The sequence below is a fragment of the Panthera tigris genome, chromosome F3 (genome assembly GCF_018350195.1).
Source record: "Panthera tigris isolate Pti1 chromosome F3, P.tigris_Pti1_mat1.1, whole genome shotgun sequence".
In the NCBI taxonomy this organism is placed as follows: Eukaryota; Metazoa; Chordata; class Mammalia; order Carnivora; family Felidae; genus Panthera; species Panthera tigris.
Window position 1 is genome coordinate 42389062 of NC_056678.1, and position 133834 is coordinate 42522895.

The 133834-nt window shown below is 49.9% G+C and overlaps 2 protein-coding genes across 11 annotated transcripts; both read left to right on the forward strand.

The window, feature by feature from the left end:
* Positions 1–2454: 2454 nt before the first annotated feature.
* ATP2B4 (ATPase plasma membrane Ca2+ transporting 4) lies at positions 2455–96807 on the forward strand. 7 transcript variants are annotated; one of them, XM_042976838.1, is made up of 22 exons: positions 2455–2952; positions 49006–49666; positions 60971–61168; positions 61777–62034; positions 62451–62576; positions 63269–63394; positions 64513–64548; positions 66124–66285; positions 69537–69751; positions 70084–70326; positions 70860–71101; positions 74445–74676; positions 75611–75790; positions 76630–76717; positions 78494–78600; positions 82276–82467; positions 82941–83154; positions 83981–84192; positions 85194–85301; positions 87479–87655; positions 90898–91078; positions 95835–95957. In XM_042976838.1, exons 2-22 carry the CDS (start codon positions 49474–49476, stop codon positions 95858–95860), a joined length of 3516 nt encoding a protein of 1171 aa, XP_042832772.1. In that variant the 5' UTR covers positions 2455–2952; positions 49006–49473; the 3' UTR covers positions 95861–95957. The 7 variants fall into 7 exon arrangements, with proteins under 7 accessions (XP_042832772.1, XP_042832774.1, XP_042832773.1 ...); XM_042976840.1 differs by having other exon boundaries at positions 2456–2952; positions 90898–91005; positions 95835–96807; XM_042976839.1 differs by lacking the exon at positions 64513–64548 and having other exon boundaries at positions 2456–2952.
* Positions 96808–108465: 11658 nt separating this feature from the next.
* On the forward strand, positions 108466–118918 carry LAX1 (lymphocyte transmembrane adaptor 1). Of its 4 annotated transcripts, none has more exons than XM_007086500.3 (6): positions 108466–108693; positions 110271–110445; positions 113099–113208; positions 113638–113748; positions 114315–114400; positions 116931–118918. In XM_007086500.3, exons 2-6 carry the CDS (start codon positions 110351–110353, stop codon positions 117723–117725), a joined length of 1197 nt encoding a protein of 398 aa, XP_007086562.1. In that variant the 5' UTR covers positions 108466–108693; positions 110271–110350; the 3' UTR covers positions 117726–118918. The 4 variants fall into 4 exon arrangements, with proteins under 4 accessions (XP_007086562.1, XP_007086561.1, XP_042832470.1 ...); XM_007086499.3 differs by lacking the exon at positions 108466–108693 and adding an exon at positions 109284–110042; XM_042976536.1 differs by lacking the exon at positions 108466–108693 and adding an exon at positions 109284–110042 and having other exon boundaries at positions 110277–110445.
* Positions 118919–133834: the final 14916 nt, after the last annotated feature.

Consider the following 133834-nt stretch of genomic DNA (forward strand, 5'->3'; position numbering starts at 1 on the left):
CCCGCCTACACAAGGGCTGGGGGTTGGAATAGGGTGGAAGGTTCCTCTTCTCTTATCCCACAGCCCCCACCTGGGCAGGGGGAGCACTAGGCTCTGAGAGAAGGGAGGATCTACCTAGAGGCTACCTAGAGCCATGTTCCCGGTCTGCCCATGAATCCCAGCCAGCCAGAGGTGGGACACACCTAAGATCCTCTTTGGTGGCACCTCCCCAACAGGTCCTGTCTCCCTGGGACCCAGGGAGTTTGAAGAAAGGATCTTGCCTTTCAAATACTAACTGGCTATGAACTGGCAGCATGTTCCAGCCCCCACCTGCCAGGCGGCCAAAGTAGACTTCTCCTTTAATGGGACCACACATCTGGCCTAAATTGTTACTCCCCCAAGACAAGTTTACTGAACAGTTAGGCAATGCTTCCACGCACAGCCACTGCAGAGAAGCTTAAAATATATTTTAATACATTTAAAGCACCATCCTGGAGACCGGCTTTCTCATGATAAAGATGCGACTGAGCGACACTCATTGGGCTTTAAAATGTCAAGTTATTGCAATCCAGCAGGGAGCCTGACAAGCCATTAAATCTGAAGCTGTGTTCGGCTGATTCCTTTCCTCCCATTTCCCATTCCTCCCCCCCAAAATTGATCTGGGCTCCTGAAGCCGACATTTTGGTAGGACTTTCTGAACCGTAACAAGGTATGGTCTCTATCCCTGCTTCTTCCATGGAAATGCCCTGGGGAGTGGGGTGGGAGGGCCCAGAGAAGTTGGAGGGGGGCAGGGAGTGAAAGAGGACACATCTCACCCTTGGTGTCCTCTAAGTGCCAAGGAGGGTGAAACTTGGAAAAGACGTCCACGGATGGTTTCCATTAGAAGGTGACCCTGAAGTCCCCTCCACACCCCTGCAACGTTCCACCAGCTGGGCTGGAGAGGAGAGGCACGGGACAGGCAGGGGATTATCTTAGACCTGGTTCCCAAGATAGATGGTGATGGCATGGTGGCAGGCAGTCTCCCACACCACATTCGGGAGTTCTAAGCGCTGAGCCCAGCGCAACAAGTCTAAAAATATGTCCTTCCTTTGATCTGTTTAACTTTCCCAAGGTCAGAAATAGGATGCAGATGGGTTACTGAGAAACAGTAGGATAGGAAAATAAAGAGGGGGGAGCGGGGGGGAAGGACCCAAATGTTAGGAAATTGGGGAGGATGGTAAAGGCTAGGAGGAAAGTAAACCCTAGGAGTGTAATTCACAAGTCGGTTTCTGCATGTGCAAATGGTTCTTCATCCATTTGAATGGCCGGGAGGACAGGATACAAAGCAGGACAGGTGCAGCCTGAGGGGCTGGTTAGGATCTAAGAGGCTTCTTCCCCAACCCCTGAAGCTCTGGTAGGTCACCTTCTTCACTACACAGTGTACAACTCAAGCCTGTGAAGTGTATGTCAACCTGCCCTCCACAAGCATATGAATACAAATGACGGGTGTGCTGAGGTGGGTGTGGGAATATATCAGTCAATACAGATGTGTTCTGTGAACCAGTTGATGGTGCATGTTTGTACTTGAAAGCCACAAGCAAAATCCAGGCAAGAGCTAGGGGTGGTACTCTTGCACAATGTTGGTGGGGGTGTGGCTGTGGAGGTGTGATTAACAGTTTCTAGGCTGTATATAAGTGTGCGTGGATGTCTGCGTGTGTGCAAATTAAAATGGAAATGTGTGTCGGAGCATGATACAAGAGCGGGAAGGTCCGTGGGCTTTGAAGTCAGTCTGACTTGGCTTTGCATCCTGGCTCTGTCATTAATCAGGTGTGTAACCTTGGTCCAGCCACTGAGCCTCAATTTCCTCAACTCTGAAATGAGGACAATAAGTCCCTTCCAAGATGGCTAGGAGTATTGGAAACAATGCCATGTGCTTTAGCCCACACATAGCAGGGCTGAAAAGAGGACAGCTGTTATCGTGCACTGTGGATGGGCCTCTGGTCGTCACAGAGGCAAGAGGGAGCAAAATATGACCCAGGATTGTGTGTGCAAAGTCTGGGTGAGGAGATGTGTGCTAAGATTTATGGGTAAGCAAAGCTGTGTACCTGTGTGCATCCAAGGCGATTCCTTCTCCTCCAGGGAGCCCCCTTTTCTGCAAGGGTTCGGAGCAGGGCGGCGGGTGGCACAATTTCCGCAGACACCTTGGGCTTCTGGGTTCTGGGTCTGAGTGAGTTAAGAGGTTGAGAGGCCCGGTAAGGAGCTGCAGGAAGCCAACCGCCAGCAGAGGCTTCCTTTTTTCCCTCCACCCAGCAACGGTTGAATACCGCCACCCACATCCACTTCCCACCTCCAACCCCCCACCCTTACTTTCCTTCCCACAAGTGACATCAAGGGCAGGGTGGAAACCCGAGAGAGGATTTCTCCCCTCCATTTCGCCATTCCCCCTTAAGACAAACCAGGAAGCAGCTGCGGCTCCAAATCGGGCCACCTTAACAGTAGAGTAATGGTCTGGCCTCCAGCCAAGCCCCACCTCCGTTCCAGCTCTCGCTCCTCCCCCTTCTCCTCCCGCACTGCTCCGGGAGAGCTGGTGAGCCGGAGTCTGGCCCGAGTTGGCTGGAGCTGTTGCCATGACAAGCATTTTCTTAAGAAAGCTCTGCTGTTGAGACCGTCCAAAGCTGGGGGTTGAGGAGGGGAGCACGAACTTCCTGGGAAACGATCCCTCCGAAGAGAGCTAGGCCGGAGACACCCGTCCAGCTCCCCTGCACCCATTTTCTTCCAGGAACCTGAGAGGTCCTTCCCTTTGGGAGGGCTGGGGGAGGAGACCCAGCCCACTCCCCGGCCGTAGCTGGAAAGGCAAGAGAGCAAAGCCAGCATCTCTAGCGTGGTTGCCACACTGGGGAGACCGGTGGGTGGTCACCCCCACCCCACCCCGTCCATGGAAACACGGAGGGAGAGTCCCGCTTGGAGAAGCCTGGATCTTTGCTAGAAAGAGAGGTAGGCTTGCAGAGAATGAATTGAGTCGCGATTTGCAAACTTTGTTTCTTTCTTTGCTCTCAATGGCTTCTAAAAACTCCCTGAATTTCCTCTTCCTAGGCATGTTTTTTGCGACTGGGTTTGGAGTGTGTGTGTGTGTGTGTGTGTGTGCGCGCGCGCGCGCACAGATTTGTCAAATACTGTGTTTCCTAGATTCCGTTCTGAGACACCATATAATCAAACAAGTGATTTCTTTCTCTTTGCCTAGTTTTTGTCATTCCTGGGCTGTGGGGGTAAGGAAATGGAGGGACTGTCTTTTTCACACCCAAACTGAGCTTTTGGAAAAAGCATTTATTTTCCCCCATCCGTTCCTGCCCTCCCCCTCCCCCTTGGCTTGGGAATGAGACGCAGAATGGAAAACTGTTGCAAAAATATTTTCCGCGTCTGTTCCCTTTCTCCGAAGCCCCAAAGAGAGATGGAAAAAAAAAAAAAGAAAAGAAAAGAAAAGAAAGAACCGAGTAAGAAATCTTCAACAGGAAGGAGGGGCTGCCGTGGGGACCGGCGGAGGGGCTCACTGGGGGGTGGGCGGAGGTCCGAGAAGGAGGGGAATGGGGAAGGGGAGTGCACAAATTAAATTTCTTTAGCTTTGCAGAGAAACCTCAGCAGTTTCTCTGCCGCTTGCAAAACATCCTCAGACTTTCACGTCTATAATTAGCTGTGGAAAAAGCTGGGAGTTCCCTCGCCCCGCTGTTGTTGAGTGTGTGCCGAGCGTCAAGAACCAACTGTATGAGTGTCTCTGAGGGCACCGCCCCACACATCTCGGGTCCCGGAGGAGAGGAAAGAGCAGAGGGTGAAGTTGGAAAGTTTGCAGATCCAAGGCCGGTGCCTGTGGGGCCGGTGAGCGTTGGGCGGCTGGGGGTTGGTCACCGGCGTCCTTGGGAGGGTCCCTCAGCGTCCTGGGCCACTGCGCCCTTGCAGAAGAGCTGGAAATGAAGGCTGGGCTGGTCGCTCCTGCTCTCCTGCAACCCGCTCGCTCCCTCGCATACTTGGCTGGCTCTTGGGGTGGAGGAGGCCGGCTGGCACCCTCCCCAAGGCGAGGCCCGCCTCACCACTCCCCCAGGTCTGCGAAGGACCCACCGCTCCTCTCCGGCAGCGGGGGCGGGAGGGGGGAACGCGGGAGTGGCCTGCGCATCCTGGGAGCGAGTGGGCACTCGGCTGGCCAGAGGCGCCTCCCCCGGGCATTCCTTCCGGACTTACAACAACTTGCAGACGCGGTGTCGGCGCCGGCTGGCCTGGTAGGGGGGATGTCAGATGGAGAAATCGCGGGCACGCAACTGACGCGGCGGGGGAGGGGAAGTGAATCCCAGGCTACAGCGCCATCTCCTCCTCTGGGTGGGGTGTCTGGCAGGAGGCTGCAGATCCTCTCCCTCCTGGAGCTCCTCCTCAGAGATGCCCCTTCTCGCCCTTCCTATACCGAGCCCCGCTTCAGCCCCCTCAGCGCCGGGCCCTCTTTCTCTGGAAGAAAGGGAAGAGAGGGTCATCCAAGGCAGGGACAGGCCGTGGAGAGGGGCCTAGGGGTCCGGACGGACCGGCTGGGAGAAGGTGGAGGAGGAGGAGGACAGGAGGCGGTGGTGGCTCCGATGGCTTAGTGAACCTGGTTCCCTGTTGGCTAGGGGTGGTGGCATGGGGGGCGGGCTCCGGGAGGTGGGTCCTGGACCCCACAGATCAGTGGGGTCAGTCTGGGGTGGGGAGGGAGAGGAAGCACCTGCCCTCTGCCCCAGCTGGTTTGGTTGGAGGGGTGGTAAAGGTGGGAGCTTAGAAACTGGGAAGAAGGAAGCAAAGGACTCTTGGAGGAGAGCTTAAGTGGGGGCCCAGGAAACAACAGGAATCAATTTTCATTTTGAGGCGTTGGATGATTGATCTGACTGCACCCCAAGGGCACCCTTGTCTTCTGATCCAGAAGGGAATGAGGCCTTCCCCAGGGGCCGAGACCCAAGACGAGATCCATGCCCTTGTTCTGTAGGCAAGGGGGGGCGGAGGAGGGGAGTCCTTTTTTTTTTTTTTCTCCTGCTGGGGAGCCCTATCCTCCCTGCCACCATCTTGCCGAGGTACAACCTCGAAATCACCAACGCCCCCCCCCCCCCGCGCGCGCCCTTCCATGGCGGGGGCCCATAATCCCACCCTCCCAGCAGTTGGCCTTCCTATTTTCAGTTTTCTGACTAGGGTCAGATTCTGGTGGGCTCGGGGAGGGCTTCTCGCTGAGGAGCAGGTCCCTATTTAGCGCACACCGAGGCGCCTGCCTACCCCTCCCCCCACCCGCTGTGGCCTTGAGTCGCGGGGCGGGGGCGGCTGGGGGCACCTTCTCTCCCTTCCCGCCTTGGCCGCACCAAACCCGCGGCCCCGGGGCCCGAAGCTGCCGGCGGCCCCGCCCCGTCGCGGCCCCTCCTGCAGCTCGGCCCCGCCCCCTCGGCTCCGCGCTCCGGAGAGTACTTTGCGCGGGAGGCGCTCCGAGCCGCCGCGGAGCTCAGGTTTGCTGCCTCCCGGCCTCCCCGAGCCTCCGTCCCCTCCCCGTCCGGCTGCCTCCTCCGCGTCCCTGGCCGGATTCAAGGGCAAGTCGACGGAGGCACGGGCTTAGCCCCGGGGCTCCCAGCACCTAGCGCGGTGCCTGGCACGTTCTAAGGTGCTTGGGCAATGTTTGGTGAAAGAAGGAAGTGACATTTGGGGAGATCCTGGGACCGATTGCCTAGCTTGCCCTGTGGGCTTCAGTTCCCCGCCGCACGATGGAAAGCCCGCACCCACTGTAATGGTGGGAGGGCGTGGCTGAGTCAGATTTGTCCGATTTCTGTGATCTTGGGTGCCTGATGAGAAGTCAAAATGGGAACGCCCAGTTAGTTTGCCCGAGGTATGAGTGCTGGAAGACGAAAGCGGTGAGGAGGAGGGCGTGGAGGTCCCTGAGCCATGATAACTGGAGAGCCTCACTCTTCCCCAGCATCGTTGGCTGGAGGGTCTTCAGAGGAAGAGGGGCACTGGGGGCTGCTTGGCTCTGACTCAGCTGCCCCTTGTCGGCAACTCAACCCTCCACGAGAAACTGCCACCCTTTAGCTTCTCCCGGTAATCCTCATGGACCCTTTTTCTCTTTTTTGCCTGTGTTCTCTGTCTTGGACCCAGCACCCAAAGACATGGATAAGCCCTGCCCTTGTGGGGCCTTCCAGATCCAGGAAGCTTTGGAGGGAGGAAAGGAAGATGTTCGTTCTGGCTCCCCAGGACCTAAGAGTCGTGTTTGGCTTAGGTTGACCCAGGTGTTCGGTTTGACCTTGAAGAAAAATGCTCTACCCTGGGCCTCATTGCCTTCGTGGAGGAATTCTTCCAGCCCTTTGATGTCTTTCCCCCAGCCTAGCCCTCAGACAGTACTCTTGCCAGCCTGGTTCCCTGCGCCTCGGACTTGCGTTCATTCCTATCATCCGCAAATGGTACTCGGTCAGACGGGGTGATATCCTTTCCCCACTCATTTCCCCTTTCTGTAGAGTGGGTCATAGAAATGAAGCAGGCCCTTGAGCTGGAGTCCCCAAGGCTTGTGTGGAATGTTTGGTGCTTCCTCTTCCAACATCCCTTTGTCTCCTCTTTCCTCTTTCCCTTGTATGAGCCAGTCTTGTTCCACTGACTTATTTCCTCTGCACATATTAAAAGAGAAATGACAGGGACTTTTGAATTCTGCCTCCACCTGAAGCCAGTTCTCTGTGTTCAGCCCACAGGAATGTGGGTTGAAGAGGGAAACCAGGCAGGATCAAGTTAGGACCAGAGCCAAGGTCTCCCCAGGAGCAACACAGGTGGGGTTCGAACCAATTTGTGTTGGGGAGTGGTGGGTGGGATGGTGCAGAGGCCAAAGGAGAGAAAAGGGAGGTGAGGACTCAGGCGACCAAAGGCCAAGGATCCCTCCTTTCTTCTCCACTCTAGCTCCTCTCTGGCTGAAGTTTTCAGCCCCATCACTTCTCTGTGCTCTGGTTTCCCAAGTATAGAAATCTCTGGGACCATTCACATATGGGGCACCTGGGTGGCTCAGTCAGGTAAACGTCCGACTTCCGCCCAAGTCATGATCTCACTGTTAGTGGGTTCGAGGCCCGCATCTGGCTCTGTGTTGACAGCTCGGAGCCTGGAGCCTGCTTTGGATTCTGTGTCTCCCTCGCTCTCCACCCCTCCCCACTCACATTCCCTCTCTCTCTCTCTCTCTCTCTCTCTCTCTCTCAAAAAATAAACACTAAAAAAAAAAAAAAAAAGAAATCTCTGGGACCGTTCAGAATGATGAACTGGAATGGAATCAGTGAGACCCCTTTGCTCTTGCCTTTCTGCCAGGTCACTAGGACCAGAGGATCTCGAGGCAGTGTGTTTACTGGTGGGACCAAGGACTCTCAGACTCAGGGAAACTCTCAGCTCAGAACACCTCTAGCAAGATCCACCTAGGTTGCAAAATCAGTGCTCAAAGTGCAAACCGGTACAACTCCTACAGAGGGCAAGCTAGCACTATCTAACAAAACAACATATGCATTTACCCAGCCATCCTACTTCTAGGAATTTATCCAGAAAGTGCACATTCACAGATACAAAAAGACATATGCACAAGGTGATTCTTTAAGGCATATTTGCAACAGGAAAGGAAATCACTGGAAACCACCCAATGCCCATCTTTAACAGACTGGCTGAATGAACAGGAGTACGGCCACACAGTGGAGTACTATGCAGCCAAAAAAAAGAGTAGGAGCCCTGTGAACTTGCATGCTGTGATTTCTAGGATATATATTTTTTTAAATATTTACTTACTTATTTTAAGAGAGAGAGGCAGAGAGAATCCCAAGCAGGCCCCACGCTGTCAGCACAGAACCTGACACAGGGCTTGAGCCCACAAACCGCGAGATCATGACCTGAGTGGAAATCAGGAGTCGGACACTTAACTGATTGAGCCGCTCAGGCATCCCTGTAGGATATGTTGTTAAATGCAAAATGCAAGATGCAAAAGAGTGCGTGTATAGAGCATGGCACTCTTGTTGAGAAAACAGGAGAAATCAGAATACTTTTTGCAAACACACACACACACACACACACACACACACACACACAGGATAAACCAGAAATTAATATAAATGGTTCCCTGTAGGGTGAATAGGAACAGGATAGAGAAGATAGAGATGGCAATGAAACTTTACTAATGCTACTATTTTAGACAGTTTTGACTTCTGAACCAGGTAAATAGTTTACCTGGTTACATAGATCCAAAAGAAAGAAAAAAGCAAACCCTAAAGCCAACCACAACAGAAACAATGAACCTGAGTATCAATTTGATTCCTCTACAAAGAAAATGATTAATTCGAGTAATCTTTTTGTTTAATGCCTTGACTCTTAGTGGAATGTATATTCTCAGGATAAAAAGCACTACCAAAAAAAAATCTTGAACTTTACTCTCTAATTGTGTTATTGGTCATGGTGTTGGCATCATAAATTGGAAACGGTTTTTTGTTTGTTGTAGGATAGATCAGATGAGTATATTGACATCTCTGGAAGTCAGGGTTTTGATCTGGAAGAAGGGAGTCAAAAATACGGAATGAATGGGGGAAGGTGAGGCAGAACCCTGTGATTTTTTATGTATCTCCTAGGTCTGTTCGCTGGAAGGGTCTAGAAGTACTGCTACCCGGTAGCACAGAACACACCTCACGCCCAGATGTTTATTTCTAAATACCACTTGCCCCTAAGAGGAAGCAGTGCTCCATGGAGAAATGGCTGATTCTAAATCTGGGACTGAGAAAGTACACCTCAATCATGTTATGCCAGAAAGCTAGCATGTGCTCATGGCAAAAAGACTCAGGAGTTGGCTTCAAGGGGCTCCCACAGGGCAATTTCGGGACACACGGAACGTTGAAGAGAATAACAGTAATAGATTATAAGACGCTGAATAAAAGATGTCCATTCTGACAGCGAAAGTGGAGCAGGGAGGGAACACTCTTCACACAGGGATGCCAGCTAATGAAAGGTGGAGGCAATAACTTTAAATGTACTAGTTTGCAGCCCCTCATATAGTCACTGGTTCAGGCTGGGCTTGCTAATGAATGACAAAAATCATTAGATGAAAGGTTGATCTCAATGTATCACCTGGTGGATTACTTACTCCTTGCAAAAAGAAAGACCTGTCTTTGCAACGGGGACATCCGGCACTGACTGTCTTTTTTTTTTTTTTTTTTTTTTTAATTTTTTTTTAACCTTTATTTATTTTTGAGACAGAGAGACAGAGCATGAACGGGGGAGGGTCAGAGAGAGAGAGAGAGAGACACAGAATCTGAAACAGGCTCCAGGCTCTGAGCTGTCAGCACAGAGCCCGACGCGGGGCTCGAACTCACGGACCACGAGATCATGACCTGAGCTGAAGTCGGCCACTTAACCGACTGAGCCACCCAGGCGCCCGCCGGCACTGATCGTCTTAACCAAGTGACCAAACATCAGCAGTAGTGGGACCACCTGGCGTGAGTTCTTCCTGATGTGCTCTACGTGCAGCCACATCAGCTATAGTCTCGCCAGACATGTGTCTGTGGAGCCTAATGACGAGGAGACCAAAGCCAATGTGAGCGATTCCACAGGACAACTGATTGAGACTTCAAAAAAGTGAAGATCATTAAAAGAAGCCCTGAAATGATATGCTTGGGGAGAAGGGCAGGAAGACAGAAACCAGTCTAGATGTAAAGAAGCTAAAGAAACATCATAGCCAGGGGCGCCTGGGGGGCTCAGTCGGTTAGGCGTCCGACTTCGGCTCAGGTCACGATCTCGCGTTTCCTGGGTTCGGGCCCCCGCGTCGGGCTCTGTGCCGAGAGCTCGGAGCCTGGAGCCGGCTTCAGATTCTGTGTCTCCCTCTCTTTCTCTCTGCCCTCCCCTGCTCGCACTCTCTCTCTCAAAAATAATAACATTAAAAAAAAAAAAGAAACGTAATAGCCAATTGCAATATGTAAACTTTAACTGGACCTTGGGTTAAAAAAAAAAAAAAAGACTGTAAGAGACATCCTGGGGACAATTGGACAACTTTTAATACAGATATGAGATGATATATAATTATTGTTAATTGTGGAATATGTCATAGCGGTAATGATAATGGTTTTATAGGAGCATATCCTCGTGCTTAGAGATTATGCAAAAGTATTTAGGGGCAAAGGGGTTTGCAAGTGACTCAGCTCCTCCAGCCCCACACAGCACATGGAGGGACCTTCTTTTTTTTTTTTTTAAATTTTTTTTTAACGTTTTATTTATTTTTGAGACAGAGAGAGACAGAGCATGAACGGGGGAGGGGCAGAGAGAGAGGGAGACACAGAATCGGAAGCAGGCTCCAGGCTCTGAGCCGTCAGCCCAGAGCCCGACGCGGGGCTCGAACTTACGGACCGCGAGATGGTGACCTGAGCCGAAGTTGGACGCTTAACCGACTGAGCCACCCAGGCGCCCCTGGAGGGACCTTCTTGATGACGTAGTTGCCCCTGGGAGGCTTCCTTCTCTCCCTGCTGCTGTCAGCATTGGGCTTTCCCTTTCCTGGTGGGGGCAGCTGGGGCACAATGGGTCAGCCAGCTGGACCAGGGGCAACAGGTGGGAGCAGGACTTTCCTCACCAGGCCACGGGCCAGCTGAGGAAGCCTAAGAGCTGCAGGCCTCCAGAATCACCCACCTACTTTTCGAGGGGATGCCCCAGGCTGTAGGAGGAGGAATCCACCAATCGCCCTGAGGCTGTTTCTGACCAAGCTTTCGCATCCCTTCTGAATTCTGTAATTCGGTGATTCTGAAAGAACTCGGCAGTGCCTGCCCCAAGCCTTCATGCTTGGGCTAAGCAAGGCCTTCTGGCCCCCCTTCTTGGCAAGGACCGTGTACCAGCTGCACTGTCAGTGACCCAGATCACCATACTCTCCACCCCCGCCTTTCCAGCCTGGTCCCAGCTCTGGAGAGAGATCAGGTTTACAGGACTGCCATTCTCTCTCTCTCTCTCTCTCTCTCTCTCTCTCTCTTTCTGTCTGTCTCTCTCTCTCCCCTCCCTGGAAACCCTGGCATGACTCAGGGCTCTTTTCACGCAGGAGGGGGCTATTGATACCTTCATCAATTCCCCTTCTGTCTTGCTAGGGAGCCTGTAAGAGCGCGAGACAGGAAGTTGAAAGGGGGCAGACAGGGCAGAGTTTGTTCTCATGTGCTGCCACCCCTGCCAGAAGAGCATGGGACTGGGAGTCAGAAAACTGGTGACCTGGACTCTTGCCTACTGTGTGACCTTGACTAAGGTGGTGATGTCTCTGGGCCTTTGTCTCCCCCACTGTAAAATGAAGCCAAGCTTGGACAAAGGCATTTCCGATTCAAGACTCCTTTCCCACAAAGGGGTAAAATTCTCAATGCTCAAACCAAACTCTTTACCTTAGAGTCTAGCACAAGGTAGTAGCCTGTGGCCAACTTCCATCCCTCTATCCAGGATGACCAGAGGTGGGGAGTCATAAAGGAACCTGTCCTGTAGACAACCACTTTTAAGGTTTCGGAGTAGGACGGGTCCTCAGATTCCCCACCTTACCTGCCTTGGATGTTCAATTAAGAAGTTCTTGCTCAGTATCTCCCGAAGCTAAGATTCTGCTATGTCCTAGGCCAGAAACTAAGAAAGACTGGCTAGAGAGAGATACAGAGGTCCAAGCCTTCGGGGAGTTTACCATCTCCTAGAGAACATGATTTTCCCAGAGTGATTAGACTGCACCACGAACCATACGAAATTGCCAATATGCAACCACTTTTGACCTACAGATGGCTTTTCACATGGTTCAGCCTCGTATTAATATTAGGAAATACTGGAAATCAGTGACTACAGTCAGCGCCGTGGGATAGAGAGACGAGGTCTTCATCCGAACTATGGGTTGGGTTTGGAGAAATGTGGCCAGCTGCTGGGCCAGCCTGTCCTCCCTCTCCATCCAGACTTTTGGCCTTGGAGGTAGACACATTGGCCAAACCCTTGTCCAGACTCTGGGTGAGTTTCTAGCACTAGCATTTCTGGTAACTGGCCAGGTCAGCTGCCCCTGGGGAGAGAGGAGAGTGCTGTCCATCCGTAGTGCCCTATTCCTGTGCCCTGACTGCCCTGCCTCATATTTTAAGAGCTGAGGATGGAGGGTTGTCAGAAAGGAGGAATTCAGGAATATCCACTCTATTCTTCCCCCCCCCCCCCCAATCTGGGGGCAGACTAGAGCAGGATCGCACACAGGAAGCCTCATCTGGCACAGGGACACATGACCTGGTGATGCTGGGGTCTGAAGGATGTGAGTAGGAATGTGGAGGCCAGAATTTGGCAGGGATCACCTGGATTTGTTCTTGGAGGAGGTGATTGCCAAACAGGATCTGAAGGAGGAGAGAGGCTAGGTGGAGGAGAGCTTGGGGGAGGGGAGGCGGGTTGGGACGAAGAGCTGAGATGCTGCATCCGGCAGACGGCAGAGGACACTGAGCGTCCTGGAGAGTCAGATGCTCTGGCAGGTGAGGGAGGCCGTCTGCTGCCCCCCACTGGAATGGCTCCGGCCTGTGTCTGAGCCAGCACCCGTGTGGCAGCAGGATGGCGTCTGGCCTCAGCAGCAGCCTGCTGCCTGCCTGCTCTCCTGGTGCTTGTGGACCATTAGGATGCTTTTTTGATGTTTCCTGCCTGCCGTCTGTATCTTTGTGGGATGCACTCAGATGACATCTGTTAGCATCGCTAGGACAGACACAGCTGGCATCCACACTTCCAGGGGCTTTCTGACCTTGGTGCAGGGGAGGTCAGTTACCAGGCTTTCGCTGGGGGGCGGGGTGGGTGTTCGTGCTATTGAGCCAGAGCATTTGAGATGGACAGAGTTGGAAAAATGGTCCAATGTATCCTCTTTGGCAAGTGAGAAACCTGAAACCCGGAGACTTACTTGCCCAAGGACGCCAGGCGAGTTTGATAGTTTGATGCTGAGCCAGCGTCAGACCCCACTTCTCCCCACTCCAAGTCGGTGGCTGAGCCTCTGACCCCATCCGTGCAGCACTCGTGACCCAGCTCAACACCCAACCTCCCCACTGCCCAGTCTCTCTACCCAAGTAACAGGCAGAAGCACCCCAGCTGCTCCAGGGATGACGTGTGGCATGGTGAGGTCATGTGATAGAAGCACTTTGGAAGATGCCGGAAACCATAAAATGCTGTGCCACGATTGTAACTGCTGCTACCCTTCTTACCAATCTGGGTCATTAGCAGTGAGGAAAATGCAAAGGAGGAGCGCTCCTGCACCGCCCTGATCGCCGTGTAGCTCCTAATGGAGCTGGGTCTCTTCTCCTGGTACTTTCCGCAGCTCCTCCCAGAGAGTGGGCCTGGAGCTGGGAGAAGCTGGGTGATTGAGAGCGGAAGCAGAAGTCCTGGAAAGGGGTGGGCAGAACCTTCCTCCTGCCTGGGTGTCCCCGGCCCTGCCCTTTCACACAGGGTGTGACTCCTCCGAAAGGTCGGAGGAAGTTTGAAGGGGAAGCGCTCTGCCCTGTACATCTTCCTCCACCTTCCTCTGGGCCGGGTTGGCTGCCGAGCTCTGATTTGGGAGCGAAGAGGCAGCATGGTGGGGCCGCTGTAATGTGACAGCACAGGCTGGTTTTATTGCTGATGTTATTGCCGGAGCCAATCTGTCATTCATTTGCTTGTTCGTGTATTCGTTTGTTCATCCAACAAACATGAAGTGAGCACAAACCGTATGCCGGGCACTGTGTGAGGATCTGGGGAGAAGTCATGTCTCCAGGATGCAGAGTGGCTAAGAATCACTCGTTTCAGCTCAAAGACAAGTGTCCTGAGCCTGGGGGCCCACGGCAAGCCCTGAATGGCACAGTGTCCCAGAGAACTTGAATCTGTGTCCTTGGAGAACAGGGAAAGGTAACTCCTGACTTTAGAGACATAAGGCCTAGACTCCATACACAATTGAGCTGAGAGGGGCCTTGGGGACCATTGTAGGGCAGCACCGTGTTACCAATGGCCCTGTGGCCAGATGGTGAAGGACATGCCCTTGTCCTTTGCCAGAAGAAGCCTTCTCCTGGGCCAAGGCCTGATGCTGAAGCTGGGCAGTCATCTAGCCTGTATATCCGGTCCTTAGGCTGGCATCCCCGTGTTGTCTGACTTTGCAGTCCTCTGTTTACATCCTAGAGCCTCTGAGCCTGATGGGGCAGAGCTGTCCCATTGCTGGGATGCCCAGAAAGGATCTGAATGAAACCCTGGAATGAAAAAGCAAACCTTCCAGAGAAACTGTCCAATTTCTCCTCCCATGCTTCTTCTCATCTCAGCCCCTCCACCCTACTTTCCAGAGGCAGCCTGGTGTCACAGGATAAAAGAGTAGATTTAGAGTTGGGTGGCACATAGGACACAGATCTCTGTTGACCTTCAACTTTCCCGTCCATAACCTGTATATGTTGTCACCTGTCCTGATCTACCCGATGGAGCGTTTTGATGGGCAAACGAAATAGGGTAGGGAGAGCATTGCATCAACACTAAAGTTGCTAGGGCTACAGAAGTGCTAGGTAAGTGTAAGGCTTCTCATTCTAGGGCTTCTGCTCGTCCCCCACTGCTCACTTCTGTTCCTTCTCTCTGCTGCCCAGCCCCTTGACCCCACTACGGAGCCCATCCTTCTCTGTTCTCTCACTGCCCACTCCAGAGGCTGCTCTTCCCTAGGCTCTTCCCTTGCCTAGATCAAGACCCAACACAACGCATCTTAAATAATAATGACAACAGTAGAAGTGATCGTCTGACGTACCATCCATCATGTGCTACATACTAAACTTGGATGATCGCATTTAATATTTCCAGCAGGCAATAAAGTCAACAGCGTCTTCATTTTACAGCTTAATGAAGACATTCGTATAACATAAGGCTGAGGTCCAACCCTAGGCTAGAACGTCTATAGATTTCTTCTCTCCATTGCCAAGTGACGGACTGACAAGAACACGGAGAGATTCGACAGCCTTTATTGAATGTCAACTAAATGCCAGCTGCTTTCACATTATGTCACAACAACCACCTTCTGAGACAGGTGCAGGATTCGTCTTCGACATCATCTGGTTGCAGGAGCAGAAACCCACTCAAAGCAGCAAAAAAGAGTGAAAGGGGGCCTTACTAGAAGTTGACAGAGAAATATCACAAAACTTGGTGGGGGCAAGTGTGGCCCCTGGGTGGACCGTGCTTTCTCTCCGGGGCTGCATGCATTCCCTTCTCTGCTCCCGTGTCTGTGTGCTCAGCACCCATCGTGGTTAACCCGAGCAGTGGGTTCAGCCTCCAGATCCATATGACCTTCCCTCTTAGCTCTCCAAGTAGATTAACCCAGTCTCTCAGTCCAAAGAGACATCAAGAGATACAGATTCCAGCTTAGGTCCTGTGTGTCCACCCTTGCTCCAATTACCTGTGACCTGCTGGAGGGAAACGGGGACTAATCAAACATGATGACCCAGGCCTCGCCCTTCCACAGGGGCTACGGGTAGGAGCAGATGTTTCTAGAGGGGACATTCCTTGACCTCAGGTGGTAGGTTCAAACCCAACTGTGCTCTTCACCAAACCAAACTGTCTCCAGGACATTGTGGAGATGATGCCCTGCTTTCGAACTCTGCGAGTTTTCCCAGAATCTGTGGGTTCAGGTGGGCCTGGAAAAATAAGATTGCCATTTGTGAACTCTGTGACGTGCCAGGCATTGAATGTACATTATTTTTAATCCTTACAGCATTACTGCAACATGTTATTGTCCCGATTTTACAGATAAGAAAGCTAACACCCAGTGAGTTAAGTAGCTTGCTCCCAGATCATCATCCAGAGATCATCCAGGCTTGGATCATCCAGGGTTGGGCTAATCTTTGACCCAGGCCTGTCAGACACCAAGACTCATGCCTTCTCTACAATGCAACCCTTACCAAGAAAAAGAACTGTTTTACTTTGATTCAGCTGGAAAGTAGACTCTAAGAGGGCAAGGTTCTTCATCTCTTTGTTCTCTGATGTTTCTCAAGCAGCTAGAGTAGTACCTGGCCCGTGGTAAGTTCTCAGTAAAAAATTGTTGAGTGAATTTTACCTTGGTATCTTCTATACTCCTGGGCTCCCCATGTTTAGAGGGGGAAAAAGGGCACATTCTAATCCTTGGAGAATTGTCCACTGAAACACACTGGGGTGACCAACTGAGTGTGCCTCTGATCTCCACTCAACTCTCATAGTCCGCTTCGATGGGGGACATTAGGAACAGTCCCTCGATGTGGAGGAGTCCAAAGGAAAGTATGGTCCTTGACCCATCTGTGTTTCCTGTCTGGTACATCTGACCTAAGATATTTGGTCCAGTGAGGGCAGGAAGAGATTTCCCTGACACTGGAAAATCTGTTTCCTGGGACTAGGAAATGGAATGCCAAGGTGCTCCATCGCTAGAGACAAGAATGCTAATTTCTGTTGGGTTTTCAGCCCCAGGGGTTGGAGTTTACCAAATCCTGGATCTCTTCCCATGCCTTTCTTGGTAGCCATGCCCTGTGTCCTCAGTCATCCGGTCAGCATTCACAAGCCCAGCAGCATGGTATTCTATAAGAGTGAGGATTTGGGGGAGTCCGGTGGAACTGGATACAAGTCTGCCTGGGCAACCGTGTGACCGTGGACAAATTATTTGACTTTCTGGACTCAATTTTCTCACGTTGTACGCCCCTGACACATAGTAGGCGTTTGCTGAATTTAAATTCTTCCTCTTCCATTCCTTCATTTCTCTTTCGTCTCCGTGGATGCCGCCATGAGCCTGCCTACCTGCTCCCTGCTAACCCTTGGGCTCAGTACATTTATAAAAGGATCAGAGCCCATTATCCTCCAGTAACTGAAAGGCCCGGAGGCCCCAACCTCCCGCAACTCTCCACCAAGGGGCCCCCAGGGGCCAACTGTGGGTTCCATCATTTCCTGTGACCGGTTACCCTCTGGATGCCAGTTCCCAGACTGTGCTTCCTATTTGCGCAACAAGAGTCCTAGAAAAGAAGGCAGAATGGCAGCGACCATGTTACCTTGTTTGCTCCTGCCCTGTAGTCCTCCCCCGGAAGTAGGTGCTATGAGAGCCAACACTGGGAATTCTCTTGTTGATGGAGGGGGGCAGACTAGGCCACGATACTCTCTTTGCTTGTAGAAGCTGTGACCCGAGGATGCCATTACTCTTCAGTCACCCAGGTCAGCTGCCCACTGCCATTAGAATTGAGCAGGCCCCTTGATAAACAGGCAGGAGAGTCCCGGTCTGGGAGCTCCTCCTCTCTCCCCAGCACACACCCACACAGACACTTTAGCTGGGATGAGATAGCCGCTTGGCCAAGGTAATGCATAAAGAACATACCTTCCCTGAGCCCAAAGGGGCTTGGCACTGAGTGACTGGGTTGGGTCCTGGTCCTTGCTCCTGCTGCTGCCTATGGAACCCATAAGGGCTCCAGGCCCTCTGGGAATGGGGGGACCTTCTCCAGTCCCCTCCCAGTTTCTCGAGGATGGCATCTTGTAAGAGGAGTGCTTTCAGAGGAAGTGAAGATGTGAATATTAGCTAAGAGTCGATGCGAGCGGGCCTATGACAGCATGGTTGCCAGGCTCCCATCAGTTGGCTGGTTCTATTCAGCGTCAGCCAAGCCCACTCACAGCCTGGGAGCTACTCAGAAAGAGGGGTGCTGCCTTAGTCATCTCTGAACACCCAGTGTTTAGCACAGCCCTTGGTTCATGGAATGATCATCACTAAATGTTGGATGGATGGATGAATAACTGAATAAACAAATAGAAATTTTTCATTAGACTCGAGTCGAGATCATAGCCAAGTTTACTCTCTTCCTTCCCGGGGTCGCCATCTCTGTTCAACACTTCATCATCTCGCGCCTGAATACTTGCAAAGGCCTCCTCGTGACAAGCAGGGGCATTTAGGGGAATGAATTCTAGATTAGAAGTTGGGAGACCTGGGATTGGAACCATCAGGCCGGTCTCTTGCTTTTGGGAAATCACTGAACCTTTCCGGGCTTTGATTCGTTCGTGTGTCACATGAGCAGTTTGACCTAAAGGCACTTCAGGGACATTTCAACTCTCCAATTCTCTGTCTCCTCCTACCAAACAGCCCTGCAGATTAATTGTGATTGGTTACGAAAATTTTTAAAATCAGGAGATTTCAAGTAGAAATCCACGTTGCTTGCTTTGTCTCAAAAGTCAGAAGCGCTGACGACACTGGCCAACCTACTCCTCATGGCAACACTTAGCAGGAGCTGAGGAACTCCTGCCCCATTCAGACAAGTGTTTGCCGGTTTCCTTAACCACCACCACCACCCCCCCATCACCTAAGCCTGCTTTGCTTATTTTTGTGCCTGCCTGGTCCCTTAGGCATTTGAATTTGCAAACCTAGAGTGGGAAAAATAAAGCTTCTCAGTGCGGAGGCAAGGGCACCCAGGATGGGGTGACAGCCCCAGGAAGCAGCTCGTGCTTAGCTGGGTTCAGGTGGCAGAGACTGGGGGTGGGAGCTTCCTGGGAAGCTGGGTGACTGGCGTGTGAAAAGAAACAGTAGCCAGTGCCCCAGGAGACTCTGCTTGCCCCCCCCCCCCAGAATTGTTGAGCCTCGCTGTTCCCCACTCCATTACCTCTCTCCCCCTCAGACCCAGGACCCATGCCAGGAGGATAACACTGTATAACTCTATGTAACTATATGGCCATGGCTCAGAGGTGGGAGGAGGGCCGGGGCTTCATTTTAGACTCTTGACAATGGTGATAATTCCCATTCCACTCCTTTCTGCTGTCCAGACTCCACTAGTCTCTTTGGCACAAAGCGGGGCAGGGCGCATGAGGCAGTCCGGAATGGCCAATCTATTTGGAGGGGTGGAGTGAACATTCTCGCTTGTCTCCCGTACCATTGCTGTGAACAGCCGCACCTCAGAGCTCCCCGGGACCCGCCCCGTCCGTGGTCCCGAACCCAAAGTCCCATGTCTGACCGGGAGCGAACTTGTGACCCACGTGAAGTCAGGGCCATGTCCCAACTCCTTAGTCATCCTGCCCGAGCCCCAGGCAGCCCTGCCTCTCTGTTACCTTCTGCAGGGAGAACATCCCCTGCTTCCTCACTCACAGAATCTTTTCTTCAGACTTTCTAGTTTGTATGCTTTTCTTCAGCTGTTACCTTTAGTTTGATCAGTTATTCTGCGGTCTGATCTCGTCTTGTGTGTGTGTGTGTGTGTGTGTGTGTGTGTGTGTGTGTGTTGTTCTAAAAAAACATCTCTACTTCCTTTCCCCAGCCATGAATTACTCATCATTCCTCATTTGACACCTTTCCCTTTTCATACGGACACGACATACCTAAACTCTGGTTTACATGACGATTATGTTGTCACTTGCAGTGAGACTGTATGTTCTGGAAGGCTTTTGTGGTTTTTCCAATGTCCTTTAATCGAAATGGTGGATTTTGAGCAAAGTGGTTTTTTAATATTTTTACAGACCCCTCCCCCCTTCCCGATTATAAAAGGAATGCATAAAAATCTGTAACTTTTACTGAGCATTTACTATGTCGGGCACCACACCAAATGCTGAAATCGCATGACCTCCTTCCCTCCTCAGGACAACCCTGTGAGCAAAGTGTCATTCCTATTCTCTTTTCCAAAGAAGAAACTGAGGCTCAGAGAGATAAAATAGTTTATCTGAGGTCTCACAGCTACGAAGTGGGGGATGTGGAATTGAAACCATGCCTCTGAGATTCTAGACACCTGAGCTCTGTACTGCTTCCACACAAGATCATTCTAGAAAGTTTGGAAAATTCAGAAAAGCATAAAGGAAAAAATAAGATGTCTGTAAGTCCAGAGATAGCTGTTAACATTTTGATATATTCTCTGTATTCTTTTATATATGTAGGTAAGTATATACCCTTTTAAAACTGGGGACACATTAAATATTGAAGTTTTTTTAAAGATTTTCTTTTTAAGACTTCATTTTTAAATTATTTTTTAATGTTTAGTTATTTTTGAGAGAGAGAAAGAGACAGAGCATGAGCAGGAGAGGTTCAAGAGAGAGAGACACACACACACAGAATCTGAAGCAGGCTCCAGGCTCTAAGCTATCAGCACAGAGCCTGATGTGGGGCTCGAACTCACAAACAGTGAGATCAGACCTGAGCCGAAGTCAGACGCTTAACCAACTGAGCCACCCAGGTGCCCCATTTAAGATTTCATTTTTGAGTAATCTCTACATCCAACGTGGGGCTCGAACCCACAACCCTAAGATCGAGAGTCACATGCTCCACTGACTGAGCCAGGCAGCCACCCTTAAATATTGTGGTTTTGATTCCAATTTTTTCCTACCCAATCCTAACTGTATTGTGACCATTTTCCTATGCTATAAGGAACTGACCACAACTCAGTCTCAAATATGGTCCAGGGAATCCAATAATAGCAGGCAACGAGAAGCAAAAGGTTGGTGTGATTTTAGAAGAGAAAGAAAGATACGAATGCCTGAGGCCTTTTCCTTGAAAGTGGACAGTCTGGAGCCAGCCTGGGTGGGGCGCAGAGGTCCGAACCTGGGATGAAGAGATCAGAGAGAGGGCAGAAAGCTTACAACTCTTGAATTGCCTTTGAGAAGTTCTCTCCCTCCCTCTGTGTGTCTGGATCCCACGTGGAGGTGCGGGCCAACTTGTGTTTGAAGTGAGAGTTACAAATGCAAGGTGGCTTTTACAACAGGCTCAGCTGAGGGCCAGGCATTCTGGAAGAAGATATTGAACACCCTAATTCAAGCCCCCTATAAACCTGAGTGGAATTACTCCCTAATGGCCGAGAGGCTGGCTCCGCCTGCTGGGTTGATGCTCTCATACTGGCCTCTGGTTGGAAAGAACTGTGAGGCTTTCCTGCCTTCGTTCTCTTAAATGTGTGTGTAAAAGAGGCTGGGTAGATTTTATCTGTGGCTATATATATATATAGATATATATATATCCACAGATATATAGATATATATATATCCACAGATATATAGATATATATATATCCACAGATATATAGATATATATATATCCATAGATATATATATTTTTTTTTTTTAAAGAAACTTTTTGGTTAATCATCCAAGAATAGAGAGCAGCGAGGAGCACAGAGGAAGGAGGTAAGAAGAACAGAAGGCTACCACCAGCCTTAAGATAATTAGCAAATGCAGGGCTGGGGGCAAAGACAGCATCTAGTGTATATGGCAGGACAGAGTGACGCTTGCGGTAGGTGACTCCTCTTTGGAATGACAGCCTGGATTGTCAGCCTTTTAAAGGTTGCACCAGCTGCCTATTATGAATTCAAGAGTGACAGAGTCCTGGCGGTCTCCATGACAGATACAGTCTTAGCCAAAGAATACTGGCATGTGTTCAGTGCAGGCTCCAGGGCTGAGGTACGAAGTCTTGGGTTCATCCATGTGCCCGTACCACCTCACTGTGTGACTCTGGGGAAGGCTCCCACCACTGTGCCCCTAGTCTGTCCCCTGGCATACAGGGAGATATCTATCCATGCACCTTTCTCCCTCCTAGGCCATCTTAGGAAGATAGATGAGAAAAATGGAGGGAGATGCTTTGGGTTTCCATGATGAATGTAGAGGGATCTTCATTCTTACATTGGTTGCTCCAGAATCTTCTGCAGCAACACAGGAAGAGAACAGGGTGCTACCATGACACATGTCACTTAACTGCTAAACTCGAGCCTTTTCATTCTACTTAATGTGTCAGATAATACAGTCCTGAATACCTCATAGGGTTATTACAAGAATCACATGGGATAATGGATGTGGAAGTGCTTTGTACACCATAGAGTGCCTACAAGTATGTGGGTTACAATTTATGAAGATTCTTGAATGAGGAAGCCCCTCCTCATTCTCCTGACTCCTCTGAGGTCGGGAAGGCTGTTTCTCCAGCTCATATAAAATTTGAGCCCTCTTTCTTGGGTGCAGTGGATTCTCGCTATGCTGTAGATGGAGGGTGGGTCCCAGCAAGTATGAATGAGTCTCTCAACGTAGGTGAAAAATCTGGGGCTCTCAAGGGATTTAAAAGAGTCCCTTAGCTGAGGGGCCACCTGGGTGGCTCAGTCGGTTGAATATCAGACTATTGGTTTCGGTTCAGGTCATGATCTCACAGCTTGTGAATTCGAGCTCCTAGTCGGGTTCTGTGCTGGCAGTGTGGGGCCTCTTGGGATTCTCTCTCTCTCTCTCTCTCTCTCTCTCTCTCTCTCTCTCTTTCTCTCTCCCTTCCTCCCTCAAAATAAACTTTAAAAAAATTTTTTTAAAGAGCCCCTTAGCTGAATTTCACTCTTGACCATGCCACCAGTCAACAGTGTGACCTTGAACAAGCCCCTTAACCTCTGAGCAGCAGTTTCCTCATTTGTTGTTGGTTTCTAATCACAAAGGACCGTTATGATAATCTAAGGGGAGAGTATGGAATCTATATACAAGAGTTTGAGAAGTTGAAAGCACTATCCACGTGTGAAAGTACACTGTTAGAGCTCAGAGGTGTTCCTGAGGATGCGGAGATAAGCCAGTATTCCATTAAGACTAGAAGTCCTAGAATCCTGCTATTACGTCAGTACTGGAAGGAGCCATAACTCGAGCCCCTCAATTATACTGACCAGAAGAAGTGAAGCCAAGGAAAGCCTGTGGTTCCCGCAAGTACCCTGACCAGGTCAGGCTCTACTCTAGGGCCCAGGCTCCCCACATGGTCAGTGGGGCACCCTCCAGTTTACCTCTCCCTCATCCTACCACCGAGGAGTGAGGACTGAGACTATTCACTCTGTATATACTGTAATATATCCTGTGTTAGAGCATCTGGGATTTACCTCTGCCTTCCCTTCAAGCGGGATGTGAACGGTGCCTTTCATGCTAACATCCCAGAATCACCCCAGTTTTTGTCCCTGCCCTCGGACATCATGCACGTCTTGATAGACAACATTTAGGACGCCTGCCTGCAGGGCAAAGTGTGGAGCTGGGTCCTGTTCCTGGCGGGCCCCTGGCAGCTCAGGAACAGGGCTCTCCCGGAGAAACCGTGCCGAATCATCGCCTGAGCCACTGAAACCACAGGGCGTTGCTCTTGGGGTGTTAGGGAGGCCAAGGGAAGGGAAGGGCGGGGTGAGAACTGGCCAGCTCCCCCGCGGCGTCCTGAGGCTGGAAGGTGGAGATTCCTCCCCGGGGTGTGGCGCGAGGGAGGACGTGGGTCCCCGAGGGAGGGAGTGAGGGAGGGAGTGGGGCTGCCCGGCCTGCGGTGAGTCACTGCCCCCCCTGTGAGCAATCGCTAGCTGGCCGGGGCGGAGCCGCCCGCCTTCTTGGGGGGCTTTGGTGCAGAGCCAGACTTGGAAAGGGTGGAGGCGTCAGTTACCCCAGCTGCTCCCGGGGCCGGGGCCGGGCTGGGAGCCGCGCCGGAGCGGAGCTGGCCGACACGTCGGAACCCGCAGGCCCAGGGCGAGGGCGAGCGCGGGGCCCGGTGGCCGGGCTAGCGGAAGGGGAGGCCGCCGCGCGGACACCGGCTGCAGGGCCGCCACCCTGGGCACGCAGTTGCCGGGCTCCTCCTGCCCGCCTACCCGGCCCGAGGTCACCGCGTGGGGGGCAGACCGGGACGCGGTGCCAGGAGGAGGCTCGGCGGCTCTTCCCCCTTCCGAGCCCTGGGCCCAGAGCCCCCTGTCCGGCTGGGGTTGGCTCCAGCTTTAGGACCCAGGAAGTCTCAGCGGGAAGGGGTTTGTGCTCTTCCCTAGCTGTTTCACTTTGCATCCAAGAGGAGACCGGGCACATGGGCCTGAGCCCCCAGTTGCTGATTCCCTGAGTCTCCCTCCCTTATGAAATGATCTCTCCGGGCGCCTGGGGGGCTCAGTGGGTTGAGCGACCGACTTGGGCTCAGGTCATGATCTCACAGCTCTTGAGTTGGAGCCCCGTGTTGGGCTCTGTGCTGACAGCTCAGAGCCTGGAGCCTGCTTCGGATTCTGTATCTCCCTCTCTCTCTGCCCCTAACCCACTCGCATTCTGTCTTTGTCTCTTTCAAAAATAAATAAACATTAAGAACAATTTTTTTTTTTTTTTAAATGATGCCTCTCTTCCACCTCTAGCCACCACCAAAGCAGGACACCAGGTCACTGCCGCTTTCTCCCTCCCACTTTCCTTCCGTGTGGCTTCTCACTTCCGGCTCTCTGGTCCCTACAGGAATATCAGCCCCTGTGCCCTGTTTCCCTTTTCTCCCACCCCCACCTGCACCCACAACCCCAGAATCAGAATTTCTAAGTTGACTGATACTGGCCTGTTAGGATAATATGGTCAAATGCAGTATACTGACTGTGTTGTTCAATGACCATTTTAGACCATGAAATTGACAATAGAAGTTCTCATCTAAAACAGGCTGTTTGTAGATCCATGACTATCTTTGATCTTGCAGATTAAAAAATGTTGCTGGCAGAAAGAGTGGAAACCTATTTTTCTTTTCCCCTCATCTCCAGCTTTCTTTATTTCTCAGATGCACAAAATTGAATGAATCAAAACCCATAGTTCATGATCCATTTTCTTCACTGGTTAATGCATGTCTCTCTTCACTACTTATTTATATAGGTTATTTACTAATAACCTAACAAAGACACCTGAAACCACCACCCAAGCCAAAAATAAGATCACTACCATAATTTGCATCCACCTATGTGCCCTTTCGATCCCATGCCCTCGCCTCCTCACCCAGTCCAACCACTATCCTGAATTTTGTGCTCATCATACTCTTGATAAATTTATGTGCACCTACGCAAATATATTACTTAGTTTTGCTTTATATTCTTTATTAAAAATATATACTATGTAGGGTCTGTTGGGGCTTGTTTATTTTCACTCAATATTAGGATACTAAGACTTATCCCTGTTGGGTGTGGCTGTAGTTTATTCATTTTCGCTGCTACATAATATTCTATTGGTGAAGTTCTCACCCTGTTCCACCATTATGAATGGTACTGCCGCAGACATTCCTATTCATGTCCCCTGGTGTGTATGTGCAAATCTCTCCTGGGTATAGATCTCAGAAGGGAATTGCTAGGTCTTGGTATATGAATATTCAACCTTACAAGATAATGACAGGCTGTTTCCCAATATATTTGTAGTAGTTTTGCCCCTGCCAGTGAGGTGTAAGAGATACTGTTGTTCCATGTCTTCTTAAGTACTGGGTATCCTCAGATTTTTAAATTTTGGCAACTGAGTGTAAATATAGTATCTCTTAATGGTCTTGATTTGCATTTCCCCGATCACCAGTGAAGCCCAGCAATGGAAATAACACTGCATAGATCAGACCTACAAAAATTGCAGATATAGGAGTTATACTGGGGCGCCTGGGTGGCTCAGTCGGTTAAGCGTCCGACTTCAGCTCAGGTCATGATCTCGCAGTCCACGAGTTCGAGCCCTGCGTCGGGCTCTGGGCTGATGGCTCAGAGCCTGGAGCCTGTTTCCGATTCTGTGTCTCCCTCTCTCTCTGCCCCTCCCCCGTTCATGCTGTGTCTCTGTCTCAAAAATAAATAAACGTTAAAAAAAAATTATATATGTATGTATACATGTATACATATATATATATATCTTAATATGTTATAAGAAATAAGAGGGTATTGAAAGAATGATGGACAAGAAACTCAATTCAGCAGATACCCAAATGGGACTCCCAGAAATGAAAAAATATAGTAAAGGAAATTTAGATTTCAATGAATAGTTTAAAAAAGAATATATCACAGCTGAAGATAATATTAGTGAACTGGAAGGGATTTCTTTTTTTTTTTTTTTTTTTTTTTTTTTTACTGTTTATTTACTTTTGAAGGAGAGAGAGAGCGTGGGCGGGGGAGGGGCAGAGAGAGAGGGAGGCACAGAATCCAAAGCAGGCTCCAGGCTCCAAGCTGTCAGCACAGAGCCCGACGTTGGGCTCGAACTCACAGACTGCGAGATCATGACCCAAGCCAAAGTCAGACGCTCCACCGACTGAGCCACCCAGGCACCCCAGAAGATATATCTGAAGAAATTACATAGATGATGAAAAAGACGATGGAAAATGTGGAAAAGGTATAGAGGCAGGAAAATAGAGCAGGGGTTGGCAAACCTTTTCTTCAAAGGGCCAGAGAGTACATTATTCTTTACAAAAACGGGCAGCAGGCCCGGTGTAGCTCATGTGTTATGGTCCACCCATCCCCGGAGCAGACTAAAAAAGATCCCAGTATACATTTAATTAATGTTTCAGGAGGAGATAATAGAGACAATAGGAATGTGACAATATTTGAAGAAGCAATGGTCAGTAATTGACACAATACCATCGTTATATTTATGATACCTAATGAATCCCAAGAGCGATAAATAAAATTGACCCTTAGATACATCAGAATGAAACTACGGAACACCAAGGATAAATTCCTTTAGAGTAAACCCAGAAGGTAAATTCCTTTTCAGGGCCTGACATTTAGACCAACAACTGATTTCTCAACTTCAACATAAAAGCCAGAAGACAGTGGAGTAATATCTCCCAAGCACTGAGAAAAGAAGTGCTAACACGGAATTTTAGCATCAGTGACAATCTTCCAAGAATGTCTTGCAAAAGCCTTTGCAGACACACAAAAACGTGTTTCTACCAATAGGCCCTTCACTAAAGTGACTTCTGAAGAAAATAGTTCAGAAAGAAGAAAAATTACCTAAAAGGCAGTCTAAAATTCAGGAAGGATACTGAAACACCAGGAATAATGTAACTTCAAAGTAAGATTTCTAGGCTTACACTGAAAAACTAGGAATAATATAAATTCAAACTAGGGAAGATGATGGGAAGAAAGGAAAGGAAACGTAAATGAAGACAATGGAAAATGTGGCCATTACAATCTTTTTTGTTGTTTGAGTTGTAATCTAGATAGAAAAAAGAATGACTATCGCCATTTATTGAGTGGCTACCCTGGAATCATTTTGATTTGTTAACATTCTTAATTTCACGTAATATGTGTAAGAGTGCCAGGCCAAAAGAAGGCGTAAAAATTGTAGTTTCTGTTATCACTGTATCTTTGTGCTCAGAACAAGGTCTGGAACTCAGTAGGCACTCATTTACTGAAGAATGAATGAAATGGGAGTGAGTATTGATTCTATTTAAAATTTTTTTTTTAAGTTTATTTATTTTTGAGACAGAGAGAGACAGAGCATGAACGGGGGAGGGTCAGAGAGAGGGAGACAAAGAATCAGAAGCAGGCTCCAGGCTCTGAGCCATCAGCCCAGAGCCCGACGCGGGGCTCGAACTCACGGACCGCGAGATCGTGACCTGAGCCGAAGTCAGACGCTCAACCGACTGAGCCACCCAGGCGCCCCTGATTCTATTTAAAGATGAGTCACCTGAGGTTCTGAGAAACAGCATGGTAAGAGGAAAAGCATCAACATGAGTATGAAATTCGCCTTTCTTACTTAGGAAATTTATGTTATTGAACATATTAATGGCCCTCAGTCGTCTTCTCTGTAAAAATAAGTCATGGAGTCCTTGACGCAAAATAATGCCCATTAAATGCTAGGTGCTCACTTAAATGGTAGATTTGGAATTTGACCACAGCTACTTTCCCCTCTACCATGGAGTAGATGTTTTTTCTCTCTTCTCTAATGCAAAAGTATCATGTAATAGCTGAGAATATGAGCTTTGGAATCAGGCAGGCCTGTGTTCATGGCCCAGCTTGAGCGCTAGTTAACTGTAGGACTCTGGGCCTCAGTTTCTTCAACTGTTGAGAGGGGATAATAGGAGCTATCACAAAAGGAGTTGTAAGACAGAGAATGGGTGCCAACCATTGTGCTGGAGATGACAAATTAGAGCCCAATTTAATGTAAGAGGGAGTAAGAGCTAATGAGTTGGCTCCAAGGGATGAGTAGGAAGAGAATGGCTTCTAACACCGGGCAAAAGATTAGTCCAAATGACCTTGAGTCCCTTCCAACCATCTTCCACAGTCACCTTCTGACCGGTGAGCAGGCCCTAGTGGCCCCACACCCAACAGGTCAAATGGGCTGATAGACAGCATGACATAATAACCACAATAATTGTATTTGAGGGCTCACTATGAGGCAGCACTGTGCGTCTTTATGTGGATTATTCACTTATCTCAAAATCTGGCCACCCATTTTACACCAGGTTACTATTATCCCCCATTTATCACTGCCACAACCGAAGAACAGAGACACGAACTGACTTTCTCAAGGTCAAACAGGTAGTGACGGTGGATCTGGGATTTGGGTCAGCCTGCTCACAGAGCCTGGGCTCTTGATCGCTGCACTGTACTCTAAGAGACAACAAGCCCTCATGTCCGGAAAGCACCCTCAAGGCAATATTGTGGAAGAAGTGTAGCCTTTGCCAAACTCTGATTCTGGCTCTGCTTTATTATGTGGCCCTAGAGAAGGTACTTAGCCAGCTTTCTTCTCTGTAAAATGGGGGCCGTATTACCCACCTCCCAAGTTTGTCGGGAGGATCAAATGAGATAATATAGGAGGTCCTCGAAAAGACTGGAGATCCTGTATTTCCACTGCGAGTCAGGAAGGCCTTCGCTGTACCAGCTCTAAGCCGATGCCTGTGTGCTCTGAGCCAGTGATGGGGTGACCTTGGGAGAGTGAGTAGGTGAAAGCTGACATTTTCCCTTCTGCTTGGAAAAAGAACTGGTCCATGGCCCTGAACACCCTTCCACCACCACCCGTACCCACCCCGCCACACACATACACACAGAGCCTCGTCTATTTTCCCTCCCCTTGGCCTTGCCCCTCTGCCTTGCCACGCCACCTGTTCAGTGATGTGATGTTGTTCCAGGCCCTCCGTGGGCTGCCAGCCCTGGACGTGTCAGAGGCCGCTGTCTGGACTAACTGACCGCTGTGCCACTCGGCCCCCACCTCCGTTACCAAGGTGGGGCTGAGCTCCTGATGGCAGCAGCAACTGGGCTCCACGGTCCTGAGCCTCCCTCTGCTCTTGCCTTCTGCCTGTCTCACCTGTCTGCACCAGCACTGTGCCATTGGCTTTCCTGTCTTCCTTAAAAAACAAACAAACAGGGGCGCCTGGGTGGCTCAGTCGGTTAAACGTCTGACTTCGGCTCAGGTCACGATCTCGCGGTCCGTGAGTTCGAGCCCCGTGTCGGGTTCTGGGCTGACGGCTCAGAGCCTGGAGCCTGTTTCGGATTCTGTGTCTCCCTCTCTCTGCCCCTCCCCCACTTGCACTCTGTCTCTCCGTGTCTCAAAAATAAATAAAAAACATTAAAAAAAAAAAACCCAAAACAAACAAACAAACAAAAACTGCGGTAAAATAGAACACAAAATTTAACCTTTTAACCAATTTGGAGTGTACCGTTCAGTGGCGTTAATTATGCACACACTGTTGTGCAGCTGTCACCACCATCCATCTCCAGACTTTGTCATCATCCCAGACAGAAACTCTGTATCCGGTAAACAATAGCACCCCACCTTCTTCCCCCGGCCCCTGGCCCCCTCTGCTCTACTTCCTGCCTCTGAATTTGGGCCTAGAGTAGACACTTCATCTAAGCAGAATCATACAGTATTTGTCCTTTCGGGTCTGGCTTCTGTCACTGAGCGTAATATCCTCAGGGTCCAGGAATGTTGTGGCAGGTATCAGAATTTCGTTCCTCTTTAAGGCTGAATAATGGTCCCTTGTATGGATAGACCACATTTTGTTCATCCATCCATCCATCTGTTGGTGGATGCTCTCTTTAATCAAACTCCCTTGGGTCTATCATAATTTGCAGTAATATGGAGATAACAGTCTCTTTCCTGGCAGCAGGAAGCTGAGGGGGGTCAGTGTCCCAGGCGGTGGGGGAGGGTGCAGCCCAGGGTGCTGGTTCTTTTTTATTTTATTTTTTTTTAACGTTTTTTTTTTTAATTTATTTTTGAGACAGGGAGAGACAGAGCATGAACAGGGGAGGGTCAGAGAGAGGGAGACACAGAATCTGAAACAGGCTCCAGGCTCTGAGCTGTCAGCACAGAGCCCGACGCGGGCTCGAACTCACGGACCGCGAGATCATGACCTGAGCCGAAGTCGGCCGCTTAACCGACAGAGCCACCCAGGCGTCCCCCAGGGTGCTGTTTGTAAACTCTGCTGTGGAGCCTCTTCTGAGGTTTCGCCCTTCTAGAGGTCTCTCTTCTCAACAGATACTTGACGTGAGCAACAAACCCCGGAACCTAGATGTGCTGGTTGGAAAGGAGAGCAGGGATTATCTGGGGCCACAACCTTGCCTTATCCTGCGGACCCAGCCTGCTGTGGCCCCAGGCGTGCTCCGTTGCCAGTACTGGAGACAAAGGGGCTGGGGGCTCCGGAACAACTTTTGTTTAACGTGCATATGTTTTTGAGGTTTTGGTTTTTGTTTTGTGGATTTCTTCTCATCCATCTCTGTCATTTCTGGTCTTCTGCTTGGCTCGATGTACTTGGGGATTTCTGTGTGCTCTGTGCTAGAAGTCGGGGGCTTCTTTTTTTTTTTTAACATTTATTTATTTTTTTGAAAGAGAGAGACAGAGTGCAAGTGGGGGAGGGGCAGAGAGAGAGGGAGACACAGAATCGGAAGCAGGCTCCAGGCTCTGAGCCGTCAGCACAGAGCCCGACGCGGGGCTCGAACTCACGGACCGTGAGATCGTGACTTGAGCCGAAGTCGGACACTTAACCGACGGAGCCACCCAGGCGCCCCTGGGGGCTTCTTGATACAGGCATGTCTGTCTTTATTTAGGCTTCTCTGGGAGTTTCCCTCAGGAAGGGCCCCCTTCCTTCCTTTCCCTGAATCTTCCTCGCCCTTTTCTGTTCTCCTTTCTCTGTTTCTCTCCCTCCTACACCCCTTCAGTGCACCAGCAGCTGCGCTGTCTCTGTCTGGACCACAATCTGTACCCTCAAGGTGTCCACAGGCTAAGAGGGTGACACATACCGACATCACACCTACCCTCAGCATGTCTCACAGGTACCTCTGGGAGGAAGTGGGAGAGCCTATATTAATCCTCTGAGGTCATCAGGACAGGAATCCCCAGCTCCAGAGTCCTGGGTGGGGCCTAACAATGATCTGACTGTTTTATATGGGCTCCTCTCTTGGTCCCTTTTCCTGTCTCACCACCTGCCTTATAGGACCTGGTAGCATGTGGTGTGCCTCAGCTTCTTGCTGGCTCTTCCTGCGGTTGCCTGGCCTTCACTGAGTCATGTACCTTTCAGATCATGTTTTATAAAATTGGTAGAAGGAGGGGCGCCTGGGTGGCTCAGTCGGTTGAGCGTCCGACTTCAGCTCAGGGCACGATCTCGCGGTCTGTGAGTTCGAGCCCCGCGTCGGGCTCTGGGCTGATGGCTCGGAGCCTGGAGCCTGTTTCCGATTCTGTGTCTCCCTCTCTCTCTGCCCCTCCCCCGTTCATGCTCTGTCTCTCTCTGTCCCAAAAATAAATAAACGTTAAAAAAAAAATTTTTTTTTAAATTGGTAGAAGGAGTATTATCATCAGTCCTGTCTACCTTAAAAGCCCGTCCCTAAGATCACACATCAGAGTGCTTTGAAATGGTGAGGCATTGCCCGGATGTGAGTTCTTACCACAATCTTCTTTGATTCTCATGAACTTTACTGCCTTTCTGCTCAGTCTTGCTGATACCACTTACAAGGAACTTCGGGCAGGCCGTTCCCCGGATACAGCTTGCAAACGTTGGAGATTCTAGAGAAGTCCGTGAATGGGGAGTACCACTGTCTTCCTGGTACATAGAGCCAGGGCCCAGGGCTAGGAAGCATGGGAACAAGGTGGCCGGAGGCACTGGGGGCCTCTGACAGAGAGGCAGCCTCGTCACTTTGTTTTCATTGTTGAGTAGCTTCTTTTTTTTTTTTTTTAATGTTTATTATTTTTGAGAGAGAGAGACAGAGCACAAGCGGGGAAGGGGCAGAGAGAGAGAGAGGGAGACATGGAATCCCAAGCAGGTTCCAGGATCTGAGCTGTCAGCACAGAGCCCGACACAAGGCTCGAACTCACGAGCTGTGAGCTCATGACCTGAGCCGAAGTCGGATGCTTAACAGACTGAGCCACCCAGGCGCCCCTGTTCAATAGTAAGGCAATTCATCTTCATCCAAGAGCAGTGGGCCTTTGTACTCTAAAGAAGTGATGATCCTCTCAACTTCTGTCTGAGGTTGGCTATTCTCATTATCTCTACTTTTCAGATGAGGATACGAAGGCCCAGGAAGAATGGATTTGGAGGAAGGGTGTGCTGAGGCAGAGGCAAGCCTAGGGCTGCTTGGGAAGGGCTGTCACGGGAGAGCCTGTGGGCTGAGAGGGGCAGGAGCCTGGCCGACTCAGGGCTCGAACTCATGAACCATGAGATCATGACTTGAGCCGAAGTCGGACACTTAACTGACAGAGCCACCCAGGCGCCCCAGGCAGAGCTCCAGGAGGGACGGGGCCCGTGAGACTGGCTGCCGTGGTGCCCTGAGCCCTTCTGGTCAAACTGGATTCCCTTCTGGGTTTCTTAGATATTTCTTAGGGCCTAGTGACCCGGGGCCATGTGCCAGGCTGACAGCTAAGTGCCCATAAGCCACCTTTATGAAGATGTTTGACACATGCCCCCTTCAGATGAATACGGCCCGTGGGCGTATGACCTACCCAGCAAAACTTAGGGTGTTTCATGTCCCAACCACCTTTTCACTTGATACCCATGTTTAGGGGCAGCTCTGGAAAGCCTCGAGAAAGCTCCCCTCCCCTCGTGGTGTGGGCCGAGCCCAGCAGGGAAAGGCCAGGCTGTGAGGGAGCTCTCCCTGGCGGCAGCTGGCAAGCCGGCCTGCAGGGCGGATCCTGGCGGTGTGGGATACACACAGGCGAACAGGTAAAGGAGGTATTTCCACCCTTCATTGGACACCGAATACAGATTTCTTTGTATCGTGTGCCTCTCCCTGTACCCTGCTTTTCCGCCGAGACTGCATAGCCTTTTTGTCCCAGGGCCCAGCCCCGTGTTTGACTCAGGCGTGCTTCACTGTAAAATGAAGGGGTTTGTCTTATATTGTCCCTCAAGTTCCCTTCACGACTGTGATTCTGGAATTCTGTGAGATGTCTGATACAGTTGGTGGGAAAAGCGGAGGGTCTCCTCCCCGAAAAGGCCGGGAAATTGACTGGCTAGTGCGGTTGCCAGGGATGATGAAATTGGGATTGGGTCCGGCCCGCCTCCCAGCTTGTGATCAGTCAGGACCTGGCCCCGCGCAGCTCTGAGAAGGTAGCAGGGCGTACGTGGGACTTACCTACAGAGGTGCAGTCATTGCCGCTTCTGGGTGTAGCAGAGTCCTGCGCGGCTCTGTCTCCTTTCCGTCTCTCCAGTGTGAGCCAAGCTGGCACCAGCTCTGGAGGAGGCATCCAAGGGGGTTCTCACACGATGCAGAGAGCTGCCCATGAGTCTGAAAGGGAATTCCTTGGCCAGGTGGCCCTGTTCAGCAGACAGCTCCTGCTAGGAGGACGTGGCAGGATTTTGGCACTTGGCAGTCCTCTGCCCCATCTGGCTCCTTTGGAAAGAGTCCTGACCCGGGGGCCTGGGAAGGCGGTGCGCTAATGTTGGCATTGAGGGTGGGCAGGGGGGTGGGCCTCAGTCCTGGGGAGCAGCCCCTCTACATATCACTGCGGGGGCCTAGTCCTCTCCCTGCCCTCCTTGCAAAGCAAAACTCAGAGTCTTTGGAAGTCTTCGCCCTTCCCAAAGCAGCTCAACTTCTGCTGTGTTCTCCCTGCCTCCTACGGTTGGGTTGGCTGGGCATTTTATCTTCCGATTTCCTTCCTAGGTTTGGCTCACCGCCTGAGCAGTGTCTTATCATCCTATTAGTGGGGCCTTCCACCCTAGTCTCCCCGGGAAGAATGGGACTGTCAAGACTGTCCCTTGTCGGGGCGCCTGGGTGGCTCAGTCAGTTGAGCGTCTGACTGCGGCTCAGGTCATGATCTCGCTGTTCGTGGGTTCGAGCCCCGCATCGGGCTCCGTGCCGACAGCTCAGAGCCTGGAGCCTGTTTCGGATTCCGTGTCTCCCTCTCTCTCTGCCCCACCCTCCCTCGCTCACGCCGTCTCTCTCTGTCTCAAAAATAAATAAACATTAAAAAAAAAAATTAGAAAAAAAAAAAGACTGTCCATTGTCTTTCCCCTAGAACCTTTCTGTAACCGTCTCGGTGTGTTTTACCATATGCCCCTCCTGCCTTAGCCCTTGAAACTATTCCCATGGGGAGAAAAAGGCAGTTCGCCCTCCTACCCCTCTGTAGAGCCAAACCTCTGTTTGTTCTCATGGAAACCATGGCAACCTGGCCAAGAGGCCACTTCTTCAATCTTGGAAGTTCATGTCCCAAAGCCTTGCACTCACACCTGTGAGCCCTCTGGCTCTCTTTTTTCCAAAGGGGGACAAGAGCCTCCGATTTTTCAGATCTGCTAAGAGGAGAAAGTTTCAAACCAACCAAGCCCTAGGTGATCGTTGCACAAGCAGGTTAGGGTCTGGAGTGCGAAAAAAGGCAACATTAGCTGGGAACCCTGAAGAGTGTTCTGGGGTGTGGTCGACACTTCTTTTCCTTCTGCTCTTTTCTTCTCCCCCCCACCCCCCACACGTACTCAGTCACTCAGAAGACGAACGTCGGAGGCGGTTATCTGTGAGCTGCCACCAACTGCTGTTTTTTCTTTTTCTTCTCCTCAACATGTTTGGCCTTCTCGCTCTGGTGCTACCTTTTAAAGCCCAAATCGGGAATCCAGGGAGCCACAGTGATGAACTGCGGGAGCCCGGTAGGAGAATTCCACAGCCTTAGACGGCAAAGTTTCCAGGCCTCACCGCCCTGGGACTTCCCCCACGGAGGAGTTCTCTTTCTGGCCCTGCCTGTAGGAGGAGGTGGGGGGAGGGAGAGCCTGGCGGTATGTCCTCAGCTTCTCTTTCTCGACTTGGCTGCCTGCAGAGGGAGGGTTCAGTGGCTGAGACCCTGAAGGGAGAGCATGGTCCCCTCCCTCCAACCTTCCAACCGAAGAGGATTGTTCTCTGGTGATGGAGAGCTTACAGATTTGGAACAGCTGGCCAGGGTGTGTGAGCCTTGGGGGGGGGGGGGCGGGGTGGACAAGGGGACTTTTGCAGAAGCAAGTGTTGGGCAAATAGTGTGAGACTGCCTGCAGAGGTCTGGCTCTGCTGGGCCTGGGTCCCTCTGTGAATCCTCGAATCCTCGCACAGTGGCGGGGCAGAAGGCAGCCATGTGGCCAAGAAGCTGGACTCCAGCCTCTACTCCCTACCCACGTTCTCTAGGCTCAGAGTGGAGGCGAGGTGGGATAGTGGAATATCTTGCAGCTTGTGGTTGGGTAGGACTAGCTTATTGTGTTCAGTTCTGGACTTTTCCGTTTCTGTGGACCCTTTGAAAGGAGCCAGAGTCAGACTGTAGTCCTGGGTGCCTTTCAGCCTGTCCAGGCTCCCAGCCCCTTCCTCCATCGGGCCGCTCCCTTATTTGTGCCACATTGGGAACTTGGCTGAGCGTACCAAATCCCGACTCTAGCTTTTAGTCCATGGAATAGTCTCCTATCCTTTCTCTTCCCCCATCTCGTTAGAGCTCCTCACTTCTGGGGCCTTGGTGTTAGCCCTTTGCCTATACCTCAGGCACAGTTAGATGCTACATATTTGGCTTGGCCGGGCAAGCTCCAGAAGGCTGTGGGAGGGGGCAGGTAGACTCACAGAGTTCATCCTGTGTGCCCTCGGTCCACCATCTGTGACCCCAGTGACATGGATTGGCGCTGTGTTGGTGCTCGCCGTGAGAGCCCCGGAAGTGCCCAACCTGCTTCTCAGCACATCTGTACCTGCCCCTGCTTGAGCCAGTGGGCGCTGGACAGGGCTGATGGGTTCCAGAAACTACTACATAAAGAGAATGGAACTCCATCCAATCAGGCTGTTGCTAAAGTTGTGAAAAAGAGAAGGAGAGGGATTTTGAGATTGAGACAGATAGATGAGGGGGGCGGTGCTGGGGGGGTGATAGAGAAGGAGAGAGCGAAGGAAGGAGGGAGACAGGGAGACAGGGAGAGATGGGGAAAGTGATATACACAGATAGAAAAAAAAAAAATAAAGTGAGAACCTTGGAAATGAGGTATAGGGAAGAAAATGAGATGGAAAGAGTTTGGAACGAGGTATTTTTCCTATGATTTCTGGCAGCACAGTGCCTCAGATAGAATCCAGAAAGAAGCCTTTTTTGTCACTTCCTCCAGGCCTCCCCCCTACCACCGTCACCATATTCTCCCAGACTTTTCCTTGGAGGTACTGCAGTGGTGTTTAAAATGCTGTGTGTGGGAGTTTGGGATCGAATGGGTGTTGGGAGAACTGAAATTCTTTGTGTTTACCTTTGCCTCCTCCCTAGAGAGTGGGGGACCCCTGCAATGACGGCTGGTCTCCCTCTACCTGCACCAGAAGAGCCCTGGGATGGTGTCCTGGAGAACAAGTGAGATGTGCCGATCCGTTCGGTCTACCAGGGCCCCAGGAGGGAGGAGGGGGAGATGAGACAAATGGCGAAGGAGTGGTTCTTGGGACTTATAGGTACCTGGTTCTCTCTGGAGATTGGGTCCCCTTCTGGGAATCCCGTGCTTCTCCTTCCCTTGGAAATGGAAGCACACTGGAACAGAGAAGGGTGATTCATTCATCAAGTCCACATGTTAGGTCAGGCACTAGGGCAGGGGTTGGGATAGAGAGATGAGACAACCTTTCTGCTCACTTGGAGGAAGAATACGCCGTACCCTCCACTCTCTCTCCTCTTCCAGCTACAGTGACCAGCTGAGGCTGAATCACCTCTTCGCCTGCCCTTTGTCTCTTTCAACAATGGGCCCTGTGTCCATCACCACGGATCTGAGCTCTCTTGAACAGATGTTCTTTCTAGTCCATGACTTTTGGGAAGCTTCCTCTACCTTGGGGGTGTCTGCTTCTCTTTGTCTTTCTGTGTATTCCTAAGTAATGGCCACTCTGCTTGAATTAATACCCTGAGACTTAGGAACAGAGACGCTAACGTCTGGGACACCAGCCTTCCCCTCAGCCTACTCTCAACCGTCCAGGATAGTGCCCCATACTGGACCCTTTCCTCACCTCCTCCCTCCTCCCTTTGTACCCTACAGGAACAATGGGATGCCGATGACAGTTGCTTTGACAGGCTTAGCAACCATGACTACTCTGCTCTTTTGACCCCAAGGTATTGCCAGGACTGATTTCCGTCCCAGGTTCTGATTTTCCCAGCAAGACTTTGTCGGCTAACCCGGGCTGTCAGTTAGGCCTTCGACCTCTCCTGGGGCAGCCGAGGATGCTTCCCTGGTGGAAAAGCTGCAGCTGCCCCCTTCTGCCCTCTGTCTTCCTCATGGGGTTGTTTTCCTCAATACCCTTTCAGAGCTATGGTGGCAGCTGGAAACATTCAGTTATAATCTGAGATGGAAGAAATGGGAACAGTTCGTGGGATTTGCTCTTAGCACTGCCCCAACTTCACTTTTATCTGATTCACACGCCCATCAGCGGGAAGGTTTTTTTTTTTTTTTTTCCCTCCTCCTAAGGATATACCAAATCCGAAAGGAGCTGGAATAAGGTGGAAAAAGAGGGCTGATAAAATTCTGCAGCATCGTTTGTATTCCAACCAGCTGTTTCTGGAAGGTGACTCTCTTACTTAGATGCTATTTAGTAATTGTCAACCTATTGCTTGTTTATCAAAATTGGTACACATTTTGTGTGTGTGTGTGTGTGTGTGTGTGTGTGAGAGAGAGAGAGAGAGAGAGAGAGAGAGAGAGAGAGAGGGGAGATTACCACATGGGCTACTTCCTTCCACTCTCTTGCCCTTCTTGAGATGCCTATGACCCACAGCCCATTTCGTTTTTCTTTTTTGTTATTTTATTTGGGGTTGGACGAGTGGAGAAGGCAGGGGGCAATAGTGCCCCATCTAGGGGCTCATCTCTGGTCACTCCCTACCTCTTCTGCCAAAAACCTTTCTTCCCCATGTGCCTGGCGCCTTGAAGATATGGGTGTCCAAGGAGGAATCAATCTGACTCCTAATCATCCTTCAGCATCTGAGCCTTCATTGCCAACTCCTTGGTGCCAGCTCGGGGTCCTCGCCACGTTGACCTCAACTCTAAATCTTGTGCAGGATACCCCTTCACCCCAGAGCTCCCTGAGGGGTGAGAATTGGATGAAAGTTCTCTGTGTAAATGGGGAAACACGGGTCCCCTTCAGAGGTACCTCTAGAGGCCATCCCCTGCAGACCTGCAGCCAGGGGGACGCCGTGGGGCTGGGCTCCATTCCCGTGACTCCTGGTGGAATCTCCCGTGTCCTCGCCCTGATGACATTGGCGGCCAATGGGGGCCGATGGCGGGGGGGGGGGGGGGCGAGGGGGATGTGAGGAACGTTGCTGGCTGGAGCCTGCCTTTGAAAGGAAGCTAGAAGATGAAGTGGCTTTGCCTCCGCTTAATAATGTAAGTGGTACAGAGGTGGGGGACACCGAGTTTGGCCTTTCTCCTTGCGGGGCTGGGGTGCCTACACACCTGTATGAGCAGGAAGCCACACATTCCCTTCTTGAAAGGAACGGGCCATATCCCCCACTTCAGGTTTCCCTTTCCTGGCTCAAGTCCCAAGCAAGCTCTGTTTTACAGCTGCACACTCTTTTTGTTCCTGAGAAAGTTGCGGTGGCTCTTTTTGTTGTTTTTTTTTTTTTAAGCCATACTAGGGGGTTGGGAAAGGAAAGCTTGAAAAGTAAAATAATAAAAAACAGACCACTCTGCCGTTACAGGCACATAAATAGCTTCACTGTAGCCAGGCTGCACCCTCGTTTCGCCATAGCAACCTGGAGCGGGTGTTTATAGCAGCCTGTCACCCCGACTGGAAAACAGCTGCTGCCCCCGCCCCCCCGCCAGCCGCACCCCAGAGCAGCGGGCAGGTGCCCCCGAGGGGGTGCGGGGGGTGGCGGGGGAAGGCAGCCTGGGGTCCGGATGGGCCAGTGGCGGGAACGCTGGGGGAGCCCAAGGCGAGGGTTGGGTGTCCTTGGTTCCCAGGCTTCCCGTCACCTGCAGGCGGCCCCCTCTGTCTCTCACCTGGGGTCAGTCATAGGAAACAGGAGCACAGAGGGCACTTAGCTCCAGCTGGACCCAGGAGAGGCCTGGGTGTCCTCTCGAGCTGACGAGGTGGCTTGTTTCAACTTACCGAATCAACCTTGGCTCCTGTGGCAAGTTCCGGGGAGTCCCCTCGAGTCCGTTTTCTCAAGGACTGACAGGAGAGGGGTTCCCCTGGGGAAGATCACGGGTGTCTGGGAAAGGGGGTGCCCTGAGATGCACGGAAGCAGAGATCAGCACCCTGGGAGAGGGAAAGGCAGGAAGGGATGTGTGACGTGACCCTCCTGTGCCTCCCCTGTCAGCCTAGGTCAGAGAGCACCTTCCGGACCGGGCCCCTATTCGAGGCCCCCAAAGTGCATTAACCTGGGGTTGTGAGAGGGGTTCCTGACGTTCCTTGCGGAGATGCCTCGTAACCTGTGCGGTGTCCTCTATGTGGGCCCCAGACCCGCAGCTGCGGCACCCTTGTTAGGGAGCGTGTTAGATATGCACATTCCCAGGCCTCCCCTCCCCCCTCCGGAATCAGAAACTCTGGCCACAGCAGCAGCAGGGCCCAGCCATAGGTTGTCATCAGCCCTCCCGGGGCTCCTGATGCCCACTTGAGTTTGAGAACCACTGCTCCAGACCGGGCCGCGAGGGCAGAGGAGAATGGCCAGTTCGCTTTCTACGGCCGGGGGTTGCCGTGGTGGCCGCTGTGTGTGCAGTTTGTGGACAAGGACGGACAAAGCCGGGCGAATGGGACGACATGTTATCAGGGAGTGCCCCGGCCCTCTTTCCTGATGCACGTCATCTTCTCAGCGTGGGGTCCTTGCCTGGGACTTCCAGGAAACAGCTGGGCTGGGAGAAGGGCTGGGGGGTGGAGGGCATTCTCTGTGCTCTGTCCAGGGGACGCTGTTATGGAGCGGAGGGAGGAGATGGGACGGTCTTCCAGGCACGATGTCCAGCATACTCTGACTAGGGTCACACAGGAATGTTACGGGGGACAGAGCAGCTCTGTGACACTCCCTTCTGGTGGCTGAGCTGTGGCCTTCTCAGGCCGAGGCCAGGGCCTTCCCCCCTCCCCTCTGGGGGCCCCCGCCAGAACCTGAGGCCTAGGAGCTAGCTACGAGGTCCTGCTCCAGCAGCCAAGGGAGACTGACCCTCCTCTCCCTCTCCACCAGCCTGGCATGACTCTGCTGAAATTCGTTTCTAAAAATAACCCAAGATCCAATCCAGCTGCTAAAAAGCCCCTTTGTTCCCTTGGAACCAAAATGTGGAAAAACCACAGAAAGCAGCCCCAAGAAAGGCAATGTGTGTTGTCCGAGAGAGTATACATACTGGACATTTGCGTGTGACCGGCCAAGGTCTGCGTCCTGTCCCAGTTCTGAAGAGCTGCTCCCTGCTTAGGAGTGAGAAGCAGACACCCTCGCTGCCCCATATCCTGAGCATTTCCCATGAGCAAGTGGGAGGGCCTGGGGGAGGCTGCCAGCTCCCCTTCCATTAAACAACAGGCCTTCTTCCACGCGGCACCGTCACTCCCGCCTGCAATCGGCTCTCGTCGTCCTTAGTCGACTGAAGGGAATCGTCAGCGTTGTTTCGTCCTCCACATTGTTTCGAGCTCTGGCTTGCTGCGAACACTCCCCCACAGCCCTTGGGTCACAGGAGGCCACGGAGGTGACCTGGGCCAGTATGACTCAGATTATGTGGAAGCGGGTACATTCCCCATGGCTCCGAGCCTGAGGGACTGCCCTTTTTCATCCTGATCTATTGATGCTATTTTAGGAGAATACCAGAGGGGTGACATTGCCCTCTCAGGCACAGTCTGCTTTAGTGTCCCGACCCAGGCCATGAAGCCTCCTGTCTCCCATCTTGATGGTTCCTGGAGTCTCTGGCGTGAGCTGACTCTCAACAAGCCAGATGATTAGGAACAGGCTACCAACCGTGGGTCAATTCTTGGTATCACTGTGTAGAGGAAGTTTGTGCTGTCTATGGGCCCTACCTTTTCCTGCGCCCTGAAGGCATCAGGCCCGAACCGATAAGTTTGGTCACCGTTGCCTTAGTGTCTCTTAGACAGTATAGTCCCTCGAGGACTGCACGGTCTCAGGATCACCATGTGTTTTGGTTTTATTTGTTGGGGCGTCAGGTGCAGAGTATGGAGCTGACCATACCATTGGTTCATGGCTCATTTTATCACTGGTCCATGAGGGGCCCTTTGTGTGTTCACCGTTACCCCATATGCCACCTCTATCCCTGTCCTTACCCATTTCAATGGACTAATATGTATCTTTTGTTTAAATATGTCCCTTAAAGGGGCGCCTGGGTGGCTCAGTCAGTTAAGCATCTGACTTTGGCTCAGGTCATGATCTCACGTGAGATATAAGCCCTAAATCAGGTGAGCTCGAGCCCCGCTTTGGGCTCTGCATTGACAGTGCGGAAGCTGCAGGGGATTCTCTCTCTCCCTCTCTCTGCCCCTCACTCACTCGTGCTCTCTCCCTCTCTCTCTCTCAAAAAGAGACTTAATAAAAAAAGACTTTGCAAACTCTTCATCAAAAAATAAATATGTCCCTTAAAATATAGAGCATTGCTTTAGATGATGTGTTTTCAATTTGTGTAAAAACTATTAAAGCATTTTCCCCACCCCCCCCCCAACACTGTTTCTAAGATCACAAGTGTCCTTGCGTGTATATCTGATCTGTGCCTCACTGTTGGATTATATCCCCTGTTGTCTAGCACACATATTTTGCCTGTCCATCATTGGGACAGGGAATCCCAGGTTGCCTACCACTTCCTGTCACCACCAGTAATGTCCCTGTAAACATCTTCACTCATGCCGCCTCCTGAACCTATATGATTATTTCTTTGGGAGATGCACCCAGTAGTACATGACTAGGCCCAGGGTATACATAGACTCAGTTGGTTTGTTTGTTTTTTTAATGAAGTCCCGAGTTTCATTTATTTATTTTTTAAGGTTATTTACTTATTTTGAGGGAGCACGCATGCGCGCACACACGAGAGAGAAAGAGAGAGAGAGAGAGAGAGTGAGCAGGGGAGGGGCAGAAAGAGAGGAAGAGAGAGAGAGAGAGTCCCAAGCAGGCTCTGCACTGTCAGCGTGTAGCCCCACACGGAGCCCAAACTCACAAACCATGAGATCCTGACCTGAGCTGAAATCAAGGGTCAGATACTTAACCAACTGAGCCACCCAGGCACGCTGCATAGACTTAGCTTTGACTTAGAAGTACCAGGCGACCGTGGAAAAGAAGGAAGAATTCTAGATTCCTGAGGCTTAGGGGTCAAAGGTGACGTATTTTCTCCAGAAAGATCCTTTGATGCTAGCACTGCGTTTCTGCTACTGAATTGAAGACTCCTCAGCGTGGCCAACTTGGGGAGGAAAAGAGCGGGCACGAGAGCCTCATGTGTCCCTGCTTCCTCACCGGGAAGTGATGCTGTCTCTTCAGGAAGGGCGTAGCCTCTAGAACCCTGGTCCTAGTAGCTGGCTGAGAATTAGCATCAGGTTCCAGGACCTCGACCAGGACCACGGGTCACATTGTGCCATCCTGTGGTCAGTGCGGAGGCCTGGTTTTGGTTCCCCAGCCCTCACTTGGCTTCCTGGCATGGGCACGGCTGTTGGGTGACGGTGACAGGTGGTAATCCCCACCACCTGAACTTTAGCCAATGTACTTTCTTCCCACATGCCTCCAAAGGGCCTCAGTAGACGGAAGGAGGGTGTGTGCCCAGGTCTGCTTCTGCAAGCCAGGAGGCACTGGAGAAGCAATAGGGCAGGGCAGGCATGGCGGGGGTGGGGAGGAATAGCCTGGCACCATGATGGGCATGGCTGCCAGACCCAAGAGGCAAGAACTGGCAAGAGTGAGCTAGGATCTGGGTCATGGAAATAAGGGACCTGTAATGAGGAGGGAGCAGAGAGACCTCTGTGTGGGGTTTAGACCTTCAGAGAGAAGGGCCAGCCAGGGATGTTTCACACCAGCCAGGCAGCCTGCCATGTTCAAGCGCTTGCCAGCTTCCTTGACAGGGCATGGCCCTCTTAGAAGCATGGGAAATGCCTGAGAGAAGAAGTCAAACCTCAGAAACTGTGGGTGATGGCAAAGGAAGTGCCCCTGCCGGAGATAGCAGAGAAGAGAATGTCGAGCAGGACCTCTCGGTCTCATCACTACTGAGGAGGTGTTCCCCTGACCTGTTTCGGAGCCTTTAGGGCTCGTGGGCAAGGGACAGAAAGGTTCACGTGGACCTTCTCATCAGGCTTTAGGAAGTAAAGCCACGGTTGGTTTTTGTTTTTGTTTTTGTTTTTTTTTTCCATTTTGTAATAGCAATGTCCTTGTACTTGAGACAAGGTGGCTTGGATTCAACTAGAGCACAAACCCTAGCCCTCTGAATCTTGATTTCCCTGCTATAAAATGCTGGTGCCCTCCCCGTGGGACTGTTGGTGAGGATTCAGTGAGACAATATACGTAGCGATGACCAGACGGTCCGTATCAGCCGCCACCTAGGCACTAAATATCGTACGTGTGTGATGTCTCTCTCATTTCCCCACGAAGTGCCTCCTAAGGTACCCGGCAAACCTTCTTTCCCTCCCTTCCAACTCCTCTCCCTCACTCCATCCCTCCCCTTGCAGATAGGGTGAAAAATAGAGCCTCACTTGGGAGAGGGAGCCTCCGGATCAGAGAGAAGGGCACAGGTTTGGGGAGAAGAGGCGACTGGAGCAGGTTTCGTATCTCAGTTTGGTGCTTCCTGAGGAGGACCGGCCTGTCCCTCCACCCCCCTCGAAGTCTTCCCTCTTTCACGCCTTATGTCCTGCGTGGCAGTGACGCTGACACTCCAACCACAGCATCTCTGAGTGCTCCCGACTCGCTCCCGAGCAAAGCTCTCAGCCTGGTGAAGAGGTCAACCCAGGGTAGAGCAGGGAACCAGAGGCGGCTCTACGAGGCAGCCCTCGCTTGCAGCCTGGAGGCCAGAGCTGAGCGTAGCCCTTATTATTCTAGGCAGGTCCGGCTGCAGTGCTGAGCCAGCCTGGTTCCCTGGGCCCTGGCCCCTCCTGTTCCCTTTCTCCTGTTTCCATTCATACTTCATTTCCCATGCATCGTGCCAGATTCAATAGGAGCTTCTGGCAGGGAAGAGTCAGGGTGTGGGCTCACTTTCAGGTCCTCAAAAGACCCTACTCTATCCCTACACGGGAGCTGCCCTTTCTCCTCGTAGCCTGGGGATGTATCGCTTCTTTAGCGCCCGGGAAGGTTTCCAAGAGTAAGGGATTCCGTGGACAAAATTGGAGGAAACAGAATGTCTGACTATTGTTTATGGTTTGGTGGCTTAGGGCATGAGGTCCTTGTCTCTGGCAGCTGCCTGTTTCAGAACTTCCTAGCAAGTCTCGCTGCAGACTGAGTTATCTGGAAGCGTGGGGTGGTTTGTTTGTTTCTCAGGTATGTACAGGAGCAGGAGAAGGTCTGTTTCAGCCCCTGTGATGTGATGTAGTTGTGATGCGATGTGGTTGATTGTGAAGGAGAAAGAGCTGGTGAAGAGTCAACCTTTCCTCTAAGTGGAAACGGTTGTTTTCTCCACTCCAGAGATTCCTGCATTTCTGATGTGTGTCAGAAAATAAGGAAGTCCAGGGGTGCCCGGGAGGCTCAGTCAGTTGAGCAATTGACTTGATTATGGCTCCGGTCAGGATCCCAGGGTCGTGGGATCAAGCCCCAAGTCTGGCTCCGCACTCAGCATGGAGCCTGCTTGAGATTGTCCCTCTCCCTCTCTCTCTGCTCCTCCCCTGTTCATGCATGCTGTCTCTCTCTCTGTAAAATAAAAGATGAAAAGGGGTGCCTGGGTGGCTCAGTCAGTTGAGCGATTGACTCTTGATTTCAGCTCAGGTCATGATCTCACGGGTCTTGAGCTCGAGCCCCATGTAAGGCTCTGCACTGCCAGTGCAGAGCCTGCTTCGGATTCTCTCTCTCTCTCTCTCTCTCTCTCTCTGTCTCTCTCTCTGCCCCTCCCCCGCTTGTTCTCCCTCTCTCTCTCTCAAAATAAATAAATAAACTTTAAAAAAGGGGCACCTGGGTGGCTCAGTCGGTTAAGCGTCTGACTTTGGCTCAGGTCATGATCTCGCGTTCCGTGAGTTCGAGCCCCACGTCGGGCTTTGTGCTGACAGCTCGGAGCCTGGAGCCTGCTTCAGATTCTGTGTCTCCCTCTCTCTCTTGCCCCTCCCCTGTTTGCGCTCTGTCTCTCTCTCTCTCTCAAAAATAAGTAAACATTAAAAATTTTTAAATAAGTAAATGAAATTAAATATAAAAAAGAAGAAGAAGGAGGAGGAGGACAAGGAGGAGGAGAAGGAGGAAGAAAATGAGGAGGTCCAGACTTGAGGGAGGGAGTAAGGTATAACAAAAGGAGCACCAGATGGTCAAGGGTGCTGACTTGCCAAAGACTAAATCACTTTTTTTCTCATTGGACCTCAGTGGCTTCATCTGTAAAGGGGGGGGGGGGTGTCAAAGCTGTCGTACGTAGAATTGATCAAAGACAATGTTTTCACCGTCATTACCAATTGTACAATGGACGTTACAAGACTTTGGGCCGAAGAACATTGAAATGGTTCAATGATCATGTACAATAATAGGATTTCTTGCCCCTGTAGGAAGTGATGGTAGTGTTTGCTTTTCCGTCCTATCGTCCTTTAAGTTGGCAAAATGCTAGAAACTGGGAGTGAGCACATACCTTACCCAGAATGCCCCAGGCTGCGTGACTAATCCTGACCTGACAAGAGGTGGTACCTCCCAGGCGTCTGAGCATTGCGTCTGAGGCTGAGGCTGTGGCCGAGGGGGGTGTGAGAGCACTTACAGATTATTCTTTGCCAGTTGCCTAATAAGGGTAGGGGCTAGGCAGACTCAGCAGCTGTGGAACGCTCACATTCTGAGAGCTCAGAGAGGCGTATGGGTGCCTGCTAGGCCTCCGAATTCCGGAAGAACGTCCTTAGAGATCCCACCTTAAGCTGGGGGCCCCAGCTGACAACTGCCCCCTTGACTCCGTGTCAACGGCTTAGTGCATGACCTCCTCTGTAAGCGTCTCTAGAGCAACCCGAAGCAGACAGACCTCATTCTCTGCCACATGGCCCCACGTGCTCTAATCTCAAGTGACCTTTTCTCACTGGTCGCCTCCGTGAGTGAAAAATTTCTCCCCTTTCATACCTTGAGGAGAGGTTCAAAGTAAGGAACTCTGACTCAGACGGTCCCTTCTTCTTTTCTAGAAATTGAAGGCTGCATAGCCTAGTGGTGTTGCCAGTGGTTATAACGTAGCTAATGGTTATTGCTAATGGAGCTGCCTTGGAATTTTCCATTCTTTCTGAGGGTTGGGCATTCCCTTTGGCAAGGAGAGATGGAGGGGGACGTGGAGCTTATTGTCCTTCTGCTTAAAGGGCTAGATACCAAAAGTTCATTAAGATCAAATTAAGCCTTCTCCCATCACTTGAGAGTGGACATACTGGACACTGGTCATCTTTCATCTAAGATTTCCAAGCACTAGGGGCTCAGCCAGTTAAGCATCCGACTTCAGCTCAGGTCATGATCTCGCGGTCCGTGAGTTCGAGCCCCGTGTTGGGCTCTGTGCCGACAGCTCAGAGCCTGGAGCCTGCTTCGTTTTCTGTGTCTCCCTCTCTCTCTCTCTGCCCCTCCCCTGCTCTCACTCTGTCTCTCTCTCTCTCTCTCTCTCTCTCTCAAAAATAAACATTAGAAAAAAAAAAAAAAGGTTTCCAGCACTATTTCTATCTCTTATTCTAGTCCTTTGTCACTTTCTTGAGATGGTGTGAAGAGGTAGGGCTGATTTTTTCCCCCAGGTGAAGGTGGGAGGAACTGAGCCTAAGAAGGCCAAGTGACATGCCCAAGGGTGCCTGGGAAGATGGTAAATTGGTTCTGAATCTGCTACCAGTTATTCAACAACAACAACCACGACAACAAAATGAGCTGAATGCCCATGTGTGCAGGCGCCCTTATGGCACTGGGGATAAAGCCGTGAACACGACAAGTGCAAAGCTTAGCCTTCATGGGACAGACACTATAGTGGGTGGAGATAGAAAAAGTAAAGTCTGATTTCCAGTTTAGCACTCTGTCAGCACTGTTGTCAACATCCTCTTGAAAGGTTAAGGAGCTCTACTTAAGGGTCAAGATGGGCTCCTTACTGCTGTAGCCCTTCCCACTGCTTCCAGGCTTCGACGAGAAGCTGAACTGGAGGGAAATTCTGTCGTACGTACCGCCTATCATTGGGCCAGTCTGAATGAAGGGAGTTTGACACGCCGCCTCAGGTTCTCTCCAGACCTCTGTTCCCCAGGCTACTCTGATGACATCTAAAAAAGAAAAAAAGGAGGGGGCGCCTGGGGGGCTCAGTCGGTTAAGCGTCCAACTCTTGGTTTCGGCTCAGGTCATGATCTCACGGTTTCGGGAGTTCGAGCCTCGCGTCGGGATCTGTGCTGACAGCATGGAGCCTGCTGGGGATTCTCTCTCTCCCTCCCTCTCTCTGCCCCTCCCTCCTCTCTCTCTCTCTCTCCCTCTCTCTCAGATAAATAAATAAACTTTAAAAAAATTCTTTAAAAGAGAAAAAGCAAAAGGCAGTGAGTGTGATGTTTGAAAAACAATAGCAACAATAAAGCAAAGCCATGCTTGCTTAGCCCTCTGTAGGTCAGAGTAGTTCTAAAAATCTCTGATAAAAGGAGGAGACAGAGTGAACACTGGGGGAGGGAGGAGTACCCAACTCCATCCCAGGGGACCCGCCGGGAACAGGATTGGTAGGAAACTTTGGCCACACATGATTTGGGGAAAAGTAACCGGTAAAAGAGCCCAGCCCTTTTCTGATGGTTCTTGTGCCTCTTTGCTTGCCTTCTACAAGTGAGGATGTCATCTATGTATTAGAGGGGGGCTGTCCCGAGATCCTTGCCACTCCCTGGTTACTGGACTCCAGTCACTGGGGACTGTTTAACCAGGGCTGGGCCCCCATCTTCTGGTGCCGTGTTCAGAAAGAGCCGCTTCACATTTAAACGGCTGCTGTGTGACGATGGGTCCCCCACGACACGCAGGAGCTGCTCTCTAAAGCTAAGAACAGGGCCGGGGCGGGGGGCAGGGGGAGCCTGGCCACCTTCAGCCCTTTAGATCCTCACCTGCACGTAGCTCCGCCCTTCCTCCCACTCAGAGGGGGCGCACATGCCTTTCTGAGGGGAGAAATGCTGACCTGAGACCCTCCGATGCTGACTCACACGCGGGCTAACCCTGCTTTCCTGCTGACCTTGCCATGGCCCTGGGCTCTATCTGAACTGATAGCTGCCTTATCCCCGCCACCCCAAGTAACACTGAAACCATACGCTGCAAACCTCCTTCTCCGAGGTCCTTCTGTCCCGTTTACGTAGAAAGGCTGCACCCTGGATTGCCAACTGCCAGAGCATTTTACTCTCCCCTTTTGGAGACGGCGAAAGCTTTTTGGAGGGATGGGGCTTATTAGCTCCAAGACCTGAATGTAGTCCCCAACCTGCTCACAGCTGCAGTGGGCTAGAGGCTGAGTATTCGGAGGGGCCCCGGAGCATCTGGGCATCTTCTATCAGGTTGCCCTCCTGGTTTGTCAATGTGGGTGTTGGGTACAGGGCGCAGGGTTCAGGGGCGCGGGGGGCAGACTGGCAGGCCACCCTCCAGGCCACTCTGGTCTGGACTCCTCTTCTGACCTCTTCTCCCCAGTTAGAGTTAAGATCAGACTAAAGGAGTTCATAGTGGGGCCCTCATGTGGATAGACGTGGAGAGCATGAGAGCCATTAGGGGTTACAAACCTTTTATTTCCAAGTTCCTGAAGTTGCCAGATTGTCACTTGGCTTGAGAATGGTGTGATGTGAAGACTGGGGTATATCGGAAATTACTCCTCTCCATGGGGGTGTACAGGCTGCTGGGGCCTCCTAGGGAGAGGCGGGCCCCTCCTGAGTCCGAGCCCTCAGCTCAGGCCTCGGCGATCGGTTCAGCTCAGGCACCCGCTGTCATCTAAGCCCTAAAATGAGTACCTCTTGCCTCGCAGGTGCTGGATCCTCATGGCTGCTCTAATTGTTTTTGTCTGTCTTCGAATCTTTATTCCAGAGATCCAGTTGTCAGCGGTATCCAGGGAGCCCTCCTCTTCCTCCTCCTCCTCCCGCCGCCTCTCTACCACCGCAGTTGCCGGTTGTTGCTAAGGTAGCCTCCATGGTAACATGCACATCCTGTTTACACCTCCATCTGGGCAAGCTGGTCTAAGCTAGGAACCTACCTACCCTGGACAACGGCTTCCATTACCACCTGGGGACACCAATCGTCGTGACACGTGGTCCGGCTTCCACTCGGCTCCCCCATCCCCTTCCTCCCCTCGCTGCCGAGCTTCATACACAAAAAAGGATCTGGGCTAGAGGCTGCTACCCTGAAGCTCACTGCACAGGATATAGCCCAACTATTTCCTACCCAGGCTCCCAGAGAAGCAAGAAGTAAGAAGTGAGGCAGAAGGGCAGGAGTTCCTGACCAGTTGAAGGGAAGCCACATTTTCTCTGGTTGAGGGGCTTGGTAACAGCAGGCAGAATGACGAACCCAACAGAACGTACCTTGCCGGCCAACTCGATGGTTGAGAGCCACGAGCGGGAGTTTGGCTGCACAGTAATGGACCTGCGGAAGCTCATGGAGCTACGTTCGACCGACGCAATCAACCAGATCAACGTCCACTACGGGGGTGTAACGAATCTCTGCAGTAGACTGAAAACCAACCCCGTGGAAGGTAAAAACCACACCAGGGGTGGGGAATCAGAGGAAGGTGGCTAGTGTTCAAAACTATGGTTTCCCGGCTTCTCGAGAGGGCAGTAAGAGACCTCACTGGTGTATCTGGGTCGTTTGAGAAAAACATGGCCTCTGAAAGGAGGTGAGACCACGGAGAGCCATCTCTTTCCCAGCGACGGTGTTCGCTGACGGTCGGACTTTCTTCCTTTTTCTGTGTCAGTGTACAGCAAGGAGAGGATTTGGCTCTGCTTTACAAGTGTTTGTGTTAGAGACGCTTTTATCAGTAAGTGATCAAGTCTCTTATTCAATATCGGTCTTTGATTACAGAAGAACTTAACTACAGTTCTGCCCCACACCGATCTCACAGTGTAACTGGGGAAAACGGGCACAAAAAAAGGGACCCAGTGCATCCGCCCAACGTGGCATCTCTCTATCGTGTCCAGTTAGAAATAGGGGGGGCAAATCACAGGGGAGTACCTACCGTACCTTTGGATTATTCACTTTGCTTCGTGTCAGGGAATTATTGATGACTTTTTTCAACCCTGCCTGGCACACTTTAATATAGTTCTTCTTAATGTGCTATTAAAAGAGAACGGAAAACCTGGCTTCGTGCTTGCCTGGCTCACTTCAGTTGCCCAATAAGCCATGGTAACATAAAATTTTGCCTCATCGGAATGGAGACAGAATCAAAGGAACCTTCCTTTCTCACTTATGCAGGGTTATAGCATCTGTGTTATGGGGTCTTACTTGGCCCCATCAGTGAGGCAGGACACGGCTGAGTAGCATTAGGTAAATCAAAAATCTTGTCCTTCAGAGCGCCTGGGTGGCTCAGTCGGTTGAGCATCTGACTGGTTGAGCATCCGACTTTGGCCCAGGTCGTGATCTCGAGGTTCCTGAGTTTGAGCCCCGTGTCGGGCTCTGTGCTAACAGCTTGGAGCCTGGAGCCTGCTTCGAATTCTGTGTCTCCCTCCCTCTCTGCCCCTCCCCCACTCGCAGTCTGTCTCTGTCTCTGTCTCCCTCTCTCTCAAAAATAAAAATAAATATTAAAAAAATATTAAGAAAAAAAAAAAGATCTTGTCCTTCAGATGCCTTTAGCCTCTTGAAATAGACTATTTCTAGCCTTCCTTGGAACCTACATCATATTTTTTGCCAAGTCTAAGAAGTTTTGACCCCCAGCCAGTGCTGTAAGTTTGGACTTGGACTTGGACAAGAGTCCAAGTCTCTCTTCCAGACTCCTTAGGATTGAGAGAGAGCAAGAGCGAACGAGCGAGAGATTTTTATCTAGATATCTGTACATTAACATGTCTTGTTTTCTTCGCAATCTGAGGGAGCTTCCTTCCGTGTTCTCTTGACTGCTAGAATCCAGTTTCCTACCTCGCATGAGTTCAAACACTAGCTCCCCCATTTACTGAGTATCACTGAACAGTTTACTTAACCACCCTGAGTCTCTTCCTTCTTTGAAAATGATGTTAATACCTAGCCCATTCAGTTATCGGGATTAAAATATTGGGATTCCACGTACATATCATGTGCATCCAGCGCTCAAGCTTATGATGGGTATTCAATTAATGAGCTGTCTCAGATTAAAATGGAGCCCACACGTCTGAAGGTATCTGCCAGAGTATGAGTGCCCGTGGAGTGCGATGTATTATTTCCTCTGGAGAGGTTCCTGCTTGTAGGACTGCAACCAATGGCCATTGCGTCCTTTCACCTCTGGATGTCAAAGAGATCTGGTTCAGATGGCAGGGCTTGGTCGCTCTCCCACGGCTCAGTCTTTGCCCTCTGGCTAGAATCTAACGACTGCCCTTTGGGCACTGCTTCTTGTCAGCTAGATTTCTTTATTCTGCCACTTTTGTAGTAGTGTTGACCTTAAACAGAGGCTATTCGCATTCTATTTTCACTGAGCAATGCAGGCGTTTAGAGACACCCATCAGAATGCAGGCAGGATCTTCCTTTTTCCCCTTCCTATACCACTCTTGATGGCTTTGGCCAGTCGTTTCTCTCACAAAGCAAAGCTCAGGAGTCCAAATCAGTTGGAACCTGGGACGCAACTGATAGAAGGATCCAGACTCTCCTCCCAGTTTTCCTAATCCATTTCTCATAGCTGCTACTGTCTCCTCCCTGATTCCCAGACAGCTTCGATTCCCAAAGGCCATCATATATGCCACTTTAATCTCACCATCAGACAGCAAATGTTGTCAATGTAACTAATGCCCTTAGATTCCTCCCCACTCCTAGTTTCCGACCTGTGGTGGAAAGCCATGGCTTCTGATGGCAGGTGCCTCTGTTGCTACGGGCCCCGGCCATGCCCCAACGCCAGTCCCCCTATCAGTGGGGCGGCTGTCTGCCGCCATTCTCCTGCTTCCTTAGATCACAAGTCTGTATCCTGATTTGTTTCCGTGTAAGACTTAATCATAGGGCCGGTCCTGGAGCTGTGGAGGCAGGGAGTCCGAAAACAACTTTTCCATGAGTAATGTTTATTCCCCCGTGCCAACAATGACCTCCTCGCGTGTGCGAGGAATACGAGCATAGAAAAGGAGGCACAGAGGAGCTGTGACAGAGAAGTCTCTCCCCAGACAAAGGCGATGCTGAGCTGTTTCGTGCGGCAGGGCCGAGAAAAGAGCTTCACTCTCCAGGTGCCTCAAAGAGCTGATGCTGTAAAAAGCCAGCCTGGTCACAAGAGACCGCACTGAGGTGCCTGACAACCTACTGTAGTCCTGTCCCCTGTGGGAGGCCCCTGCAGACTAAGAAAAAAGAGGGGTGCCAGGGTGGCTCAGTCGGTTAAGCGTCCAACTTCGGCTCAGGTCGTGATCTCACGGTTCGTGGGTTCAAGCCCCGCATCGGGCTCTGTGCTGACAGCTCAGAGCCTGGAGGCTGCTTCGGATTCTGTGTCTCCCTCTCTGCCCCTCCCCCACTTGCCCTCAGCGTCTTTCTCTCTCTCTCTCAAAAATCAATAAACATTAAAAAAAAAAAAGAATAAAGAAATTCACCTGGTACTTGAATTCTGGTAGTTGGTAACCTGGTGAAGTAAGGCTGGGGAAATTGGTTCCTAGAGTATGACCCTTCCTTTTTATTATCTGTTGGGTTGATAGCATCACCTATATAGATCTGACAGATTTTTTTTTTTTAAACCATAGCTTTAAGGGGCCTTATGGAACTGGGAGTTTATAATATTTATGACACGAGCATGGTTTTATTATACTGGATTTACACAATTCTAGAGGCAGGTGGGATTTAATTTTATTCATCCCCCTCCCCTCCTTCCAGTTCCAAAGGCTTAAATGCCTCCCCTAAATTCTTACGACTGGGTAGAACAGAATAGACTATTCTTAGGCTAGAGCAGGAACACAGAGAGTCTCAGAAGCACAGGTAATTCAAAACTTTGCTCTGTATTTCAATGCCTGATAGAATGTCTAATTGTGACCCAGTGCTAACATTAAACCGTGGCTTCTGCCCCGTCAGTGGGCGTGGCTAGTTGGGAGCATGGACCGCTGTACCTCTGATTGCCTGGGGAAGCTGAGGCCTGGCGGTGCTCGACGGCAGCTGCTAGCACTCGCGGAATGTTCCTGACAGAAAATGGCGGCATCTTCGCCCTGCATAGTTACTGGACAGCCACTAAGTTTGGGAAGCTGAGATTCTTTGGGGAGTAAAAAGCAAGAGGGGAAAGAATCTGTTTTAAGACAGTCCCGCCTGAATTACCATCCTGGTTCATTAACGGCAACGTTTAGGGTAATATTTCCTGCCATGTTAAGATCTCTGGGGTTTAACTGTATTCCTGTCCCCAAGCCTTCTGAGGTCAGTGGCGTGTCCCACCAAGCATCGTCCATTTTCCACGAGCTGGGACACGCTAGGATGGGCTCTTCCTCCATGTGCAGACTGAAATTTCCAGTAGCATTTTCTCTGTTTGCTTTTTTTATTTGAGAGGGAGAGCGAGTTGGAGAGAGGGGCAGAGAGAGAGAGAGAGAGAGAGAGAGAGAGAAAATCTTAAGCAGACTCCGCAGTCAACACAGAGCCCCATGCGGGGCTTGATCTCACGACCCTGGGATCATGACCTGAGCCGAAATCAAAAGTCGGACACTCAACCGACTGAGCCATCCAGGCGCCCTTCCGGTAGCATTTTCAATCTGGAAAAAAGCTGAGGACATGATAAATAATACACGCTTACCCACAACTCTACTATATTACTATTAATGCTTCTAACACTAGTATTATTTACATCGTAAGGGATGCAAGAAATCGAAGTGGATGAAGTCATATAAAAAGTTCTGGTGCTTCTCCCACGCTCCAGCAGATGGTTGCGTGCCCCCTACTTAGAGGCCGCTGCTTTAGAGAATGTTAGCGTAGGGCTGGGGAGGGGTACAGAACCAGGGGAGTGGATATGAGATACAACGGACGTAAGAGGAAGATGGTAACTGGCCTCTTTGATATCTTCCTCCCTGTCTTTAGGGCGGATCGCGTGTTTTCGGAGTACCTGCTTCTAGGGCACCTGAGTGGCCCAATCGGCTAATTGGCCGACTCTTGGTGTCAGCTCAAGTCACGGTCTCACGGTTTGCGAGTTCGAGCCCCGTGTTGGGCTCTGCACTGACAGTGCAGGGCCCGCTGGGGATTCTCTCTCTCCCTCTCTCTCTGCCCCCTCCCTGCTCTCTCTGACTCCCCCCTCAAAATAAACTAAAAAAAAAAAAAAAAAAGACCACCTGTTCTTAGGAGCTCGTCAATTCCAGAAGAGAAGCATAGCCGAGCCACCTCTCTTTCCTCTGGCCCTCTGCCCCACAGCCATCACCTTCAACTCTTGTCCAGACACTCAACCGACTGGCTACCAAAGAGGCCAGATAAGTGATCCTGAAAGCAATGCACGTGGGCACGGCTGCAGAGGCTGACAGTCTGGCCCTCTCTGCCCATCGTGCTTCGGGGACATCTATTAGCGCTACTTTAAGATGTGAGAGAGGGGGCGCCTGGGTGGCTCAGTCGGTTAAGCGTCCGACTTCAGCTCAGGTCACTATCTCGCGGTCCGTGAGTTCGAGCCCCGCGTCGGGCTCTGGGCTGACGGCTCAGAGCCTGGAGCCTGCTTCCGATTCTGTGTCTCCCTCTCTCTCTGCCCCTCCCCCGTTCATGCTCTGTCTCTCTCTGTCTCAAAAATAAATAAACATTAAAAAAAAAATTTAATAAAAAAAAAAAAGATGTGAGAGAGACTCAAGCCGGAAGAACATCTTGGAGGGAAGGGAAGAGAAGGTGGGCAGGCCAGCGCAAACAGCCAGAAAGCAGCTATGCTGTGATGTGAGAAGCTGAGGCAAGTCTAGTAACTTCTTCAAAGAAATACTGAGTACTTTACGGAGGGGTGGGAAAGGTTTCCAGCAAACCCCAGGGGAAGCAGTCTCAACAGCTGGAATGAGGAAAATAGGTGATTGAGAAAGAGAGTGAAAGCGCCCTCCCTCGGAGCCTCCCCCCCTCCTCCACCCCCTGCAGGGGATTCCATGTTGCATCCTGGGAGTCCCCTGTGTGATTTGTGCACCCAGGGCTGAGTGAGGCCAACAGTGCGTGACAGCTTTGGACCTTCCCTCCCCAGCCCAACCCCAGGCTCTGTGAATTCTTTTCTGTTCAGCGCCTCCTTGCCCAGAGCTGGGCTTCTGGGATGGCTGGCATAATGCTGCCAGGCAGGGGACAGGGCAGTCTTGATGGGGAGAGGGGATGAGTCTTCCTGAGCCTGAAAACCACCCCCTCCCCCCACTGCTTTGCCCCCCCCTTCCAGGCCGGGAACCCTTTGTGCCGCATTCCTTTCGCAGCTCAGCAGAAAAGCTTGCAAGTTCTGTTTCGTTCTGGACCTTCTTGTTGCCTTGCATGGAACATCAGCTAGGGGCGGGGGGAGAGAGATAGCACTCCCTCCTGGGCCGAGGCAGATGTCGCATCCACCCTTGGAAGTAGGGCTTTCACTCTTTTTATTTAGCTCTGACGTGTGAGCACCAGGGAGCGTGACACTGGAGGGAAGCACACGCGTGCGGTGTGGGAGCAGGTGGCCGAGCAGAGGGCTGCGGAGGGCAGACCAGGGAGCTTTCTTGCTCTGCGCCAGCTTTGGGGTGTTCAGAAAAGGCGTGGAGAGGAGGGCCAGACACTGCTGACGCTGCCGGGCTGTGTGCACTGAGCATCAGGAAAGGGCCATTCTCCCCCAAGTCCGGCATCCTCTTGCGGTGACCCTGAGGCGATGGCTTTATCTCTAGGGGCTGGAAGTCCAGCAGCCAGAGAGCACATCTCCGAGCTGTGGGTGTGCTAGGCTAGAGATGCTGAGGTCGTGGCATTTGCCGAAAGCCTGCGGTCCCTGTGCTGATGTCAAGCTCCCCCTCCCCTCAGCCCCCCCAACGCAAGGTTTTTAAGGTAGGGCTTGAAAGGTATTCTGCTGCCTGTTCTCCTGTACCAAAGAGGGCTGCCTTCCACCCCACCCAGGGCAACCTGTCCCTGGTACTATGTGTGTGGGAGGTGAGTCCTTGGCAAGGTGTCATAACTCAGCCAGCTGGGAAGTCCCTCGTGATGTCTGACCCAGCCCCACCCTTTCTGGGGCTGAGCTGGTTCTCGTGAGGGGTGCCGCTGCCGACAGCCCTTGGCGTCCCAGGGAGGCTGGCCCTGGCCCTTCCCTGCTGGAGCCAGGCCACTGAGGGCCGGGCTGCCGCCTCTCCTCCCAAGCCCTGGTTCCCCGCACAGACCCACAGCAGACACAGATTTTCCACTGCTGCATATTCCCTCTCCTGCCAGCCTGGGCAGGGGCCATGAAACTCCCCAACACGGGGTAGGGGCGATGACTTCAGAGCCTGACATTCTTTGTCGCCTCTCCCAGCTCATGTGTTCAGTCTGGTTCTTAGAGCCAAAAGCACTCCTGATTTGGGTGGGGCTTTCTCTCTCCCATGTTCTTGGGGACAAAGATTCCTCTCTCTCTCTCTCTCTTTTTTTTTTTTTTTTTTGATGTATTTCTAAGGGAAATCCTTTTCCTGTGTTTCCAGCATTCTCTCCCTGCCAAGCTTCTCTCCAGGAAGCTGCATATTTGAGAAGCCACTGCAGAGATCAGGGTCTAATACCCTGTCCTCGGCTAGACAAGGATTTATGCGAAGTTACCTCTGTGGAGAGCAGGGCCTGAGAGCCTCTGGGGGCAGGAAGAATGGAATGAAAAGCCCAAAATTGGGGATTGGCTGAGCTCCCAGGCCCGCAGGCTTTCCCGTGCCCTGCCACAAGTCGGAGTGAGGATTCCCAAGGCTACTTTGCTAACAGTCCCCACAGGCCCCTCCCTGCCTCAGGGCACACTGGGAACTGGGACGGCCACTTGACTTCTTAAGATAGCTACTGCAACAGCTTAGGGTGACTTAAGGTGGAGCAGAGAGATGAGAGAAAATGGCAAACAGGAAGTTCGTGTGTGACTTCGAGGCCATCGAGGCAAGAGCAAGGCCTGACCTTTCTGTTTTCCGTAATGTGTGTCGTTTGGTTTGCTTGGATCCAAAAAAGGCCATAATGAACCTTGTATCGAGTGCGAGATTCATAGGTTGGACTCTGATAGACCTGGTGGCACCATCCCTGAGGACAGGAAGGAGACACTAACTCGGCCCGGTTGTAAACCATGGGATCAGGGCTGATTGGCGTAGAGGCGCAGAGGAAAGCGGCACGCGGGCCACCAGCCATGGGACCCAGGGGGTGCCGGGTGGTTTCCAGGAGGTGGGAGCTTCGGGACCCAAACCTGGGAAGTCCCGGGCCAAGCGGGACCAGTTAGTCACCCTGGAACGAAGCCGCTTCCACACCCCAGCCCCCTCTGCGTGTAGGTGGGCGTGCAGCTGCTTCCTGGGGAGTGGAATAGACTGTGTCGCGTACGAGCCCGAGTAGTTACATAACCTCTCCAGGCCTCAGTCTGCTGATATGTAAAATGGGGTTAACAGTAACTGTCTCATAGGGGTTTGCGGCGTCTGAACGAGAAGGCACCAATGTGCCTGGTGAAGCATCTGGCACCTAGTAATCACTTAAACGTTAGCAACCCGATTTATTACTCATCCATTCAGTTCATTCAGCACATTTGTATGCGTACAATGCTGGGCACTGTTGTAGACCTAAGGAAGAAAGACAAAGCTCCCGCCCTCGTGGAGGGGGGCGGGGTGGACGGACATAATGAATACATCATATAACATACTAGGGGAGAAGACCTGTGGAAGGAAACAGTGACACAGGATAAGGGGATCGAGAGTGCGGGAGCGGAGAAGCCATGTTATTAAATCAGTGAGGTCAGGGTCGGTGTACAAACACCGGAAAGAGGTAAGAGAATGAGCTAGTGAACAGCAAGCTGAGCCAAGGAGGAGCTACTGCAGGGCTGAAATAGAAGCTTCTCGAACGCGTTCAGGGCACGGCAGGAAGGCTCGCTGGGCAAGGAGCAAATAGTAGGAGTTGAGGGGTGGGAGGCCGGGGGCTCTTGAGGGGCCTTACGGGCCATCATAAAGGCCCCGGTGCCCGCTTTCACTCCAAGTAAAAGCCACCAGTAGGTGAGTGCCAAGGGTTGGGTTTGAAAAAGATCGTTCTGGCTACTGTGTTGGGAGGAGACGGGGCACGGGACAGCAGGGGTGGGAGCAAGGTTACCAGTTAGAGGACAGTCGTCATCACCCAGGCAAGAGAGGGTGCCAGCTCACACCAGGATGGTGACAGTGGAAAGTGAGAAGGGAATAGACCTTGGGTATATTTTGAAGATAAAGCTGCCAGGATGTGCTGGCTGAATGGATAGAGCACAAGAGAGAGAGGGAGGTCACAGGGTATTAATCTGAGAACAGAGAGGGCAGGATGACCTCAGATGGGTGCTTTCAGCTAGATTGTTGTTGCTGCTGTGGCTTTGGCCTCCGTTGGGGTCTTGGGATGTCCCTTAAGATGACCTCTAGTATCTGATATCTGGTTTGCCCTCACAGTCATCTACTCACCTTGGTAAGGGGGCAATGGCATCTCCTCGCTGCTTCCTTGAGAAACGTCCCCGGGGAGATGAACAAATGATCAGAACTCCTGTTTCCCTCGAGCAAACCTGGCCCTCCAGTAGAGCGGTCCCAAACTGGCACAGCCTCGCTCTCTCAGGTCCTCGGGGAGAAAGAACCGGCCAGGATCCGCCGACTGCTCCGCCTCTGCCTGCCTGGGGGTCACGATGCCCTGCCCAGAAACACTCCTTTCCCAGGCCCTTGCTTTCCCTTCCCACTGGGAACCCGACTTTGCAGTGCGGTGGAGGCAGGGAGCCTCTGGGAAGCAGCCCAACTTGCTTCTAGTGCTTTGGCCAAACCCACTCCCCCACAGAGTTGGCTATGCCACTCAGCCAGAGGCCAGGGTGGCATATCTGGGCACTGGGAGGCAGGAGGCCCTGGATTAGAATATGGGCACCGCTTCCCTGACCGGCTCCCCATTTCCCTCTCAGACTGAGCGCTGGCAGGTGAGAGTGGTCCCTATTCCCCAACTCCACCAGTGTGGAAGCCAGTTCACCACCACCGCCCCCCGACCCCGCGCGCACACACACACACACACACACACACACACACACACACACACTTTCCCTCCACTCAGGGTCCTTCGTCTACCCTCCCAGACAGGGGAGTATCTTGAGTACCCCTCCTGATGGTTTTTGTCTTCTGGATGCAGAAATGGAGGCCATCTCAGACCCTACAAGCAACACCCCTTCGGGTTTCCCCTTTCCCAAGTCTTTTTCTGTCCGAGTACCTTCCCGAGGTCTGACCCAAATCTCTCCTCTTGCCACTTAAGATACCACTCTTGGGTCCTGTTGAGCGGAGACGGAGAGTAGAGGTCTGCCTTCACGCCACGCCCCCCTCCCCACCGGGGGAATAGCCCTTCCTGTTAACCAAAGTGTGAGGCAGCCCTCTGGCATCAGCATCTCCAATTCTCCTTGCAGCTTCCTGTCCCCTGCTCTCCCTCGGGAGGCTTCGTGGAGTGTCCCTGCCCTCTGATTCTAACTCTCCTCTTCTAGGACCTTCTTTTCCCCAGACAAAGCTCGCCCCACCCTGCCTGTGGGTGGGAACCCATGGAACGGTGCAGCTCCAGGTGCCAAGCCCAGGGCTTATCTGCTGCTCTGGGTAAACAACTTGAGAAATGCCACCTGGCATCCGTTGAAGTTTTAGGATTTCCCTCCTTCCCCTACAGTATAACCCCCTCCTGGGGCCCAGCAGAGGAGCCTAAATATAAGGCCTGGGGGCCCCTGGGTGGCTCAGTCTGTTAAGCGTCCGACTTTGGCTCAGGTCACGATCTCACAGTTCATGAGTTCAGGCCCCGCGTCGGGCTCTGCGCTGACAGCTCGGAGCCTGGAGCCTGCTCTGGATTCTGTGTCTCCCACTCTTGCTCTGCCCCTCCTCCCCCTCTCTCTCTCTTTCAAAAATAAATAGACATAAAAAAAAAAAAAAAGTCCTGAAATAAAGGCGGCACTGAGAATAGGGAATAATTCTGCCTATCCCTTTTCTCTCTGGAACATGTCTGGAATATGGGTGCACACTCGTACAGGTTTATAAGCATATGTGCTAGAGGGGAGCATGCTGGTAATCAAGGACTGCATACCGTCTGACTTTGCCGCTTCGCTTTTGTGTTCTCTTTTCAATCAATGTGAATAATAGGGCTTCTCTTAATACCTATAAGTCCACAGTACTTACTAGAATGGTAGCACCTCTTAGCGGTGTGTGTCTGTGTCTGTGGGGGAGGTGACAAAACGAGGGAACATGTGCCTCAAGGGGATGGCCACAGATGGGAGTCCAAAAGCCTCTCCTGTTCTCCTAAAGCCCCTGGAACTTCCAATCGGGACAACTGGTCCGGCTGTCTCCTAGCTTCCTAGCGTGACCTTGAGCAGAGAGCATATTCTTCCGGGCCTTTGTGTGTGAGCCAGTGGATGGACGCTAACTCTGTTTTAGAATCATCACCAGTAGTTACATGTTAATGTGAGAGGAAAGTTCTGTCAGCCCCAGGGACCGTTTGAATGTCTGTGTTCTCAGAGCTGGAGCCTGCAGCATCCTTGGGAGGAGGCGGTGAGGTGTTAGATCTAGGTTAGCTTACCCTGGGGACAGAGCAGCAGCCAGTGGCCACCTGTGACCACCTTGTCCCGGTTTGCCCGTTTTGAGACTGAAGGTATCACACACACACACACCCTCCCCTCCGCATCCTGGGCAAAGTGGGGAGATTGGTCACCCTGGCTGGATCTCATACTTGGGCAGAACAGGAAGTGGAGGGTCTTTATTTAGGTCTTTCAACTGCCTTCTTCTGTCCCTCACTTCTTCCCCTTTTTGCCCACCTGCTCATCCTACTCGTATCTCCTTCCCAGGTCTGTCTGGGAACCCTGCGGACCTGGAGAAACGTAAGCACGTGTTCGGACAGAACTTTATCCCCCCCAAAAAGCCCAAGACCTTCTTAGAACTAGTGTGGGAAGCCCTTCAAGATGTCACACTCATCATCCTGGAGATTGCAGCCATCATCTCCCTCGTCCTGTCCTTCTATCGGCCCCCCGGTGAAGAAAATGAACGTGAGTGTCCACAGCAGCCCAGCGCGGCTCTGATCGGCGTTCTTTCCAGCACCTCCAATAAGCACTGGTCTTAGCAGTTGGCAGGGTGTAGCTTAAAAGTTCGGGGGGGGGGGGCAGGGCTCTCCAAAGAAAACCAGCAAGTAGCTAGTAAGCTGTTCTTCCAACCCATTCTGATTCCAGGGTCTCCCTCCCCTTCTCCTATCAAATCCTCATGCAGAGTATCAGGAGTCCTCTACCCTCACCCAACCAACAAAACCTGCTTCTCCCAGTGCCTCCCGCCAGCTATTTGGCATCATGGGAAAGAGCAGCGACCTGGAGCCTGACCACGTTAGGAATCATAAGTTCTGCACATGCGACTGGCCAGTCATTGGCAATGACATGTTTCGTGCTATCTAGCACGCAAATAATTCTATTGGCAACGAGACGGTGCCCAATCGTGCCATCCTCCAGTACCCTCAGAGGATGGCTCTACTACCCAAGGGTTTTATTTTCTATTATTCTCCTTCCCTGACTTGCCGTTCTGGGGATTGTGGAGACACTACTTCCGTTTTGAATGTTAACAAAAGGCCCCCAGCTGACCCTTCCACTCTCTCCTTTCCCTGGGCTAGAGTGTGGTCTACCCGTAAGTAGCCCGGAAGACGAAGGAGAGGCAGAAGCCGGCTGGATTGAGGGGGCAGCCATCCTGTTCTCCGTGATCATCGTGGTGCTGGTGACTGCCTTCAATGATTGGAGCAAAGAGAAGCAATTCCGGGGGCTGCAGAACCGCATCGAAAAGGAACAGAAATTCTCCGTGATCCGAAATGGTCACATCATCCAGCTCCCCGTGGCTGAGATTGTGGTGGGTGACATCGCCCAAATCAAATACGGTGAGAACTCGTGCTTCTTGTACGAGCCCTGAGGGCTAGGGCCTTTGGCATAGGGGGCTGGGAATCACCGAAGACCCAAAAAGATAAGACTGCAATCGTGATAGCTTCTAGGTCAGGGGAAGGAGGTTGTGGAGAAGGATCTAAAGAAAGAAGAAACTCTCCCCAAAAAGTGTCAGACTTGTACCCTGTGTGTCTTAGGGTTAAAAATACATAATGTTGAGGCCATGAGAAGTAACTGTTAACAGGTTGTCAGAGATGAAGTCATCTTTCAGAGGCTCTCCAGGTACCCCCCTGGGCCATTACCCTATGGGCAGGGCCCGTGGAAGCAGCCCTGAAATGGGGTTGGATGGTTCCTACCCTCTGCCAAGCTCTTTCCTCCCCTCTTTCCCTGTTGCCCTTTCCCCTCTGTGCACTAGGTGACCTACTGCCCGCAGATGGGATCCTGATCCAGGGGAACGATCTCAAGATTGACGAGAGCTCTCTGACTGGGGAATCAGACCATGTCAAGAAGTCTGTGGAAAGGGACCCAATGCTGCTCTCAGGTATGGCCTCTGGCTGCTTCGGCCCCCATTCTACTTCCCATTCTACCTCCCCCAGCCAGCCAGGCTACGGAGACCTGCTCCAGGCCTCGCTCTCTCTTCTGGCCCTACCCCCTCTCCTTCCCCTAGCTTCATCTGGGGCAGCAGCATATCGGTGGGTTGAATACAGGGTTATCGGGCAACCTAAAACAGGTTCTCTACAGCAAGTGCTCTAGGAGCCTTGGTAGGGCGCTGCTGGTGGGGGTGGGGGTGGGGGAAGGAGTCTTACCCTAAAGCAGTTAGACTCACTTTTCTCCTTACCCCCCAATCTGCTTGGTCTATTTGATTTGATTTGATTATTCTTTTTTAACTGTACATATATTTATTGAAAAGAATCCATGTGCAGTTGAAACCCGTGTTGTTCAAGGGTCAACCATATTAGCTAAAGCTGGGAGCAACAGTACTTGGGTGAGTAAAGATAACCAGCGTTCTAGAACAGTGATTCTCAACCTTGGCTACCCATTGGAATCAGCTGGAGTGCTTGGTCTATTTTAAATGGGCCCAGCTCTTGACCTTTTCCCACTATCTGCCGAGCGGATCATTATCCGTGGGGAAGGAAGGAAGAGGGACTGTTGTTTTCTAAGTTTGCGTTCCACACCAAAGCCTGGCTAGGTATAAAAAACAACACTCCTCCCACCTTCTCCTTTGTCACATAGGGACCCATGTCATGGAAGGTTCTGGCCGGATGGTAGTGACGGCTGTGGGTATCAACTCTCAGACTGGAATCATCTTTACCCTTTTGGGAGCCAGCGAGGGAGAAGAGGAGGAGAAGAAGAAAAAAGGTAAGGGGCATTTGAGATGAGATTCTGTTCCCACCCGTGCCCGTGGACAAAGCGGGAGGCAAGAGAACAGACCCGGATGGAACATCTGCGTGGAAGAAGCTGCTGGATGAAGAGCACAGATATCTGAACGTCTTGCCGAGATGAAGATGTCAAGCCTGGCTCCCCAGGGTGCTCTGATGAAAACCAAGTCAGGTCACCTCTGAGGCTCAACTCCCGTGTCTGTTAATGGCTGTGCAGGGGCAAGATGTAAAGCTTGCCCCACGGGAGCTGGCTAGGTGCTCCGGCCCCAGATGCCCTCCGTGCAACCCCCCAACCCTTCTTCCGCAAACGTGGGGGATTAAATGACCCGTCAAGGCTGAGGGTAAACTGCCAAAACCGTGGGCTGTCAGGGGAAGAGAGACCCAGCTAGGAGAGTGGGAACAGAGAGGTAATGTCTCCCCCCAGAGTTAGTCCTGTCTCTGCCATTCACGTGCTCCTGAAGGGAGAAAACACAGAGGGTGAATGAAGAAGAGATACTAAAAAGAAGTCTTCCCCTTTCCCTAGGCATTCCTTCTTTCCTTGGAGGAGGGAAGGATTTCTGTCCCTTGGCTAGAGGACCATCTCAGGCTGTTTCGTGGAGGGCGGGTTATCAAAAGGAAATGAAACACGTTCCCCCCAGGAGCTAGACTAGTGGTTTTTGCAGCTACCTGCAAATGAGTAAGGAGGAAGCTTGCCTGGTGCCGATGAATTGACACGGAGACCCCTTTCAGAGCCTTCGCCATTAGGCAGAAACCGTTCCAGCCTCTCACTTTCTCACCCCCACCCCATTTCTCCCAGCGATGTGACTCAGGCCGGGAGCAGCCTCCCAGCAGCGGCCTGGGCTCCGCGCGAACGCAGCTCAGGTGTGGGTGTGCACTCACCTGCACGAGTGGCTGGTCTGCACCCCCAGGATTCAGGAGAGCCCCTCGTGAGCATGGATGTGAGCAGAGACGTGAACTTCCTTTATAGTCCCTTCCCTGCCGCTCAGCCCCTTTGCTGTCGCCCTTTTGGGCTCTGAGCAGGACCAACAGATTGGATATCTGATCTCTTGATAGTCGCTCTGGGTCTCCACCCCACTTTTTTCTTTCTTGTTCAAACAGGTAAAAAACAAGGAGTCCCTGAAAATCGCAACAAAGGTAACCTCGCCACCCACTCATTTACCATCTCTACCTGCCCACACTCAAATCAGACCTTTCCAGGCCATCTGCCTTCTCCCTTTGTCCTCTCCATAAATCTGTTATCTGCTGCTGTGGCCTGGATGCCTCATCCTGAGGAAGGTGCAGAGATTTGGGGGCGGTCTCAGGAGGGGGTTCCCAATCCCAATCCAAAATGGGACAACAGCACCCTCTGCTGTTGTCTCATGGAATCTCCTGTCAAGGTTTCTCTTGGGGAGCGTGTGGGATGGATCAGCTCTTCTCTGGGCGCTGAACGCATTGCTTCATTGCCCTCGGCCAGATTTAAACGCCAAAGGTCATCGGTTTCCGGGCTGGAAGACTTCAGGGTCCTCACGGTGGAGGGAGATGGGGTGGGCAGTCCCTGCACCCTCCTCTTGCTAGCTGCCTCATCGGTGTCCTCTTCTGGTCTGGTCTTCTCTTCTAGTCTTCTCGGGGGTGCTTGGACAGAGCCTTTCTCTGTACCTCTCCCCACCTCTTTCTTTGTTCTCCCCTCAGTCTGTTTTCTTCCTCCCGATCTGGTGTGTGTTTCTTTTTTGGTGGCTGTGTCTACATCCCGTCTCTGTCTTGTTTGTGAGTCTGACAACAGAGACAGTATCTCAGGAAGGGCATCCTAAGCAAAAGGGCTGAGCTCCAACGGGGGTGAAGCTGGAGGGGTGCTGGGACCCAGCGAGAATGGCTCTCTTGAGACAGCCACTAGTGATTATTTTGCTCTTTGGACCCGTGTCATAGGAGTCTTCAGGAATAAAGTCATCCCATCGGAGAACCAGGGCTCCACAGAAATAATTCTTTAATTTTAGGTCTCTTTAACTCTTCTTTTGAAAGCAAAATGGGTTTATATGTCTGTCTTTATCCCTCTCATTCCAGAGGGTCCCTCATACCAGCTTCTTCCCTCTCCCCCCCAAAAGACTTACCCCTGTACCTCCCCACTCTGTGCCTCCCCACCTTCGTCAGACAGGGGAGAAAGGGCATTTCCTTCCGCTGTCATTCGACTGATATGAGGAGGAACTGGAAAACATCTTGTATTGGGGGGGGTCTGTGTTTCTCCCCTGACGGTCTATAGGAAGAGAGAGATGAACCATTTAACAGAGCAGACCGGGAGGGCCCTTACGCTCTAGAAACGTCTTCCAGCCTTCCCCGTCAGCCCCTTCCTGCAGTGAAGATTCACCATTCTAAGCACTGAATTCCAGGAGGGATGGTTGTTGGTAATAGCGCTTAGCGGCATGACTAATCCTCTTGCTGGAATAAGCCTGGCTTGGGGCTCTGAGGTGGTGCCAGGAAGCTGCCACTGAAGAGGAAACCCGTACCCCGAAAACACTCCCATTTCGTCTCCAGTTGTCAGAGTATCATTCCAAAGGCCCCAGTGGAGGGTGCAAGGCAAGTGCCCCGTCTGGCACGGGGTGAGAGTGGTCAGAATCGACATCGGGGGTCCGAGGTGGATTCCAGGAAGGAGACAGAGGAGTTGGGGTTCTCACGTGCTTGCCACCTGCTGCCGTCACCTTGCGCGCTCACCTGTCCTCTCTGTTGTGCGCACCCTAGCAAAAACTCAGGATGGGGTGGCCCTGGAAATCCAGCCACTCAACAGCCAGGAGGGGACCGACAACGAGGAGAAGGAGAAGAAGGCGGCCAAGCTGCCCAAAAAGGAGAAGTCGGTGCTGCAGGGCAAGCTGACGCGCTTGGCTGTTCAGATCGGGAAAGCTGGTGAGTAGGGCGGCGGCTTCTTGTTGTTCGTTAGTGCTGTTCTGGATCCTGGCCTCCCTGTCTCCCTTCTGTACCAACCGGGCCGGCAGAAAGAAGCCGAAACTTCCAAGGGGCTCGTGCAGCCCAGGGAGTAGGCCCCCTCTCCCTGCCACCCTCCGGCCACTCCCTGGGCCTTTTCAGGGAGAAGCGTGCGAGGGTTAAAGGCCCCGTGGTCTCTTGCCGCCAAGTGGGAAATAAAGAACTTCTGTCACACAGGGGAGATTTACTTCAGGGAGACGGAAGACTGGTAACCACCCACCTGTTTCGTGTATTGACTTATACATTCCTTAAGGGCAGAGAAGGCTCCTGTTTCCTGGAGGCAGTTCCCGAGTGTGGTCCTAGCATCTGGCCAGGCACAGGACAGTAAATTCAGAGTAAGGACGGGAGGAAAAAGGAAACCTGTGGTTGGAGAGGCTCTTTCCAGACTGCCTCTACATTCTCCCTCTACCTTCTGTTGGGGGTTAAGGGGGGGGGGGGGGGCGGGGCTGGAGGAGGAAACAGAAGGAATATTGTGCCTTCAGTGGTAGAGCCCTCCAGGTACGGTCTTGTCCCACTGTTTAATTATCTCCTGTCCCCACCCCTCTCTTTACCACAATCAAAGGCTAGACCAGTACGTTCTGTGTGGACAATTCACCCGGAACCTGGTTAAAGCGCAGATTCTGAGTCAGGAGGTCGGGGCCTGAGAGTCTGCATCTCTGACAAGCCCCCAGGCGATGCCAGTGCCACCGATGGGCTGACCACACACTGGGGAGCCAGAAGCTTTGCGGTCCGCTACCGGAGCCATTAACCCTGTGTGGTTGTTCCCGCTTACATCGACCGACAATCAAATACAGTTAAACATTCGGTTCCTCGGTCACATCAGCCTGAGTTCAGTTGGTCAATGTCCACACTCAGGTCGTGGCTACCTTATGGGACAGCGCACGCAGTGAACGTTTGAAGCATCGCAGAGAGTTCTGCTGGACCGCATTAGTCTAGCCCTATCCTTTCAGTTCTAGTACCCGGCTGATTTTGACCACTGTGACATCTCTTGCGTATAAACTGTACACGGATGAGATGAATTGCGGGTGTGGAATCACGTTCCTGAGCCTGGCGCATAGGTGTGAAACATTAAACAGACCCCGCCTAACCCCTTCTATTGTCCTCCGGATCCCTGCCCTGCTCTTTAGGGAGTGCGAGCTACCTGGTGGGCCGGCCACCAGGTCTCCTCTCTTGTTTTAGTTTACGTATCAAGCTAGGCCGGGAGTCGGGCGAGGAAATGTGCCACCCTGGGAGGGAGCACTTCCTTAAATTTTGGGCCCTACGCACCCAGGTTGCCTCACATCAGCCCTGACCCTGCTGAAGCAAAGCTCAAAAAAATATGCTTTTATTGGTATAGTCACCTCTGGCCTTGCTCTGATTGTCTTGAATCATTAGGCCCTCAGGAAAAGCAAAGACCCAAACTAGACTGGGGTTTGAAGCAAAGCTCTTCCCAGATATTTTGCCACAGAGAGGTGCAGGGTGCCCGGATAGTGATTCCCTCAGCCTTCAGAGTGGCCAGACAGCACCCAGGCCAGGTGCTTTCTGACCTTGAAAAGATTCTTCCGTTTACATCAGTGTTGTAGGATGACCAGCTGTCCCCGTTGGCTTGGGACGGTCTTGATTTTAGCTCTGAAAGTCCCACATCCCAGGGAACTGCACAGCCTCAGGCAAACCAGAATAGTTGGTCCCCCAGCCAGTGTCCATTCCAGGAAACTCTCTGTGGGGAAGGGGGTGAGGGGATAGGTGAAATAGGTGATGGGGATTAAAGAGTACACTTATCATGAACGAAATAAATAAATAAATAAATAAATAAATAAATAAATAAAATTTTAAAAATTTAAAGATCATAATTTTGTTTTGATCTTCTTTAAAAAAAAAAACACCTCTCTGTGCCTTGATTTCCCCATGAAAGGGGATGATCATAGTAACTTACCTCACAGGGGTTTCGTGAGGATTAAATGGGTCAGTATACATGAGGTGCTTACCTGGCCTATAGCAAACACTATAGAAATATTTGCTTGTTGTAAACATACAAATTATTGTCATCTCCTATCTATGCCGTGTCAAGAGAAAGGTCAGGAAACACTGTTCTGAAAGTTAGTCATGCAGGTGACCTTAGGGACATCGCTGTGAACGAGTCATGAATTGATAGGGGAGAAACCCAAATTGATAAACTACTAGGAAGTAGGCAGATACAGTCACTACGTTATGAATTGTGGAAAGAGTGAGATAGAGTCATAAAATGCTGGGTTTTTGTTTTTTGGGGTTTTTTTTTTGTTTTTTTTGTGTGTGTGTTTTGAGAGAGGGAGAGAGAGAAAGCACATGTGCACGCACACGGGAGGGGCAGAGAAAGAGGGAGAGAATCCTAAGCAGGCCCTTCACTCAGCGCAGAGCCCGACGTGGGGCTCGATCCCATGACCCTGGGATTATGACCTGAGCCAAAATCAAGAGTCAAACCCTCAACTGACTGAGCCACCCAGGCACCCCAATAAAATGCTGTTTTAGAAAACTAGACCTGCAACTACGTGGATGGAACTGGAGGGTATTATGCTAAGTGAAATTAGTCAGAGAAAGACAAAGATCGTATGACTTCACTCATATGAGGACTTAAAGAGACAAAACAGATGAACATAAGGGAAGGGAAACAAAAATAATATAAAAACAGGGAGGGGGGGACAAAACGGAAGAGACTCATAAATATGGAGAACAAACTGAGGGTTGCTGGAGGGGTTGTGGGAGGGGGGATGGGCTAAATGGGGGAGGGGCCCTAAGGAATCTACTCGCGAAATCAGTGCTGCACTCTCTGCTAACTAATTTGGATGTAGATTTTAAAAAATATAAATATAAATAAAAAACAGAAAGTATTAGATGACCTTGCCCAAAAGAAAAAAGAAAGCTAGACCAACTCCTTGTTTATGAATGAGGAAACAGGCCCAGAGAGGGACAAAGCCACGAGTCCGGTTAGCGCAGGGCCGAGACTAGAGCCTGTGTCTGTGGGAGACAAAACCAGCGTCTTTTCCCCTGCACAGTAATGTATAAGCAACAGAGAATGGATAGGGGATCTGGGTACGACTCCCTAGAGGGAGTGGTTCTAAACACTGGTAGCAAAGCCTCTAACTTCTGCCAGCCCACCTCTGGCTAGGGCCCCGGGAAGGCCCTGGAGCCTGGGTTCATGTGACTTGTTTCCCGGACAGGCCTCATCATGTCTGCCTTCACGGTTCTCATCCTGATCCTGTACTTTGTGATTGACAACTTCGTGATCCACCGCAGAGCGTGGCTGCCCGAGTGCACTCCCATCTACATCCAGTACTTTGTCAAGTTCTTCATCATCGGCATCACTGTGCTGGTGGTGGCTGTGCCAGAGGGGCTGCCGCTGGCTGTCACCATTTCCCTGGCCTACTCCGTGAAGGTGAGACGGGAACGAGGCTGGCTCTTCTTTCAGGACGGAGATGGGAAGGGAGGGCGCCGTGTAGCGTGGGGTGAAAGGCCGGGCCATCTCCACAGACCCTGCGTGGCACCTCGCAGGGGCAGAGGCCGCTGGCACTGCTCACAGGTGAAAGACCCTCTTGATCAGCCGCATCAGTGTTTCGGAAAGCCAGTGGAATCTAAAGAGGATTCGCAACAATGGTATCCTGCGTTTTTGTGCCAACAAGAGGATGAGAGGTGGAGACATGTTGGCTGAAACATGGCCTTTGGCCTGTATTCGGTCCCCTCTCAAGTCTGCTCTCATCTCCTTTGTAGAAAATGATGAAAGACAATAACCTGGTGCGGCACCTGGATGCTTGTGAGACAATGGGCAACGCCACAGCCATTTGCTCTGATAAGACCGGCACGTTGACCATGAACCGCATGACCGTGGTACAGGCTTATATTGGAGACACCCATTACCATCAGATCCCGAGCCCTGATGTCCTCCTGCCCAAGGTCCTGGACCTTATTGTCAATGCCATTTCTATCAACAGTGCCTATACCTCCAAGATTCTGGTAAGCTCTCCCTTTGCCTGGACACTTCGAACGGGGTGGTCGGAAGGGACCGTCAATCTTCTCTGGACAGAGCAATTTTCTCTTGTTTGTTCTGCCTGAATTGCCATCCCCCGTCACGTTTCCTACTCCTCACTGAACGTGTTTGGCGTGACTAGGGAATGATCCGTGGGAGGAGAGCGGAGGTGGGGAGGCAGGTAGAAATCTACGGCCATGAAGCGCCCACCGGGCACCATCTGAGGGCAGAATCTCTGGAAGAGACCTCGTGCTGGTAGCGGAATTGGGCTTACCAGGAGGAAAGTACACATTGCCCAGAAACTCAGAGAGGGGGTTAGAATGAGACCCGCACAGGGTGAGATACCAGCACCGCCCCCAGGGTAAACTGAGCCCCGGATGGCCCAGCGACCACAGTCGCCACTGCCCACCGCCCGCTTACCCTTGGGAAGAAAACGCATGAAAGTTTTGTCCTTTCCTTCCTCAGCTCTCTCCCTAGTCGAGGTCCGTTACTCAAATGCCACGTATGATTTTTCTCTCAGCCTCCGGAGAAGGAGGGAGGTCTGCCGCGGCAGGTGGGCAGCAAGACCGAATGTGCTCTGCTGGGCTTTGTCACAGACCTGAAGCAGGATTACCATGCGGTGCGCAATGAGGTGCCCGAGGAGAAGCTCTACAAGGTGTATACCTTCAACTCGGTGCGCAAATCCATGAGCACGGTCATCGAGAAGCCCAGCGGGGGCTACCGCATGTACAGCAAGGGCGCCTCGGAGATCATCTTGCGCAAGTGAGCACTTCCTTCCCCCGCTTCTCCTTCCCTGCGAAATCCTCCCCTCCCCCCCCCACCCCCCAGGAAGGTCCGGGCAACCCACGCCGTGCTGAGCCCCGCCGAATGATACGTGAGCCGCGCTTCGGGGCGGTGACCGCAGAACCCATATCTGAGCGCTTGCTCGGGCCACGCAGTTTTCACGTGCCTTCGGGGTGGCCTGTTGCGTTTAATCTTCACAGCTCAGTGCAGCAGATACTGTTGTTATCCCCCCTTTACGGATGAGAAAACAGAGGTCCCGGGAGGTGAAGTAACTTGCTCAAGGTGATAACAGCTAAGGGTGGCACAGCCAGGATTCAGACCGCAATGATCCAAGCTCTCGTTTGCTAGCCTGAAAACAGAGATTAATGCCCATGGGGTTCCTATGATTAAATGGTTCAGTGTAACTTTGGCCTACGTCAGAGACGTTGCGAGTTCGGATCTAGATCGCCACAACAGAGTGAGGCAAATGAATCTTTTTGATTCCCCAGGGCATTTACAGTTCATGCTTACACTAGACTGGAGTCTATTGAGGGTGCCATAGCATGATGTATATATATAAAAAAAAATAATAACATACTTTATTTTATAAATACTTTATTGCTAAAAAAATGCTAACCATCATCTGAGCTTTAGTGATCATAATCTTTTTTTTTTTATTTTTTTTCACGTTTATTGATTTATTTTGAGACAGAGAGAGTGTGTGTGCACGCATGCATGAGTCAGGGAGGGGCAGAGAGAGAGGGAGAGAAAAAATCCCAAGCGGGCTCCGCGCAGAGCCTGACGCAGGACTCAATCCCATGAACCGTGAGCTCATGACCTGAGCCGAAATTAAGAGTCAGATGCTTAACTGACTGAGCCACCCAGGCGCCCCTAGTGATCATAATGTTTCTGCTGGTGGAGGGTCTTTCCTCGATGTTGATGACTGCTGACTGATCAGGGCGGTGGGTGCTGAAGGTTGGGGTGGCTGTGGCAGTTTCTTAAAATAAGACAGTGAAGTGTGCCGCATAGATTGGCTCTTTTCATGAACAATTTCTCTATAGCATGAGATGCTATATAGAGATGCTATTTGATAGCATTTTACCCACAGTAAAACTTCTTTCAGAATTAGAGTTACTTCCCCTCAAACCCTGCCACTGCTTTATCAACTAAGCTTATGTACTATTCTGAATCCTTTATTGTCATTCAACGATCTTCACGGCATCTTCATCAAGAGTAGGTTCCATCTCAAGAAATTTTCTTTGCTCATCCGCTAGAAGCAACTCCTCATCTGTCCGTGTTTGATCGCGAGATCACAGTCATTCAGTCCCATCTTCAGGCTCCACTGCTCCTTCCATTTCTCTTGCTCTTTCCACCACATCTGCAATGAATTCCTCCCCTAAAGTCTCGAACCCTGAGGGTCAAAGTCATCCATGAGGGTTGGAATCAATTGCTTCCAACCTGCTGTTCATGTTGATAGGCAGGCCTCTTCCCATAAATCATGAATGTTCTTAATGGCATTTGGAAGGAGGTTTCCATTTACTTTGCCCAGATCCACCAGAGGAATCTCTATCGATAACCTTACAAAATGTGTTTCTTAAATAATAAGCCTTGAAAGTCGAAATTACTCCTTGATTCATGGGCTGCAGAACGGATGTTATGTTAGCAGGCATGAAAACAACATTAATCTCGTTGGACATCCCCATCAGAGTTCCTGGGTGACCAGGTGTATTGTCAATGAGCAGTCATATTTTCAAAGGAGTCTTTTGCAGCTCTCAACGGTGGACTTAAAATATTCAGTAAGCCTTGTCATAAACAGATGTGCTGCCATCCAAGCTTTGTTGTTCCGTTTAGAGAGCACAGACAGAGTAGATTTAGCATAATTCTTCAGGGCCCTGGGATTTTCAGAATGGTAAGCGAGCATTGGCCTCAATGTAAAGTCACCAGCTGCATTAGCCACTAACGAGCAAGTAAAGCTGTCCTTTGAAACTTTGGAACCCAGGCACTGACTTCTCTCTAGCTGTGAAAGTCCTGGAATGCATCTTCTTACAGTATGAGGCTGTTGCGTCTACAAGGAAAAGCTGCTGTTCAGCGTAGCCACCTTCGTTAACCATCTGAGCTAGTCCTTCTGGAGAACTCGCTGCATGTGGCTGTCTAGTTTTCCCAACACCCTTAGTCTACATCAGCACTTCCATTTTTATATCATGGAGATCTCCGCTTTCCTTAGACCTCATGACCCAACCTCTGCTGTCTTCAGACTTTTCTTCTGCAGCTTTTTCACCTCTCTTAGCCTTGATAAAATTTAAGAGAGTTAGGGCCTTGCTCTGGATTCGGCTGTGGTTTATGGGGCCGTTGTGGCTGGTTTCGTCTTCTATCCAGACCGTTCAAACTTGCTCCATATCAGCAATAAGGCTGTTTCACGCGCGTACCACTTGGGTTTCGCGGAAACAGTACTTTTCGTTTCTTCTGAGAACCTTTCCTTTGCGTTCACAGCTTGGCTATTTGGCACAAGAGGCCTAACATTCAGCCTCTCTCGGCTTTCCACCTGCCTTCCTCATCAAGCCTAATCATTTCTAGGTTCTGATTTAAAGTGAGAGATGTGCACCCCTCCCTTTCACTTGAGCACTTAGAGGCCACTGTAGAGTTATCAGTGGCCTAATTTCAATATTGTTGTCTCTCAGGGGATAGGGAGAGAGAAGGGGAAAGAGCTGGGCAGTGGAGTCAGAACACACACAACATTATCGATTAAATTTGCTGTCTTACATGCGCGCGACTCTTAATGTCCCAAAACAATTACAACAGTAACATCAAAGCTCACTGGTCACAGATCACCATAGCAAATATAATAATAACGAAAAGGTTTAAAGCATTGTGAAACTTACCCAAACGTAACTCAGAGACAGGAAGTGGGCAAATGCCGTTAGAAAATTGGTGCCAACAGACTTGCTGGATGCAGGGTTGCTACAAACCTTCAGTTTGTAAAAAACAAACAATGAGCACATTCCCGTGGAACACGCCCTATGCACTGAGTGCTATCCTAGGTCACGGGAATTAAAACTGTCTCTCCACCTTTGAGAAGTTCAAAAGAGCAGGTGATCCCCAAAAGACTTCACATATGAGTAGGGACAGATGGTAGGGGGTAACCGCACCTTCCGCTTACGTGGACCTTATCCACCTACACACCTCCCCACCTTGGAAGAAGGGACTCAGCTGGGGGAGAGGGATGAGAGATTTCTGGCCTCAGAACGGTGTCTGGCCTCAGAACAGTTGCCAGAATGTCTGCAGGTGACCGTAGAGACATATTGGGTGAGACGGGGCGCCGCTTCCTGACCGTGTGCCTCCCCAGGTGCAACCGAATCCTGGACAAGAAAGGGGAAGTGGTGCCATTCAAGAGCAAGGACCGAGATGAGATAGTGCGCACTGTCATCGAGCCCATGGCCTGCGAGGGCCTCCGAACTATCTGCATAGCTTACCGGGATTTCAATGACGGAGAGCCCCCGTGGGACAACGAGAGTGAGATCCTCACCGAACTGACCTGCGTCGCGGTGGTGGGCATTGAGGACCCCGTGCGCCCAGAGGTGAGGCTTTGGCTTGGCCAAAGGGTAAGAAAACGTGAATGGAAGTCTTCCAACAGCCCCTGGCGTGTGTGCAAGCTGAGCATGGTCCAACGGGAAGCCACTCAGGAGTCACAGGAACTGGGGTACTGGTTCCATTTCTAGCTGTGACCCCAGGCGTGTTACCTAACAGCTTCTCACTTGCAGGGATAGATGTTCCCAGGCTTCCAGCTTCACAAAACTGCTTTAGAGTGCTGAACTGCTAGAAGGTGCCATTCTGATGGTTAATGCCATCTGAGGGGTGAGAAGTATAGGTTTCATTGAGCTTATGATTTGATACCTAGAACAGCCAGGAGGCTGAGTTAACTGGGACACCATCCCCGCCTCCAGCCGCCTTCTTTCAAGCAACACATTCTTGTTGAGCGCCCCTAGGGTAGCTGAACACTATTCTAGACGCTAAGGCATCGGAAAAAGTCTCTGCTCGAAAGAAATTCAGACAGATGGACTGTTAGTTGTCAAGGCCCCCAGGCAGGAGAGGGCAGCATGCATTGGGGAAACTGCAAAGAACTGATATGGTTGGAGTATGGGCCAGGGGGGTGGAGAATGGCAAAAAACGTCTGCTGGGGAGGAAGACAGTGGCCAGATCTCAAAGGGCTGTGTATATGCCCTGCTAAGGAGTCTAGATCGCAGGGAGAGTAAGCTTTCACACCCAGCTCCTGAAGCAAATTTCCTCTTCAACTCAAGTTACACTAAAAGGCAAATCCAAATGTAGTACCGTGGGTAGGACAGAAGTGAGGTGACACCGGACAATATAAAAATGACCGGACGTAGCCAGTGCCCCGTGGCACTGCTCCTGGGGTACCTGTCTCCTGTGTACAGTGAAGGGACCCTGAACGGGGACAGCCTAGCAGGCCTCACCACCCCACCTCCTCCTTTCCCCTTGCCTTACTCTCCATAGGTCCCAGACGCTATCGCCAAATGCAAACAAGCTGGCATCACTGTCAGAATGGTGACCGGTGACAACATCAACACAGCCCGGGCCATCGCCACCAAATGTGGCATTGTCACACCTGGGGATGACTTCTTGTGCTTAGAAGGCAAAGAGTTCAACCGACTTATCCGCAACGAGAAGGGCGAGGTGGGTCGCGGCCGGGGAGCCTGGGTCTCGTGTGGCGCAGCTGGGACGCGCGGGAGAAAGCGGCTGGCTTTTGTTGTGGTGGTCGTGTGTTTGTTTTTGTTTGGTTTTTGTTTTTTGGAAGATCTAATCGGCTTTATTAAATGGTTTCATGAATCGGGCAGCAGCCCATAGAGGAGGGAGGGGAAGCTGTGAGGAGTTGTACCGCCAAGTGGGTGGTTTTTAAACTAAAATCTATTCATAGCGAGACGTTCCTTCTACCAAAGCTGCTCAGGGGGTAAAACTGCGAGTTTCCTGTCTCCTCGTTATCTTCATTCATAAGCTAACTTTTGAGACAGCCTCGCTAACTTTTCGCGTCTTCCCGATTTTTTTCAGTCAAGGAGTGATTTTGTACTGATTTCCCTCCATCCTCACCCTCCTGTGTCACCACCCCGTGACTAATGCTGGCACAGGTTTGTAAGAGGATGTGGTCTGGGTGTGAAGCAGACCAGAGCTTCCTGGTCTACATAGAAACCACACCTAAGACCTTAGAAGCAGTGAGCCCCTGGAGCCAACAGCTAACCCCTGCCCACCTCCTGTCAAGGCTCCAAGAAGTAGGGGATTGGCTCCCCAGTAGGGAACCGGGAGGAAAAAAGAGACACGCGGAGCCTGAATGGTCACCATCAATGAATCTGCCCTTGGAGACTCAGCTGGATGTCTCATGTCCCGTGGAGGCCACAGTAGCAGCCGCCATGGGCCGTGGAATGCCAGTTCCCCCAGAATCTCAGAGCGTGGGGAGAAGTAAGCTTCTTCTGGATGACTATTCTGGGCTTGCCTGACCTGGTGTGGTCTCACGTTGGCAGGTAGAGCAAGAGAAGCTGGACAAGATCTGGCCTAAGCTTCGAGTCTTGGCGCGATCGTCCCCCACTGACAAGCACACCCTGGTAAAAGGTAAGCTTGGCTGCTGGCCAGGTACCTGGGGCAGAAGACGGCAGTCTGGGGCAGGGCAGACGAGGACCATTGGCCAAAGCAACTCTCCTGTCCTGAACAGGAAGGTCCCAGGAGCGCTCTCCAGCTCGTGGGGGGAAGAGACAGCTCAGCCAACATCTGTAGTCAACACATATAATAAAGTTGTTTTTAAACATCATGTCTTGGGGCACCTGGGTGGCTCAGTCGGTTAAGCGTCCGACTTCGGCTCCGGTCACGATCTCGCGGTTCGTGGGTTCGAGCCCCGCTTTGGGCTCTGTGCTGACGGCTCAGAGCCTGGAGCCTCCTGCTTCGGGTTCTGTGTCTCCCTCTCTCTCTCTGCCCCTCCCTCACGGTTCTCTGTCTCTCTCTCACCGGTGAATAAATGTTTTAAAAAAAAATTTTTTTTAAATAAATAAATAAATAAATAAATAAATAAAATAGACACCATACCTTATTCGACCAGGGCAGGTTAAATGATTCCCATTTTGCACATAAGGAAGTTCAAGGCTGGGAAGACGAGTAGCTTACCCAAATTGGCCAACTGGTAAATGCAAGTGGTACAGTTCAACCCCCAGGTCTCTGTCCTTAATTCAACCGGTGGCTTCTCCACCAAACACCAGCTGCCTTAGGGCCCTTGGGCTGCCACAGGCTACCTGATAAAGACAGACTCGTAGGTCAAGGTGCCACCTGTGAAACAATCACAGCCCTGGGGTGATGCTGTAGAACCTCCAGCATAGAGAAGAAAGAAGGAAAGAACAAAGTAGAAAGGGAGTTGGTCACACACACACACACACACACACACACACACACACTCGCACTTGGGCACCAGCCTGGACGCCAGAGAAAAGGCATCCAGGTATCACGTATGTGCATGTAGATGTGTGCACGTGTGTGCATGCTGGTGTCCCAACTCTGACCTCCCGATCTTTCTCCTGTCTTCTCCTTGGCCGGAAGAAGCCAGCCTCCTGGGAAGTATCGTTTTCTGCTTTAACTCTTCCCTCCCGTTGTTCTGCTTCCTCTTCCTGCTCAGGAAGCACATGGCCCTCGCTGGCTGAGATGGAATGGAAGGACGGCTGGGCTTCCCCAGCTGGCTTCGGGACCCTGCAAGGCGTTTCCTCTCTCTGGGTTTCAGTTTTCTCCTCTGGAGGGTGATGGGAGTGGCGTAGATGATCTGGATCCTCTCCAGCCTTCTGAGTCTATACCACCTGTGGCTTCAGGCTGGCTGTCACTGTGCCCTTTGCTCCTCCCTCTTCAAAGTGCTTTGCCTCCTGGCCTTGGAGGCTGAGACACTGCTCTCCTCCGACCACCAGAGGGCAGGAGTGCACTGTCTGCTCTCGTTGCCAGAGTGGCTGCCCAAGACGGGATCAGTCCACCTCACCTGGTCTTCACCCCTTCCTGTGGTTGTTTTCAGCTAGTAGCTGCACTTCTATTTGTAAATTACCTGTGTTTACATGCCTGCTGCCACATCGAAGGCTGGACGAGGTGCTCCTCTAGCCTTTCCTCACCTCAGATGCCTGCACAGAACAAGGCAAAGCAGTAGCAGCTTCTCAGGAACTGACAGATCTGTCAGGGCTCAGAAGGATGGTTACACTTTCAACATGCTATCAAGTGAGCTTGTAACCCACAACGTAAAGAAGAAAGGAAAGAAAGGGAGGTGGTAGCAGGGACCAGGGAGGAAAACCCCAAAAGCACCTTCGAGGGGAGCAGAGGACTGAGATGGCCCGTGTGGACTCACCGGGGTGTGTCTGTTTCTCCCAGGCATCATCGACAGCACTATTGGGGAACAGCGACAGGTGGTGGCTGTCACTGGCGACGGCACGAATGATGGGCCGGCCCTGAAGAAAGCAGATGTTGGCTTTGCCATGGTAAGCAGCTCAGTACACCGTCTGTCTGCCTGCAAGCTGCCTTCTCCATCAGGAAGCCAGGACAGGCTTCTTTAGCCTGCCGCTTCCTGTGCCTCCACGTCCCACACTGCGCTCTTTTTTCTGACTCTGTCTGTCCTAACGACCCAGCCAGTGAAAGTATGTGTAGTGGGAGAGCCATCAAGTGTGAAGACTAGACGACACAGGCAGGGAAACCACGACGTATCAAGCACGTATTCCTTCGCCAGCACTGTTCATCACTCTGCTTTACGCTCGTGAGGCCAAGCGCATCAGAAGCACTTGGAGAGTTTATTTAAAATCGCATATCCCAAGGTTCCACATTTGGGTATCTTGATTCAGTAGCACATGGGTGGGTCCCAGAAATGTTTGGCTTTTCCTAGCAGGCACACTGGTTCATTCTGACATTCCAGCAAATGTAGAAACCCCCGGATTGCAAATGTCATTCTCACACTCAAGTAGCTTATGATTGTAAGCCTCCCATATGTATTGCACTGTTGGTGATTTTTTTAAGCCGTGGAAGGATATTCAAGAATAATCTGTGTTTGGGGTGCTCTCTTTAAAAGCAACCAAAAGGGACACCCGGGTAGCTCAGTCGGTTAAGCATCCACCATCGGCTCGGGTCATGATCTCACGGTCCGTGGGTTCGAGCCCCGCGTCGGGCTCTGTGCTGACAGCTCAGGGCCTGGAGCCTGCTTTGGATTTTATGTCTCCCTCTCTCTGTGCCCCTCCCCTGTTTACTCACTCTCTCTCTCTCTCTCTCTCTCAAAAATAAGCATTAAAAAAAAACCACTTAACTATTTTTTTAATACCATTATGAACTCATGGACTTAAGTATACTTGATGTGTTTTGATCCATTGCCCTTGTTGTTATTTTGACATTCACATTGACCCATCATTAGCCTCATGAATATTGCTGGGTCTTTAGATACAACGGCAATTGTCTTTAATACCTTACTTGGTTTCTGGCATGATAAAAGGTTCCAGAATCATCATGCATATTTCTCGTCCTGCCTGGAATCATCCATTTCTCAAAGGAGTCCTGCTTTTTGGTGAGAAATGGTATTTAGAGAACACAGTCTGCATGTCAGGGTGTTCCTGACTACTGAGTAATTCTTTGTTTCTAGATCTTTTCAATGGGCGAAGCGAGGAAATATATCTTTTATGCCTCTTTTTTTGTTTTTGTGTTTCTTTGTTTTAAAGTAAAATGCTTCATGAATCCATATTCGTATTTCCAATGCAAATTTAGAATTATAGAACTCTAACTTGCTAATTTTATTTAACTTCCTTGATTTTATATCTCTTAAGCTGAAAATTCTGATCCTAATGTCATTAACATAATCATAATTTGCTTTACCCTAAAATATAGGTGATAGTCTCAAAAGAGCAATAATAATACAATTACTCTACTACAAACAGTTCAAGATCTTTCTTACAGTTCTTTTTTTATCCTGGAGGTATATCCTACCAGGTTCTGCCATCAAGGGACTATGTCTTTCAAACTGTCGTTTGGAACTTTTTTTTTAATTTTTTTTTTTTAATGTTTATTTTTGAGAGACAGAAAGAGACAGTGTGAGCGGGGGAGGGGCAGAGAGAGAGAGAAAGACACAGAATCTGAAGAGGCTCCAGGCTCTGAGCTGTCAGCACAGAGCCCGACGTGGGGCTCGAACCCACGGACCGCGAGATCATGACCCGAGCCGAAGTCAGACGCTTAACCGACTGAGCCACCCAGGCGCCCCTGGAACATTTTTCCTTTGTGTAGTTGTGCTACCAACTGGTTATACCAGTTCATTTATATCGTGTTGCTTTGCCTTTTGGAAATTGCTTTTTAAACTTAATTTCGTTTTATACTCATATAAAGTAATTCTCTAGTTCTCAGATCAAATATACAAAACAAGGTCTACACCAAGAAATCCAGCTTCTGCTCACCTCCACCCCGTTTCCTCCCCTCTTAACCCTAAGTAACTTACTTCTCTTGTTTTTGGTGTATCCTTTGTTTGCTCCTTTAAAACATAATCAAACACGTAATATGTTTGTATCCCATTCTCTTAGCTGAGTGATATTATCTATACTACTATCTATGGTTATCTGTTTACACACCATACACTCTTTCTTCCGCATTGCTTTTTCACTTCATGTAACCTGGAGATTATTCCATAGTAGTAAGTACACAGAGTCCTCCTTCCTTTTTCTCCCCCTTTTTACAGCGCATGTTATGGCATTGTGTGGATTTATTAGAGAACTTTTTGATGGGGAAACCGACTGGTATAGTCTATGACAGGTATTTGTTTATTGCAATCCGAAAGGGAATATATTATTACCTGGTAAAGAGAACAAAATCATCTACTACTGGAAGCCCAATTAATGAATACACTCCTCTGTGGATTGTAGGATTTGCAAGACTTGGGATAGAAGTATGGGCCGGTGGTGTTAGGGATGGTTTTGCAAAGCAAGTAGGGCTTAATTGCAAGGACCATTGACAACCGATGAGATTTAAATGGATGAGGAAGGAGGATGTTCCAGGTTTAAGGAAATGGTGTAAGTAGAAGTCTATATTCAAGAAGTGAATAAGAGATTCAGAGAACTGTGAATAAACCAGCGGGTTTTGAGCAGAAAGATTAGATAGGAGTAGGCTGGAGAATGAATCCATTCGAGTTCACCTGTTGAGGGCTTTGACCGTCAGTCTAGAAGAGTTACTGTTTCTAAAAGCACAGCTTTCAACCATTGATAATGTCTCTTCAGAAACCTTTAGTGGTTCCCCAGGAACAGAATTTTGAACAAGGATAGGACATCTGAACTGTGCTGCCAGACTACTCCTCCTGGAAAAAAAAGTAAGGTGACTTAGAGGTGGGGGGGGGGGGGAGGGACAAGGACTTGAGTGAGATACTAGCAGCGGGAAAAGAAGTACAAGGATTTAGGGGCACCTGGCTGGCTCAGTCAGTGGAGCTTGCGACTCTTTTTTTTTTTTTTTAATTTTTTTTTCAACGTTTTTTATTTATTTTTGGGACAGAGAGAGACAGAGCATGAACGGGGGAGGGTCAGAGAGAGAGGGAGACACAGAATCGGAAACAGGCTCCAGGCTCCGAGCCATCAGCCCAGAGCCTGACGCGGGGCTCGAACTCACGGACCGCGAGATCGTGACCTGGCTGAAGTCGGACGCTTAACCGACTGCGCCACCCAGGCGCCCCGAGCTTGCGACTCTTAATCTCAAGGTTGTGAGTTCGAGCCCCACGTTGAGGGTAGCGATGACCTAAAAATAAAATCTTTAAAAAAAAAGAAAGAAATGTATGAATTGGAGGTAGAATAGATAGGACGTGTTCCCTATCCTTTCCTTCATTTCTAAGGTGGGGGAGTAGGAGAGAAGGGAGAAAGGAATATCAAAAGATAACTGTCATTTCCAGCCTGGGTTCAAGAGTAACACGGTGGCATCCGACCCCAGCCCTGTTTTCTGTGGACTGATAACGTCACATTTTCCCTTGATCTTTGGAAGCGAGAACTCAAAATACGCCGGCTTGGTTATTAGCAAGGCAAGTGCGCCCTCTGGCGTTTCTGCCTGGTCCAGAAGCTTCTTGGAGGTCAGGAACTGCAGCCCTGGTCCAGAGCGTAGATAAGCTCTGCTTTAGCCAGTTTCTCACTGTTCTCCTTCCCTTTCTTACTCAGGGTATTGCAGGCACGGATGTGGCAAAGGAGGCATCAGACATCATCCTAACAGACGACAACTTCACCAGCATTGTGAAGGCAGTGATGTGGGGGCGAAACGTCTATGACAGCATCTCCAAGTTTCTGCAGTTCCAGCTCACTGTCAACGTGGTGGCCGTGATTGTGGCCTTCACCGGAGCCTGTATCACTCAGGTGAAAGGAGCGGAGTGCGGGGTGGGCGAGATGGGAGAGGTGAGGCGGGGGCTAGGGAACGTAGGAGGCGGGGTACTGTCTACTGAGGATTACGGGCAAGAGTTTCCCCGGTGGCGTTGGGGCAGAAGTTAGCTCTGCTGAGTCTCCATCTGCCCGTGTGGACGGATGGTAACTCATCTACCATTAATTAGCACATCCGTGTCAGCCGCTGTGATGGGTACTCCTATGGGTTATCTCTCTTCTTCAAAAGCAGTCTTGGAGAGTGGGTATTCTCTCCATTTTACAGGTGAGGAAACCAAGGCTCAAAGAGGTTAAGTAACTTGCTCGAGGTCACTCAGCTGAGAAATGGCCAGATCCAAAGTCCGGGTGGATGGTGGGAGCTAGGCCATTGCAGGGGCAAAGGTGAGGCTGAGGAGGGAGGTAGGGGGTGTTTTCCAAGGAAAGCTAAAAGGACTGGTTCTTCTTCCCACCAGGATTCCCCACTGAAAGCCGTGCAGATGTTGTGGGTTAACCTAATCATGGACACTTTTGCCTCCTTGGCCCTGGCCACCGAGCCTCCTACGGAGTCTCTGTTGAAGCGTCGCCCCTATGGCCGCAATAAGCCTCTGATCTCACGTACTATGATGAAGAACATCTTGGGCCACGCAGTCTATCAGCTCACTGTCATCTTTTTCCTTGTCTTTGCCGGTGAGCCGAGGGTGAGGCTGGGGCTGGGGGAAGGGTCGGAGGGCTAAATGGAGATGGGGGCAGAGAATGGCCCGGGGAAAGAAGGTAGCAGTGGGGCACACTGAGCACCAGACTGGGAGTGATAACAGCTGCGTTTACTGAGTGTGTCCTCTCTTCCCACTACCTGGCACATTATGCTATTTGATGTACCCCTCTCAAGAATTTCACAAGGGTGGGGGTGCCTGGGGGGCTCAGTCGGTTGAGCGCCTGACTTCGGCTCAGGTCATGATCTCGCGGTGTGTGAGTTCGAGCCCCGTGTCGGGCTCTGCGCTGACAGCTCGGAGCCTGGAGCCTGCTCCAGGCTCTGTGTCCCCTCTTCTCTCTGCCCCTCCCCTGCTCGTGCTCTGTCTCTCTCTGTCTCTCAATAATAAATAAATGTTAAAAAAAAATTTTAAAAAAAGAAAAAGAATTTCACAAGGGTGGCTTTCTATAGCTTTTTTTTTTTTTTTTAATAGATTATAAAAACCGAAGCTCAGGTCACATAATGAATAAATAATGGTACTAAGGTCAAACCTGTGTCTGCCCTGACCCCGGTCCACAGTTTTACCACCACGCTGCACTACAAGAAGTCGAAATCAATGGAGCAAACTGAGAAAGAGGGTCAGATGCGTTGAGATGAGAACTAACACTTAGAAGTATTTGATAACTAGTGTAGCTCAGATACTAACCTATTAGAACGGACACCGGCCGTCAGCAAGCAGTTTGGCCATGCCAGCGTGTTCTGACTCAACCTGAGCCCTCGTGGAGCTCATACTTCACCCACTAATGCTTCCTTCTTCCCCACTAGGTGAGAAATTCTTTGACATCGATAGCGGGAGGAAGGCGCCTCTACATTCCCCACCCAGCCAACACTACACCATTATTTTCAACACCTTTGTGCTGATGCAGCTCTTCAACGAAATCAACTCCCGCAAGATCCACGGAGAGAGGAATGTCTTTGCAGGCATCTTCCGCAACCTCATCTTCTGCTGTGTGGTCTTGGGCACGTTCATCAGCCAGGTGAGCCTCCAGCTGGAGTTGGGGTAGGAGGTCTGGGATGGCAAAGGCCAGAAGCTGGGAACAGGATTCCCTAGGTACGCAGGAGAAGACATGAGGGAATGATGGGCACTCAGGCTGTAGATTGAACACTTTCGGATTCCCAGGTGGCTTCCATTTGCACGTGGCTCTAGAACTGGAGGCTGCTGGGTCAGGTGCTCCAGGGCAAGGCAACGTGTCAGTAGCCAATCAAATAAGACTTGTGGGATCCTTTGCTTATGTTTCTAAAACACAGAAATTTCACGAAGTGACCAAAGAGAGGGCCACTCTCCTAGGTCCTTTCCATGCCTCCTGCCAGCACGCGTGAAAGGTGCAAATACGTGCTGTACGGGGTCTCCCCTTGTCCCTGCCCCTTTGTTCACGAGGGGCTCGTGGCAGAAAATGCTGTGCACTTCACAGAGAAAGAGAAGTACGTGGTTCACATGCGGTTGACAATAAGCCTGACTTAGGCTCCTCTTGTAGAACTGGGGTCAAGGGCACAGTTGCCCTGATGGTAGAAGGATTGGGTTCCTTCCTCCTTGCCCTAGTCAGAGGCAGACTAAAACATCTGCAGATACAGGAGACTGAGCTGGCCCTATGACAAAGGGCTCCTGAGTCTCTCCCAGCAGGTATCTCCCTTATTTACCCCCCTCCTCAATTCCCCCTCTCCATCCCTTCGCCTTCTCTTTGTCACCCACCGGCTTTAGTCACAAGAAGCCTCCAGCCCCCCTGGATCGCCAGCTCGTCCCTTAATAATAGTCATAGTAACGATATCTGTCCCTCCATCAGGGTCTCTATAAAGACTGTGTCTCTCTTCCCTTCTCCTCTTCTGGTTTCCTTCCTTCTCCTTCTCCAAAAAGCCGATCAGGGCTTGCACCACAGGGATCACGGGGCAGGGGTTGATGTGGCCATGACGGCCTTGGCTGGACAGCTAGCTACCTGTTACCCATCAACCTGACGGTAGGCTGCCTCTTTCTCGGTTCTAGATTCTCATTGTGGAATTCGGGGGTAAACCCTTCAGTTGCACGAAGCTCACCCTGTCTCAGTGGTTTTGGTGTCTCTTCATTGGCATCGGAGAACTGCTGTGGGGCCAGGTGAGTACCGGCAGGGTCGCCGTGTGGGTCCACACAGCCGGCGACGCCCCTTCCTCTAGAGGAGATGGAACACGCACCGCGGGGACTCCCAGATCGTCCCCGTCATCTTCTCCTTCCCACCCCTTCCTACCCACAGCTTTCAAGATCTTCCCATCTTACAGGATCCCAGAGGGGACTGATCAGTGTCCACCCCTTCAGAGGCTTTGGATCTCTTCTCTAACCATGCCTAGAGACAGCCACGTCCCTTAGCTTCTCTGAGATGGGAGTGGAAATTGTCAATGGGATTTTGCTAAGAAGAAAAAAAAGAGATTGAGGGTCTTAGAAGCAGAAGAGTTTACCAAGCAGAAGTCTTTATTCTGATGAAGCCACAGTCTGGCTGTGAGCTGCTGTGCTGACAAAGTTTTTGTCTGGTTGTTGTTGTTGTTGTTGTTGTTGTCATTGTTTTTAATGTTTATTTTTGAGAGAGACAGGGTGTGAGTGGGGGAGGAACAGAGAGAAAGAGGGAGACACCGAATCTGAAACAGGCTCCAGCTCTGAGCTGTCAGCATAGAGCCCGACACGGGGCTTGAACCCACGAACTGTTGAGATCATGACCTGAGCCAAAGTCGGACGCTTAACTGACTGAGCCACCCAGGCGCCCCACTGTGCGGACATAGTTAAGGGCTCCCCAGCATCCTGTTTTTCACCCCGACCTCATCTGGGTTGCATGCCTGACCCTCATCTAAGATATATCCAGACTCGCAAGGTCTCTAGAGAAGCAGATCACACAGTTCAGAGCATAGATTCTGGTACCGGCCACCTGGGTTTGAATCCCCATCTCCCTTCTACAAACTGAATCACTTCGAGCAAGTGTCTTACCCACTCTGTGCCTCAGTTTCCTCAACTTAAGATAATAGGATCATTGTTCATCGTTGTTGATCAGCCAATGACTCACAACAATGTCCAGGACCCATAAGTACCCAGTAAGAGTGAGCTGTTAATATCATAACAATATCATCACGTCTGGTTAAGTTTTGTTCCTTCCCTATGACCACCGTGTGCATCCCCCTCATCCCCGTCTCTGACCCGGGCTAAGCTCTGCTTTGCAGACCCCCACTCTCTACTGACTGGCATCTGGCCCCCTGGGTGGCTTTGCTCTAAGTGGCCCCAGAGATCCTTCCCTGGGACCGCAGGCCTTTCCCCCATAAACCTGCTGGTTGCTTCTTTCATATCCCCGAGGTGCCTCCCTGATTAATTGCTATCCCAGTTCCTAACACAAGTCCTTCCGCCCCGTCTGTCTGCCGGTGTTTATGGATCAGGGGGTCCCTTTTATACTTGGGTGAAGCCCGTTTGTTTCACTATCTGAAACTCCCGTCTGCGTCTGGTCTCACGTGTGGCCACATAGCCTTGGTGCCGGATAATGGCCTCCCTTCTGTACCACGGAGCTCCTTCCAGTCATCCAAAAGTTGCACTTTGACATTCTTCCTATTTCAAAATACTTGACTCTGCATCGGAACGTTCATACAGTCCCCGTCTCCTCCGAACCCTGTCTGCTCCTCGTCTGTCTGTGGAGGAGAAGTGATTGAGCTTCCTGTGTGGTTTATTTTGAATTGCAAGCCCAACCCACTGCCCCATGTCTTCTGGTAATACTCCTCTGTCCCTCTCTCCTTGGCCTGTCCCACCCACTCCCTCATCCCAAGCCCAAGAAAACCTCTAGTAGCCTTTCACCCCCGTGTCATACACAGGAATTACTTTGCCCGTGGTAACTAGAAGAGGGTCATTCCCTTCCTGCACTCTTCTCTTCGCCCATACACACGCAGTGTGACCGTCCCGTCCCCAGACTTGTCTTCCCCCTGGTCTGGTCTCTGTCCCTTGCTACTCTGTATCATGCGTTACAGTTCTACTTCCCTTAAAAGATCCATGGCAAAATGGAAAGGAAGAACTGAGACAGAAGGAGAATGAAGTCTACAACTAGCCAGGCAGCTGGCTGGTCAGATACCAGAATGGAAGTTCTCCTTTGTATGTCCACAAATACAGAAGGCCTTCGTGATGGTCCGCCAGTTGGTAGGCACCGCCTACCTCCCCACCATGGGTGATAGGGTGAAGACTGACCTACCCGGGGGCCTGACCGTGCAAGCTGAGTGACAGCTCTCCCGCCCTGATTCTGGTGTCTCCCCTTTTGCTGCCCCTGTTCTCAGATAATCTCCTCGATACCTACGCAATCCCTGAAGTTCCTGAAGGAGGCCGGGCATGGCACCACGAAAGAGGAGATCACCAAGGACGCGGAGGGGCTGGATGAGATTGACCACGCGGAGATGGAGCTGCGCCGAGGCCAGATCCTCTGGTTCCGGGGCCTGAACCGCATCCAGACTCAGGTACTCTTCCTAGTGGCCTGTCCTCCCTCCGGGAGAAGAAATGTCTCCAGGTTGGGAGGTGTTGGGAGGGCAGCAGCTGTTCTTGGTGGCCGACGTCTCTTCCCTCCCTAAGGCTCACTGCTGCTGGACAGCCCGGGCTCCCTTGCTTCAGGACAGATCGGGCAGCAGCTGCTGCGGGGGCTCCATAGTCAGAGGGCCTAGAGCACGGGGCACCGACTGGTAGCATAGTCCTTTAGCTTCAGGTTGGCTCTAAACCCCACTTTGCCACCCTCCCGTTGGGCCGGCAAGCTTCCCGTGTAAGGTCTCTTGCAAGCACCAGACCTCACTTCAAGGCGGGAGACGTTCAGGGTCCTTCCCCACCCTTGAGGAGGAAGGAGTTAGACAATAGCTCTCAGCCAGCACCTCCAGCATACGCTGCACGCCCATCCTCGAGCTGCTGTTAGGATAACGTAGCTGTTCTCCAGAGGGATCCTGGCCAGAGAAACTCATCCTCTTCCCCACCCAAACTTTAAGGCCATGGTGGGGAATCTGGTGGCTAAGTGTGTATAAACGACAACAGTCTTTCACTGCCTAAGCATCTTTTGCAGGATTCAGACTTGCTTCCCAAGAAGGAAGAAGCTATCGTTTCCCCAAACCTTTTCCCTTCTCGAAATTTGTAAAATGGCCTCGATGCTGCTTGAGCCCCCCGCCTATGAAGCCCGACAGCAACTTTTTGTTCCCTCCCTTTCCACGCAGCAACGGTAACCCACCTTCTCCTGGGTGGGCGAGCTGGTCTAGGCCGGTCATCCTATCTCTCGCCCTGTCCTTGCTCCATATGCCTCTATTGTCCTAGTCCTGAGATTTCCCACCCCCAGAGAGCAGGCCTGTTCCTCTCTGCTGGTTGGCCGGAGAGCCCAGAAACAAGTTCACTCTCTAAAATTAGCCTTGCAGATGGTTTAGAAAGTTCCCTAGTCAAGCCCACCTCCTTAGTGCATAGGGAAGAGCGATCAAATGAACCTTCACAACTGAATATGCTGGGAACTTGTCTCCCACAGACGAGACAGTGATGGAGATGGGAAGGAAGGGAAGGAAGGGCTAGGTAGGGAAACATGGGGGCTCCTCCCTCGCGCTCCTCCTCCCAGAGAGGGAAATTCCCACGGGACCTGCCAAAACCGAGCCCCCCCCCCCCCGCCCCCGCCCTTCCAGGCCACTGGCTCCTGTCTCTAAGGCCCGGTGCTTTCCTTCAGGTCTGCTCCTTTCAAAATAACCTGTCTGCTTTTCTCTCCTTCAGGGTCACTGCCTCCTCCTACGTGATTTTTTTTTTCTTAGCCAGGATTCCCTCGTTCCAGCGTCTCCTGGCCCCTTGCCAGCCTTCTGTCCTGGGGGGCTGAGAATCATGGATCTTCCTTCCCCTCCACTACCGATTTCCATTCCCTCAACTCTATACCTCTCGGTTCCCTGCCTGCATAGCTTTTAGGAAACTGCCTTTCCCTGTGGGGGCCTGAGGCAGCTGGGCCAGAATGGCATGAAAGCCTAGGCAGCAAAGGCAACCCTCGAAGATGCCACCATGACCAAATCCCTGCCATTGGCGGTGTGCACCTGACCCCATAAGCAAATGGGCCTGGCTGTGCTCACCTGAGTCACAGACACCTGACGCTCTCTCCTGGCATCAGCCCGTCGGCCTCAGCAGGGCTCTAGCGAAACCCCCGCCATCTGATTGTTGGTCCTCATTGTCATTCTCATCGGCACACTTGGGGGGTGACAGGTGTTGCCCAGCTGTTGTCCCATCCTGGTCCCTTTAGTTTAGGGAGACCCAAAAGCACTGGAGAGCCGAAGCTTGGGAAACGTAAGGGCTAGACTCTTGGGAAGGTAACCCTGGGATCCACTTTCACTGTGGAGGTTGGGACTTTGTAACACTAACAGGCACTAAGGAAGGAGTGTGCACCGTAGCTCTGTCCTCCCCACGTGCAAACCCTTTCCTACCACGGGATTGGGCTCCTCAGTCCCCTGGAACTAAAAACTATATAACGTGATGAAGGGGTGATAGTTTAGCTCAAACTTTGGTCTGAATCCAGAAACGCGCCCTAACCATTTCACGGCTTCTCGGGAAGCTTTAAAAATAAGAAGGACGGTCTGACTCATAAGGTGCCTGCCCTCCCACCTTCCCACCTGGGGAAATGAAGTCACATAAATGGAACCAGCCCTTGGTATTAAGCCTGTGGGCATTTTTGAGATGATTCAACCAGATCCTGAAGGAGAAAGGAATTCTTTTTGATTTGTTCCTTGTCACCTCGGGGTCAGGGGTAAGGACGGGAGGTCTGCCCCAGGCCCCAGACCAAGACCGTTGCTGGAAACCAAATGGCATGAATTCACCTCTGTCTCTGAGAAGTAGCACACAGAACACCAGAGGCCACTTGTGTGGGTTAGACTTGTAGCCACTAACCACCACCGGCCAGCTTCCTCCCCCTCCCTGGATCTGGCTACTGAGTCATTGTCAGACATCTGTCAGACATTTATCTCCAGCGTGTGACCGCAGCTAGTAACATTCTCACTCAAGAGCCTGGCCGCTGGATTCCTCAGCTCCCTTCTCAGGGGCTCTGTCCGTTTCAGCCCTGGGAGAGGGTGTCCCAGAGAAGAAACCCAGAAGCAGGTGAGCCCAGCCGTTGTGGCCTGGGAGGCTTTCCACCCCGGCCCTCTGTGTGTGGGCTACTCCATGCCTCTGTTTTTGCTTTAAACACAGGAGTTAGATTCCTGCAAAACCTGCAAAAACAGGTCGTCGATTTCATTGATTCAGAGGTTCCAGAGCCTCAAAATTCAGTAATCTATACTTTGCCTCGTGTCTTAAATTCCGTGCCTTATTTTTTCAGAGGACAGGTCAGCACAGTGAATAAGCTGTCACTATCTGCCAGGAGTCATGGGGTGGAGAAGTACCTTTACATTTTAGATACATTTGGACACCCACACACCTAAAATGCCCTTCATAGGCTAAAAGGGAAGAGAAGACTGGATTCTGGCTGGGTATTTGGACTCCACGGCAAATTGTTCCTTAAATGAAGTATAATATGCAAATAACGGTTTTCCCCCTTCTCCTCACTCTTGCTTTGTGTCTGAGGGAGTGTCGCTCTTTTTCCCCGGCTCCTGTCCCCCTTTCCCAGCACTTTCCACCCCCCTTCCCTGACCCTCCAGGACCCCCGCCCCCTGCCTCTTTCTTCACCCCTCTCTGACTGTGGAGCAAAGCTGTCTCACTCTCTGATTCTTTGCAGATCGACGTAATTAACACATTCCAGACGGGAGCCTCTTTTAAGGGAGTCCTAAAGCGACAGACCATGGGTCAACACCTTGATGTAAAACATGTTCCTAGCTCATCCTATGTAACAGTTGCGCCAGTCAGATCTCCCCCCACCACTTCTGTTCCTGCTGCTGTTCCACCTCCTACTCTGGGCAGTGAGTGACAGTCTATTATGATGCATGATTTGCTAAAATGACCACAAGAGAGCACGTGGCATCCACTTTAACCAACCGTGGCATCCACTTTAACCAACCGTGGTTATCTTTTCCTTTTGGTTTTTCCCTTTGATCTTTGACTTAAGGGAAGAAAAATGGGACAGAAATCCCACTCCCAAACCAGCCTGTGTGCCCTTTTATTTATTTACTTTTTTTTAGTGTTGAAAAACTATTAAACCATAGGCATTTTAAAGGCAATAATCCTGTTTTCTGATTGTTCCTCTGCATTGCTCGTTTCTTCCTGGAGTTTTGTGTTGGTTTGTTTTGCTTTACTTTAGTTTTTTGTTTGTTTGTTCTGCTTTGTTTGGATATGTTGTTCCTCTCCTCTCCTCCTGCTCCTTGGAATCTAAACCTTATCTCCTAAGGTTAGATGTGAGCTTAGGCCAATGAAAACCCTGCACTCGCCTCATTTGGGGGCAAGTTTCAGATCTCCTGAAAATGAGTATGAAGAGAGCTACATTCCCATGGGGTTTTCTTACCAGCAGATCTGTCATAATTGAGCCAGTGTTGAAGTCGGTCCCTTAGGCCACCTCTCTGTCGTGAGCTGGTCATACTGGCATAGAGTAGCTGAGTGTGAAGAAAAGAAGGTGTTCAGTTCACGTGCACAGGGCTAAGTGTCCCTAAGGTTTCACTTTTCAGGGACTTTAAACCAATTGAATTCACATGTGGGCAGGAGAAATGTATAGGCAAAGGTCAACATAACATGTTTTTCTTCACTCCAACTTTTTTTTTTCTTTTAAGGAATCTCTGAAGAGCAGCTTTTGCTTTGTTTTGTTTTTGTTCACTTTTCCTTTCCTCTAGTTTGATTGTGTCGGCCGTAGCCAGCCCTCCGCGTTTTATTGTGCGTATAAGGTTTTAGGAACCCCTTTCGCAGCCAGACTGTCAATTGGAATGCTGCCAGTGTTTAACCTAAGATCTGGTGTTCCCTTCGGTAGATTACTGGATTCTTGCTAATGCTTTTGCCTTCCTGTTCCTGGTCACTTTACCTTCCCCCGATGGGACAGAGAGGTGAGAGAAGGCTCTTTGCTGATAGTGCAAGGGACTTGGTGGGGAAGGAGTCTCTGTGTATGAAGTTTATTGTGAGCTTCAGATAGTTGAGTGTTTCATTTATCTCTTTCTCCCCCACTTCCAACCCCCCCCCCCCACCCAAACCCTGGAACAGGGAGGTAAAGAAAGAACAGTTGCATTGTCTATGGTTCACGTGGTTGTGACCTGTGCAGGTTGACCAGACTTAGATTATTTGTTGTCTTTTCAGCCAACTCTAAGGGTTCTGGGGTGACATATAGGAGGTGGGGTTTTCTACAGATACATATTTCTATAGATACATATTTCCTAGGCCCCAAAGCAGTCAAAGAACAAAATAAGTCCTACCCTTCTCTCTCTGGTCCTTCCATATTCCTCTCTTATTTCCTTTTTTCATCTAGTTTTTCCCTGTCCTTCTAACTAGCATCTGTTCTTTTTTAATTATGCCCTTCTTTTAGGAAGGGTTAGTGGCAGACGTCCCCGCGATGTGAAGGTAGAAAGAGACTAAGCAGAAGACAGAGCCCATTGGGCTCTTAGGGAGTTGCCGGTAGAAGGTGTGGTCCACACCCTCAAAGATAGAAAATCAGTCAAGAGACACAGCCACTCCTGCTCTTTCTCCAGCTGTGTGCCTTCTTACTTGGCCGTCCTAGAAGAAATAGTCACGCATTTGAAGACCCCCCTTCCCCACTCCAGATCTCTAAGTGAATTCAGTTATTTATCTAACTTTCTGTAGATAAATCTTTAAGATTTCCCTCTATAGGAAAGCCCTACTCCCTTCTCTTCCCCTGGTTTCTGAAAAGAAAACAGAAAACTGTAGAATATAGCTGAAGAAACGGAGTCTTCATCTGCCCCTTCATAGAGCTCCAGAGAGTGGCCCTGAACCCTCACACCTAATGGAAAGTCCAGCCTGGTTGGGACTCCTAAGACATGAGAAAGAGTTACCGTTCAATCCGTGACTCCACCCATAGGACAGGGGCCACAGAAGTGTCATTTCCCAGCCGTTTTGAGAGACGAAAACTGGGGAAGGAAGGGCTGATTGGCCGAGGGGAGAGTGTCAATGGCTTTCACAGCACCCTCTTCACCAGCTATGTCTTGTTCCCCGTACACGGCTCACGCACCAGACATCAAGAAAGGAGGATCCCACCTCTGCTTGGGGTGGATTGGTGACGATGTATCTGTGTGATTGTGTTACATACTCTCTGAGGCCAGTGCTGGAGCGGAGGAGCATTCTGGCACCCTTCTCCCTTCTCTCTGCCACCAGGCCACTAGATGGTGCCACCTAGCTCCCTGACCCCTCTTCCTTTGAGCTCTTTATGCAGGATGCTGGTTTCCCTTTAGATTCTAGAAGCCCTGCAGTCTAGCCGGATGACTGTTCCTTGCTCCCCCAAAGAAGAAATCATCCCTATTTTTCCATCTACCCATTCCAATTCACTTTTATTTCCCTTACGGTTTACCTGTAACAATGTTATTGATCACCCCAACAGGTGAGAGGAAAAGCCAGAAAACAGGGCTCCAGACCCTGACTCCAACCCCCGTTTTTAAAAATCTCTTTTCTGTATTGGACTCCACACAGAGTTGTTTTCATTAAGTATTCAGTGGCTTCAAAAAAAAAAAAATAGAAGCAGGAAGTTTGAAAATCACTGATACTGAAGAGAAGCAACTGTTGGCATAAAGGTCCCTGTTCTTCAGCAGCACTTGTTAAACACTTTGAAATCTCAAGAGCAGGTGGAAAGCGTGGGCCATGCCATCACTCCTACAGGGGGGTGACATGGCTTTGAACCCACCTCTTGAGCCTCTGTTCCATCCGATCTGACCTAGATCTGGAGCAAAGAGCACATGACAGGTAAAATTCACCCATCAGATGGTCACTAAAAGTCCTAGCAGGGTGGAAAAGTAGGTCCTTACTTTCCGTTCAGCATGGTGAACGTGTGCCCAGGTTCCTTGCTTCTTCTTGGCGGAAGCGTTGAGCTGATCCGACCCAGTGGCAGAGAGTCCTTTGCCTTCTAAGCTCTGAGCACCCTCAGTCCCGGGTGGGTCCTGCCGTGCTGTTCTGGGATGGAGGAAAGCCTCGGCTGGTAAAGACACAACTTTAGTGGATCCTCCTGGCGCATTAGTCTTAAAGGTTCTGTACAATGACCGAAAGCACGGCCTGACTCTTTGTGTCTCTGCTGTGTGCACGTTCTTGCCTCTTCTCCAGGGACACATTCTCTGCTGCAACAGCAGAGGGGTGGAAGAGGTGCCTTACGCCGACATTCATCATTCCTCGCCCTGCCCCTCCCCCACACAGCAGTTTCTCCCGCGTTGCCCCCATTTCTTTTCCGATGAAACCATTTTTGGACGAGACTAGAATCAGCCACCTCCCAACAACTAAAACTGCCCTACCACCACCGTCTCTTCCCCCCAGCCTCTCCCTCCAACCTCTCGGGATCCAACCTCCTGCCCCTACCCCGATTCTACTCACCCAGGTTCTAAACCATACTTGCGAGAGGCCTACGGTTCAGAAAAGCAGGCCGCCAAAAGAGCTAGTGCCTGTGGACAAGGCGCCAGGTGGTCATGGGAATCGGTTGTTTATTTTTCTCTCTTCTCTAAGTTGACTGAATCCCTTCCCTTTTTGTGCGGTAGGAAAAAAAGACCTTGACACTTCTAGGACAGGGCGGTTCCCTCTGCCCGTTAAAACTGCAAATTGTCTGTAGCACGGCCTCCCGGGTTGGGTGCCTTCTCTCCGGGTCCCATCCTCTCCCTTCTCCGCCTAAGATCGTGTTCCTCTTCCAACTTACAAACAGCTGGACAGAGCCACAAGGCCCGGCACAGGTGCTGTGCATCAGAGACACGACATGCGTTTGAATCATGCAGGCCACCTCTTCTGTCAGTAGTCAGAAGGAAGGCATCTTCCGATACCTGCATTTCCTCCCCATCTGCCAGGGGAGGGCCCGAACGGTGGAGCTCTGCTCTCTTTCGGGGAAGGGGACATGGTTGAGGTGGCAGGATGTAAGCGTATGCATGTTCCCCGACTGAAAGAGCAACTATTCAGCTGGACAGTCTCAATTTCTTGCATGCTGCCAACACAAACGAAGATTGTTTTGTCTGCCTTGCTGCACGGTATCCATGGTCACTTATCACCCAAAGTATATCCTGTATGTGTTTGGCTCTTTAAGGGGTTTAAACAGATAACTAAACGTCGGTGTGTGAGTTTTCCGTCCCACATTCGCAAAATGTTTGGCCTCAACACAGAAAGCCACGTGTCTGAATCATCTTTTAAGTTTGGCTATTAATTTGCACCTGGTTCCAATGCCCTTGCCTTCCATCCAGAAGAACTAATGAATCTTTGTTTTCTGTTTCGTTTTAAGAATGGATTGTTTGGGAACGCTAACTTTGCTTTGGGTTCTCTACCTTTTTTTTTTTTTTCTTTCTTTCTTTCTTTCTTTCTTTTTTTTTTTTAATGCAGCTTTTGAAATATTCAGTTGTTTGCCATTACTCACCCCACCCCAACCCCGTGCTTGGAAGTTGATGTTCCTGGTGTTCCGTGATCTCTTATGTGTTTGATTTTGATTGTTGAGCAGTAGTTTCTTGTAGTTTGGGTTTTGTTTCTCTCCTCCAACCACCAGTTCTTTGTTCTACTGGCCAATTCTCACCTTCGTGTTTTCTCGTCCTCCTTTTCCTTCCCCTGGTATAGATCAAAGTGGTCAAAGCGTTCCATAGTTCCCTCCACGAAAGCATTCAGAAACCCAAGAACCAAAACTCCATCCACAACTTCATGACCCACCCTGAATTCGCCATAGATGAGGAGGTGCCACGAACACCACTCCTGGATGAGCATGAGGAGGAAGATCTCGAACAGGCTCCTAAGGCTGGGACTGGGGTGCTCCTGTTGGATGGTGAGGTCACCCCATATGCCAACAAGAACAACAATGCGGTGGACTGCAGCCAAGTGCACATCGTTGCCTCCCATGCGGACAGCCCTCTACACAGCCTGGAGACATCAGTTTGAACTTCATTCTCTGGCTCCCGTCCCCGCTTTCTCCATTTCCTTTCTCATCTGTCCCATCTCTAAGGTGACGATGGGACTTTTCACTGTCATGTCAGCTGCTCCCAAGTATGTGTGAACCCCCACCTGACCATGAAGAGGCAAGAGTACAAACCAACAAGGATTTCAACTTAAACTTGAGTTGGGGTTTGTAGCAGGACCCAGTCAAACCCCAGGAAGGTGATGAATGGTAGAATCTACCCCTTGGGTGTATCAGTTGTCATTTTTAAAGAAATGATGACAATCCTCTTGGCATCTACCCCAACCCAGACTCTTCCCGGTATGTATACATATGTCATCAACTCCTGACTTCTGGATTTTACCCTATGAGTCTGTGCCACTTATAAGCGAGGTTGAGGGTTCAGAGAGAGAAAATATCCCCAAACGAAATGTGTTGAGATAGGAATGGAATGTATAGAATCATCTTATAGAGTGGTTGTTTTTCAAATGACTTTCCCATTTTCAAACCTTACACCTAAAGCCCTCTAGCCCTTTCTGCCCTTCTAGTCAAACCTCCCCAAGGTTCTTTTGGTCTTTTGTGACCATTGTCTTCCTTACTTTCACTCTTTCTTTTTTTTCCCCCTTTTTTTCTTTTTCTTTTTCTTTTCTCTTTTCTTTTTTCTTTTTCTTTTTTCTTTCTTTTTTTTTTTTTTTTTTTTTTTGTCATGATGATTGAGAAATTGGAAAGGACATGGCTGAATTGAGTCAACTTTGGCCATTCTCCCTTCTGGCCCCAGTGGAACCCTTGGTTTAGTCTTAGAGGAGGAAAGGTTTCTCTGCTAATAAGATCCTTTTGAAGCAATTGAGAGCTGGTAAGAATGTGTTTCTGTTGTTGTCAGGTTACCTTCCACTTCTAAACTGCCATCTTGTCAGGTGTGTATCATTTCTAAGTGCCAGGGAGCTCAGCCTTGACCATGAAGCTTTCATATGTTTGGTATGCAATTTTTACCATAAGCCTGATTGTTCTCCTATTCCCAAAGTGGTAGCAAAGGAATTAATTGAGACCGGCCCTGCCTCCTAAGTGGACTTGGATATTGAGGACCAACAGCTGGCAGTTCTAGGACAAGACAGACCATCAAAGCCAACTCTTGTGCAATCCTCCTTGGGTTGACCACTACCGCTTTCAAGGCCTTCTGCCAAGGCTCTTGTAGGACAGGACCTGATTGTTGGGGAAGTGAGTACTGAGAAGCCTTGGGAGAGGCCAAAGGGCCATCCTAACAGGATCAGAGAAACCCTTCGTCCGAGAAAACCAGACACTCTGAGGTTAGGTGCCCAAGTACCAGCTTTGACCTATCCTTCATCTTTCTTGTTCTGCTCTTTCGTGGCCCCTAACTCGTCTGGTCTCTGAACAGGTCCCAACCTTTCTCAAATATTCTGCTTTTGAAAATACACATCCCAAGTGGACTCCAGTGACATTTTGCTGACTTGAAGGAGCAAAAGACCCACCCTGAAAGTCTCTCCTTCCTCTCTCCCTTTCTCCCACATGACCCACTCAAGGCCCTCCCCAGAATGTGCTCGACTGTAAAGCCCTGTGCCTTCTCTCCCCGAACACTGCCCAAAGCATCCCCTTCCTCCCTGCCTCTCAGGAGTTGGGGACTTTGCCAGGAGATTTTTTTTTTTAAGTGTTCCTTAAAGGGACAAGGTGGAGCCACGTTTGCAGGAGCTTCATTTTTATCCCTGCTGATGTGGACGTCAGCTCTTCTGTGCAGGGATTATTAGCTCATGTCTACCGGTTCCCATTAAATAAATGAGGCCTGTCCCCCTCTTTCAAGAGTGATGGGAGTAGGGAGTAGGGCTCGAGGCTCTTATGAACTGCCAAATGTCCACTTGTGACGGTAAGGTGGCCTGAACCTGTGCTCTCTGGCCTTCTCTTCTAGATCCCTCCTCCCTTACCCCTTCCATCTGAGCTGTCCGAGGTAGAAAGAGCAAGGAAACAATATCCCCTACCCATCCCCATTCCTACGCAACCCACCAAATTTGATTTGGGTTTTTATAAGGGTCACGTGCTTCAGCAATCTTTTCTCTGTCTTAAATACTCCTGTGGGGACAAAACAGCTCACCCAAGGTGTTAGGTGTGCACATACATATTTATTAAGTACATGGGAAGATTTAGTTCTGTCAAGTCTCTTATTACCTCAGATCAGTTTGAAAAACAAGCCAATAACAAACTTTGGAGGCTATTTTACCATTCCTGCTCCCGAAAGACTCTCATGGTGCCTGACAGGTTACTCTTGAGAGCTTACGTCTACTTGTTTAAGCTCAATGGTTTTTGTGGTTTTCCGTGGTAGGAGAGAAAAAAAAAAAACAAATAGAGAAATATTATGCAAAAAATATAGTTTTCTTTAGATCAGAAACTGATATTTTTGAGTCAGCCATATGTATTTTGTTTAAAGGATTCGAAATTAAGTGCTGTCATGTTACCCTGTGGAAGGAGCATATAACCAGCTGTTTGACATGACAGGTGACTTAGTATATTTGTAATTGGTTTTAAAACCAATGCACCGTACTTCCTTTCTCCAAACAGCCATCTTTATACTTAGGGAAAAAAAATTTGTTGGGTTCTAGACTTTTTTAATATAAATTTTGTTGATATGGAATTGAGTAAGTTTAAGTGTTTATGTGCATATGTTTTTTATATAAGTTTTTTTTCTATTCAGTTTTAGTGATCCAACTGGCAGTGAGTCAATATGGCACAAGTTACTAAAGCTTTCCCCCAATATGGTGCTTTAGATCTGAAAAGGGTCTGATGGGGAGAAGGGGAAATTACTATCCTAGATGAACCTAGAAAAATGGGGCAATAGACTGTGAATGGGAAGGAAAGCATCCAGCAAGAAGGGGTAGCCAGCAGAAAATGAGGGTATGTCCCCCATGGAGATGGGTGCCAGGCTTTTTAGTGACTGGTGAATTAAGATCAGGGGCCTTGGTTGGATTTTGTTTCTTGATGAGTAGCTGGCAGAGCGGTACCCACAACACGAATATCTCTCGGGCTGCAAGGATGCTCTGATTTGGGGGTTGCATTTTTTATGGTTCTTTCACCTCCTGTTGTCCCAGGAGTTTTCCCTTAATGAGTCTTTGTGCAAGGATCTGATTCGGGACTTCCCCTCCCCTAGAAATGTTGTGTGCAATATATTAGACGGGGGATAGATTTCTAAGTGGAAAAAACGAAGGCTGGTTCTAACCCCGGGTGGTAATCTTGGGGCTAGGTCCTTCCCATAGGTGCCCTCTGAAGTGACTCCCCCATCCCTAAAGGTGTTAGACCACCGAGCAATCCTTCTGACACTTGTGGGTTCTTTAGGGTCTAGGTTTCTTCTTCCACTTGAGCGTCAGAGGGGAGAGTTTGCACCGTTATATCTGAGCGTTGACCTCGCTGCCGAAAACCCGGGGGGGGAGGGGGGGGTGGCAAGCTCGCATGTGTCCTGCAACCTCTAAATGCCTCACCTCCTTTCTTTCCTGCTTTCTTTTGCCTAACGATTGAAGCAGCCTGGGAATACCATCACAAAGTGCACACTTCCTCACTTTCCGTATCTAGGGACCACCCGCTGCAGCGGTGGGGATGAGGCGCTTGTAAATGCCTGCTATTCTGAAGCCATTCCAGCCTTTTCCTCAGAATAGACCAGACGCCCTTCCATTTAGCTCAGTGCCAGTGCTCTGCCTTCCCAGCCCTGCTGTCAGGCCTGCTGTCCCCTTTCCTCTTGACGAGGAGAGACGGAGGGAAGTGAGCTCCCCGTGACCGAACTGGCCTTTGGTTCAGATTTGCTCCCCATATGTATCTATGCCATATGTGAATATGCCATATATATGTGCCAACAAATCTATCTACGTTGTTCTTTTCCGATCAGCACGCAGGTAGGAACTTTGAGTTTCTTCTTCTCTTTTTTTTTTTTTTTTGTTCTTCTTCTTTTTTTCAGTAATTAGTATAACAAGCACTGGTATTTTTGTATAAAAAAGAAAAACAAACAAAACAAAAGATTGACTAGTGTGGTCTGCATGCCGTCAACAAACATGGCGACAGCCAAGCAGCAGTGTGCGCCCCAGTGTGTGTTACCATAATTCGCAGTTCAGCCGAACAGTGCACCCGATCTGTATTTGCGTTCCGATATTATTGAAGCTCTCTGTACAACGTTTTGCATGTATTTATATGGTTCTTAAAGGAAAAAAAAAAAAATGCCGTAAACCGGCAAATTTGAAATTCAAATACGCTGTCCACTGAGACGGGAAGAAGAGGAGTTTTAAAAGACGGGGGAGAAAAAGGGATATATATATATATTTTTTGGAACCAATAAAGCTTGTTGCTGATGAGAATCAGTACTGCCGTGCACTGAAAATAAAAACCCATGCCCACCTGTAACTGTGCTGTCCTCAATGTGTCTCCGCTGGGGGGGTCGTGTCACCGGGGGTCCGTGGGAAGGGGAAACTGCCACCGTCACATCAGGAACCCCATCCGTGCAAGCCCGGAGCTCAGCTTGTCACTGGACCCTGACATGCTTCTCTGCCAGCACGTCCCTCTGGTGACTCGTGGCCCCGCTTGCCAGGCCCCTGCGCCGAAGTTACGAGCTTTGCTCCCCTTGCTTCAGGCAGAATCCACAGTTGGTGGCGCTGCAAAGCTACAGCTTTTGAGAAAGGAGATTTGGAAGGATTAAGAGTCCGACCTGGCAGTCCTTTCTTTTTTTCTTTGCCTTTATCCTTTTTTTCTTTTTTTTTTTTTTTTAATGAAATGCCCTTTGGAAAAATTCATTCCCCTGATATTAGCACTTTTTTATCTACCTTGCCTCTGGGGTTCTCCAGTCCCTCCCTTCCCAAGGTTTCTGTTCTGTTCTGCTAATTGTCCCGTTCCTTTGGGTGAGTCTCTAGTATGACTGATTAGGCCCCACGTTTGGGCCAAAACAGCTCCCTGGCAGCTCACTTGGGCTCTGAGCTTCAGTATTTCAGAACTCCTAACTCCCTGCGCCTTTCATCCAGGCGCCCAATCAAGTTCCACAGCTCTCTCTGGAAACATCAAAGGGAGGAAAGGACTTTGTCGGCTCCCCAGGGTCCTTTAGGGAAAGTATGATAGGGAAGGACAGCCCAAACTCTCCTGGCTGTTTGAACAGGCTGCTTCTGAAAGGAGGAGCCAGCCCTGAATGAAGCCGGCTTCTGTAATGAGAAGTCTTGTCCCTACTTCTCTGCCTGTCCCCGGTTGCCCTCCACAGGCACAGGTGCCCTGCCTGTTTCGGGTCTTTAAAACGGGCTAGGGAAGAAAAAAAAAACGAGTAATAACTAACAGGGGGCTAGGCCTTGTCTGATAACAGAAATCATTCGCAAAACAACCCAGTTTCTTTTTTTCCCTTTACAGATTCCCTCCCCATTCATTACCTTTGCTAGGAAGGGATGCAAAACACACAGACAGGTATACACACACCTTGAGTCTTTTCTAAGGCTCGGCCCTGTGTCTCCCCTCACTCTCACCTTGTCTCGGCTGGACCTGAGATCTGTGCCTCTGCTGTGCCAAACTGGGTCCTTCTCATTTTCACCTCCTAATCCCAGCGTGTGGTAAGGCCTGGAGAGGCATGAGCTTCAAAGCAGCTCTCTGGCACAGACGAACAACCCCGAGGTATTGTTTTAATAGAGAATAAAACCAGCTCAGCTCCTTGGGCCTGAGTTACTATACAAAAGAAAAAGAGTTTGCTCTTTTCTTCCATTTTTCCCCACCCCCAGTTCTAGAAAAGCACAATTTCTCTGCCTTTATATATGGTTTACGGCCTTATATGTGGTATATGGTCTTTAATAATGGTTTGCGAGCCTTTCTCAGCCACCATATGCTCTCCCTGTGGTCACTGGCTTTGTTGGAAACTCTCCACCAAGACTCACTGGTCCCCTCCCAGGTACACACACACAGCTGGGCAACCCCCTGACTTGATCTGTGGCAAATCCAAAGATCAGTCATTGGGGACCAGCGAACTCGTTACCAGCCCCTGACCTGGCTCCGTTAGGGCATGGCCTTCATGTTACTGCAAGCCCGAAGGAAGGTGGAAATGGCACATCCTTTACCGGCAGATAAATCCGGAAACCCGGATGTAAACAAAACACGTCAACATGTTCCTATGTTTGCAGTGCCATTTCTGTTCATTTGTCGCCAACATGAACCTAAGCCATGAGCGATAACAACCTGCTAGACCCTTGGACTGTAAGACTTTTCGCCGTGAAAGGGAGTGGCTTCTGCGTCCGGGGCTTGCCCGTATGCTGACGTGGGATTAATCCTTGTCCTCAGAAGACGCACACATAGAAGGGAGTGGCCTCTTCGGAATGGCCTGCCTCTGCCATCTCCTCAGAGGCTGGTGTCAAAACCAGAAGGCCACCGGACGCCTCCAATGAGAATTTAAGTGGTCCGCATATTGGAAAAGCCAAATTGCCGTCAGAAGCTTGGCTTCTGCTCACACAGTCTGAACAAGGGGAGCCCCATGAACCGTCCGAGTAGTCGGAGCCTTCATACTCAGACCCAGGTGTATCCGTCTCTGCTCTTGGACAGACCTGGTCCCTGAGTTCAGGGTCGGCCAACATTTGGTTTCTCTGATATCCCCTGTAACAGAGGCCGTCCTCTGTTACGTGCACCATCCTCCAGACATGGCACACGCGTTGGGTGATGGTTTTTTTTTGCGTGCTGGACCCAGGAACGCTACCGTGAACGACTGATCTGTGTCTTAGAACCCGAGATCCTCATGGCTGGGCCTGATTGAAAGCAAATACACATGAAAACTGACTTGAAAGAGGAAGTGAGCCCGAGGAAGGCAGGGCTGGGGACCCACAGTTGCCTTCAGCACCTGTGACAGGGAGAACAAATACACCTGTGGTCATCCAAAGCCCTTCGTCTGCGTCAAGAATCCCCACATCTTCCTGCCGAACCTTTGAACTGAAACTGCTGCTCTTCAGGTAGGAGAGAGAAGGGGTTGGAATCTTGTCTGCTCACCCTCTGGCGGAGAATCTGAAACAGAGAAATTCGAGAGGTGGAGTCGGATCCTGACGTGCGGGCAGCCCAGAAGGCAAGAGACTGGCGCCCCACACTCCGCTGCTTGAGGGGCTTGATTCCCCACCTCAACAAGGGGACAGTTGAGCTACATCAATGATTTTCAGGTTACCCTTTGAAGATCCGAAAGGGATTCCTCAGAGATAATTCAGAGCCCACAGGTGTTCAACACAAGTACCCTTTTTTTTTTTTTTAAGGTATTTGGCTTCTAGGTCAGTGGTAGTTTTAAAAAATTGCCCTAAGTGGGGGAGGGGGGAGGGCACCTGGGTGGCTCAGTCGGTTAAGCGTCTGACTCCAGCTCAGGTCATGGTCTCGCCATCCATGAGTTCAAGCCCCGCGTCAGGCTCTGTGCTGACAGCTCGGAGCCTGGAGCCTGCTTCGGATTCTGTGTCTCCCTCTCTCTCTCTGCACCGCCCCCCCCCCACCCATGGTCTGTCTCGCCCTGTCTCTCACAAATAAATAAATGTTAAAAAAATATTGTTTAGGGGCGCCTGGGTGGCACAGTCGGTTAAGCGTCCGACTTCGGCTCAGGTCACGATCTCGTGGTCCGTGAGTTCGAGCCCTGCATCAGGCTGTGGGCTGATGGCTCGGAGCCTGGAGCCTGTTTCCGATTCTGTGTCTCCCTCTCTCTCTGCCCCTCCCCCATTCATGCTCTGTCTCTCTCTGTCCCAAAAATAAAAAACGTTGAAAAAAAAAAATTTTTTTTTTAAATATTGTTTAAAAAAATTGCCCCAAGGGTACTGTGGACCAGTCCTCTCTGAGGCCCCCCCACTAGCACACTGAAACGATCCAAACACGGGGGACACAAGTTTTGTGTGATTAAACACACCAGCAAGCCTAATTTGCATGCTGTCTTCATTGGCTCCCGTTACAATTACCAACATCAACACACATGCATTAGAGTAAAACTTACTGATTGTGGTCCATCCTGCTGAGATTGTGACCTCGCTGATTCACCCTTGGAATTTGTTGTGGAAACAGCAGTAGTCTGGGGATGCAGAGATCTAACCCAGCGGAATGGCATAAAGTTACAAGCTGTCTCTTTGAAGCCACGGTGGCGAGGGCCGGCCGGGGAATGGGAAGGCCTAGGATATAACCCTGACTCTGCTACTGATTTGTTGCGTGACCTGAGGGTCTCCTCAACTCCGACACTCTTTCCATGTTCAGTCCAGTGTCAAAAATTGCTATTAATAGCCATTGGAGAAGGCCTAAGAGGCATTTCTGTTTCATTGCTTGATCTCCCCTGGAATGTAGCATTATCGTGCGTGCATTGGACGTTGGTGCATACCGGGACGTGCACGGGCAGGCTTCACCCGGGGCTCAGCTACTTATACCTACAACAAAGACAAATTGCTCCGCAGCCCTTAAAGTACAGGAAATCTGTTTCTTTTCTTAATTAAATAAAGCCTAGCACCAAACTAGCTAAGATCGGCAAGAGGCCTGTCATTTTTTTAATGGTCTCATCTCCTCCCCAGCCTTGGACGCTGGTCCGCTCATTCATTCAACAAGCACACACTGTGCCAGGCACCGTTGTAGGCACCGGGGATACGACAGGGAAGGAAACAAAGTCCCTGCTCTCTGAATTTTGTCTCACAGAGGGGAGACAAGCAAATGCGTAGCACGTCACATGGTGACAAGGACCAGGGAGAAGGGTGAAGTGTAAGGGAAATGGGGAGCTCATGGGGCAAGAGGGTTGCCCTTCTGTGGAGTGGACGTTTGTGAAGATGTGAAGGCAGTCAGAGAGTGAGTTAGGGCGATACGAGGAGGAAAGAGATTCCTGGCAAAGGGCCCAGCAAGTGCAAAGGCCCTGACGCAGGAGATCGTGATGTGTTTGAGGACACACAAGGAAGGCAAGAGTTAGAACTGAGTGGCTGAGGGGGAGTGGAGGAGAGAAGTGCAGGCAGGAGCTGGGAGCAGGGCAGAGCCTGGAGGCCAGCCTAAGGTTGGCGTCCAGGAAGTGGGAAACCATCGGAAGGTTTGAACTGAGGACAGCAATGATGATCTTACAGTTCAAGGGGATCACGCCAGCTGTCGTGAGGCTGCAGTCTAGAACAAGGCAGATCTGGCCAGCTCGCGTGCCACCGGCGGGCCCAGCCTAATACTGAGGCACACGGGTAAATCCCAGCCCTCCGTCCCGCTGTTGTCCTAGGACACACAGAAGAGTGAAAAGAAAATGCTTGTTCAAAAACAATTGAGACCTATCGTTTGCCACCCTAGTTCATTCGCGCCCTGGTTAGTGAAGTGATCGAAATGACATTCTCCTCCCTCACGCAAGGAGGGAACAAAGGAGACCATCTTGACTTGTGCCCTCCCTGTCCCAGCCTCCCACTCCCATCACCCCTCTGGCTGCCTGGTCCCCGGGGGCGGGCCTCCTCTAAGCCCTGCTGAGGAGTTGCCTCCTTCCTGCCCGGGGCCCCGGGGGGGGGGGGGGGTCAGAACCTCTCTGTGTGGGCTGCCTGGGGCTGAGGGGAGACTTGGGGTGGTCAGCAGACATTTGCTCATCAGAGATAACACCTCACAGTTATCTCTGCTTCGTGGCTCTGCAGCCGCTAGGGCTCCAGGGGAGGCTACCAAACACAGAACTCCAGAGGGACCAAGAAGGCAGACGTCTGCCCGCCAGACTTAAGGAGAGTGCTCTCTTGCCCATCACCAAGCCACCTCTTCCAGGAAGGCCTAGCCTCACTGGGGGACAACCCTCTTGCTTCCAAATTCTCCTCTCTCTCCTCAAGGGCCTTGGGCAGAGCGGGGGGCGGGGGAGCAGAGAACTATTTCCATACCTTCTACATCTATTTATCCTAACCCTGCTCTCTCTCAAGTTTAACTTAAAAGGAAAGTATTTGCTGCCTTTGTTCTGGGTTTCAGACTTGCCTGGACTGGAGAAGGCCTCCAGCGCAGAAACAAGCGAACAGGAGGGGGGGGTGGTTAAGGCTCCAGCGGCACCCTGCTGTGGTTGTGGTTGCTGCGGCCCCCAAACCTTCCCAAACAAAGCCTGGCTGGAGTTGTCTTTCACACAGGGCAACGTGGGCTTGTGTGTGTTTGTTTGTGTGTTTGTTTGGTTTTGTTTTTGGCCCAGAAATACAAAAGCTACTGTGGGGCGCCTGGGTGGCTCAGTTGGTCGAGCGCCCCACTCTGGCTCAGGTCATGATCTCACAGTTCTCGAGTTCAAGCCCTGCCTGGGGCTCTCTGCAGCCAGCATGGGGCCAGCTTCAAATCCTGTCTCTGGCTCTCTGCCCCTCCCCCCACCCCGGCTCAAAAAATAAGCATTAAAAAAAGAAGAAGAGGAAAAAGAAATACAAACGCCACTGTTAACCCCTTTCTAGGGCAAAGGAGACCCAACACGGGAGCTGGGTCCCCCTTCCTTCAAGGGGCAGCAAGGACAGTGAAGGGCTTGCCTCTTTCTTTTGGCTGGATGAGCACACGGCGGGAGAAAATGCTGGACACCGATTTCTTTCCCAATATCTCACCCCGTTACACACTTAGGTCATAAACTCACAGCAACAATAAGCACCTGAGAGAACTTCTCAGAGGACCCACCGCATTCTGATGATGGTCAGGCACCGTGCCAAATGCCAGAGATGCAATAAATAAAACAATGTCCCTGCCCTGAAGGGGTTCAAAGGCTACTCGAGGAGACAGACATTTGAACAACTAATCCCAACAATCGAGGGCCGGTGCCATGGGAACGCAGAAGAGCAAACCCAGGTCCAGAAGGGGAAGTCTTCACAGAGGTGGTGACAAGACATATTGTTTTAAAAAATAACTCTATTTCTTTATAAAAATGACACTTGCTTTATATAATAATGCAAGCGATAAAAATCCCGAGAAGGAAGTAACAAACCGCCTCAAGGCCCACAACCCAGAAATAACCAGTATAAAACTCTTCAAATGGATTTTATTGGAATTTTACGAGACAGAGAGGAGCCTGTCCGTCACAGTGGAGGAACCAACGCAAGGGCCAAGGACGTGGAAGTGACCAGAGCCAGGGCTGCGTGGAGTGCAGAGTGCCCGCACAGGGGTGCCAGCTGAGGCTGAGCGCGGTGTGCTAAGCATCTAGAGCCACGTGGCAGGAGACTTCCCATAAATATGCATGGCACCCGGGGGGCTCAGTCAGCTGAGCACCTGACTCTTGGCTTCAGCTCAGGTCACGATCGCGTGGTTTCGTGGGTTTGAGCCCCACATTGGGCTCTGTGACGGCAGCATGAAGCCTGCTTGGGATTCTCTCTCTCCGGTGCTCGCTGCTCCTCTCCCACACGTGCTGTCTCTCTCTCTTTCTCAAAATAAATAAATAAAATTTTAAAAATATTAAAAAAAAAAAAAAGGAAAGTGACACACGGCAGGTAGGCAGGCTAAACGTCAAGAGAGGGAGAGAGAAAGACCAAAGGGGGCAGTCCATTGAAGTATAAAGAAATGAGTCTAATGCATAATGAGATAATCATACAATAGTGGCCCCCATTTAATGAGCTCCTACATATGCCAAGTCCTAAGCTAAGCATGTTTCATGGTTAGCCCGATTCATTTTCACAACAGCATTACCTAAGTAGTATTATACTGTCAATTTACACCCAAGGAAACACCCAGAAAGATTAGAGGACCTGCCCAAGATCACCCAAGTAGGTCATTTAGGATCTGAACTTGAACTGATACTCTTAACGCAGTGCTTCTGTCTTGCCTGAGGACTCTGAAAGGTTTCAGGTATTAGCAAGATCCGCTGAGTTAGCACAGAGCCTCTCCCCGTCAACGGGTTTTGCTCACTTGGATACGTAAGTTCCGTCTGTTTAAAACCAATCTCAATACTTCAGAATCCTGTGTCACGTTCAACCCCGAAATCTTGGAAAGCCGTTAGAGGGAAACACCAGAGCAATCAGATTTAAACCATATACCCTATTTCCCAGGAGTGAGTCGTTTTCTTCCATTATTGTGATGCATAATTTCACACACCTATTTTGTGTTCTCATTTGTTGGTTTGATTGGTTTGTTGCACGACGGGGAGGGAAAGGAGAACAGGGCAACAGGGCACAGCTGGGTCTGAAAACCTGGAGCTTGTCTGCAAAGCCTCCTTTCAGAAGGCTGTTTCCCTCAAGCTGGGAGGGGGGGGGGGAGGAGAGAGTCAGGAGACCCGGAGGGAAGATCAGTCTGACTCAAGCATTCTGGGTAGATAAGAGAACCAAGGTCTTAAGATGATCACGCAAGAGAATTTCTTTAAAAAAAAAAAAAAAAATTTTTTTTTTGAAAGTAGCTGTTCTGAGGTTTGGTTCCATTGGCCCTTCTCTTGGACCGCCTTCCAAGCTCCCAGTTTGCACACAGCCTTCTGGCACCAGAGGCTCAGGACAGGCCTGGGGAGCCTAGCTTCTCTCTTCCACCAGTCCCGGCCACCAGGGCCATGGAGCAATGGATCTTCTCCTGAGGAGTCCTAGCTCTACGCAGACCCCATCCGAAGGACAAGCAGGCAGACACCCAGCTTCCGGCTCTCGAACCAGCGGCCTCTGAACCACCTCTGCTTCCTACCGGGTAAGGCTGCGTGGAGGGAGGGCAGCGGGCACCTGGAAAGGCAGAGCTCTGGGGACAGCCGGCCAGGACCCACCAGCGGCCCCCCTGTCCTGAGGGCCTTGTGAGAGCCTGGCCGCGCAAAGCAGGGGAGAGCAGCCCCGGGAGGCCATGGGCCTCAGGGTCCACTGGGAAGAGGCAGAAGAGACATGGTGCTGAGGCACTGTCTGTATTCCGTGCTATCCCTCTGGGAGTCCATTGCCTTCTGGAAAGCCAAGTCAAAGGCCCTTCTTTCTTTGCTTTTTTTTTAACGTTAAATTATTTTTGAGAGACAGAACGTGAGTGGGGCAGGGGGAGGGCAGAGAGAGAGGGAGACACAGAATCTGAAGCAGGCTCCGGGCTCTGAGCTGTTGGCACAGAGCCTGACGTGGGGCTCGAACTCACAGACTACTCCCGGAGCATGACCTGAGCTGAAGTCGCATGCTTAACGGACTGAGCCACCCAGGCGCCCCTCAGAAGCCCTTCTTCACATCCTCATAAGAGTCTTAGTGGCCCCTTCTTTTTGGACTCTCCCGAGATGCAAAGAGAGTTTTAGGAGATGGAAAAAGGAAAGAGGAGAAGGGAGCTAGAAACACATATTGAACAGCTGTGTAAGTTTGGGACACTTTGGGTAGACACGGGGTATGGGGTCTCTGGCCTCTGAGATAGCCACACAACAAGCAGGACTGTGACAGATCTCCAGAAGAGTCCTGTGAGGGAGACAGCCAGCAGACAGGGGCCACAGAGGGCAGGGCTTCAGGAGGGAATGGCCTCCAGGGGCCCTGCTGACCCAGCATTGGCTCCATCCTTAGGGTAATACCCAGAGAGTCTCAGAACGTGAAACACAGACCAGCTTTGTCAAAATCACTCAGGGAAGTGTCTATGAAAATAGCCTGCCTCCCTGCCTCAGAACCCAAAGGAACAGTCATGAATCTCCCTCCACCTTGTCCCATCTTTAGCCACACTCCCCACAGACCACAGCGCACCCAGCCAACCCAGGGAACAGGGGTGAAGACATGGTTTCTGCTATCTTATTGTAGCTGAGCAGCGTTTCCTGTGCCCCAAGCTTCATTAGCACATTGGTGGTGTCATTTCCTGTGACGACTCTCTGTTTCCATTCTGGCAAAATGTTTGCTCTTTTCTGTCTGCTTTGAGGGTTGGGGGAGGATGGGCTTCTCACAGAGCCTCTCTCTCGGGCCTCTTGGCAGTTCCCCCCTCCTTGCCCCTCATACTTCCACCAGAAGGCAGAGAGCGTAGTGTCTCCCTGAGCCACGTCGCTTGGGGGACACCATACCCGGCTGAGGTCTCGCCTCCGGCACTGTAGCCACATCCAGGTAGAAGTGAACCTGTTGTTTTTGTATTTGGGGTCAACGCAGCCTGACAGTTGCAAGGTAGATGCAAGGTAGAAAGTTGGCGGGGGGAAAGAAAGTTCTAGAAAGATTGGAAAACATGGGGATGGGGAGGGTGTCCATCGTTCTTATCTACTTAAAAAAGTGGTCATGATGATATGTAAAACACAAACCAATTTTGCCTTTTCTCCTGGGGGTCGACAACTTGGGAAGATCCAGGAGAAGTGGCCACATGCACTAGCTGATGAGAATTAAGAGAAGGCTTAGAAGAAGCTGAAGCCAGAGAGGTTCCCATGGCAATGGATATGATCACCCCAACCCTTTCAGAAATCAGAGGGGGGACCTCGGAGGCCAGGACACTGCAGGAAACTGGTGGCAGCCTGGACAGGTGAGTGACTCCACCCTCCCCAGATTTAGACAGACATCCCTGGTGGACCCTGGGGCGGGGGGGGGGGGGGGGGCTCTACCCCAGCAGTGCTCCTAGCCCTCACAGCCAGGCTCAGGTCCACTGAGACCACCAAACTCCAGGCTTAGAGAAGTTTTCTCAGGGCTGCTGGGAGGAAAGGAATTGGTGTTGACGAGAAAAAAGGAGTCGCAGGGGGTGGCTGTGATAACACAGGATTTCCCTAGAGCTCGCTGCCTGGCCTGGTTGGATTTCTGACCTCCCAGAGACCCAGTCCATCGCTGTCCCCAATCTTTCCTGTCTCAGGTCCCAACCACCAGTCCCCCCACCACAAAAAACACACAAAAAACTAGGCCCTCCCATAATGGAAACAAAAGGCCTACTTTTTTCAATGATGTGTTTTTAGGTCCTAAAAACTTTCCATGAATGAAAAATGCAATCATAGATGCGATAAAGCTATATCTTTAGCATATAAAATCTCACAGAACTAATCGTGGATATAAATTTTACTGCTAAAACTTTCAGTATCATACTCACAATAAAAAAAAAAAAAAACCATCAGCAGTTGAAGCTTTAGCAACACTGGTGGGTATAAATCTCAGTGCTGCGATAACAAACACATTTTTTTAATATTTCCTTTTATTTTTGAGAGCGAGGGAGAGACAGAGTGTGAATGGGGGAGGGGCAGAGAGACAGACAGACAGACAGACAGAATCCAAAGCAGCCTCCAGGCTCCAAGCTGTGGGGCTCTAACTCACGAATCACGAGATCATGACCTGAGCTGAAATCAGATGCTTAACCAACTGAGCCACCCAGGCGCCCCAAAAATGATCAATTTAAAATCGCTGTCGTTCAGGGAAATAAATGTTATTACCATGACAAACAAATATATGTCACCTGCAGGTGAATAGGAGCATTGATGGGGAATGAATTCATAAAGTTGTCAGAACTCGGAATCCCCCCAGAAATCATCACTTCTACATTCCTTCGTGTGTTTATTAATTTACGCACTCATTCAACAAATATTCATCATGCCCTTAGTAAGTATCGGGCACTGTTCCAGGCACCAGATAAACAGGATAGACAAGTCTGTGGCCTCCTGGAGCTTACAGTCAAGTGGAAAAGTCAGATCTTAACAGATAAACAAATCGATATATAATATAATGCCAGTCAGCCTTAAGTCTGAAAAACGAGAGCAGAGTTAAGGGGACCGAGAGTAATAGAGTGTGGACTGGGAGGGCCTGTCTGAACAGGTGACATTTCAGAAGAGACCTGAGTGAAATGATGGACCGAGCTACGCAGACACCTGGGAGAGGGCCCTGTGGGTCGGAGGCAGGACTATGCTTTGCACGGACAAAGAAGAGTCTCGAATCCTAGCTGTCAAAGTCAGATGGAAAGTGGTAGGAGACGAGGTCAGAAGACAGACAGAGGCCAGCACATAAGGTGCCGGGGCGTCTTCACTGGGTAGGGACTGTGGCTGTCTTCCCAAGTGTGATGCAGGTCACAAGAATATGGGGGACGTGACCTGGTTTACTGTCAGGAGGACCACACTGGCTCGTGCGTGAAGATAATAGGCCGGGGTCAAGAGGGAAAGCCAGGCGTCGCATGCGGGAGGGTGCTGCAAACCTCCACATGGACCGAGCGTTGGCAGTGGAGGAGCAAGAGGTGACTGGGTTCGGGAAAGATGCCCAGGATGGAGCAGACAGAATCTGCTGCTTGACCGGAAGTGAGGTGTGAACGAAAAGGAGCGCTCAAGGACGGCTCCAAGGTTTCTGACTGAGCCACTAGATGACGGGAGACACCACAGGAGAAGCAGGCTTATGAGAGAAGAACAGGCATTCCGTCTGAGGCCTATCTGGCTGGAGACGTCCACTGGGGAGCCTGGCGGAAATGTCCAGTGTAAATTGGGTAAACAAGCCTAGGCCTCGGGAGGACAAAACCCTTCCCTGGTAGCTGATCGGGTTTCTGATATTTGGAGGTAGCAGGTCCCCTGGCGATTCCCGCCGTAACCTCTGTTGGCTCTTGTTACAGTGGCAGCAGCCCCAGTCCTGTCAGGGAATCGCCAGCAGCACAAACCGGCTCCTGCCTTTGCACCGGTTACACCCCACGAAACAGCAAATGTTGCTTGGCGGCCAGCTCCACACGTTGGTGCATGGGGGTGGCTCAAGTGCCTGCAGGCTGGACTCTGGCACAGAGAGCTCCCTCACTGTGCGTGGGGTAACCCCTCTTCCCCACAAGACAGGAAGCCCAGGAGTAGGGGATAAGGGGAAGTAAGGGCAGAGGAGCATGGTCTTGCAAACTCAGAGGATAATGTAGTGCGGTAGAAAGAGCACGATCGTTGGGTCCAAACAGACCTCAACTCGCATTCTATCCCTGCCCCTTCCTACCCGTGGGATCTCTGATACATTACTCTGCCTTTCTGAGTCTAGAATCCGGCATTCAGAAGGGACAGTTCCCTTCTCCTGTGTCCAGTGTCCCTCTGTCCATAGAGAAGACCCTCTCTTCAGCCAAACGGCCTACCCACCTCCGCTTTCCGGCACTCAGCTCCCATTCCAAGTCCTCGGGCTCCAATTCCTGTTGAAAGCACCTTCTCCAACCTCCTCAGCCTCCTACAGCTGCCCCTTGGTTTTCCTCACAGACATAAAGACCACAGCAGTGCCATCTTCTCTGGGTTCGCGGGCTTCCTCGCCATCCTCCTGACCACCATGATTTTCTACGGCCTGTGGAACTGGAATAAATTGAAGAAGCGTGAGTCCCTTGTTCGCCCAGAGTTGAGACCCACCCCCCCCCCACCCCCGCAGGGTCGATAATCTAGCCTGGCGTTTAAAGCCCAGTTTATTCTCCAGGGATAAACTATCACACTGCGGAATCCTCTATTCTTCTCTGACACGTTGGTCCTCGTCTCACTCGAGAGTCTACGCTGTGTCTCCATTTTGAAAGCCGTTGCCCTGGGACTTTTGTGTCCCAACCCTCGCCCCCGGCCCCCCCGTTTCTTCCTCCTGCTTCTGTCTACCAAGCCTTCTGGCTCAAATGGAATTGGGCAACTGTGAAAATGTATATTTTATGATACATAGTGAGGGTGGAGAATATTTTCAGGGACCACCTCATCCCCAAAGGCCCCCACGTTCTGTGCCACTGGCCTCTGCCACGATCTCCATCTCTGTCATTGCCTTGCAGGACAAGTTCCTTACTTCCGAGTTACCGTCATGCCCTTACTGACGCTGTCTCGACCCAGACAAGGAGCCAAAAATATTTATGACTCCTTGCCCCAGAGGCAAGAAGACCTGGGTAGGTTTTTCTTTCTAATCCATGGACTGCAGACGTTACTGACCTTCTACGCCCAGAATGTACCTCTCACCGCCCAGAGGCAGCATTCTTTAAATTTTCAGACGTTGTGCCCTTCAGGGAGCATGGAAGAGGAGGGGATAGGAGGAAACACTGGGGGCCTAGAAAGCTCTAAAAAGGGAGGTAGGGGGCTCTACAAAGGTTGGGGGGTTTGGTTCGCCTTGATGTGGGGTTAGCAAAGGACAGGTGAGTGTGTCTAGGGATGGGGAAGACAGAGAGGAGAACATGGCCTCCGGCATTACAGGCAGGGAAGGCCCCAGGAGCCAACTTCCCAGCCTCCCCAGCCCCTGTGCTAGTTAGTGTCCTCCTGTCCTCTGCTAGAAGCTGAGGGCAGTTCCCGGGCTCAGAGCACATCATGCCCGTAGCTCTGACTCTCTTACCAAAGAACACCAGGCCCCAACTACCAGACGCCATATAAACCCACTTCACCCACGATGCAGGGACTGCTCAGGCTGGAGCGCTCAGGGCACCGGCCAGCCATCCTCAGGGTTTGTCCTCTGTCCTTTCAGGGAGACGTCAGTCAAGGAGTAACCGTATTTTCAGTACCGAGAGCCTCCTCTCCAGACATTCTGAGACCCCTCCTTCTGAGCATGTGGTAAGAGTCCAGGGGAAGGACAAGTCCCTTGGGAGAAAGGATGTGTCTCTGGCAGAAGAATTGGGGGAAAGGAGTTCAGGCCACAGAGCAAACCACATGTCCTTTGGCAGTCACCCTGTGACCCTATTAATACATTGGGAAGACTAGCCCGGGGACCTCCCTACTGCCCAGGGAGAGAAATGAAGAAAGATAGGCACAAGTGTTTGTGATGTTAAGCAAGGCACCAGGGCACATATATTCAAGGACTGAAATGGATTGTTTTCACCAAGACAGGTAACCCTTTATCAAAGGAGTCCCGTCCCCTTCCAAGTAATCACCTCAGGAGGGCACACAAGCATTCCAACAAGGCTGTCGGTGCTCAAAACACCCTAAAAGCCCTGCCGTGGTAATAACTTCTGGGGCCTGTGCCAAACTATTTCAATTATCCTCCGGGGCAGGTATATTTGTAGGTCACTGAGCCCCGTAGCTGGCGTCAAAAGTGTTTGATCAAACGTGGGATTTTTTTTTTAATTTTTCTTTTAATGTTTATTTATTTTTGAGAGAGAGAGAGTGCACATGGGGGAGGGGCAGAGAGAGAGAGGGAGACACAGAATCCGAAGCAGGCTTCAGGCTCTGAGCTGTCAGCACAGAGCCCCACGTGGGACTCGAACTCACGGAGTGTGAGATCATGACCTGAGTTGAAGTTGGACGCTTAACGGACTGAGCCACCCAGGCGCCCCAAATGTGGGATCGTTTTTGCGGTGACCAGGGGAGTAGTATAACGAGTACCGGTAAGTCCACGTGTCCTGTGATCAGGCTCGGAAGGCAGCCCCCAGGGAGGACTCCCACAACACTGTGGCACCCGACACGGTAAAGGGAGGACTTTGAAACTCAGGGGGCTCATTTCCATAGATAAGTCCTTGTTTGCTTGTCGAAGAATCGGTTTGTGATCAGCTCAAGTGAACACAGTCCCGCTGCTGCTGACCCCCTGCTCTCCAGCCTACCCAAAACCCAAAGATTTAGGGTTCGAATACGATGCGACCATCTTCCCGCCATCCTCCCCTATACCCCATCCTTGGGCTCTGCTCCCACCTCTAAGACTTCCTGGGGGAGCAAGCCTGCGTGGCCGATGAAGGGCAGGAAAGAGGAAACTCCGCTGCCAAAGTGAGTTCCAGCCCTTGGGGGTGGGGGCGAGGCGGGGTGGGGAATCCCGAGGGGATTTTGCATTCAGAGTGCCAAACCCAGGTAAGGCCACAACGTGTCTGGCTTGGGCTCTGTAGTGTGTGACGAACATTTTGAACCAATTGCCAACAGGTAAAAATCTAAAAGGTTTCGCATTCAAGTCTGGAGGCTTTTCTTGAAAAGTCAGAAGCTCTGGAAATTTCAGACCGGCATCCCTAAATGGCCAGAATCATCTGAGCCTTTAGGTCAGCCGCCCCTTTAATAATAACGGCAAGCATTTGTTAGTGTTTTTGACGCGGCAGGAGCTATTCCAAACACTTGGCACATGGTCATACACTTACTCCTCACAAACACCTGTATTATATAGGTATTATGATTATCCTCATTTCCCATGCTGGAAAGTAAGGCCACGGAGAGATTAAGCAACTTGCCCAAACCCAGCACAGAGTAGCGAGGCTGGGATTTGCACCCTGGGTCCGGGGCTGAGTCGCTACTTTTAGCTACATTGTCTCAGTGGGTTCTGAGGCAGCAGGCTGTGTCCAGTTTATCACACTCCCCCCCCACACTCCCCGGTGAACACCCATGCTGTGGCCAAAAACTAGCAGCAATTTACACATCTACGCTGTTGCTAAACTTACACTTACTCTGTGTTGTTACACGTACACGGTTGCTCTCCTCTTCTCTCATACCTGCCTAGCATCTAAAGCCTTGCAGTCCGGGGGACGCCTGCGTGGCTCAGTCGGTTGAGCGTCGGATTTCGGCACCGGTCACGATCTCTCGGTCTGTGAGTTCGAGCCCCGGTCTGTGAGTTCGAGCCCCGCGTCGGGCTCTGTGCTGACTGCTCGGACCCTGTGCTGACTGCTCGGACCCTGGAGCCTGCTTCGGATTCTGTGTGTATCTTTCTCTCTGCCCCTCCCCTGCTCTGCTCATGCTCTGTCTCTCTCTGTGTCAAGAATAAACGAACATTAAAAAAAAAAAAAATTAGGGACGCCTGGGTGGCTCAGTCGGTTGGGCGGCCGACTTCGGCTCAGGTCATGATCTCGCAGTCCGTGGGTTCGAGCCCCGCGTCGGGCTCTGTGCTGACAGCTCAGAGCCTGGAGCCTGTTTCGGATTCTGTGTCTCCCTCTCTCTGACCCTCCCCTGTTCATGCTCTGTCTCTCCCTGTATCAAAAATAAATAAAACGTTAAAAAAAATTAAAAAAAAAAATTAAAGCCTTGCAGTCGATTTAGAGATTTAGAGATTTTTCCCCCAAGGGGAAGAAACAAGTAAAAGAAATATCAGACAGTAGTACTGGCTGGGGAAGTAGAAAGGCTTTGCCCATATTTCCGCTTCCATATCCTATCACTACCCTTCTCTTCTTGTTCTTAGCCCTCCCAAGCAGGCAATGTCCTCTGGGTGCACAGAGACCATTATCCTGCCAACGGCTATGCAGTAGGCATCTATGACAATGCCACAGGGCTCCAGATGCGTGGGGACCTCACTCCCTCAGCACACTATGTCAATGTCACAGCAGCCAGAGACTGCCTGAGCATTTCTTCAGAGGATTCCAGAGATTACATCAATGTCCCCACGGCGGAACAGATTGCTGAGACTCTTCTGGCTTCTGCCAACGCCACCCCCACGAACAGTTTTGCCCCCCCAAATGCTCAGAAGCTGGAGCTTACTGAGGAAAGAGAGCAGGGCTGTGGGAATGCCAGTGACCACACCAGTTTTTGGTCTCCAAGGTCTGAGAGCGATGATCCGCTCAGCGATGAGGAAAGTTCTTCTGAGACCTCAAATGACTATGTCAACATGGCAGGGTTGAACCTTGAGGCCATCCACGGGAAGCAGCCCTGGATGGTTTCTCAGTGCTACAGAGATTATGAAAATGTCCCATCGGCACATGCCAGTGGAAACCAGCAGCAGGCGGAGGAAGAAGTGACATCCTCAAACACAGACCATGTAGAAGGCAGGACAGATGGTCCAGGGACCCACGTCCAATTTGTCATGCAGTCAGGGAGGTTCCTGGCTCTAGGGGATTATGTGACCTCTCTGCCATCTGCACAGAAGGAGACTAGTCAGGTGAAACATGGAGAAGAGATGCCAAATGAGGCCTCTGATGACTACGAGAATGTGTTAGCTGTCAACTTCGGAGACGTGGACCCCAAGGGGCCAGACGCATAGCTCCTTCCTGAAGAATTAGGCCCCAGGCACCCAGCTGGAGAGCTATGGGGAGTAGTCTATCCTGCCAGATCCACAGCCACCACAGGGTCTGGTAAAGACCCTTGAACATCCTTGTATTTCAGTGGGTTCTCTCAGGTGGAGTAGTACAAAGAGGTCGAGATACACAGGAGTTAAGGAAGTCACAAAAGCCAAGGTCTGGGAAAGCCAGAAAGGAATTCTTCTGAAGCAGGGTGCTGTTATCTCTCATACCAACCTAAGAATGTTTGCTGAAACTGCCTTATAGGATGGTTAGCAGATTAAAAATGCGATAGTACTTTAGTGCACAGTAGAAACGTGAAGTAGCCTAAAAGCATTACTTTCACAAATACCAGCAGGCTGCAAAGCAAGAATGCAGATTCGTCTGTAATCCAGGCAGAGGCCAAAAAGAAGGGACAAGTCAGAGTTGGGGTGGGGCAGCAGCTGCCACTTGAAAAAGAGTGTGGACAACCAAATGCTAGAGAAAGATGTGGAACGCCAGGAATTGTCATTCATTGCAAAGTATAGTATCCACTTTGGAAAGCTATTTGATAGTTTCTTAAAAGCACGCGTGTATTATACAACCCAGCCATTCCAGTACTAGGTGTTGACCCAAGAGAATTGAAAATTTGTGTTCATGCAATAGCCCATACGTGACTATTTATAGCAGCTTTATTCATAATGCCAAAACTAGAAATAACTCAGATGCCCTTCAACAGGTAAATGGAAAAACAAACTGTGGTATATCCACACAATGAGGTTGTCTATACTCAACAGGAAAAAGGAATGAACCATTGGTTCGTGTGACCACAAGGACAAATCGTAAGTGCATTTGGCTAAGTGAAAGATGCTAGACCTAAAAATCTACGTATTGTATGATTCCATTTCTATGACCTTCTGGAAAAGGCAAAACTATATGGAAGGAAAACAGGTCAGTAGTTGTCAGGTTTGGGGAAAGGAGAGAAGTTTACTATAAAGGAATTTTTAGGGTGATGGGGCTATTCTGTATTGGTACTGTGGTGATGGATACATGACTCTATAAATTTGTCAAAACACAAAAAAAACTATACAGCCCAACGAGTGACTTTTATTGTATGTAATTTTTTTGTAATTAACCATGCTGTCAGGGGAAGCCATGATGGAATGCAGATTAAGACAAATAAAACCTAACTGTCTTACGAATGTATGATATAGCCTCACTGAAGGTGGGGCCGAGGGGGAAGGAGCTGACTAATTAACTTTGGAAAATAATGTTTTCACTTGAAACTGTAAGATAAAGACACACACACACAAAAACCTGTACATAACACTGTACTCTAGTTGGTAAGTTTGTATCTCAGAGGAGGACAGGTTAGCGATTCTGAAACTCTTTAAACGTATACTAAGTTTGAACAAATAAGTAAATATAGATAAGGAGAAGCAGATTTCTTACTATCAGAAAAAGAGGTGACAAGTACAATAAACTCTGTGGTGTTAATGAACTAGAGTTGGAGGCATAGTTTGAACTCTTGTTTATTTTGATATAGGTATGAATAGATACAGAAATAAATATAGATATGTATAGAAATAGGCTAGTATACATATATTTCTCAGCTCTGTCCACTGGGACATCTAGAAGCAATGACACCCCGGAAAGCAATGGACACACTGAGCACTCAGCTCTTGGTTTCTAAATATCATTCTCAATAAAAGGAAATAGAGCTCCTTGGAAAAATGGCTAGTTCTAGAGCTGGGACTGGGAAAACACATGGGGAGCTTGACCTTCTTGTAGATGAAAGAAAGAGAAAGAAAGAAAGAAAGAAAGAAAAGAAAGGAAAGAAAGGAAAGAAAAGGAAGGAAGGAAGGAAGGAAGAAAAAGAAAGAAGGGGGGAAGAAAAGACAAGAAAAGATGAAGGCATGTCAAAAGGAGTCAACTAGGGGCGCCTGGGTGGCTCAGTCAGTTAAGCGGCCGACTTCGGCTCAGGTCATGATCTCGCGGTCCGTGAGTTCAAGCCCCGCGTCGGGCTCTGTGCTGACAGCCCAGAGCCTGGAGCCTGTTTCAGATTCTGTGTCTCCCTCTCTCTGACCCTCCCCCATTCATGCTGTCTCTTTCTGTCTCAAAAATAAAATAAATGTTAAAAAAAAAAAATTAAAAAAAAAAAAAAAGGAGTCAACTAAAAGAATGCCCAGGGGCAAAGTAATGAAAACAAGTAATTATGATACAAATCTATAGCTCAACAAAATATTCTTGAGTCCATACCAATAAATGAATAAAATGGAAGAAAGGAATAAACTGTCTTTCCAGATGAATTCTGAATAATAAGTATAGGAGAAATGAGGGGAAAAGAAAATCACTATTGAGACACCACAGAGCTGTATGTTGACAATGCTGGAATTAAAAGATAATAAAAAAAAAAAAAGATACCACAGAATAATTGCTGTGAGCAAGTCCTAATGAATGCTAAAATTAGTGGATGACACTTTTTTTTTTCCTTTATTAATGTTTTTCAACTTTTGAGAGGGAAATGGAGAGAGAGTACAAGTGGGGGAGGAACAGAGGGAGAGGGAGACACAGAATCCCAAGCACGCTCCAGGCTCTGAGCTGTCAGCACAGAGGCGGACGCGGGGCTCGAACTCACAAGCCACGAGATCATGACCTGAGCTGAAGTCAAACACTTAACCAACTGAGCCACTCAGACACCCCTAGTAGATGACACTTTAAAGAGAAGTAAGACAGTTGCATAGCTTCAGAGATCTCCCAAATATTTATACGTTACTGTAATGACTTTAACACATGTCCACAAATTATTCAATACTCACCCTGGAACTTAATTCCCCTCCCCTTTAGTGAGGGCTGGATTTAGTGACTCTTTTCTTAAATATAGAAGGGGCGGGGGAGTAAATTTAGAGTGGAGACACTCAACAGACATCACCTGAACCATGTGATCAAGGTTAACTTACCAGTAATAAGTCATGCTGTTATATGATCAAGGACAAGGGTACTTCACCTCTGTAGTATTCTTCCCTCAAATCCACAAAATCCCATTCGTATAATGAGAAAAAAAAAATCAGAAAACCCAGATTGCATGACATTCTACGAATACCTGAGCAGAACTCTTTTTTTTTTTAAGTTTATTTATTTTGAGAGAGAGAGAGAGAGAGAGTGTGTGTGTGTGTGTGTGTGTGTGCAAGCAGGGGAGGGACAGAGAGAGACGGAGAGAGAGAGAAGATCCCAAGCAAGCTCCACACTGTCCGTGCAGAGCCCGACAGAGGGCTTGAACTCTCACAGAACCATGAGATCATGACCTGAGTTGAAATCAAGAGCTGGATGCTTAACCAACTGAGCCACCCAGGTAGTCCCCTGACTGGGACTCTTAAAAGTATTAAAAGTCATTAAAAACAAGGAAAGACTAAGAAACTGTTGCAGATTGGAGGGTGTTAAAGAGATATGTTGAGTAGATACAAAATGGTACCTCATATTGGGTCCTGGTAGAAGAAAAGGACATTAGTGGGGAAAAATGATTACATTCGAAAAATCCATATTTTAGTTAATAGTATTACATTAATGTTAGTTTCTTAGTTTTGATCATTGTACCATGGCTATGTAAGATGTTAACATTAGGGGAAGCTGGGTGAAGGGTATACAGAAATTCTTTGTACTATTTTTGCAGCTCTTCTGTAAATTATTTCAAAATTTAAAAAAAATAATTAAAAAAATTTTTAGTGTTTATTTTATTTTTGGGAGACAGAGAGACAAAGCGCAAGCAGGAGAGGGGGAGAGAGAGAGAGGGAGACACAGAATCGGAAGCAGGATCCAGGCTCCGAGCTGTCAGCACAGAGCCCGATGTGGGGCTCGAACCCACCAACTGTGAGGTCATGACCTGAGCCAAAGCCAGACACTTAACCGACTGAGCCACCCAGGTGCCCCTAAAAAAATAATTTTAAAGCGTGAATAAAGCTGGGAGCGAAGACATCTAGTCTCATCCCATTTAAATAAATATGCCTTCGTTCCTTCTTCTGCAAAACGGATATGACATTAAAGCGTAAGCTAGTGTCATTGTTCTGGGTATTTTTTTTTTCTGCATTGTTTGGTTGATGTATATGATCAGCCTCCCTATTAATCTGTATCGTTTTGCCTGCAGGAAAATATACTGGAGCCCTTTGTATTCACTGTGGATCTTAGCACACTGCCCAAGATAAAAGCAAGTTATTGATGATTGATGATGTGGTTTCAGCGCTTGTACTCATACCATAAAATGTTGAGGGAGGTTTTTTCTGTTGTTCAGAAATCCGCGTGAGAGCCTCAAGCTTGGTATAAAACACCTCACATTCTGAATTTAGCATACTCTGGGCTGTCAGGGGTCAGCCTACCCCTCTCAGGGCTTACTGAGAGCAGGAAAATCAGTCCTACCAAGTGCCGCTCTCCACCACGCCTTGTTCCTGCTCCGCGGTCAAGGACTAACATGTTGGAGGCTGGCCTTTGAGGAGTATGAGGTTCAGGAAGAGAGGTTCTTTCCTCCTTCGCTGTCCCCATCCCTGGGTGAGTGGTAACCACCTCTTTCGGCAGAGTGCCTCATTCCCTAGGAAAAGGAGGAAGAAGGGAGTGGTGTCAGAACTGAGAGAGAGAGGGCTGTGAAGCCGCTAACCCCCCACTGTTGGGCCTCGCAACCATGAGTGTCGCCAGGGAAAGATGACTGGGCCTGCGCCACTCAACAGGGTGCCAGGTAAGGGGCCTCTGGGATGCATCTGTCGGGTGTAGACCATCTGAAGGTGGCCTCACAAGCACCTGAATGGGTGCTGTAGACTGAACATTTGTGCGACCCCCAAATTCGTATGTTGAAACCCCCAATGTGATGGTATTAGGAGGTGGGGCCTTCGGGAGATGATTAGATCGTAAGGGTGGAGCCCTCAGGAATGGGACTAGTAGTCTTATAAGTAAAGAACCCAGAGAGCTCCTCTGTCCCTTCTGCCACATGAGGACACATGGAGATGAAGGCCATCTGTGAACCGAGAAGCAGGCCTCACTGGACACCAAATCTGATGGTACCTTGATCTTGGACTTCCTCACCTCCAGAACTGTGAGAAATTGTTGTTTAAGCCAGCCAGTCTATGGTATTTTTTGTTAGAGCCTGAACAGACTCAGACAGTGGGATCAAGGCAGATTGTTCCAGGATCTAATTCTCCCATACCTGGGGATGGTATTGTGGGCAGAATTCTGCAGGGTGTTCAGATTCACCCCACAAGCGATGAGTGTTTAAATTCCTGCCACCCAGGAGGCACCACGTCTGGTACTGACGGCCAGCCAGGGCTAGCCAGGGAAGCAATGACAAGCACAGAGAGGGTGGCAACCTCACGTGGTCAGGTAAGAAGATGTGAGTGTCCAAGGTGAAAATGAAGGTTCGAGCAGATCTTAAACCAGCATGAGAGAATTCCGGCAACCAGAAAGAGAATGAAAAACTAAGAGATCAAAATGAGAATTTGTAAAGAGAGGTACCACCGAGTATGAAAGGGGGGGGGGGGTTCAACCAACCACAGTCAGGGGACAGGCCCTGGAAAAAATAAAGCCAACTCATGTCTATACCTCAATAAGCCAGTTATACTTACAGACATTCTCCCAAATTGGGAAAATGAGGAATAAATTGTAGACTGTCCCATACCGAAGAGTAACATTTCTGTTTTTCTTGTTCTGAGAATTTTTACAAATGAGTGAATGAAAGGCTGTTTATTACATTACAATTCTTTCTTTCCCTGTGTAGTTTTATTTTCCCATATTAGTTGCCAGGAAATTTTGCGTTAAGCTGAACGCCCAAATTGCAATAACCATCTCATCTCAAAAAGCTGACAATGCTAAGTATGAGGGAAATTTTTTCAAGATCAGGATGAGGAAGTAGATATCAAGATAACTAATCATCATGATTCCCTAGTTAGTTAAATACAGTAAATTAATCATTCACGTTTGTATTATGTTGATTGCGACCTCGCTCGGAACACTGTTTAGTATGAAATACAGAGGTCGCTAAGCCCCCTTCCCTCTTTATGATTCACCCTTTAATGGTGAGCAGAAGACAGGATTTTGCTGTCCCTCTGTCATGCCCCCTCCCTGAGGACTCCCTTAGTGTCACGGTGCTTTATCATCACTGCTGGTTTCCCTGTGGGCTGAGGGCCTATACTGACTTGGAAATACTTCCAGAAACTCTAACTCTTAAACCATTTGGGAAGCTGGTATTACAGAAAGAAGGCACAAATGACCTATCATATCCTTTTTTACTTCCATTATCTTTATATTAGCTTTAACCACTTATGCTGAAAATGACATAGCAAGAAAGGGGAAAATAAGGTAATCCATAGGGCTTTTTTTTCCTTCGGTCTTTCCCTTCCTCATCAATAAGTTAAAGGCAGAAAGTATTGGTAGAATGTGGTGAGTCAAGAAATGAAATTAACTATGCAGACTCTTGTCTCCCTCTTCTAAGGATCCTTGTGATTATATCGGGCCCTCTCAGATCATCTGGGATAATCTCCCCATCTCAAAATCTTTGACTTACACCGTAAAGTTCTTTTTATGAAGGTGACATAGTCACAGGTTCCAGGGATTAAGACATGAACATCTTTGGGAGGGGAGCATTATTTTGTCCACCACAACTACATAACAGATGAATATCTCTGGTGAGACATGATCCTGAAACTATCTGAAGCCATGTTATAAGATTCAAAGATATGTGCACACACACGCACACACATACACATCCAGGTTTCAAAAGATGAGAGAGTAAGAAGAAGGCTGTTGGGCCTGTACATTTGCTGATTTCTTGATAAACTGATTTAGCTCATACCCCAGATGTGGTATTAATTTACAGGAGGTGCCTCCTTTCCTGGAAGTCACAGAAAACATCAAAGCAGAAGGCAGACCTAGGGCCACCAGTGCCCTGGGAGATACCAAGCAGACAATCAGAGGAGGTCTCCAGTTGGCTGAACTTATACAAGGTTCCTAGGTAACTTGCACTCAGATGCCGAGACTCTGACAGAAGCTCAGGTTTGTCTCAGGTGTCCTGGAGAACTCTGAGTCTCTATAAGACAGGAAATCCATTCTTTTCTTTCTTTCTTTCTTTTTTTTTTTTTTTTGAGTAATTTATTTTTTAATTTACATCCAAGTTAGCATATAGTGCAACAATGATTTCAGGAGTAGATTCCTTAGTACCTGTTACCCATTTGGCCCATTCCCCCCTCCCTCAACCCCTCCAGCAACCCTCAGTTTGTTCTCCATATTTCTGAGTCTCTTCTGTTTTGTCCCCCTCCCTGTTTTTATATTATTTTTGTTTCCCTTCCCTTATGTTCATCTGTTTTGTCTGTGAAAGTCCTCAGATGAGTGAAGTCATACGGTATTTGTCTTTCTGTGACTAATTTCACTTAGCATAATACCCTCTAGTTGCCTGCACGTAGTTGCAAATGGCAAGATTTCATTCTTTTTGATTGCCGAGTAATACTCCATTGTATCTATATACCACATCTTCTTTATCCGTTCATCCATCGATGGACATTTGGGCTCTTTCCATACTTTGGCTATTGTTGATAGTGCTGCTATAAACATGGGGGTGCATGTGCCCCTTCCAAACAGCACGCCTTTATGAGAGGAAATGCATTCTTGATAATCCCAGATCAAGACATAATTCTTCAAGGGTATTCTAATTTTGCAGAATCTTACGTGAAAAAAATGTGTGTTCCGCTGCCATTGAATGGAATGCTCTGAATATGCCAGTTAGGTCAAGTTGATGGACAGTGTGGTTCAGGTCATCTATATCCTTACTGATTTTCCTTCTGCTGGTTCAAGCAATTACTCAGACAAGAGTGCTGTCGTGTTCAAATATAAATGTTGACTTACCCTTTCAGTTGTACTCATTTTGTCTTCATGTATCTTGAAGTTCTCTTGTCAGTTGCATGTATGTTTAGGATTGTTATGTCTTCTTGGTGAATTGACTTCCGTTGTTACATAATGACCCTCTTTATCACTGATAATATTCTTTGTGCTGAAGTTTACTTTATCTGACATTAAATAGCCACTACCCCTTCCTTCCTTCTTTCCTTGCACTTAAAAAAGTTAAACCCTTTTTATTTTGAAATAATTTACAACTTTCCGAAAAGCTCCAAAAATAAGGCGCCAATTCCCCACATACACTCCTCCAAACACTCCCTAATGTTAACACCTTACATAAACAAATGATAGGATGATGGAAACGGAGCGACTAACATTGGTACAGTGTTATTAACCAACTTATACACGTTACTGGGATTTCATCAGCTTGTACCAATGTCTTTTCTCTGTTCCAGGATCCATCCCAGGACCCCATAGAACATGTAATTCTACAACTTCTTCACCTCCTCCAGTCAGTGGCAATGTCTCCTTTTTGCCTGTCTTTTCTGACCTACTATTTCTTCTAACATTTTTCTGCATCAGTCTGTCTCTTCTCTTCTTTGGAACTCCAACGACATACACATTAGAACTTTTTTTTTTTTTTAAGATGTTATTAATTTTTCTTTTCTTTTAGAATCTTTTTTTAGAGAGAGAGTGCGAGTGGCGGGCGGGGTGGTGGGCACCTGGGTGGCTCAGCTAATTAAGCATCCGACTCTTGATTTCGGCTCAGGTCGTGATCCCAGTCTCATGGGATCAAGCCCCATGCGGGGCTCTGCACTGAACCTGGATTCTGCTTAGGATTCTCTCTCTTCTTCTATCCCCTGTTTTCTGTGTCTTAAGGCCGATTAAGTTGCACGGTCTGTGTGCCTGGGACCACTGGGACCACCAAGCAATTCACTAGGCACTCAGTTTCTTTTCCTGGCTTTTCATCTCTCCGACTTTCAGATGTTGGCACCCCAGGGCTGGGACCTGCATCTTTTTCCTCTGCTCCTTTTTGGTACGTTCTCTGTACAACGGCTTTTATTTTTATTTTTTAAATGCTTATTTATCTATTTTTTAATGTTTATTTCTTTTTGGAAGACAGAGAAACAGAGTGAGAGTGGAGGAGGGGCAGACAGAGAGAGGGAGACAGAGAACCCGAAGCAGGCTCCAGGCTCCGAACTGTCAGCACAGAGCCCAATGTGGGGCTCGAACTCGCAGACCTGACCTGAGCTCGAACATGCGAATCATGACCTGAGCCGAAGTTGGACACTTAATCGACTGAGTCACCCAGGTGCCCCTATTTATTTATTTTCTTGAGAGAGAGACTGAGTGAGCAGGGAAGGGGCAGAGAGAGAGGGAGAGAGAGAATTCCAAGCAGGCTCCACACTCTGTGTGGGTCTCGACCCCATGAACCGTGAGATCATGACATGGGTTGAAACTAAGAGTCAGACGCCTAACCGACTGAGCCACCCAGGTGCCCCTGTACAGCAGCTTTTAAAGCAGAAATCACATCACTCTCCTGCTTACAACCCTTAAGTGGCTTCCTTTGGCAACTAGAATAAAACCCAAACCCAGATGTCTTTTTGTAGTCTAAAAGGTGCCACGTGCCCTGGCCCTGTCTCCATCCTCCTTTCTCACCGTTCTCCCGTGTGCCCTGGGAGGAAGACCAGGAGAGTCTGCTGTCACAGAAGCCATGTGGAGAGAGTGTTTCCAAGAAGGACTGGTCACTGCAGCCAGTGAGGCTGAGAGGCTGAGTGAGAAGGGACATACACACGGTCTCTGGATTTGCCCACGCAGGGGAGGTAGTGAATTCACTTGCTCCCCTAGCAAAGTGGGTTGTTCTGGGGAGTACAGATTATGGAGAGACTGTATCCAAGACATCATTAGTCTGAATGTAACTAATTCTACTTTTGTAGTGATATTCTATTATTAAAATACAGGTTTTCTGATTCATTAGGATTGAGAATTTGCATTCCTAACAACATTCCGGGGATCGCCGAGCCTCAAGCTGTTGGACAAACAGGAAGTTAACAGTCTTTTCCAGGAATTACCTTCCGCTTTTTTTTTTTTTTTTTTTTTTTTTTTTTTTTTTTTTTAGAATCCCCATGGTGCCTGTGTGTCCACGAATAGCCTGGTCACTGCTCGCTACTTCAGTGCCCTGGTGAAAAGGAGACCAGAATACCCTTTGAGCTAGGCTCTGCAATTCCTGGTCCCTGATCGCTCCTTGGAGATGCCACTCTGACCAAGTCACCCGTGCCTGCTGGCCTCTGCCCAGCTGTGGGCAGCCAAGCACCTGCTGCCGCTGCTAATAATGGAACCACAGATCCACCACTCAGGAGAACTAGAACTCTGTTAATGTCACTGGTGTCAGTTTCTTGGCTTAAATCCCAGGAGTCCTGAAGGAATAAAACTCCAGTTTTCTGACTCCTGCAGGCCTTACTATAGGCATCTGTAGGTTTCCCTGGACAGTAAACTCTGGTGCCATGGGAAGGAACATGCTCTGTCTCCTGTAAACCCAGTCAAAGCCATCCCACTGCAGAGCTTCCCGGCTTTCCGGGGTGTGAGCTCACTCAGTTCACACACATACACTACTCTAGGGTCACCTCCCTCTACCTCCAGCTGAAATCACTCTCAGGGCACACAATATACACTCTTAAAGAGGCTATCCCAGGGGCGCCCGGGTGGCTCAGTCGGTTGAGCGTCCGACTTCAGCTCAGGTCAGGATCTCACATTTCACGAGTTTAAGCCCCGTGTCAGGCTCTGTGCTGACAGCTCAGAGTCTGGAGCCTGCTTCGGATTCTGTGTCTCCCCCTCTCTGCCCCTCCCCTGCTCGTGCTCTCACTCTCTCTCAAAAAATGAATAAACATTAAAAAATTAAAAAAAAAAAAAAAAGAGGCTGTCCCATAGGGCGTTGAGTTGAGTCTGGGTCACTGGCCCCAAATCCATTTTCCCTCATAGGGATTTTTTTTTCTTGAGAAACTGACCCTCCTTTCCTGAAGTCTGACTTCGGCCAGGCCTTCCCCACCCATCAGTCATGTCTTTGTAGCCTTAAATCTCGCCGGGGGGGGGGGGGGGGTCAATGTTCCTGGTCCCTGTCTTTTGTGGGATGGGTTAGTTTCTGTATAAATTTGTGGCTGCTGAAAGGCACAAGGGATTGCACCACAATTCACTGATGACAGCAAAGAAGCCCCCAGAGCAAACAGACACAGCGGAGGCAGGGCACAAAGTCCACCTAGAACATTCATCCTTCTCCCCAACCCAGTTTCCCCCCAGGTTTCCCCGCCCATCCCAGGGCCACAACCTTGATCTCTGCTCTCATTTCTTCACACCTGGATTGTGTCCAACACTTGACTACCTAATCTCTGTCCCTCCAGCATCTCTCTCCCCAAGTCCATTTTGTCCTGCCCTTCCCTTACACAAGAGACAACCCGTCCCTATTTGTCATCATCCAAACTCCTCTCCCTGACCTTCAAACTCTGCTCCCTTAACTCTCCAGTCTTAGCATGTGTTCCCCCAAACTCATCCAAACACATATCAAATGCCTTCACGCACTGCAACTATAAGCCCTTCTCTTGATTTTTTAAATGTTTATTTATTCTTGAGAGACAGAGAGACAGAGCGCAAGCAGGGGAGGGGCAGAGAGAAAGGGAGACACAGAATCCAAAGCAGGCTCCAGGCTCTGAGCAGTCAGCACAAAGCTAGACTTGTGTCTCTAACTCATGAGCTGTGAGATCATGACCTGAGCCGATGTCGGAAGCTCAACTGACTGAGCCACCCAGGCACCCTTAATCTTTTTTTTTTTTTTAATGTTTATTTATTTATTTTGAGAGAGAGTGGGAGAGCGCACACAGGCGCACCTGCGGGGGAGGGACAGAAAGAGAGGGAGAGAGAGAGAATCCCAAGGAGGCTCAGCTCTAACAGCCCAGAGCCTGTCTTGGGCTCTATCTCAAGAACCTCAAGATCATGACCTGAGCTGAAATCAAGAGTCGGATGCTTAACCGACTGAGCCACCTAGGCACCCTGTAAATTTTAATCTTAATATACAGGTTTGGAATTGTTCTGATTCACAGATAAGTCCAAATTAAGGGACATGTTTAAAATGTGTCCTAGGGGCGCCTGGGTGGCTCAGTCGGTTAAGCGTCTGACTTCGGCTCAGGTCATGATCTCATGGTTTGTGGGTTCGAGCTCCCCATCAGGCTCTGTGCTGACAGCTCAGAGCCTGGAGCCTGTTTCAGATTCTGTGTCTCCCTCTCTCTCCGCCCCTCCCCCACTTGCGCTCTGTCTCAAAAATAAATAAAAACAAAAAAAATGTGTTTTAAAGATCTTATAATATAGAGACATCATGTGTTTATGAACATGGAAGAAAAGCTAAGAGGAGTGACCAGTATAGTTTCAAATATACCCTATGTATCAGGCTCTGTCCTACATAAAACAATAGTTAGGCAGTTCATCAGGGAATGCAAGAAAGTCATTACTTGCATAGTCTCTCTTCATTTTGCATAATACTGTATATCTACAAAGAATCAGTACTAATTCATTCATCACAGTGATGGACAAGCTTGAAAAGCATTATGGCTTCCAGTCAGTGTAGGACAATACGAGTAAACTCTGCCTCCTCTCATGAGATGGATTATATTACCTATTCAAATTATACGCATTGAAAAAAATGAGTAGATTAGTTCGTAAACGCAGTATAAAATTCGAACACTAAAAGCCAGCGAAAAGTAAGTTTCTTCCCATTCCTGTTCCCTTGACCCTCCCCAAAGCAATTACTCTTCTTTTTTGTTGTTGTTGTTTATTTTTGAGAGAGAAAGAGAAAGTGTGTGAGTGAGCAGGGGAGGGGCGGGGGTCACAGAGGATCCAAAGCAGGTTCTGCACTGCCAGTACAGAGCCCAATTCAGGGCTCGAACTCACGAACCGTGAGATCATGAGCTGAGCCAAAGTTGGATGTTTAACCGACTGAGCCACCCAGACGCCCCAGAAGCAGCTACTCTTAGAAACCCTTCCAAAGACCGTTCTATATATACAAACGGTAACATTAAATAATGCTCTTTTGCATGCCTATACACATTAATACACAGTATAAAGTACATAGTATAAAGCACATCATTGTTCTTCATGACAGCATAGAACTGCATTATAGAGCTGTACTACTCTAAATTTAGCCATTATCATATTTATAGGTAGGTGAAGTCATATCCATGTACATATGTCATTTTCACATGTAAGTGCAAGTATGGGATAAACTTCTAGATGTAGAATTGCTGGGTCGAAGTATAGAGGTGTCTTTTTTGAAGCTAGTTTTTATAACAAAAGTAACATATATATATATATATATACACACACACACACATATATATATATATACATATATATATACACACATATATATATACATATATATATATGTATATATATATATATATACAAAATTCTAACTAGTACCATTTTGTCTCTCCCTCTAGCTGACCCTCCACAACATCAGGGCAGAGCCAGATGCTGGGCTTGAACTCATGAACTGTGAGATCAAGAATCGGATGCTTAACTGCACCAGCCAGGTGCCCCTAGTGTTTATTATTGAGAGAGACAGACAGAGCACGAGTGGGGGAGGGACAGTGAGAGAGGAAGACACAGAATCTGAAGGAGGCTCCAGGCTCCCAGCTGTCAGTGCAGAGACAGAACTCACAAGCTGCAAGATCATGACCTGAGCCAAAGTTGGATGCGTAACCGACTGAGCCACCCAGGGGCCCCATAATTTTATTTGTTTATTTCAAGTGATCTCTCCACCCAACATGGGGCATGAACTCGCAACCCCGAGATCAAGAGTCGCACGGTCTTCTGACTGAGCCAGTCCGGTGCCCCTATACTTGCATTTTAGAAGAGAATTCTGTGGTTGTTTAGAAGGGAGACATGAGAGGGCAAGATGAGAAGGCAGTAAAACCAACGAAGAGGTGTGGCAGTGATCTGGAAAAGAAGCAACAAGTGATAAAAGCCTCAACTAAGCAGAGGCAGTGGGAATGGAAAAGAAAAATGCAGATTCGAGAGATAGCAGGAGGTAAAGCCAATAGGATTGCTAAGTATTTGGATATGGGAGGGGAGGAAAAGGGAAGAGTCGTTAACTCCCAGATCCCTGAGCTCAGTAACTGGGTGGATGGCGGGTGATGCCATCTGGTAAGAGAAAGACCTCCGGAAGAGGAAGAGACGTTGGAGAGGTGATGATTTCGTTTTGGTATGCTGAATTTCAAGGGACTCAGGAACATCCAAATGAAGATTCCTGTAGGCAGTTGGACAGAGATCTGGGTCAGAGATACAGATCTGAGAGTCGCAACATAGATCTAATTCCTAGTTGAAACCAAGGAAATGGAGGGATAACCCAGAGAGAATGCAGAGTGAGAAAAGATGAGGCCACAGGACTGAATCCCAGGGACCATCAATGATTAAGTGAGGGATAGAGAAAGAAGGAAATGTGACAAAACTAGACCACAGGCAGCCAGAGAATTTGGAAGGAAACCGATAGAATTTTGTCCTTTAAACCATGGGAGGGGGAGTTTCAAGAGAGAAAATTGGCGAACGAAGGTCAAATGATTGTGTAATGATTTGGAGTTAGACAGATGTGGGTGTGGTTAGTATTGCCACATACCAGCAATGACCCCTTGGACTCATCAGTCAAACTTTATAAATGTTTGTAAAAAAAAAAAAAAAAAAAAAAGGTAAATAATATTACTTAACCGGGCTCCTGGGTGGTGGCTCAATTAAGCGTCCAACTTCAGCTCAGGTCATGATCTCATCGTTTGTGAACTGAAGCCCTGCATTGGGCTCCGTGCTCACACTGTGGAGCCTGCTTAGGATTCTCTTTCTCTCCCTCTTTCTCTCTCTGCCCCTCCCCCACTTGCTCACTCTCTCTCTCTCAAAAGAAACAAACTTTAAAAAAATAGTATTACTCAAGTAATAGTGATGAGATAATAACAGTAATCCCACAGAGTTATTTTGAGTATTAAATTGGAGGATGTATATAAAACCATTAGCATAGTGCCTGGCAAATAATAATGACAATAATAATAATAGTCTACTAATAATATAAGTTGGTTGCAAAGAAGAAGAAGGAAAAGAAGCACTGAAAAAGAGCCATTCAATTGAAGACGAATGAACCCACTGCAGCAATTTCAGAGAAGCCGTGAGGATATAAATCTAAATGAAATACATTGAAGAGTGTATGTGAGGTGAAAAAAATAGCCAAGGAACTTGGCAATAAAGATAAGGTGAGAAATCAGGTGTGCCAGAGGAAAATAAGGAATTGAGCATAAAACTTCCTCACCACCCTTTCTTCCCTTTTTCCTTTCCTTTCCTTTCCTTTCCTTTCCTTTCCTTTCCTTTCCTTTTCTTTTCTTTTTTTTAAATAGAAGGGAGAGGGGCACCTGGGTGGCTCAGTCGGTTAAGCGTCCGACTTCGGCTCAGGTCATGATCTCGCGGTTCGTGAGTTCAAGCCCTGCGTCGGGCTCTGTGCTGACAGCTCAGAGCCTGGAGCCTGTTTCAGATTCTGTGTCTCCCTCTCTCTCTCTGACTCTCCCCCGTTCATGCTCTCTATCTCAAAAATAAATAAATGTTAAAAAAAAAAAAATTAAAAGTAAATAAATAAATAAATAAAAATAAATAGAAGGGAGAGTCTTATATGTTACTAGGCTTTGGAGAACAACTATGGAAAGACAGGTTTAAAATACAAGAGACCGAGTCTCACCACTATTACAGCCTTTCTGACACAATTTTGCAAACTTCCTACCTTTCTACAAACTTTCTACCTTTTTGTTCCTGTTCCAAAGCTTTCAAGGAATCCCTACTATGTAGGCAATAGTATTCAAATACCTTCCCAACATTCAGGGTCTTCTAGAATCTTGCTCCAACCTAGTTTTGCGGGGTTTTCTCTTTCTATAACCTGGAGACTCCTCCAGCTGATTTTCTCTCCTCCCCCCTTGAGGGGTTTTCCCTTGTCTTCACTTACCTCTCGCCTCTGGCCTCTTTTCCATTCACTCACGTCTCACTCCCTCCAGAAACCATTTCCTGAGAGACCGCCCTTCTCAATGGCCACCTCTGCCTTTCTAACCCTCCTAGAACGAAAGTAGAAGGTGCAGACCGGCCCACAAAGTGGTTGTTTGTTGTTGTTGCATTGGAATTAGCTTCCCAATTGACAAATCAGAAATTTTCACATAACACCCTAAATTTCTAGTTTCTC

Bases quoted from the DNA above. Each gene is read 5' to 3' on its own strand.
- LAX1 (XM_007086500.3), top strand. From the start codon at position 110,351: ATGGCAATGGATATGATCACCCCAACCCTTTCAGAAATCAGAGGGGGG. The intron at 113,209-113,637 runs GTGAGTCCCTTG...ATTGCCTTGCAG, and splicing joins CTGGAATAAATTGAAGAAGC to GACAAGTTCCTTACTTCCGA. The intron at 113,749-114,314 runs GTAGGTTTTTCT...CTGTCCTTTCAG, and splicing joins CCAGAGGCAAGAAGACCTGG to GGAGACGTCAGTCAAGGAGT.
- ATP2B4 (XM_042976840.1), top strand. From the start codon at position 49,474: ATGACGAACCCAACAGAACGTACCTTGCCGGCCAACTCGATGGTTGAG. The intron at 66,286-69,536 runs GTGAGTAGGGCG...TTTCCCGGACAG, and splicing joins TGTTCAGATCGGGAAAGCTG to GCCTCATCATGTCTGCCTTC. The intron at 91,006-95,834 runs GTAACAGTTGCG...CCCCTGGTATAG, and splicing joins ATGTTCCTAGCTCATCCTAT to ATCAAAGTGGTCAAAGCGTT.